The sequence below is a fragment of the Schistocerca nitens genome, chromosome 5 (genome assembly GCF_023898315.1).
Source record: "Schistocerca nitens isolate TAMUIC-IGC-003100 chromosome 5, iqSchNite1.1, whole genome shotgun sequence".
In the NCBI taxonomy this organism is placed as follows: domain Eukaryota; kingdom Metazoa; phylum Arthropoda; class Insecta; order Orthoptera; family Acrididae; genus Schistocerca; species Schistocerca nitens.
Genome location: NC_064618.1, coordinates 414,177,361 through 414,321,539, shown reverse-complemented (window position 1 = coordinate 414,321,539; position 144,179 = coordinate 414,177,361). Strand labels below are relative to the sequence as shown.

General features: G+C 42.3%; 1 protein-coding gene across 2 annotated transcripts; it reads left to right on the top strand.

Moving 5' to 3' along the window:
• The first annotated feature begins 35,514 nt into the window (after positions 1–35,514).
• On the top strand, positions 35,515–135,951 carry LOC126259856 (proton-coupled amino acid transporter-like protein CG1139). Of its 2 annotated transcripts, XM_049956912.1 has the most exons (9): positions 35,515–35,603; positions 59,754–59,881; positions 63,700–63,774; positions 69,215–69,487; positions 82,675–82,759; positions 89,692–89,964; positions 108,867–109,045; positions 133,791–133,966; positions 134,208–135,951. In XM_049956912.1, the coding sequence occupies exons 1-9, from the start codon at positions 35,541–35,543 to the stop codon at positions 134,453–134,455; spliced, it is 1,500 nt and encodes a 499-aa protein (XP_049812869.1). In that variant the 5' UTR covers positions 35,515–35,540; the 3' UTR covers positions 134,456–135,951. The 2 variants fall into 2 exon arrangements, with proteins under 2 accessions (XP_049812869.1, XP_049812870.1); XM_049956913.1 differs by lacking the exon at positions 69,215–69,487.
• The last annotated feature ends 8,228 nt before the right edge of the window (positions 135,952–144,179 follow it).

Sequence of the window (144,179 nt, the reverse complement as noted above, 5' to 3'; positions counted from 1 at the left end):
ATTGCCTTCTGCATCCTCATGCCGTTGATCATTGCTGATTCTTCCTCCTTTAGGGGCAGTTTGCCACCCATAGGACAAGAGAGTGCCCTGATCCTCTGTCTGCTCTTCCGCCCTCTTTGACAAGGCCGTTGTCAGAATGAGGGTGACGTCTTATGCCGGAAGTCTTCGGCCTCCAATGCTAATTATAAATCAAAACTTAAGCATTGGCAAGATTCGAACCCGAGACCAAGGACGTTTTGATTACTAATCAAGGACGCTACCGCTAAACCACGAGCCACGGCCAGGCAAGAGGATTTGTTTCTAATAAACATTCATATGATTTTAATACTGATGTACTGAACTTGAAAAGCAATGCACATGGTGTACAAACTGGTTACAGTAATATTAATACAACCCACACTTCTTACTAGAAAACCAAAACACTTGGGTCGAGCAAATAATCCAAAATAATCAGTATAAAAATAACTTTACAGTCTTTGGACAGTTAACACTTCAGATCTCAACCTTACAGAGAAGAAGATGAACTTAAAAATTTCAGTAACCAGCCTCCAAAAACTTCACTGTCGCAAGCTCTCCGAATCTGTTCCACTGTGTGTAAGCACTTATAAGGACACCAGCATGCGAAGCAATGCTAATGAACAGACCTGGCTAACGTCACGTGATAAATTGTACTTGAGCACGGAATATAAATTAGATTGGTTTTCACCACACATCTTGTAGACTGTTCAGTACAAGGCTCTCCATCGCAAATAGTAACATCACAACAGGACGCAAGACGCGTCTTATCACCCCAGAGTACCGTACAGCCAAGCAAAAGCAAGTACAGGAATGGCGGCTTTCCCTCGAAAAATGCACCCGCATCACCTACTACCTGCCAACGAATCCTGTCAGCTAATTGCCAACCTACTCTTCAAAGACGTACTACCGATGTAGTGGTTTAGGAAACTGTTTGAAAAAAGCATCTGAATCAACAAATTGAAAGCGTTATTGCAGGGTCTCTAACACAGTATATTAAAAATCATGAAAAAAACTTAAAATATATTGAATGAGAATGCAAACCAACTAAAGCCACCTATCACTTGTTTATGTTGCAATGCATAATATCTGTGTCTAAATTAGTCATAATTAATAAGTCTAGTCTTTGGCCTTCAGAGGCTATATGTTAATATGGATAGCACAGGTGCTGAGATCAAATTAACGCACTCCTCAGTTAACTTCCTTTGAGCCCTCGTATGCTGTTGTACTATGACTGTGTACATATGCTGTGTACATGTCAAGTCAAAAGTATGAACATCACGGATGGTCTTTTCACGCTCTACGAATCCTTTTTCGACCAGTTGGCGTTTAAACTTTCATGTTAGCTCTCTCTCTCTTTGGAACTGTCAAACTCGGTCTACGAGGCCATGAATTTTCCTTCGACGAAATGGAGCAGCACCACATACGCGCAGCACTCTTACGTGTATTGTCACAAGTGCATGGGCAATTTACTATGGAAAATGTCGTGCACACGTTCTGACGTAAAAGAATGGACATAGAACATTTATGTATTTAATAAACATAATCAGTAGTACACACACTCAAAGCTGAATCCATATGAATCCACCCACCCACACACACACACACACACATACACACACACACACACACACACACACACACACACACATATTCCATTGAGCAAAACGTTTTTGCATTTTTCTCTGTTTGAGGCTGCACAGGAACTGAACCTATTTCATCCGCTAAAAAATACGTGCAATAAGTTGGCCATCCACTGTCGTTGAATTTTACGATTCTCATGAATCGTATCGTGGACTAGAGATACAATTCAGTGTTGCAAAGCAGTCCCTTACGTATACTTCCCCAAAAATTATTTCTTAGTTTTCTTTTTCTTTATTGGCTGTAGACACGTCCGACTGCAAACACACTGCAGGATCATTCAACATCTGGTATTCGACGAAATCAAAGATGGGTTACCGTGTCACTGGTAAAATGTGTCACAGGATGTATTACATCTGAAATGAAAATAAAATTACATGTGTTGCAACCTAAACAGTTGTCTAAAACTAGATAAGCTAAGTTCGTGCTGTAGAACTCCCTTGGAATTCCCCCGCTACCATTAGTATCATTGCTATTATTCTTTGAATGTTGGCAAGTCTGAGTTGGGGACTATGTGGCAAGTCGTACAAAACTCATGTACAACACAGTTAGGAGTCGTATGCATCCGTTCATTCCGCGTCCAGTTACAGCTGCACGGCACTCTAAATGTGGTCCGAATACGTAATAATCACGCTCTTAACCATCAATATCTTCACCACCTTACGAGATCAAACATGAGAAGATAGGAGAGTGTAATAAATTGGATACGCAATTTGTTCTTCAGCCAGCTGAAGGAATTGAATCAAACGCCTTTCAGCCAATATGAGACCAGTTTCACGTCTTCAGCGAGGGATCCGACAAATTTTTCCACTAGGTCAACACAACAGATATACTCGACATGCGACCCAGTGGCACATTCCCGTTGATATCACAAGTGTGGTGGAAGGAGTGGGGGGTAATGGTCGGGAAGGGAGGTGGGGGCATCAGATGGAGCAGCGGGCTCGCTAATCTCAGTCTCGACCAGCTTTCCAATAGCTGATGTTCTCACGCTCCACGGAGTGAACTACAGCTGGGCACAAATTGAGGATTCGTAGCCGGTGAGTGATCGACTGGTGGAATTGGTGTAAAGGTCCATGCACATGTTTCCAGTGTTCTTAAAATTAATTTTTAATCGCCTCAGATTTTTGCTATTTGTTGCATTTTACAGTTCCCATGTTTTCCGCTATCTTCCAGGATTCCTTTTCCTCCTTTATTTTATATTTCTTTGTTTATTACATTAAGCTTTCAAGATTCATTCTAACTCCTGTGGTTTTCCTCAAATGCCTCCTTTATGCTATATTTCTTTAGTTCACTTCTGGTAACAGACTTCCTGAATTATATTCGATTTAGACCTCTTTTCTACCTCTTAAAACCCGATTTCTATACTACGGGCCTCCATTTTTCGCTCCTTATTTACCACACATGATTCACGTTCGTGTAAAGATAGTAGTATTTAATCTACTACGTTTCTTAATTTTATTTTTTGGGCATCTGCAAGTTGTTACGCAAATAATAATGTATTCCATTCATTTTGTGTATCTATCTCACAATTGTACATTAATTCAAGATATTTGACGTGTCCTATTAAATTAACCATATTGACTATGTTAGCCCGTATGCGTGGATACCCATAAATACGATGCTCTTAATTTGCTGCATCAAAATTTACAGATTGCATTCTTAAAGTACTTTATTCAGTCCTATAACTGGAATCTAGAATATATTGTATCATTATAATGATAGTTCAGCGTAACCTACAGATTCATTGTCATTCCAAACGAGATAAGTTTTAGAAGTTCAACAATCAGGTACATTTTGTTCATTATGTTTTAGACAAGTATTATTTTAAAGATTGATTCAGTTATTCATATTTCTAAAAAATATTGTGACTAGAGAAAACATACAACCGTCCATTATTCTTGCTGTAAACAAAACTTTACTGTAAGATATGATTCACCTTCTTTGCTGATTTGTATTTCCTCGCCTAAAAATTTCGTATATGTTGCAAACATGCGGAAAATAGAATATGCAGGAAATTGAACGTCTTTCCCCAAGGTTTTCTCTTCCTCTCTCTCATATTTTAAGATTCAACGCTTTACTTCATTCTGTTCAAGTTCATCTCGTAGACAATAATTCACGTGGAACGGCACATAATTTAGGACGTTCGTCTTAGATGCGAAGGTTTCACAATAGGAGGCCATATAATGTTTGTGGACTAACACCGCACACTGCAAGAATGTGAATTACAGTGTCGGTGGGCGGAAGAGTACGTTATTCACGTACGATGTACTGTATTAATTGTGTAGAATCCCAGAAATATTTCCTGCCACCTTTAGTTCACAAACGAAATTTATTCAAGCACAGAGTTTGCATTGTACACTGCATTTACTACATTGCATCACCCTCATAATAGTGTTGACGGGAAAAAATGCACTGATTCATCAGTTCATGACATCTCATACGTGCCCCAGCAGTGATTTAACCCAGTCAATTTAGTTTCGTAGTTGTGACATTGTGTTTAATTATTATGTTTGATATCAATCAGGCGCTTACTTGAGCCTATGTGTCTCTGCTGCCGACTTGTTTTCATTACTCACCAACAGCAGAAGGAAAATAAAAAAAAATTACCTTCGTCTCTTCTTGTTCTGGTAGCTGCCATAGCGAGTGGACGGAAGCAGGGCTCGTATTTTGTGTAGAATATTGCCCAGTATATTGGAGAGTTGAAACAAAAATCGTTTTCCACATATTATTTTAAGCATCACATAAAATTTGACGCTGTTACGCTACCTGACAAGAAAAGATAAGCATCCTGTAAGGAAAGAGGGAACTAAGTGAAATTTCACGAGTTGTTTGGGTGGGGGGGGGGGGGGGGGGAGGGAAAATCTGATGTTACTTCAGAAAATCGGACCAAATTTACAAAGAATTTGACAGTATCATCCCAGTTACCAGTATGATTTTGCACGACGTCTGGCCTGGATGTATACACTGATTCGGCTGGGAGGATTGTCATAAGGCCAGTGTATCTTCTGAGACAAGCTGGATACTGCCACACGTGGTCTATTGAGGACAGATCTGGAGATCTTGCTTACCACAGGAGTACCTCAACGTCATGAGACATTTCATAGAGACACGTGCCATGTGTGGAAGAGCATTATCCTGTTGACAAATGAGACCAAGACATTGTCACATGGGAAACAAGACTTGAGACGCAGGACGTCCCTGACATAATGTTTTGCCTTCAGAGTTCCCCCAACCGCTACTAACCGTGACCTGCAGTCATATCACACAATGACACCAGTTGTAGCACTGTAGTACCTCTCCAATTCGTTGGAAGAATGGAACCTCTTCACAGGTCGCCACCACATTTACTGATGATGCTAATTCAGTATACTTTAGAACCGCGATTCGTATCTGAACACACCACGTTGTCATTGACCAACATTCATGTTTCCCGGTCATGGCACCATTCCAGACACGGCCGTTTGTGTCGTGGTACTGCTTTTGGATTAAAATCATCAGCAATGGTAGAAAAAGTCTTCCAACATAAGGAGTCACCCTTGTTCTACCAACGACCCTGTCAAAGAGGGCGGAGGAGCGTTCAGAGGTTCAGAGCAGAATCTTGCCCTCAGAGTGGGAAATTGCCCCTAAAAGTTAGAAGCATCAGCAATGGCCATCGGCATGGGGATGCAGAAAGCAATATAAACCACGGCATTAATCGCACATAACGTGAAGCCACATGACATGTGGCCTGTAGCTGAAAAAAAAGTCATGATAGTCTCTCCATTGGCAAAAGTTTCCGGACTAGTAACCTATTCCGATTTCCGGGAGGGAACTGCAAAAGGGGAGTGACCAAAAGAAAAAAAACTGTATAACAAACGAAAGGGTAACGTTCTACTAATCGGGACTGGAATGTTAGAAGTTTTAACGCGATAGGGAAGCCAGAAAATCTGAAAAGAGAAGTGCTTAGGCTCAGTGTAGACTTAGCGGGAGTCAGTGAAGTAAATGAAAAGGTGACAACGATTTCTTGTCAGAAAGTATAGGGTAGTATTAACAGCAGCAGAAAATGGTATTACATGAGAAGGATTCGTTATGAATTGGGAGGTAAAGCACAAAATGAGTTCCTGGGAACAATTCAGTCACAGGTCTGACTCATCAGAATGGACAGCAACGCAACACCGGCAATGACAGATCATATATACACGCCAACGTCGCAAGCAGAAAATGAAAAAGTAGAGAAAACAAATGAAGAAATTGAATGAGTAATTTAGTATGTAAAGGGAGACGACAATCTAATAGTCATGGGGTATTGGAATGCGGTTATAGAGCAAGGAGTAAAAGAACGGGTTACGGAAGAATATGGGCCTGGTAGCAGGAATGAAAGAGGAGAAATACTAATTTAGTTGTGCAATAAATTTCAGATGAAAATACCGAATGCTCTGTTCAAGAACCACAAGAGGAGGAGGTATACTTGGGAAAGGCCGGGAGCTACGGCAAGATTACAGTTAGATTACATCGCGGTCAATCAGAGATGTAGAGATCAGATATTCGATTGTAAGACGTACCAGGAGCAGATATACACTCAGATCACAATTTTGTAATGATGAAGAGCAGGTTGAAATTTAAGAGGCCCGTCAGGAACCAGTGCGCAAAAACATGGGTTACGGAAGTAATAAGCACTGAGGAGATATGCTTCTCTAAGGCTATGGATACTGCGATAGTGAAGAGCTCGGTAGGTAATTCAGCTTAAGAGGAAGGAACATCTCCAAAAAGGGCAGTCACAGAAGGTGCAAAGAAAGTCATAGGTACAAGGAAGGTAACTGCGAAGAAATACTTTAGTTGATCGACGAGAAGGAAATACAGAAATGTTTAGGGAAGTTCAGGAATACAGAAATACAGAACACATGAAAATGATATAAATAGAAAGTATAGGTAAGCGAAAATGAAATGGCTACATGAAAAATTTGAAGAAATCGAAAAGGAAATGGTTGCTATAGCAACTTTTGGTGAAACTGAAAACATGGCGGTTATCATTAAGAACGCAATGCAAATTCCATTGTTAAATGCAGAGGAGAGAGAGAGAGAGAGAAGAAGTGGAGAAAGTACCTTGAAGGCCTGTGTGTGGGAGAGGACTTCTCTAATAACCTGACATGGAAGAAATAGGAGATCCAGCTTTAGAATAAAAAATTTAAAAAAGCTTTGGAAGACTTTAAATCAAATAAGGCAGAAGAGAGAGATAACATTTCATTGGAATTGCTAATATCGTTGGGAGAAATGGCAGGAAAACGATAATTCAAGCTGGCGTGTAGGCTATATGATGCTGGTGATACACCACCACACTTTCGGAAAAACGTCACTCATAAAATTACAAAGACAGCAAGTGTCGACAAGTGCGACCATTATCTCACAGTCAGCTTAATAGCTGATGCATTCAAGTTGTTGACAAGAATAATATCCAGAAGAAGGGAAAAGAAAAATGGGAGCAAGGTATAAAGACGGAAAATATACAATGTGTGTAAGAACCAAGAGAGAACAATAAGAATAAACGCCAAGAACGAATTGCTCGGATAAAAAAAGGGCGTAATACAGGAATGTAGTCTTTCGCTCCTACTGTTCAATCTATAAATCGAAAAAGCAATGACGGAAATAAAACAAAGGTTTCAGAGTGGATTAAAATTAAGATGGAAGGATATCAATGAAAAGATCTGCTGATTATATTGCTGTCCTCAGTGAAAGTGACGAACGCTTACTGGTTCTGTTGGAATGAATGGTCCAGCGAAAAAATGATATGGCCCAAAAGTAAATCAGAGAAAGACGAAAGTAACAAGAAGCAGCAGGAACGAGAACAGGGAGAAACTTAACAACGGAATTAGGGATGACGAAGCAGATAAATTTACGGAATTCTTCTACGAGGTGCATTCAAGTTCTAAGGCCTCCGATTTCTTTTCTAATTAACTACTCACCCGAAATCGATGAAACTGGCGTTACTTCTCGACGTAATCGCCCTGCAGACGTACACAGTTTTCACAACGCTGACGCCATGATTCCATGGCAGCGGCGAAGGCTTCTTTAGGAGTCTGTTTTGATCATTGGAAAATCGCTGAGGCAATAGCAGCACGGATGGTGAATGTGCGGCCACGGAGAGTGTCTTTCATTGTTGGAAAAAGCCAAAAGTTACTAGGAGCCAGGTCAGGTGAGTAGGGAGCATGAGGAATCACTTCAAAGTTGTTATCACAAAGAAACTGTTGCGTAACGTTAGCTCGATGTGCGGGTGCGTTGTCTTGGTGAAACAGCACACGCGCAGCCCTTTCCGGACGTTTTTGTTGCAGTGCAGGAAGGAATTTGTTCTTCAAAACATTTTCGTAGGATGCACCTGTTACCGTAGTGCCCTTTGGAACGCAATGGGTAAGGATTAGCCCTCGCTGTCCCAGAACATGGACACCATCATTTTTTCTGCACTGGCGGTTACCCGAAATTTTTTTGGTGGCGGTGAATCTGTGTGCTTCCATTGAGCTGACTGCCGCTTTGTTTCTGGATTGAAAAATGGCATCCATGTCTCATCCATTGTCACAACCGACGAAACGAAAGTCCCATTCATGCTGTCGTTGCACGTCAACATTGCTTGGCAACATGCCACACGGGCAGCCATGTGGTCGTCCGTCAGCATTCGTGGCACCCACCTGGATGACACTTTTCGCATTTTCAGGTCGTCATGCAGGATTGTGTGCACAGAACCCACAGAAATGCCAACTTTGGAGGCGATCTGTTCAACAGTCATTCGGCGATCCCCGAAAACAATACTCTCCACTTTCTCGATCATGTCGTCAGACCGGCTTGTGCAAGCCCGAGGTTGTTTCGGTTTGTTGTCACACGATGTTCTGCCTTCATTAAACTGTCGCACCCACGAACGCACTTTCGATACATCCATAACTCCATCACCACATGTCTCCTTCAACTGTCGATGAATTTCAATTGGTTTCACACCACGCATGTTCAGAAAACGAATGATTGCACGTTGTTCAAGCAGGGAAAACGTCGCCATTTTAAGTATTTAAAACAGTTCTCATTCTCGCCGCTGGCGGTAAAATTCCATCTGCCGTACGGTGCTGCCATCTCTGGGACGTATTGACAATGAACGCGGCCTCATTTTAAAACAATGCGCATGTTTCTATCTCTTTCCAGTCCGGAGAAAAAAAATCGGAGGCCTTATAACTTGAATGCACCTCGTACATTGTAACAAAATGACGCAGGGATGGGGCAAGGACTACATGAAAGCCAGACTAGCACTGGCAAAACGGGCAGTCCTGTTCGAGAGGACTCTACTAGTATCAAACATATGCCTTAATTTGAGGAAGAAATTTATGAGAATGCACGTTTGGAGCATAGCATCGTATAGTGGTTAAACAGTGATTCTGGGAACACCAGAACAGTAGAGAACTGAAGACTCTGAGATGTGGTGCTACAGACGAATCTTGTAGATGGACTGATAAGGTGAGGAATAAGGAGATTCTCCACAGAATCGGCGAGGAAAGGAGTATGTCTCTGACCATTTGTGTTGGTTGACACGTTGTTCTTCGTGCACAATGCGGCCGTCTTCGTTTATGGTCGTCAGACGTGATCGACCAGAGCCTTGACGACGACTGTGTCAGTTCTCAGATTCCCATTCAGTCCAACAATGGACCGCTGTCAAATCCGAATGCCTTACAATTTTGGGTACCCATAGGATCATGGAGTACCACAATACGGCTGCCCAAATCATCACCGAACCCCGCACCATGTTTCACTCTTGGGACTTAAACTGGACAAGAAATTGGAAACTACGTGCAACACCATCAGACCACATTATTTCTTCGATAATCCAGGTTTTTCTGTGACGGGTATTTGCATCACTGATGAATGGTTTTGAAATTCCGACTCGCCCTGTTATTCCTAGCTTATCCAGCTCTCTTTGCGTGGAGACAAAGGTTTGCAAGTGTGGCATTGAGACTTGCAGTGACTTTTACAGCTGTCGTCCTCGTATTTTTTTGTCACAATCCTCTTCTTTGACCGACTGTCAAGATCTCTCACGACACACTTTCGTCCTCGTTGTAATGGATGATGTTCCTCCGCCTTCTATGAATGGTATAAATCATCAAAATACGGTGCCTCTTTAAACAGTAAGAGAGGTCACGATAACGGGGATTGAAATGTAGCTGGCAATATATTTCAAACAATATGCATCAGAGCGATAAAACATGACTCTAAAGCTCATCCACCCACAGAAGAAATTATAGTAACTTTTCCTTTTCATTCGTTATTCCTTTTCACTGATAACTCCTCTGTAGCGAGAGTTGCTCGGGAAATCAAATATGCTGCATACTGTTGTTGTTTTCAGTCTGGCATTTAATTGCTTATTTTTTTAATGGCATATATCTTGTTGTTGTCGTTGTTGTGGTCTTCAGTCCTGAGACTCGTTTGATGCAGCTCTCCATGCTACTCTATCCTGTGCAAGCTTCTTCATCTCCCAGTACCTACTGCAGCCTACATCCTTCTCAATCTGCTTAGTGTATTCATCTCTTGGTCTCCCTCTACGATTTTTACACTCCACCCTGCCCTCCAGTACTAAATTGGTGATCCCTTGATGCCCCAGAACATGTCCTACCAACCGATCCCTTCTTCTAGTCAAGTTGTGCCATAAACTTCTCTTCTCCCCAATTCAATTCAGTACCTCCTCATTAGTTATATGATCTACCCATCTAATCTTCAGCATTCTTCTGTAGCACCACATTTCGAATGCTTCTATTCTCTTCTTGTCTAAACTATTTATCGTCCGTGTTTCACTTCCATACAAGGCTACACTCCATACAAATACTTTCAGAAACGACATCAATACTCGATGTTAACAAATTTCTCTTCTTCAGAAACGCTATCCTTGCCATTGCCAGTCTACATTTTATATCCTCTCTACTTCGACCGTCATCAGTTATTTTGCTCCCCAAATAGCAAAACTCCTTTACTACTTTAATTGTCTCATTTCCTAATCTAATACTCTCATAATAACCCAATTTAATTCGACTACATTCCATTATCCTTGTTTTGGTTTTGTTGATGTTCATCTTACATCCTCCTTTCAAGACACTATCAATTCCGTTCAACTGCTCTTCCAAGTTCTTTGCCGTCTCTGACAGAATTACAATGTCATCGGCGAACCTCAAAGTTTTTATTTCTTCTCCATTTGCTTTTAATACCCACTCCTAATTTTTCTTTTGTTTCCTTGACTGCTTGCTCAATATTCAGATTGAATAACATCGGGGATAGGCTACAGCCCTGTCTCACTCCCTACCCAACCACTGCTTCCCTTTCATGCCCCTCGATTCATATAACTGCCACCTGGTTTCTGTACAAATTGTAAATAGCCTTTCGCTCCCTGTATTTTACCCCTGCCACCTTCAGAATTTGAAAGAGAGTATTCCAGTAAACATTGTCAAAAGCTTTCTCTAAGTCTACAAATGCTAGAAACGTAGGTTTGCCCTTCCTTAATCTAGCTTCTAAGATGAGTCGTAGGGTCAGTATTGCCTCATGTGTTCCAACATTTCTACGAAATCCAAATTGATCTTCCCCGAGGTCGGCTTCTACTAGTTTTTCCATTCTTCTGTAAAGAATTAGCGTTAGTATTTTGCAGCTGTGACTTATTAAATTGATAGTTCGGTAATTTTCACATCTGTCAACACCTGCTTTCTTTGGGATTGGAATTATTATATTCTTCTTGAAGTCTGAGGGTATTAGGCCTGTTTCATACATCTTGCTCACCAGATGGTAGAGTTTTGTCAGGACTGGCTCTCCCAAGGCTATCTGTAGTTCTAATGGAATGTTGTCTACTCCCGTGGCCTTGTTTCGACTTAGGTCTGTCGAACTCTTCACGCAGTATCGTATCTCCCATTTCATCTTCATCTACATCCTCTTCCATTTCCATAATATTGTCCTCAAGAACATCGCCCCCGTATAGACCCTCCATGTACTCCTTCCACCTTTCTGTTTTCCCTTCTGTGCTTAGAACTGGGTTTCCATCTGAGCTCTTGATATTCATGCATGTGGCTCTCTTTTCTCCAAAGGTCTCTTTAATTTTCCTGTAGGCAGTATCTATCTTACCCCTAGTGAGATAAGCCTCTACATCCTTATATTTGTCCTCTAGCCATCCCTGCTTAGCCATTTTGCACTTCCTGTCGATCTCATTTTTGAGACGTTTGTATTCCTTTTTGCCCGCTTCATTTACTGCATTTTTGTATTTTCTCCTTTCATCAATTAAATTCAGTATCTGTTCTGTTACCAAAGGATTTCTACTAGCCCTCGTCTTTTTACCTACGTGATCTCCTGCTGCCTTCACTATTTCATTCCTCAAAGCTACCCATTCTTCTTCTACCTTATTTCTTTCCCCCATTCCTGTCAATTGTTCCCATATGCTCTCCCTGAAACTCTGTACAACCCCTGGTTCTTTCAGTTTATCCACGTCTCATCTCCTTAAATCCCACCTTTTTGCAGTTTATTCATTTTTAATCTGCAGTTCATAACCAATAGATTGTGGTCAGAGTCCACATCTGCCCCTGGAAATGTCTTAAATTTAAAACCTGGTTCCTAAATCTCTGTCTTACCATTATATAATCTATCTGAAAACTTCTAGTATCTCCAGGGTTCTTCCATGTATACAACCTACTTTCATGATTCTTGAACCAAGTGTTAGCTATGATTAAGTTATGCTCTGTGCAAAATTCTACCAGGCGGCTCCTTCTTTCATTTCTTAGGCCCAATCCATATTCACTACTACATTTCCTTCTCTTCCTTTTCCTACTGTCGAATTCCAGTCACCGATGACTATTAAATTTTCGTCTCCCTTCACTACCTAAATAGTTTCTGTTATCTCATCATACATTTCATCAATTTCTTCGTCATCTGCAGAGCTAGTTGGCACATAAACTTGTACTATTGTAGTAGGCGTGGGCTTCGTGTCTATATTGGCCACAATAATGCGTTCACTATGCTGTTTGTAGTAGCTTACCCGCACTCATATTTTCCTATTCATTATTAAACCTACTCCTGCATTACTCCTATTTGATTTTGTATTTATAAGCCAGTATTCACCTGACCAGAAGTCTTGTTCCTTCTGCCACCGATTTTCCTCAATTTCCACTATATCTAACTTTAACCTATCCAATTTCCTTTTTAAATTTTTCTAACCTCCCTGCCCAATTAAGGGATCTGACATTCCACCCTCCGATCCGTAGAACGCCAGTTTTCTTTCTCCTGATAACGCCGTCTTCTTGAATAGTCCCCTCCCGGAGATACGAATGGGGGACTATTTTACCTCCGGAATATTTTACCCAAGAGGGCGCCATCATCATTTAATCATACAGTAAAGCTGCATGCCCTCGGGAAAAATGACGGCTGTAGTTTCCCCTTGCTTTCAGCCGTTCGCAGTACCAGAACAGCAAGGCCGTTTTGGTTAGTGTTACAAGGCCAGATCAGTCAATCATCCAGACTGTTGCCCCTGCAACTACTGAAAAGGCTGCTGCCCCTCTTCACGAACCACACGTTTGTCTGGCCTCTCAACAGATACCCCTCCGTTGTGTTTGCACCTACGGTACGGCTAATTGTATCGTTGAGGCACGCAAGCCTCCCCACCAACGGCAAAGTCCATGGTTCATGGGGAGGGCATACATCTTATGTTGACGAAAAGTGATGTGTTGTTATTTCATAGACCAGGGATTGTTCGCTACTAAATTGTGATACCAGAACACATCTGTTAGAGCCCGTTAGAGCTTCAGCGTACCATAGACTTATGTCGGTTCCCTCTAATCTACGTCGCGTTTCTCCGACGGCGGTTTAATAGAACTCTGCCCGCACGAGACACAGACATTTAACTTATTGCATGCAATAAACACAAAACAAGCTCTGCTAAGAAATGGTTACAATGGCTCTGAGCACTACGGGATTTAACATCTGTGGTCATCAGTCCCCTAGAACTTAAAACTACTTAAACCTAACTAACCTAAGGACATCACACACATCCATGCCCGAGGCAGGATTTGAACCTGCGACCGTAGCGGTCGCGCGATTTCAGACTGAAGCGCCTAGAACCGCTCGGCCACTCCGGCCGGCGCTCCGCTAAAGACTACATAAAGTCATTCTCAGTAACGTGTACACAGTTTGAAACAAAGTAACACTTCCCGATTCATTTATTCTTCCGCAGCTGCTAAACACGCTGCCTGTTCTATGGAGCCTGTGACAGCAGATATCAGTGATGTGTGGGTAGCACTATCAGCGCTGTTAGGAAACAGCTGTAATCACTAACAATGAATAAAGCTCCAGGCCTCGATGGAATCCCTTTTTAGTCATAGGATTTACATAGAATCTGTGACTAAGCTAAGCCTCGTTTTAACCATGTATATGATACATACTTCGAATAAAAACCTGTGCTCAGTGGCTGGAAGGAAGCATAGGTCATACCAGTCTCCAAGAGGAGAAGTAAACCACCATACTACCAACCAACTGATTTGTAATTCATCTGTTGTAGAATCATAGGGCATATTCTGACCTCAAACGTAATGAGGTATCTCCAACAGAATGACTTCCTCCACATCACTCTGCCTGGACTTTAAAAACATTGTTCATGAGAAACTCCACTAGCGATTTCCTCAAATCAAGTCCTCTAAAAGCCGTAGATCAAGGCACTAAGGTAGATGCAGTTTACTAAAGAAATTGTCAAACGTAGTAAGAAATTAAATTTCTGGATGGACTGGGGATTTAGTAGTCAGAATGTACCGTGATATTTGAACGGAGAGTCATTGGCAGGTACAGAAGCTATTTCATGGTTGCACTACAGAATTGTATTGAAACACTCGCTGTTCAGTTTGTATAATAATGACATGGTAGACAATATTAACTATTACCACTGTGTTTTTGCAGATGAAGCAGTTCGATATGACGAAGCATTATCTGAAAAAACTACCAGATATATAGATAAGACCTCGATAAGAAATCAAACTGATGCAGTGATTTGCATCGATAAGAGATCAAATTGATACAGTGACTGGCATGTGATTGGATTTTGAACTGATGAGCATGCTGTGTAGGGACAATTGATTTTGGATCAGAATAACAAAGGAAGCTATTCAATGTAGGACTGACGATATCTCGTGAACAGAGGTGATAGCAACAATACTAACTAAACTCTGGTTAAACAGTCTACAAGCGTTTACAGCCGAGAGACATCCAGACCGCACGCCAGGTGAAGGGTTACTGGCCTCACCGGGACTCGAAAATAGCCACTTTTTCCAGTCCCACCAGTCCTGTGGCGATGAGAAGATGATAGTAATTATACTCATCGAAACATTGCTCTATTTCGACGAACTTACTCGGCTGAAAACCCGAGTGTCATATATTCAACTCTCCGGAAAAGACAACAGATCATCCTACGTTTTTTCTATAAAAATAAACTTGTGCATTATGCAGAAGATAGAATAGTAGCATGATACGATTACGAGTATCAATAATCAACAAACTCAGACAAATACGTCGGTACACAACTTGTGTGACATGAAATGATCATACACTCTAGCCTAAGCAAAACAAGCTGAACAGATTGGTTCATTGGCAGGTTTCTGGGAAAATTCAGTAAGTCTCCACGTATCACTTTTGCGTCCCGTTCGAGAATACTGCTGGTATGTGTAGGACTCATAGCAACTAGGACTAATAGAAAATACTGAACGTGTATAAAGAACAGCACGAATGGTCAGAGGTTCGTTTCACCTAAGGGAGGGTGTCACTGAGGTAATGAACAATCTGAACAGCACATACTTGAAGATAGACACCATTTCCCCCGCGAAAGCCTACTCAGAAAACTTCCAACAGACACAATTAAGTAAGGAATCTAGGAATGAATTACAACTCCCTACATATCAATCCGGACGCGACGATGAGGAAAAAGATTAGGCTACTTACAGATCGCACAGAGTCATTTCAGCAGTCATTCTTCCCACACTCCATACGAGAACTGAACGGAGGAAAGCCCTCATCCGCGCTACGATGGCAAGCATCGTCTCTCAACTGTTTCACTGTCGCCTGTAGAGTATAAACTCCTGGAAATGGAAAAAAGAACACATTGACACCGGTGTGTCAGACCCACCATACTTGCTCCGGACACTGCGAGAGGGCTGTACAAGCAATGATCACACGCACGGCACAGCGGACACACCAGGACCCGCGGTGTTGGCCGTCGAATGGCGCTAACTGCGCAGCATTTGTGCACCGCCGCCGTCAGTGGCAGCCAGTTTGCCGTGGCATATGGAGCTCCATCGCAGTCTTTAACACTGGTAGCATGCCGCGACAGCGTGGACGTGAACCGTATGTGCAGTTGACGGACTTTGAGCGAGGGCGTATAGTGGGCATGCGGGAGGCCGGGTGGACGTACCGCCGAATTGCTCAACACGTGGGGCGTGAGGTCTCCACAGTACATCGATGTTGTCGCCAGTGGTCGGCGGAAGGTGCACGTGCCCGTCGACCTGGGACCGGACCGCAGCGACGCACGGATGCACGCCAAGACCGTAGGATCCTACGCAGTGCCGTAGGGGACCGCACCGCCACTTCCCAGCAAATTAGGGACACTGTTGCTCCTGGAGTATCGGCGAGGACCATTCGCAACCGTCTCCATGAAGCTGGGCTACGGTCCCGCACACCGTTAGGCCGTCTTCCGCTCACGCCCTAACATCGTGCAGCCCGCCTCTAGTGGTGTCGCGACAGGCGTGAATGGAGGGACGAATGGAGACGTGTCGTCTTCAGCGATGAGAGTCGCTTCTGCCTTGGTGCCAATGATGGTCGTATGCGTGTTTGGCGCCGTGCAGGTGAGCGCCACAATCAGGACAGCATACGACCGAGGCACACAGGGCCAAAACCCGGCATCATGGTGTGGGGAGCGATCTCCTACACTGGCCGTACACCACTGGTGATCGTCGAGGGAACACTGAATAGTGCACGGTACATCCAAACCGTCATCGAACCCATCGTTCTACCATTCCTAGACCGGTAAGGGAACGTGCTGTTCCAACAGGACAATGCACGTCCGCATGTATCCCGTGCCACCCAACGTGCTCTAGAAGGTGTAAGTCAACTACCCTGGCCAGCAAGATCTCCGGATCTGTCCCCCATTGAGCATGTTTGGGACTGGATGAAGCGTCGTCTCACGCGGTCTGCACGTCCAGCACGAACGCTGGTCCAACTGAGGCGCCAGGTGGAAATGGCATGGCAAGCCGTTCCACAGGACTACATCCAGCATCTCTACGATCGTCTCCATGGGAGAATAGCAGCCTGCATTGCTGCGAAAGGTGGATATACACTGTACTAGTGCCGACATTGTGCATGCTCTGTTGCCTGTGTCTATGTGCCTGTGGTTCTGTCAGTGTGATCATGTGATGTATCTGACCCCAGGAATGTGTCAATAAAGTTTCCCCTTCCTGGGACAATGAATTCACGGTGTTCTTATTTCAATTTCCAGGAGTGTAGATGTAGATGTAGATACAGGGTTCGGGAAGAAGCCTGCGCCGAACAGAGTCTCTGAATAGGTTACCGAGGCGTGGTCGTGTAGCGCACTGTACGGAAAAAAGTGCCTCAATTCGAGCCCAGATGTCGCGGAAAGTGAAGCGTCCTTCTTCTTGCTATGAGCTATCTGCAAGAATAAATTCCAAAATCGTTAACTCATGTTTGATATCCAAGATCGTCAGTCGGTAATCAACGAACGTTTCCGCAACGAACCGACGCAGATGTTTTGCGGCATGCCATCTTTTCGCCTCAGTATTCAGTAAAGCGCACAAGAGCGCCGATGCACTTTGTACGGCTGGGTACATAATGAGTGCAAGTAGCTGCGTTAATAAAATCTCAGGTGCTGAATTGTGTGGCGTAACACAGATTTTCTATTTCATTTTTTTCCATGCAAAATGTATACATAATTAATCCCACTGAGAGACATTTTATTCCATAAATTCCAGAATACTTTCCGACTTGCACCTCAGTGTTGCAACTCGCGGTGTTCAACATAAAGGTTGCAGAAATAGGGTGTCCTACCACAGGAAATAGTTACCGAGTCGCAGTGATTTGTTGAGTATGGTGCGGTGCAACTAAACAGTTTCACCACACGAGGCAGGTTGATGTAGAGGAATCATGTTGGCAACACGAATGTGACAGTTGATAAAAATAATTTATTAAAAATACTTAACAAACACTTAACTTTAGTATCATAATGTGGACGATGCGTAGCATGTTGGTTGAACAGTTCCAACAAAGATAATACTTTGAACACTAATCTAGTTTTTGATTCCTCTGAACGATGATACCCAGGCTGGCTCTGTTAATACACAAACATTGCGACACTGGCAGACTTTCTGGGGCAACTCACTGACAAGGGAACAATCTCAAGTGTTAACAACCCATCTTAATGAAACTTCGGCCAAAATAATGCAGTATGTATTTTTATTATTTGTGCCCAGTTTCACTTTCAAATAGTAAAAAACTATCCCCAAAGGTAATTTGGAATATAAAGTTTGGAGCAAATATATTCTAAACAATGATATATAAAAATGTTTCTCATTTAAAAGTTGAAAACTCAGTGATTGAATTTTGTAATAATCTTCAATTTTCCAAAATACTTCAACAACATTAATTACTTTTGAAAACTGAAAATTAAAGAAGATTTCAAGCTACACATATGTATGTGTAATAAAGCTGATATAAAAAATGCAGTTTTGAAAAATAGGCTGTACACAATGAACTATCAGTGTTTTTTCAAAAAAAGAATGGTTCAAATGGCTCTGAGCACTATGGGACTTAACATCTGAGGTCATCAATCCTCTAGAACTTAGAACTACTTAAGCCTAACTAACCTAAGGACATCACACACATCCATGCCCGAGGACGGATTCGAACCTGCGACCGTAGCAGCAGCGCGGTTCCAGACTGAAGCGCCTAGAACCGCTCGGCCACACCGGCCGGCTAGTGTTTTTTCGACATATCTAGTTAAAATATCTAAACATTCATTACTATGCAAGTTACTTATTTTACTTATACTTATTTTATGTTTTAAATTGTTATTTTACTTTTTAAATTCTTTTTTTATTGGTTTACCGTTTCACATACACGTATTTTGTTAAATGAAGATAATGAGTAACTCATTATTGTGATAAAAATCGTCACAATATTGATAATATGTAAAGAAATGCTTAAAACATAACGTTCCCTTAGACCTTGCACATAAAATGAATGAAATTTATTTACATAAAACGCATGAAGAACGCAATATAAAACAAAATTCAGTAGGACTTCAAATTGTTGAAGATTATCCTGTAAATAACTTGATTTGTACGTGGCACATTTCGGTATATTGGTAAGCCGTGGCAAGAAGAACTGATTATGTACTAGTAACTGCTGCTTCATTATATTGTTTCTCAACTGGAGAGTGACATTAAAATAATTCAGCAGAATTAGATCTGAAAATCTTCTCACAAGCTCCTTTCGACATCGAAAGCCTTATAAGTACCACTTTGGACCTGTGCCGTCGAGTCCTTTGTGATCAAGAGATGAACAAGTTTCTTGTCCTTGGGTAAGGAGGTCAAAACGGTTTTTTCCCACTGAACACCCATATTTTCATAGTTTTAAAAGAAATTATTGGCGAGTTTGGACGCAGAATTCGAGAATATATATTTGAAGCCACAATTCTCCTTCTGACAGCATCGAAATCTGGTAAACAAACGTCTGAGCAGGTCAAAAGATATTTGAAACATGCTTTCTTTCCCCATAAGCGAGAAAAATCTATGTTATTGTGAGGTTCTTAGGGCATTCAGCGTTAAAGAAGCGTACAGAACATCATACCTGAGGACATGGAACCTGTTCATCTGGTGATCTCAAAGGGTTCAACGGCACAGATATATTAGTGAGATGTACACAGCTTTCTATGTTGGAAGAACTTTTTGAGAACATTTTCAGCTGTAGTTTCGTTGAATGATTAGAGTAAATCTCCATATGACAAACAATATAATTGCGCTGCAATTACTGGTATATATTCAACGCTTTTCGCTAAGGTTTACCAGTTTACTGAAATATACCTGGTACAAATCAGGTTATTTAGAGGGTAACCAGTAACAATTTGAAATCCTACTGAATTTTGTTTTGTATTGTGCTCTCCGTCAAGCATGTTATGTGAAGAAATTTCTTTCATTTTATGTGCATGGTATAAGAAAACTTAATGTTTTCACAGTTTATTTAAGTATTATCATTACTGCAATGGATTTTATCATAGTAATGAGTTGCTTATTATTTTCAAACAGCAAAATACAACTATGTGAAACAGAAAACCAATAAAGAAAACAACAAAAGTCAGTATAATATGTAAAATAATAATTTAAAGCATAAAACAATTATAAGTAAACTAAATAACTAGACTAATAGCGAATGTTTAGACGTTGTAATTAGGTATGTAAAATACTCTGGCAGCACATTGTGTGCAGCTTATTTTCCAAAAATTGTATTTCGCAAATACATTGATGTATGTAGCTTGATAGCTTCTTTATGCTGTAACAAAAATTTCCGTTTTACGAAATTAGTTAATGATGGTGGGGTATTTTGCAAAATTCCAAATTATTACAAAATTTGACTACACAGTTTTCAAGAACGTTAATTATATTCAACTTTTATACTATAAAGATAAAAAATTCCCTTGAAACCTAATATGCCAAATTCTGTTTTGGCGTATGTTTTACTCCTTGAAAGTGAAATGGGCACAAAAAATAGCTATTGTATTATTTTGCTCCATCTACACATCCACCAAGTTCCATCAAGATCGTTTATCGTCACTTCAGAATGTTCCCTTGTGCGAAGAGTTGCACGTCCGCTTATATACACGTGCTCTTTTTGGCGTCGGGCCATAATTGTGGCGAATGAATAGATTTGAATGACGTTTGGTGGAAGCATAATATAATCTGTTATGTGCACCCTCTCTGGCATCTTTGGTGCCCTCTGTATGTACGGCTGTATGCCGTATCTGCCGAAGTACGCAGCAAGATACCGGAAAATAGTGTCTTTGACTGGCTGAAAAATGAGGCAGTCACATGTTGCTAAGGGGGATTACACAAACTGGTGAGGATAAACGAAAAATACAACATCGTGCCGGAACGGTGTAAGTAGGCTGTTTAGGTTTTTATGTTGGTAACACCACGTAGCGCTCTGTAAGAAAATCACTGACTGTGTTGTGTGCAGTCTGTGGCTGGTTGGCATTGTTGAAATATTCGCTATTGTAGTGTTGGGCAGTTGGATGTGAACAGCGCATAGCGTTGCGCAGTTAGAGGTGAGTCGCCAGCAGTGGTGGATGTGGGGAGAGAGATGGCAGAATTTTAAGAGCGGACGATCTGGACGTGTGTCCGCCAGAAAGAGTAAATTTGTAATACGAGATATCACGAACTGATATATATATATATATATATATATATATATATATATATATATATATATATATATATATTATGACTTTTGAACACTATTAAGGGCCGGCCGCGGTGGTCTAGCGGTTCTAGGCGCTCAGTCCGGAACCGCGCGACCTCTACGGTCGCAGGTTCGAATCCTGCTTCGGGCATGGATGTGTGTGATGTCCTTAGGTTAGTTAGGTTTAAGAAGTTCTAAGTTCTAGGGGACTGATGACCACAAATGTTAAGTCCCATAGTGCTCAGAGCCATTTGAACCATTTGAACACTATTAAGGTAAATACATTGTTTGTTCTCTATCAAAATCTTTCATTTGCTAACTATGCCTATCAGTAGTTAGTGCCTTCAGTAGTTAGAATGTTTTATTTAGCTGGCAGTAGTGGCGCTCGCTGTATGGCAGTAGTTCGAGTAACGAAGATTTTTGTGAAGTAAGTGAGTCATGAAAGGTATAGGTTATTGTTAGTCAGGGCCCATTCTTTTGTAGGAATTTTTGAAAGTCAGATTGCGTTGCGCTAAAATTATTGTGTGTCAGTTTAGTGTTGATAAGTAAAGAGAGTAATGTCTGAGTACGTTCAGTCTTGCTCAGCTGTTTGAAAATCAAATAACGTAGAGGTTTATCAACACAGTAATTTATTAATTTTTCTAAGGGGACGTTTCAACGGAAACGAAATTATATGACAAGTTGGGTGTGTTTACGTTTCTCTAGTAAGGTAAAGCAGTCTTCACCCTCACTGTTGTTTGGAAAACCACAGTACTTTACTACCTATGATACTGTCAGAGGTCGTATGCCTGTGCACTCCTTTGACCTTTGAGGTGACTAACCAAACCAGTTGTTAAGGGGACCACGAACCACATCGAGTTTTTCGTATGGACAAATTATAGCCACAGGTGAAGGAAGTGATAAGTGACACGAAAAACCATAGGATTGATTGGGGATCAAAGTTTTGGACTTGTAGTCTGACGATTAAGCTGCCTGCCGAGCAACCGAGCCACACGTTGTTATTATATTGACAACAAGTACTTTTCATCTTATTAAACTGTTTTGAGAGCTGACAGAAAGACTTTACACCGGACAGCCTTAAGGCCCAAGCGGCCAAGCTGACGTTTGGAGTGCCAAGCTGACAAGAGTGCATCATTAGTGTTAAATTTGTACTCGGGGAGAGTTATAATTAGTATCTCATTAGATTTAGATTTATTTTTGAAGGTCTTATCAGAGGCCCAAGGTGGGGCAACTAAAGAATAAGGAGGAGGAAACGCCAAATAATATGTCGCTTGTATTGAAAAATAGAGGGGGTAACTGCCAAATGATATATCGCTTGTGTGGAAAAATGTTCTTGAAGTGGCCCTGACATTACAGCTACGGCTTCTCAATGCCTCAGAAGTTAATTAACCTTTCTTGTTAAAATCCTTGCAGATACTGCCTCGAATAGAGTTTGTGATCCAGACTGTCAAAAAGAGAAAAGGTGATGTAGTAGCTGTTACATTATGATTCCTTAATGCTAGTAGTTAATATTGTAAACGCTTTGCATCAAGGGATTTCAAAATTCTGTCAACGCTATTGAACGCAAATGAATGAAACTATACTGTGTACAAGAGGTTCGAAAATAGAATCCAGAGAAATACGTAAAAACGAGTTCCCAGGAAAAGCATTGAGATGGCTACACCAAATTTAGATGCAAAACAATGAATGTTTGTCTTCAAAAATGAAAGTTCATAGGCTTTCGCAGCCGGGGTCAGTTTCCATAAAATTTAACTGCGAAGATTTTATAGTAGGCTTTACCGCGAGTGTTATTGGAATCGTTTAGCGAGTTTACTGTTACCAGCTTCAATTTATTTTATTTCCACTAGGCATTTTAAAAGTTTAAACCTCCATCATTGGGTAGATTTATATGAATTAACACATGTTGTAAACGTCGTACTGATTCACTTAAATTCACCGGGTGGTTGAAGTTTATACCTCTGAAACGCGTAGCAGAAATAAAATTGAGGCTGGTACCAGAAAACTTATTGTTAGCATCGATACTGTGAGGTTCTTCGGGGTTGTTGTCCGTGTCACATTATAGAATATGCCACTGGAAATGTCCTTCGCTGGGATATGTATTAAGCATCTGACGTTTCCATAAAATTCTCTTGTTACAGAACCGGTCCGTTGTAAAGTTTGTATTTGTGTCTATAACGCATGGAAATTTATAAAGCCAATTTATTGTGTTACAAGTTATTTTTAGACTTAATTAAAAAAGGTTACATGAAAAATTATTTGAATTTAAAACAAGTAAATCAGCCTCGTATGATAGCTAGCGATAGTTTTCCATTTCAAATCTCGGTAGTTTATATCTTTTGCTGCAGTGTAGGCTATTGAGCAAATTAATTTATTGGAATTAGAGGCAAGTCACCAGCCAAGCGACTTGCAATACCAGCCCAAAAGATGGCGTCTGTAACGAAGTTGTGTTCCAAGCAGAGTGTTTGGTAGTGGACAAAAGAACAGTGAGTCTGTCTTCATCGCAACAAGATCACGTAAACCTGTCCGACCTCCCGCGCGCCGGCTGGCCCCTCAAAGCTGAGACTCCTGCAGTGTTAGAACGTGTGGACAGACTCGTTCGAGGAGATCCACAGATCACAACCAAATACCTCGCTGCTCAGCTGAACGTCTCTGCTGATAGTGCTGACACATTTGTCCATTAGTTGGGGTAGCGAAAGGTGTGTGCTCTCTGGATTCCTCTCCGCCCTACAAAAGACCATAAAAAGCCATGAAGGACTATCTGTGCGGAATTCCTTGTGCGTTACGAGGCTGATCGTGACAGTTTTTGTCATCGTCACAGACAATGAGACGTAGATTCATCACTTAGAAGCGGACACAAAACGACAATCCATGGTGTGGAACCACACCGCCTCACCTCCAAAGAAAAACTTCAAAGCTATACCCACAGCCAATAAAGCTATGGCGACAAACTTCTGGGTTACTGTGTTTGATGTCGTTCCTCATTGTGCAACGATCAGCTCTGAAGTATATTGTGCTGTCCACATGAAACTGAACTTCTCCTTCTCTATGACAATGCAAAGCAACACACAAGACTATGCACCCTTTGTTCTTCATCCACCCTACAGCCTGGATCTCGCACCTTCTGACATCCATCTGCTAACCCTGAATCAACGGTTCACTCCATGCGAAGCAGTGTGTGGATGATAGGTAAGTTATTGATGCAGCAAGTTCCAACGTCGGTTACTGGAACTGTGACATGCAAGTACACAGGCCCTAGTAGTGAGATAACAGGGGTACCAGCATAGTTAGTTACCGCAGGTTTGCCTACATTCAGGGGCAAGCATACATTCAGGGGCAAATCTACTGTTCTCTTTTGATTGACTGGTCTTTAACCAATTGTTCTGCTAAGAGGATTGTGACCCCTTGGGATAATACGTTCTTCTGATGACAGGTCCTTAATCTATTGTTTAATTAACTGGTTTAGAATGTCACCCCCACCCCTTCCGCTCCCCCTCCTCCTCCTTAACACTTCCCCCTCCCCATCCCTCAGGGAACCCCTCTCACAGATGCAAGTACACTTTTGATATACATTTGACTAATTAGTTAAATCGATCAATTAATTAACCTGTCCCCTTCTGGGAAACCTCCCAATCCTCCCCCTCCACTCACCCACATGGAAATTGGTGGGAAACTGAAAGTTGATTGGCCATTTGGCGGGAAATCGATTGCAATGCATGGAATCTTATTTAAACAGTTCTGACAGTGTATAGAATTTTGTATATTTAAACAATTTATAGGGTACAAGGTGGTGTGTAGAATATAGTTTATTTATTTAGTTAAAGGATTTGTTGGGAAATTGACTGCAGTGTATCGAATACTGTTTATAAGGATTTTACAGGATACAAGGTGGTGTATGGGATATAGTTTATTTAAAGAATTTGTCAGGAAATCGATTGCAGTATGGAATATGTAAACACTTGTGGCCATTTTTTTTTATTTTCAGCATCCATGGAAATGTTGAGTGGGTTTACTTTATATTTGCTGCAGTCAAGGATGTTAAGGCTCTTATTTTTTATTTTGCTTAATTTTCGAACCACACTGGTGTCTAAGCACAGAAGGGAAAATCAGAACAATTACGTATCTAAAAGTTCATGACATACTTCGAAACCAGCCCCCACTTTCTGCAGATGAGAAAATTAATGGAATGTCAGTGGCAAACTATTTTGTACAGATCGAGAAACATGCAGCAGTCATATTGCCCTGGAAGTTAAACCCTGAAAAAGCGGTCTACAGATAATGAACTGAATGCGGTGCAGTATAGAGGCCACCGTTTGGGGTCTCCCACAAATGTCTTTATCAGAGCACTGACAAGAAGGTTCTCATTACAGTCTGTTCAGTGTTTTGTTGAGCCTGTGTAGCACGTTTCTCAGACTTGTATCTGTGTATAACATTGCTAAAAACCACTGACCACAAACTGCATCTCAGACTCCTTTGAACTTGTGGCCTCCAAACAAAGCACCAAGTGGCAGCATTCTGTTGATCAGGAAATTCCAATCTCGCTTCGCTTCCTGTCTCTTTCTCAAGAGCCGAACCCCTGTTTATGTGAACCAACGTCCTGAATCATGCAGACAGAGGTTTTCATCTCTCCTCAGAATAGAGTGTTCCCATGGATTAATGCTGGAGACAAACGGCGAGCTGGCGCAATTTCAATATCAAAAATAGAGAAATAAGCCATTGGTCACCATCATATCAAATTAATTGTTTAACAATTTACAGAAGTCAAATAGATCGCTTGTAACACTCGCCTCCACATTAAAGTGGTCGTTCTCTGCAATAGAACATATTTTCAGCGTTTGAGTATCACACATGCATCACGAAAAACAAGCAATCTCATTTCCACTACAAGTAGATAGTAGAACTAAATATATCCGAGTTGCATGCACCAACGTTTAAGAGCACAAATATCTGCCTCCAGCACTATTTTCATCTAAACAAATCTGGTGAAAAAAATATCCTATCGATCACACAAACTAGCGATCGCGAGACACACCAGTTTGCTGACTACAGGGTAGCCCCATCTACACCAGCCATACCCATGCAAGCCATGTCTGCCTGTACCAAAAGAATGTATGCCCGCAATTCAACTGTCAGAAACAATAAATTGATCAATCGGGAATTTTACATTGAGATTTGGTTTCTAAAAGTACTATAGAATTCCTAAATTGCTTCCCTTCACTACATCCAGAAGGAGTAAGCATTTACTGTGTGATAGAGACAACAGCAAATACTACTGCAAGACAGAGTCCACTGCAATGTACTGAGAAGCTCTAAACACAATACACTTAAGCCACAATCCAGCCCTTGACAGTAGATGCCATGGCTAGATGTTAGAGATCGTTGAAACATACATAAATTTTGTGCACTCATGTCCCGAGGAGCACACACAATATGCCAACCCTCTAATACATGACCAATGCCAATGTTTGGAGATCAGTGCAAATTACCGTTGCAAATTCAGCTGCAGTCATGGATGCATGTGGATGCCAGAGTGCACCACATCCAGCCACTGATGGCGTCCACAGATGAGTGGAGTGGTAAGAATTTAGATGTTATCAATACACCCAGCCCCCATTATTTTGAATTTTCTCTCACACAACACACATCCAGTTTGCACTCTCCCAGCACACTGGTCACCTCACCAGGTCTCACTGCCATCGGCAAGATCGGTCAGGTCGGCGCATTCTTTGTACCCATCACAGACTTAGCTAATGCATTACTTCTTGTTACCGACTCCTCCTCACAGCCGCTGCAACCAGCCAAAGTACACTGCAAAACAAGCAGCTGAAGCTTGGATGTATACAGTGTATCTAATCAATTCCACCCCAACATATTCCCACCAGTTTAAAAACGCTCTTTCCCCAATAACCACACACCTCGAATTTCTCATGTGAAGAAAAGATTTTTCCCTTTTATACAAGCTATTTTCGAAGACAGAAGACATCGAGACATACATGTTTTTCCACATCATTGAAGTATCATTGCTTGTGGGGAAAATCCTGTAATGGTATTGCATAGGCTACATTTTCTATAAGTGTATTCTTATCAGGTAGGAAGAAATCTTTTCTTATCTGTTACATCATGTACCACAGGATTAGAATATTCAACTCACCTTAGACTCATGAAGCAGTTTTAAGATTTCCCACTGTCACAGAATGCCTTCTCATTTTCGAGATCTCTCTTGTAACTAAATGCCTCGCCACATACAGAGTATCTTAAGATAACAGCACAGAGAAGTTGCAAATAACAGGTTTATACTTCACATCATTTTATAAATTGAGTAATACATCTGATTTTGCCGGCCGAAGTGGCCGTGCGGTTAAAGGCGCTGCAGTCTGGAACTGCAAGACCGCTACGGTCGCAGGTTCGAATCCTGCCTCGGGCATGGATGTTTGTGATGTCCTTAGGTTAGTTAGGTTTAACTAGTTCTAAGTTCTAGGGGACTAATGACCTCAGCAGTTGAGTCCCATAGTGCTCAGAGCCATTTGAACCATTTGAACATCTGATTTTATTACGATGGTTTACTCTCCCTGAATAGATGGAAGATTGACATTTGGGTAAAAGGTATCACCTCAACCACAAAATGGTCAAAAAGATGGTCCAGTCATATTAACTCAGCTCACCCTGTTTCTCCACAGGTCTTAGCATGTCTTACATTTAAACAATTGCCTAGACAGAACTGAAAAGACTGAGGAGAAGTTATAAGATGCATAGGAGCTGTTTGAAAGCATGTTGGAGTTTTATTGTAGCAGATAGGTTCCAGAAAGGTGACTCATTTTGAGATATGAGTGTGACATGAATGTGAGTCACTAATGGCTGTAATCGTTAAAAGACATCTCTGTAAGACCCGATGTGGTTGAATACAGAGATTTGATTCAAAATTACAGAGAGTATTTCTACAGGTAACATAACACTATCAGCGACTCTTGCATGTGCCTGTAGAACAAAGACTGACTTTTTATGCAGCTGACAGTAACATAGTCATTGTGATAGTGTTTTTAATAGCGCTGTCCTTACGTAAAATATATGTTGCTGGTGGTGAAAACCATATGCGGTCAGCTTCAAATGTCAGTTCTCAATAGTGTTCCTCGAAAAGAAGATCGTCGTCCCTGCAGCGATTCCCATTTGAACTACACAGTGAGTGTAATCCTACTGCTAGAGGAAAATTACTCGCCATGCAAAGTGACTCTCATGATCGATCTAATTAACTAGTCTATAAGTTTGATATCAACGTCGTGTAGTCTGGTGGGTGGAAGCGATGGCTAGGGTACGACAGGTATCATTCTTGACGTGGACCAATAACTGGCGTTTTTTTCGTTGCGGCGATATCTTTTTTGAAGCATCTTAATAAAATCAGCTGGATTACCGAATTTATAAATTGATACACAGTATAAACCTGATAGTTACAACTTCTCTGTGGTATTACTTTAAGAAACTTTGGATGTGGCGATTCATTTGGTTACGTTAAGAGAGGGTTCAAAAGTGAGGAGGCATCCTGTGACGTGAGACAAAAGTGAGTTGAATACACTTGTCCTGTGATGCATGACGTAACAGATAAGAAAAGGTTTTTTACAACCTGATGAGAAAATGGTTAGAAGAAATGTTGACTGTTCTATAACGTTGAAGGATTTTCACAACAAGCAATGATACTCCAGAGATGTGAAAACTGTGTATGTCTCGATTTCTTCTGCCTTCGAGAGTAGCTTGTATAAATTGGAGAAATGTACATTTCACATGAGAAATTCGAGTTGTATGTCAACAACAGAGCTGTCTCGGACTGGGTAAAGTGGGTTGTTTAAATGGTAGGTCTATGTTTAGATGGAATTTGTTAGACAACATCTAAGCTGCAGCTGCTTGTTTTGATGTGCACTGTGGCTGGTTGCAGCGATTGTTGCGAGGAGTTGGCAACCAGAAGTAACATATGTCATGGGCACAAAGAATGCGGCCTGTCTGATCTTTCCCACAGCAGAGAGGCTTGCAAGCTTACCGGTGTTCTGGATGGATGTGACAGAAGCGGACATGTGAGTTGCGTGAGAGACAATTTAAAATGATGGGTGTTTGCACTGGACGTATTGGTAACATTCAGTTCCTACCACTGCAGTCACCCCCAAACACCCACTGCGGCCAGGGATACTCTGGCACCCACACATGTATACAACTGCAGCTGTGATCATGGTGGAAGTTTTCACTGACCTCTGAGCACTGGCGCAAGTGGTGTATGATGGGGTTGGCATGCTCCATGTGGATCTCGTGACATGAGCACTTGGGATGTGTGTGTGTTTTGGCGATCTCTGACATCTAGGCATGGCAACTACTGCTACAGGCCAGATCGTAGTTTAAGTGTGTCATGATTAGTGCTTCTTAATACATCGCAGTGAACTCTGTCCTGCAGTAACATTTGCTCTTGTCTCTAGCATATCGTACAGTACTCTTACTCTTTCCAAATGTAGAGCAGAGAACCAATTTAGAAATTCTATAGTACTTTTAAGAAACCTATTGCAACATCAGATCAGTTTATTTTTACTGATACATGTACTGGGAGTATGCATGCGTTTGGTATGGGCAAGCATGGCTGGTGTGAGTGTGGGTCTCTCTCCGTGAACTTCCAACAAGATCGGTCGTATTTTACGGAAATACGATGTGAAATGTGTTTTCCGACCTCCATCTAAAATTAGAGCGCTTTTGAATTCTGTTAAGGATGATCTCGATCTGTGTAAGGAGGGTGCATATCGCATTCCTTGTAGCTACGGCATGGCATATATTGGTCAAAATATCAGGACCGTGGAGGACCGATGTACTGAGCATAAACGGCACACACGATTACAGCAGCCAAGTAGATCTGCTATTGTCGAACATACACTCCTGGAAATTGAAATAAGAACACCGTGAATTCATTGTCCCAGGAAGGGGAAACTTTATTGACACATTCCTGGGGTCAGATACATCACATGATCACACTGACAGAACCACAGGCACATAGACACAGGCAACAGAGCATGCACAATGTCGGCACTAGTACAGTGTATATCCACCTTTCGCAGCAATGCAGGCTGCTATTCTCCCATGGAGACGATCGTAGAGATGCTGGATGTAGTCCTGTGGAACGGCTTGCCATGCCATTTCCACCTGGCGCCTCAGTTGGACCAGCGTTCGTGCTGGACGTGCAGACCGCGTGAGACGACGCTTCATCCAGTCCCAAACATGCTCAATGGGGGACAGATCCGGAGATCTTGCTGGCCAGGGTAGTTGACTTACACCTTCTAGAGCACGTTGGGTGGCACGGGATACATGCGGACGTGCATTGTCCTGTTGGAACAGCAAGTTCCCTTGCCGGTCTAGGAATGGTAGAACGATGGGTTCGATGACGGTTTGGATGTACCGTGCACTATTCAGTGTCCCCTCGACGATCACCAGTGGTGTACGGCCAGTGTAGGAGATCGCTCCCCACACCATGATGCCGGGTGTTGGCCCTGTGTGCCTCGGTCGTATGCAGTCCTGATTGTGGCGCTCACCTGCACGGCGCCAAACACGCATACGACCATCATTGGCACCAAGGCAGAAGCGACTCTCATCGCTGAAGACGACACGTCTCCATTCGTCCCTCCATTCACGCCTGTCGCGACACCACTGGAGGCGGGCTGCACGATGTTGGGGCGTGAGCGGAAGACGGCCTAACGGTGTGCGGGACCGTAGCCCAGCCTCGCCGATATCCCAGGAGCAACAGTGTCCCTAATTTGCTGGGAAGTGGCGGTGCGGTCCCCTACGGCACTGCGTAGGATCCTACGGTCTTGGCGTGCATCCGTGCGTCGCTGCGGTCCGGTCCCAGGTCGACGGGCACGTGCACCTTCCGCCGACCAATGGCGACAACTTCGATGTACTGTGGAGACCTCACGCCCCACGTGTTGAGCAATTCGGCGGTACGTCCACCCGGCCTCCCGCATGCCCACTATACGCCCTCGCTCAAAGTCCGTCAACTGCACATACGGTTCACGTCCACGCTGTCGCGGCATGCTACCAGTGTTAAAGACTGCGATGGAGCTCCGTATGCCACGGCAAACTGGCTGCCACTGACGGCGGCGGTGCACAAATGCTGCGCAGCTAGCGCCATTCGACGGCCAACACCGCGGGTCCTGGTGTGTCCGCTGTGCCGTGCGTGTGATCATTGCTTGTACAGCCCTCTCGCAGTGTCCGGAGCAAGTATGGCGGGTCTGACACACCGGTGTCAATGTGTTCTTTTTTCCATTTCCAGGAGTGTATATAATAACTCCGAGATATTGGCATGCTCGTCCAGCTATTCGGACAGTGTTATTAAGGAGGCAGTTGAGATTAAATTAACAAGCAACCTCGTTAACAGGGATGGAGGTTTTTGTTTAAACTCTGTTTGGAATCCGGCTCTCTCCCTTGTCAAAAAACAGAGGGACAGAGTCAATGCTACCTCACCTGCGAGTTCGTAATCTCTATCGATAGCTCTGACTTTGGTCATCTTTGGTGGCACTAGTGTTCAGTGTGTGTGTTATCTTTCCTGCATCAGTGCGAGAACCGAGGTTTTAAATTTGCATGTATGTCGCCTGTCCGTTGCAGTTTGCCTTGAAAATGGCGGGGTGATTTCCTGCCGAAAATATCGGCGGTCGCTGAAAGTGTTACCTGGCTGAATTCCCGGAAGTTATTTGAATTTTGATAATTAAAACAGTTTACAGACATGACTCTCGTTTTCCTAAGTCACTGTTCAATCATTTTCTACTTACTTTATCTGGCGATAAGACTCGTCCAGGCACGCCACATACGTGCCTGTGAACTGACGTAAACAAAGTGGACTGGTGACTAACAACAGACCGGAGTACTATTACAGTGGAAAACATTTATTGATGAACAAAGCTCGAAAGGTAATGACTGAGCGCGTTATCTTCAAATTACACGCCTTGTATAAGGAGATACGAGACCGAAGATAAGGCGTACCACCATCTGGAGAAGGATGTAGAAGATAAGAAATGGTTATCTACTGTTATCTAAACAGTGGGTGCTTCTGAAAGAATGTGATCGATGCCACATTCAAGCACCTCTAAACCATCGTAAAACTTCTGTTCATGAAGGTTTATACAAACTTGTGAATTATATCCGTGAATATTTTGCACCATTCGCTGAGGCAGTGCGACACTTTCTTGCATTTTCGATAGTGCAAGATAAAATCAGCGACGCATTGTCCGCTGTAACGTTGCTGACATATGCTCGTTGTCGGTTCATGAAATACTTTGTAATTCATTTACTTGTTCATTAAACAAGTCTGAAGGATCTCACATAGTGTGTTTTCTTACGGAGTGACATTTGTAACACAGCGAACACATTGGAATGTACACATAGTCCGAGATCACAGTTCACCGTTGGAGATTCACGGTGAAAGCTGAATGGATTCCAATACTTAAAAGCAATCACAGCTTTCAAAAAATCACAAGAAACCATATGTTACTAAACCACGTTAAGTTCTGATCGATATGTAATAGCGAGAAACACTACACACATGTAAAAGGATGTGGAAGAATGCAGAGCACTCGTCAAAGTAAATACTGGCAAATTACGAAATATAAAAATTTTTCGAAATCATAAGGACCTGCTGGACTAAAAATAACATAGAGTGACTGAAAAGAACCGAACACCAAAAAATAATTAATATGGAGCAATAAAATTTCGGGAATACATGTGTCTAGGCAACATATTTAAATCACTAACACCGCAACATCACAGGTTAATGTAAGCTCGAGATAAGCCATTGTAAATGTTATATTCTGGTACAGTAATGACCGGTGTAGCCGTCAGAATGTTGAAAGCAAGCACACAAAAGTGCTTTCATTGTTTTCTTTGTGTGGTGGAGTTCCATGCCTGGTGCACTTTGTCGGTCAATACACGGACGGTTAATGCTGGGTGTGGATAACACTGGAATTGTCGTCCGATGATGTCCCATATGTGCTCGAGAGCAGACAGATCTGGTGATCGCGCAGGCCGTGGCAACATGTAGACACTCTGCAGAGAACATTGGTATGTGGACGAGCGTTATCATGTTGGAAAACACCCCCTGAAATGCTGTTCATGAATGGCAGCACAGCAGGTCGAATCACCAGATTGAGTTGAAATTTGCAGTCAGGGCGCGTGGAATTACCACGCGAGTGCTACTGCTGTCATACGAAACCGCGCTCCAGACCTTAACTCCAGGTACAGCTCCAGTTTGTCCAGTATGCAGACAAATTGGTTCCAGGCTCTTAACTAGGCTCATTCTTACCAACACAATGTCATCATTGGCACCAAAGCAGACCCAGCTTTTCCAATAAAACACGATAGACCTCCAACCCGGCCACTCTCGCTAGACACCACTGAAGTGGCAAATGGCGATAGGCAAGGGTCAATAGAATATATGCTACATGCCTTCTGGCTCGGAGCTGTCCTCGAAGTGATCGGCTTTGTACCGGTTCGCTGCGTCGCTGTAGTGCCAACTGTTGCCCAAATTGCTGTTTCAGATGCAGTACGATGCACCAGAGCCGTATGCCTTCCTGTAATGTCACGTGGCCGTCCAGAACCAGGTCTATTTGCGACCGTACATTCCCGGGACCACCGCTCCCAGCAACCAAACACAGCGGCTACATTTCCGCCAAGTATTCCTACAGTACAACAGAAGAACATCCAATTTCTTATAGCCCTATTACCCGACCCCGTTCTCTACTAGCGCCAGGCTTATGCGACAGGCGTGATACTTGAATAACATAATCTTGTCCAAATACACCAACGAACTTTTGTTTATGTAGCCAACTCCGACCTGATGTCATGATTTTTTTTCCCGTCAGTGTATATCGTCATTCAATAATAGAAAGGGAGTATGAAATAGGGTATCATTAAAGATGCTCGAAACATAAAGCTAAAAAATGTTGAATGAGTAACGGAAGGAGACTCTTGAATGTAACGAATACGAGATGCCTACTCTACAGATCACTTAAGAAGAATTAATGTTCAGACTATTGCATAAAAGCTCAGGAGATAATAAACGCTCAGGATTTACTTGACATATGTATCGAAAACGTAGTCAAGAAAAGTTGATTATCACAGTCTCACCTGTGCGTCATAAATTACTTAACGACAGTCATTTCTACCATGAAACTGTGACTGGGTTTAATTAACTTTCCTTAAAATAAACAGCTGTGAAATCTTCCGCCACAAAATGTAGTCCACTTGCAGTCAAGAGAAACAAGGCCATACTAAGATGCACAGAAAAATCCGATGTGAATAACACGGTTCACGTTAACTAAACACTTACTGCAGAAGGTGCCAAATACTGAAAAACTCTAAAACATTCAGACGGAATCGCGCAGACAGAAGCGAATAAGTTTTATTGTTCGTCCTGCAGGGTGTTGACCTTCACGTCTGTATCGCAAATATCAGTCAGGTTTTAAATACGTACTTTATGATTATCTACGTTCCAAGCTAATCTATATTAACTGACACAACCACAAGTTTGGTCATGATCTGCAGTCCGTTGACGAAATAAACTTTATAAGTACGGCCAACCGCCGATGTGTATGCATTAGTATGAAAGGTAGCTCATAGGAAAATGATAATTTCAAAATAATGAATCACTGCCGGATGAGGTGTTCATTCACATCTTTCTACAGGAATAAGAAACCGAAGGAATCAGGATTGTGTCGGTCTTAGGCGACTTAGGTAAAGCACGGAGAAACCTAAATCTGTTTAAGCAGACGGTCATGTGAACCCAGCTCGTTCCGAAAGCACGTCCCCTATCAGCAGTTTATCCATTAGTACAACCAGAGCCAGGTCCCTGCAACTGTGGGTAAAATGTGAATTTTGTGACAGCTATTTTGCAACATTATCTGTTGTACACCCGGAAAACGTTTATGTTGTCAATATTAACAATTTCACCATTTTATTCGGGACATAATATTGGTGTATGGCGAAGAAAGCTTTCCTAAATAAAAATATGTAGTGACGTAGAACATTCTCCTACTCATGGTAAAGATTTTGGTTGAACTAAAGAGCGCTAAATCCTAATAGGAAATGGAAAATATTGAACACATATGAACTATGAAACTGAGAAACCTTTTAAAGTTTGAATAGTAAGTTAAAAACAATAAGATATTGAGCAGACTAGCCGAAGAAGAAAGTGTATGTAGAGATATTACAAGATTCTCTTCTGAGAGTCAGAGTTCTCACTCATTTCCTCAAGCTTGTCATTGATCTGAAACATCGAGTTTCAGTAGTCCTGTAACTTGATTTTTACCCTGCTTAGTCTGACCATATTCGATAACAGTCTAAACGCCTGTTTGGATTAAACGTCGAATATCTGTTGCAGAGAAGACGAGAGAAGTGTTAACTCTGTGGAAATGAGCCAGGTTAAGCCACCCCCTTCAGACCAGCCATCGCACGAGAATGACAGCGAGATGCCGGTAAGTACAAGGGATGATGACATAACTGCGACTAATTAAAAGTGAGCAAATTTCAACGACAAACTTGATTACTGAACCTTTATGTTGCTTACGTTGACGATGTGTTTGGTTCTCCAAAATCAATAAAAAGTAGAGAGGATGCAGACAGTTTATTCATTCATTTATTTATTGCTTATTTAGCCAAAAGAGATTAAGGCCTTCAGGCCCTTTCTTACCTCTGATCAGAAAAAACACATTCCAAAAATATTGCTTAATAACCACAACTATAATAATTTGCGTTATTAATAACAATTTTAATAGGCAGTGAACTAAAGTCTTTATTAATTATGCAAAACACAATGTGCAGACTGTTTATAAATTAGTTACACAATAGTAACCTTTAATCGATAAAAGGTAAACAACTTACAGATATGTTTGATTTAGCACTGAATGAAGTACATCTTCCAGTTTTACAAAGGTTCACTTTGGCTACATTTTGTAACAGTGCAGACCTTATTCACTTGCTATGTCAGAGACTGCTTGCCGACCCAGCCTTGGTTTCCCATGTGATACACAGCCAGTTTCGATGAAACAACTGTATTAGTTAATAATAATTTGTCTTTGAGGTATTGGCTAGCGATATTTAGTCCTGAACTGTCTCCGAAAGTATTAGAGGATTTGGATTCACCAAACCATAAACAACACTGGGCACACTTTCACGGTTATAAGATTCCATTATGACTTTTGTAATAACTCATTCGCGCATGTCACCTAGTGGGAACGTCGGGAACTAACAATGTTAGGCAGTAATAAGACTTTAAGAGATACTGCATTCAGTGCTGTATCAAACATTTCGGTAAGTTATTTACCCTTTTCACAATTAAAGGTTACTTTTGTATAACCAATTAATACACACCATTTATCTCTTTTTCTACGTACGAAGACGTGTTTCGACACCTGTGTATCATCTTCTGTGGGTCTCAATTTGTTTCTGTAAAATATCACACAAAGTTCATGGTTGTTTTTCTATTTTAGACCTACAACAATAACCCAAGCATTTTGTTTAATTTGTTTCGATTGCTCACCTAAAACTACATTGCTTGTGAAAATGATTTACTTTATTCTTTTTATCATTTTGATAGTATGTCATCTGCAAAGTAATCGTAGTGAAATTGGCTTTTTTTATGAAAATTCGTCTTCGCGAATACTGACAGTGTACGTCAGTGTACTTGCTGATTTTCGTCAGCTGTGCATCTCTCGCGGGTTTTCTTTTGGAATTTTGTGCACTTTTTTTCCATACCTTCTTTATGTTTCACTCGCAGCTGTTTTCACTCGTATTTTACAAAACATGGTATCTGAGTAAATACTTATGTCGCCATATTCATAGAGATGCACTATGTTATTGTCACCACTCACTTGTTCTTCTTTCTGTTTTTGTTTGGTATGGCGCTAATTTTTAAAGTTTGATGAAAACAATACTGTGTGTGTCGCTTGAGAGATAACTTAAATGATGTGTGTGTGTGTGTTTAATGAGAGAGAGAGAGGAGGGCGGGGGGAGAGAAAGGGAGGAGCGTTTAGAGAAGAATATGGTTTTGATTATTCGAGGATGATTGACGTATGTTTTATATGGCGATGTGACTGCGTATACTTGACTGAGAGTCGAAAACGGTGTTTTGTTGCATAGTGTTGTATTTTCGATCAATACTTTCTTTTCTGGTATCATTGTTTTTTGTCTGTGGTAGTTCTTCTCAATTGTAAGGTTTCAATAGAGACTGTTCCTTTTTCTGTGTATCTTTTGTTGTGTGGGTGGTGGTTTTCTTGTATGAAACGAACTGAAAAGTTGGAGTGAGGCTCAGAATATATTGTTTTAAATTTTTACATGCTTGACTTACCAAAACTGGCATGGACTACAGCTTAACTGATATATTACAGCTTATATTTTGTCTCTGGATGTTTCCTTAGTGTTTAGATTTTTCTGTACTGTATTCTTTGTGTGTAACTATATTTGTGGTCCAAGTTTCTTCGGAATATTTCTTACGTTGTGTATGTTTTTGTTGCTGTATTTTAGTATGTGCCATGCTGAGATTTTTGTAAGATGTTCCTAGTTCCCTGTGTTCTCTGTGTTTGTCATATGTTGATTTACCTGGATCTTGATTATGGCTCGTAATTTATCCGTGGTTTGATGTTTTTGAAATTCGTCCTCTTTGTTGTTCAGTTTATTATTTGGGCGTTGTTCCATTTATCTCTGGCTATTGTGTATTGCGTGTTTTGTGATTAGTTCCTGTGTATAATTGAGTCTGTTCAGTGTTTTGTTGAGCCTGTGTAGCACGTCTCTCAGACTTGTATCTGTTTATAACTGCGTGATCGGATTGGTTGTGAACGGTTGAACTTGTGACGCTGGGTTTCCTGAACATTCCAAAATGATGTTTGCAGTTCATGTACGGTCATGTCAAGGAAATAAAATTGTCTACTTTTTTCTCAAAGGTGAATTTCATTGTAGGGTTTACTGTTGTTGCGGTTTTCAGTCCAGAGACTGGTTTGATGCAGCTCTCCACGCTACCCTATCCAGTGCAAGCTTCTACAGGTACCTACTGCAACCTATATCCTTCTGAATCTGCTTAGTATATTCATCTATTGGTCTCCCTCTACGATTTTTACCCTCCACGCTGCCCTCCAATTCTAAATTGGTGATCCCTTGATGCCTCGGAACATGTCCTACCAACCGATCCCTTCTTCTAATCAAGTTGTGCCACAAATTCCTCTTCTCCCTAATTCTCTTCAGTACCTCCTCATTAGTTACATGATCTATGCATTTAATCTTCAGCAATCTTCTGTAGCACCACATTTCGAAAGCCTCTATTCTGTTCGTGTCTACAATATTTATCGTCCATGTTTCACTTCCATATACGATTACGCTCCTTAGAAATACTTTGAGAAAAGACTTCCTGACACTTAAATCTATACTCGATGTTAACAAATTTCTCTTCTTCAGAAACGCTTACCTTGCCATTGTCAATTTACATTTAATGTCCTCTCTACTTCGACCATCATCAATTATTTTGTTCCCCAAATAGCAAAACTCGTTTACTACTTTAAGTGTCCCATTTCCTAATCTAATTCCCTCAGCATCACCCGACTTAATTCGACTACATTCCATTATCCTCATTTTGCTTTTGTTGATCCATTCCGTTCAACTGCTCTTCCAGGTCCTTTGCTGTCTCTGACAGAATTACAATGTCATCTGCAAACCTCAAAGTTTTTATTTCTTCTCCATGGATTTTAATTCCTCCTCCAAATTTTTCTTTTGTGTCCTTTACTGCTATTTCAATATACAGATTGAATAACATGGGGGATAGGCTACAACCCTGTCTCACTCCCTTCCCAACCACTACTACCCTTTCATGCACCTCGGTGCAGTGTCATCTGGTTTCCGTACAAATTGAAAATAGCCTTTCGTGCCCCGTATTTGACCCCTACCACCTTCAGAATCTGAAAGAGAATTTTCCAGTCAACATTGTCTAAAGCTTTTCTAAGTCTACAAATGCTAGACTCGTACTTTGTCTTTCCTTAATCTATCTTCTAATATAGTCGTAGTGACAGTATTGCCTTACGTATTTCACCGTTTCTACGGAATCCATACTGATCTTCCTCAAGGTGTGCTTCTATCAGTGTTTCCGTTCGTCTGTAAAGATTTCGTGTAAGTCTTTTGGAACCGTGACTTATTAAACTGATAGTTCGGCAATTTTCACACCTGTCAACATCTGATTTCTTTGGGCTTGGAATTATTATATTCTTCTTGAAATCTGAGGGAATTTTGCCTGTCTCATACATCTTGCCCACCATATCGTAGAGTTTTGTCAGGGCTGGCTCTTCCAAGACTATCAGTAATTTTAATGGGACGTTGTCTACTTCCAGAGCCTTGTCTCTACTTAGGTGTTTCAGTGCTCTGTCAGATTCTCCACGCAGTATCATATCTCCCATTTTATCTTCATCTACGTCCTCCCCATTTCTATAATATTGCCCTCGAGTACATCACCCTTGTATAGACCCTCTACATACTCCTTCCACCTTTCTGCTTTCCCTTCTTTGCTTAGGACTGGTTTTCCATCTCAGTTCTTGATATTTATACGAGTGGTTCTCTTTCCTCCAAGCGTCTCTCTTATTTTCCTGTAGGCAGTATCTATCTTACCCCTAGTGAGATAAGCCTCTACATACTTACATTTGTCCTCTAACTACCACTGCCTAGCCATTTTGCACTTCCTGTCGATCTTATTTTAAAGACGTTTCTATTCCTTCTTGCCTGCTGCATTTACTGCATTTTTATATTTTCTCCTTTCATCAAATAAATTCAATCTCTCTCCTGTTACCCAAGGATTTCTACTAGCCTCGTCTTTTTACCTACTTGAACCTGTGCTGCCTTCACTATTTCATCTCTCAAAGCTGCCCATTCTTCTTCTACTGTATTTCTTTCCCCCATTCTTGTCAATCGTTCCCTACTGCTCCCTCTGAAACTCTACAACCTCTGGTTCTTTCAGTTTATCCAGGTCCCATGTCCTTAAATTCCTACGATTTTGGAGTTTCTTCAGTTTTAATCTACAATTCATAACCAATAAATTGTGTTCAGAGTCAACATCTACCACTGGAAATGTCTTACAATTTAAAACCTGGTTACTAAACCTCTGTCTTAGCATTATATAATCTATCTGAAACTTTCCAGTGCCTCCAGACCTCTTCAGGTATGCAACCTTCTTTCATGATTCTTAAACCAAGTGTTCACTATGATTAAGTTATGCTCTGTGCAAAATTCTACCAGGCGGCTTCTTCTTTCATTCCTTACCCCCATTCCATATTCACTTCCTACTTTTCTTTCTTTTCCTTTTCCTACTAACGAATTCCAGTCCCCATGACTATTAAATTTTCGTCTCTCCTCATTATCTGAATGATTTCTTTTATCTCATCATACATTTCTTCAATCCCTTCGTCATCTGCGCAGCTAGTTGTCATATAAACTTGTGCTACTGTGGTAGGCGTGGGCTTCTATTTTGTCTATAGTAATGCGTTCACTATGCTGTTCGTAGTAGCTTACCCGCGCTCCAACTTTTTATTCATTATTAAACGTACGCCTACATTATCCCTATTTGATTTTGTATTTATAACCCTGTATTCACCTGACCGGAAATGTTGTTCCATCTGCCGCTGAACCTCACAAATTTCCACTATATTTAACTTTAACCTATCCATTTCCATTTTTAAATATTCTAACCTACCTGCCCGATTAAGGATCTGACATTCCAAGATCCGATCCGCAGAATGCCAGATTTGTTTCTGGTTTACTATGTTTATGTAACTGTGTAGTTGTTTTATGTGGGTGTTTTGTTCATCTAACCTAGCAAGTGGTATCACCCACATAACGGTAATAATATTTAACCTGGTATTGTTTTGGTTGTAATATTTCTTTCAATATTTAGTTCTCAGTTTTAGAAATATGTTTGGAAGTGGACAGTTGATGAGTGATCTATTGGTAGGCCTTTTTTTTGTAAACAGAACTCGTTGAAAGTGTAATATTTCTGTACTGTTCCAATTTCCTCACCCGAGAAAGTTGAGAAACACCATTCCTTATTTTCCACTGTGGAATGAAGGAGTAGTCTTTCTCTGTTTCTTTATTTTTGTATTCCTTCACTCTCTCTTTATTTTATTGCTCCTAGTGCTCGTCATCTTCAGATCTATTTCAGAATAACACAGACTTGGAAATTTATTTTAGTTTCTTTTTGTAATATCGTAAATGTTGTTGCTGCTATAGTGTGCGGAGGGTACGTGTGTGCGTGTTCGACGGTTCTGCCATCGTTTCACCTTTACGCCTTATATGAGTTCGAGGAAAAAATACATTTTCTGACTCATATTCGCATGTGAGTCTCAGATTTTTTAAAGTAAGTTTCTGGGTGATGCAAGGTGTCTTTCTTGCAAAATTTCCCCCTGCAATTCTTTAGCATTTTGGTGGCTGTCGCTGTGACAAAACAAATCGGTGATTGTAGGGAGAACAAAAGATAGGAGACACATATTGAAATTATTAGTTACCCCTCCCTTCCTACATGAAAACTGAATGCAGCATCTGGATGTAGAATGACTTAAATTCAAGGATTGTTAAAGTGAAACAGATATTCGCATGTGAGTCTCAGATTTTTTAAAGTAAGTTTCTGGGTGATGCAAGGTGTCTTTCTTGCAAAATTTCCCCCTGCAATTCTTTAGCATTTTGGTGGCTGTCGCTGTGACAAAACAAATCGGTGATTGTAGGGAGAACAAAAGATACGAGACACATATTGAAATTATTAGTTACCCCACCCTTCCTACATGAAAACTGAATGCAGCATCTGGATGTAGAATGACTTAAATTCAAGGATTGTTAAAGTGAAACAGAGTCTTTGCTGATAAATAAACACTACAGAAATTAAGAAGCATAGTCATGAGGCTTTCAGAGAGCCTGCGAATAATTATCTCATTGTTCAGGCATGTCTCCCAATGTCGCACTAGTTTTTCTACATCCTCCTTGAAGGTGGATAATCATTGATGATCGAGCTATTCTTCTACGACGTCACGCAGCACAAGATATCAGTTGAAGTGTTAACATTTCTGGGCCTTGTTTAAGGCAACAAACACAAGACAATAAGTTGTGCTTCCGAAAGAACAAAGAATTGTGTTGCAGAGTTGGTATCTGACCTTGCATTATCACGAAGGAAAATCACAACTCGGAAGAATTTGCCTTTGGTAGTTCTGTAAAGTGGTACAATAGCATGGACAGCTGATTGTGGTCCAAACTAGCAACTAGTCGAATATTAATATGGCCTGCATACAGAAATACACTCCTGGAATTGGAAAACAGAACACATTGACACCGGTGTGTCAGACCCACCATACTTGCTCCGGACACTGCGAGAGGGCTGTACAAGCAATGATCACACGCACGGCACAGCGGACACACCAGGACCCGCGGTGTTGGCCGTCGAATGGCGCTAGCTGCGCAGCATTTGTGCACCGCCGCCGTCAGTGTCAGCCAGTTTGCCGTGGCATACGGAGCTCCATCGCAGTCTTTAACACTGGTAGCATGCCGCGACAGCGTGGACGTGAACCGTATGTGCAGGTGACGGACTTTGAGCGAGGGCGTATAGTGGGCATGCGGGAGGCCGGGTGGACGTACCGCCGAATTGCTCAACACGTGGGGCGTGAGGTCTCCACAGTACATCGATGTTGTCGCCAGTGGTCGGCGGAAGGTGCACGTGCCCGTCGACCTGGGACCGGACCGCAGCGACGCACGGATGCACGCCAAGACCGTAGGATCCTACGCAGTGCCGTAGGGGACCGCACCGCCACTTCCCAGCAAATTAGGGACACTGTTACTCCTGGGGTATCGGCGAGGACCATTCGCAACCGTCTCCATGAAGCTGGGCTACGGTCCCGCACACCGTTAGGCCGTCTGCCGCTCACGCCCCAACATCGTGCAGCCCGCCTCCAGTGGTGTCGCGACAGGCGTGAATGGAGGGACGAATGGAGACGTGTCGTCTTCAGCGATGAGAGTCGCTTCTGCCTTGGTGCCAATGATGGTCGTATGCGTGTTTGGCGCCGTGCAGGTGAGCGCCACAATCAGGACTGCATACGACCGAGGCACACAGGGCCAACACCCGGCATCATGGTGTGGGGAGCGATCTCCTACACTGGCCGTACACCACTGGTGATCGTCGAGGGGACACTGAATAGTGCACGGTACATCCAAACCGTCATCGAACCCATCGTTCTACCATTCCTAGACCGGCAAGGGAACTTGCTGTTCCAACAGGACAATGCACGTCCGCATGTATCCCGTGCCACCCAGAGTGCTCTAGAAGGTGTAAGTCAACTACCCTGGCCAGCAAGATCTCCGGATCTGTCCCCCATTGAGCATGTTTGGGACTGGATGAAGCGTCGTCTCACGCGGTCTGCACGTCCAGCACGAACGCTGGTCCAACTGAGGCGCCAGGTGGAAATGGCATGGCAAGCCGTTCCACAGGACTACATCCAGCATCTCTACGATCGTCTCCATGGGAGAATAGCAGCCTGCATTGCTGCGAAAGGTGGATATACACTGTACTAGTGCCGACATTGTGCATGCTCTGTTGCCTGTGTCTATGTGCCTGTGGTTCTGTCAGTGTGATCATGTGATGTATCTGACCCCAGGAATGTGTCAATAAAGTTTCCCCTTCCTGGGACAATGAATTCACGGTGTTCTTATTTCAATTTCCAGGAGTGTATACGAACGTGACGTTTCAATAGCAGCTCTGCACCAACGCTGTATTGGTCATTAAAAAAGAAGCCACCAGCTGATAAACCAATGTCTTTATTTGTTTCATTTTGGATAGAAGCCATTATCAGATTGTCTGTGAACGAGAAATACGTAGCAAATAACATAAAATATAACTATACAAAAAATATACACTACTGGCCATTAAAATTGCTACGCCAAGAAGAAATGCAGATGATAAACGGGTATTCAACGGACAAATATACTAGAACTGACAAGTGATTACATTTTCACGAAATTTGGGTGCATAGATCCTGAGAAATCAGTACCCAGAACAACCACCTCTGGCCGTTATAACGGCCTTGATACGCCTGAGCATTGAGTCAAACAGAGCTTGGATGACGTGTACAGGTACAGCTGTCCATGCAGCTTCAACACGATACCACAGTTCATCAAGAGTAGTGACTGGCGCATTGTGACGAGCCAGTTGTTCGGCCACCATTGACCAGACTTTTTCAGTTGATGAGAGATCTGGAGAATGTGCTGGCCAGGGCTGCAGTCGAACATTTTCTGTATCCAGAAAGGCCCGTACAGGACCTGCAACATGCCGTTGTACATTATCCTACTGCAATGTAGGGTTTCGCAGGGATCGAATGAAGGGTAGAGCCACGGGTCGTAAGACATCTGAAATGTAACGTCCACTGTTCAAAGTGCCGTCAATGCGAAGAAGAGGTGACCGAGACGTGTAACCAACGGCACCCCATACCATCACGCCGGGTGATACGCCAGTATGGCAATGACGAATACACGCTTCCAATGTGCGTTCACCGCGATGTCGCCAAACATGGATTCGACCATCATGATGCTGTAAACAGAACCTGGATTCATCCGAAAAAATGACGTTTTGCCATTCGTGCACCCAGGTTCGTCGTTGAGTACACCTAGCAGACGCTCCTGTCTGTGATGCAGCCTCAAGGGTAACAGCAGCAATGGTCTCCGAGCTGATAGTCATGCTGCTGCAAACGTCGTCGAACTGTTCGTGCAGATGGTTGTTGTCTTGCAAACGTTCCCATCTGTTGACTCAGGGATCGAGACGTGGCTGCACAATCCGTTACAGCCAAATGGATAAGATGCCTGTCATCTCGACTGCTGGTGATACGAGGCCGTTGGGATCCAGCACGGCGTTCCGTATTACCCCCCTGAACCCACCGATTCCATATTCTGTTAAAAGTCATTGGATCTCGACCAACGCGAGCAGCAATGTCGCGATACGATAAACCGCAATCGCGATAGGCTATAATCCGACCTTTATCAAAGTAGGAAACGTGATGGTACGCATTTCTCCTCCTTGCACGAGGCATCACAACAACGTTTCACTAGGCAACGCCGGTCAACTGCTGTTTGTGTATGAGAAATTGGTTGGAAATTTTCCTCATGTCAGCACGTTTTAGGTGTCGCCACCGGCGCCAACCTTGTGTGAATGCTCTGAAAAGCTAATCATTTGCATATCACAGCATCTTCTTCCTGTCGGTTAAGTTTCGCGTCTGTAGCACGACATCTTCGTGGTGTAGCAATTTTAATGGCCAGTAGTGTACAAGCGTATGGATCTACAAGTATCCTGAAAATTAAACAGCTGAAATACACGCCATGAACATCATAGTGATCAGATACATAACGACAGTATATAATAAAGCTGCCATGTCAAAAAAATGGTTCAAATGGCTCTGAGCACTATGGGACTCAACTGCTGTGGTCATAAGTCCCCTAGAACTTAGAACTACTTAAACCTAACTAACCTAAGGACAGCACACAACACCCAGCCATCACGAGGCAGAGAAAATCCCTGACCCCGCCGGGAATCGAACCCGGGAACACGGGCGTGGGAAGCGAGAACGCTACCGCACGACCACGAGATGCGGGCGCTGCCATGTCAGACTAACTGATTGGCTACAACGCGACAACCAGGAGGATAATTGAAGCCACCAGAGGGCGGCGGGTAGCATTACGTAGCGACAAAAGCAGGAAACATTATTCTTTCCCATAAGAAATGTAGTACATAAAATTAAACATTAACAGAAGTTCAATATGTGTGAATAATAAAATGAATGAGTAATAGAGATTTACCATTACATAAAAAATACCTTTGACTGAAAAATATATACATGTAAACTGACAGATAAAGAGAATTAAAAATTTCAGAACACTTACATAAATTCAAACCTTCACATAAACATAAACAAAGCAATTTAGAAGAACGATTTAAAAAGACACAATAAAATAGAAATCATACAAGAAATCGAAGACAGGGCAATAGCTCAAACCCTTGCAAAATTAGGTGAGGGAGATTGTACAATTAAAACTCCTTAATAGATAAAATACATAACGTAGTACTAAAAGCCCTTAGGAATGGAAAGCAGAGGACGTAATATAATTTCCAAAAGAATTAGGCTAAGCGGTAACAACAACCTATTCCTTACACGAGCAGTAATTATTATAGTACTAGATTATCAAGGATTTCGCGAACTCGAACCCCCGAACAAATTTGTTTGTTATTTAATTTCTTTATATATCTGGCCAGGAAGATGTTCATGTTGTGTATTTCAGCTGTTTGCTTTTGACGATACTTGTTGCTTTAAAATCTTGTGCGTTCTTGGTATACTTATATTTTCTGTTATTTACTGCGTATTGCTGTTTTTCAGACAAGCTGATGACGGCTTGTACCTGAAACGCGTCAGATAAAGTCATTGGCTTATGAGCTGATGGCTTCTTATTTAGTGACCACTGCAGTAGTTGTGCAACATTCCCATCAGTTTGAAATAAGAACGCATTCTTAGTGCGTGACATTATGCCACAATTACAAAACACTGACCCTTCCTGCCGCAGCAGCTGACTGACCTTTTCTTGCCCAAGCTGGTGACGAACGTCCTCATTCTTGACACATCTTTTGTATTGCGGGTTGCAAATACCAACGTAATATTCATCCACATGCACAGTAAGCCATTAGAATGCTTTTCCATCTGGTGTCGGATCAGATGTTCTAGGCATGTACCCTTTCAGGAGTCATTCTGCTATTTTTTAAGGTTCAAATGGTTCAAATGGCTCTGAGCACTATGGGACTCAACTGCTGTGGTTATCAGTCCCCTAGAACTTAGAACTACTTAAACCTAACTAACCCAAGGACAAGACATCACACACATCCATGCCCGAGGCAGGATTCGAACCTGCGACCGTAGCGGTCGCTCGGCTCCAGACTGTAGCGCCTAGAACCGCACGGCCACTCCGGCCGGCTGCAGTCGCGCGGTTCCGGACTGACGCACCTAGAACCGTTCGGCCACAGCGGCCGGCTATGGCTATGCAGAACATGAACAACACTACTCTGACTCATGCCAGATTCTCTATAGATCTGACGCGAACTAACACAAGGATCTCGAACCACAGTGGCAAGAGCACCAATTTCCGTTTCATCGTTAGGAACTTTGCCGGATATGTTTCCGATGTGTTAAAGATACAGTTGTTCTCAATTTATCATACACATATTTAAATGTACGATGTATAGGGTGAGTACATTGATGATATTTTTCAGTGTATAAATCTCTAGCTCTCGCTGAATTTCGTTGGCATTATCCGTACATGAGAAGCATATCAACTTGTTCTTCGAAGGAATACATCATTCACATTTGCTTGATTCGATGACACTAGGCTTACGGTTCCTTTTAGTGTTGTATTACGAAACAGTCGAATGGTGTTTACATGTCAATGGCACGTTAGATGGATACGCCGTATTCGGCGAATATTTACTGCTTGCATGATATACGAGAGAGGATTGTCAGAGCATGAGCTTCAATAAGTGCCGAAGTGATAAGGAATAGCATTCAGACCATGAAAAGAAGATTGCAGCACTGCATTGATCACATTGGTCATCAATCACCTTCTGTCAATGGACATTCATGCCATCTTTTTTACCTTCGCTGACCTTCAAAGACCTTACTGTTACACAACATTGGATTCGTCTCGGTAGCCGCTATCAGAAAATAAGTACCAAACTATAGCATGCCATTTACAACAACAAAGTTGACCTTCGTATCTCTGACGCGACACCATCTCGCAACAAAAAACCAACGTCATATTATGCCCCCCGTTGTTCCCTGCAACTTTTCTCCCACTAACTTTTCAGCTCCTATCATACTTACGGAGTTATTGTAGGTGACAGTAGTTAGTGACTCACCCTGTACACTTCCTGTGTTTACCAATAGTGCAGGAGTCCGCAGCCGAGCGAGTTAAATAAGCACTTAGTCTCTGGCTCGAATATCGCTAAAGCAAAGTTTTTTTCTTCGCCACGAAATTCCAACAACAGATTTATTATAACTGTTCAAATTATCATTATGTAATGATCTTCACACTGAAAGAAAGAGAGAAAATTTTTCGTGGGGAAATTGGAGATAAAAGAAGGATACACGAGAATTCTGAGTCACATCAGTATATTCATTTTATTTATGTAATTTTTATCGAAAAGTATATGCGTACCCTATGGAATATTCCGCGAATAAGGACTATACTGCGTGAGACCTGAGTTTCTCCTGGCGTATACAACTTTCAAATAACTTCCGGGAATTCAACCAGGGAACACTTTCAGCGACCGCCGATATTTCTGCGGGAGAACACCCCGCCGTTTTCAAGGCAAACTGCAACGGACAGGCGGCGTACATGCAAATTTAAAACCTCGGCTCTCGGACTGAAGCAGGAAAGATAACACACACACTGAACACTAATGCCACCAAAGATGACCGAAGCCAGAGCTATCGATAGTGAGACTATGTCTTTGCAGGTGAGGTAACATTGACTCTGTCCCTCTGTTTTTTGACAGGGGAGAGAGCCGGATTCCAAACAAAGTTTAAACAGAAACCTCCATCCCTGTTAACGAGGTTGCGCAGCGTGAAGGGGTACTTCGTACCTTGGTACACAGGGCACATGTCGTTTCTGACGCTGAGACTTTGCCAGCTGAGCTGTCCCATCTTGAAGTTACATTTCGTCAAAATGGTTATAGTGATAGACAGATTGAACGTGCGTTGCGCTATCGACCAACTGTACATCGGGTGATTGATGATAATTCTGAGTCAACACCTAAGCCTACTGCCTTTCTGCCTTACGTAGGAAACACGCCCAACAAGATCGGTCGTATTTTACGGAAATACGATGTGAAATGCGTTTTCCGACCTCCATCTAAAATTAGAGCACTTTTGAGTTCCCTTAAGGATGATCTTGGACTGCGTAAGGCGGATGTATATCGTATTCCTTGTAGCTGCGGCATGGCATATATTGGTGAAACTATCAGGGCCGTGGAGGACCGACGTACTGAGCATAAACGGCACACACGATTACAGCAGCCAAGTAGATCTGTTATTGCCGAACATTGCTTGGATACTGGTCACCCCATGTTATATAACACCGAGATATTGGCATGCACGTCCAGCTATTGGGACAGTGTTATTAGGGAGGCAGTTGAGATTAAATTAGCGAGCAACCTCGTTAACAGAGATGGAGGTTTCTGTTTAAACTCTGTCTGAAATCCGGCTGTCTCCCTTGTCAAAAAACAGAGGGACAGAGTCAATGCTACCTCACCTGCGAATTCATAGTCTCACTATCGATAGCTCTGGCTTTGGTCATCTTTGGTGGCACTAGTGTTCAGTGTGTGTGTTATCTTTCCTGCTTCAGTCCGAGAACCGAGGTATGAAATTTGCATGTACGCCGCCTGTCCGTTACAGTTTGCCTTGAAAATGGCGGGGTGTTCTCCCGCCGAAATATCGGCGGCCGCTGAAAGGGTTACCTGTTTGAATTCGCGAAAGTTATTTGAAAGGACTATACTGATCGTACAAAAATTGCAAACAATAATTATTGCGACATACAACACACGTAATGAACACCAAATACGGTACAATGGGAACCAACCTCCAAAACTTTAGAGAAAAAGCTGATTATTCAGGGTATAGATACTGAAAATAAAAATATTTATTAGAAATTGGTGCTTTGCACACTCATAATAAATCTGCTTTTAGACTTACCTGGGAATAAAAAAAAGTACCCACAGCGCGATTCGACCCAGAGACATCGCGCATATGAAACTAATGGCTTGCCCGCTCTTCGTTTTCTTATTAATCTCCTTTTGTTTGGCATCGTTCGATGACTTCGTTCGGGGCGGACGCTCCATTACACCCGTTGCAGTTCAGTGTTGGTCCATTCATTCAGTTTTTTTATTACAAAAGGCAACGACCCCTCTCATCGAACACGTTGAGCTACCGTTCTTGAATGCTAATGAGCATACGAAGTATATATATATACTCCAAAAATTTTCAAAAACGATTTTCTCGAAAACGCTTGTGAGTTGCGTCTTCCTGTTTGTATATAATGAAGTCGCAGTCGTGCCCTACACACCTTGTCCATATGAACCAAATCGGTGAGGGTAAGTTCGTGCAGTCTCCTTGTTAGCCAATTGTCACACTGTGTTTTTTCTGCACTATAACTCAACGTTCACACTGTGTCCTGTCCAAAAGGAGGTATGCCTCAGCAGCCTTAAAGTCCTGGAGATTATCTTGTACCTGCGACGTGTTTGTTCCGTTAAAGAAGACCGAGGTAACACAGTGCTGTGCCTGGGTGGTGCTGTAGGAGAGCGTTTCTCTCATCTGTCTCATTCCTCTATTTGGCGGTTTATATCTCCATGCACTGTGCTGGCATGCTCGTATATGTTAATCTATTCTCACAGGATACATTTTTCAGAATTTTACTGCACTTTAATCCTCCGACAATCTTCTGCAAACGCTACTGCGGAAAGCAACTTTTTCACACGTTTCCGTTTTCGAAACAACGGATGTTGACTTAACTTTGATGTAATTTTTCCAAAAAATTTAAAATTCCCTTTCTGGCAAACTTTCTTACCATCTTCTCTAGACTCTGGCACCATCACTACATACGCATTAACTCATTAACAACAATAATCCAACCCAAAATTCTGATGTGTTACCAACTTAAGCTTCTGAATGTTTATAGTTTCACTGCTGTCGTTGAATTACAGCATATACCTTGTCTGAAAAAGAATTAGCGAGAAAAGGATGAAGCTTACGACACCGTCCGAAAATATGAAGAGCACATTCCAATGAAGCAAAATTGTTATGCTTCAGGTAATGATGAAAACTATAAAGAAATTATAAAGAAAAAAGTTTTTAAAATCAGAAAGTTTAGAAACATTTTTTCTTTTACTGGTGGGGGTAAAACATTATAAAATTCAATTCTGATGAGTAGACTTTGAGAAAAGATACCTTAGATAATCTAAAATGAAAGTTACGAGAGGAAAAGCATTTAAAGCAAAATAGACAAAATTCACATTCTACTTAAACATTCATTTTAAAAAATGCCATATCCTTATGTCTTTGCTGCATATGCTTTTTTTTATCCGGACGACCTACATACATCTATATTCAGAAGTTCTTATCCGCATAACTTTGAGATGTGCACCAAACTCCTTTTTCACACCCACTCACTAAATGTATAATTTTGAAGATATACAACGTGGACAGAAACAGTCTAGAAAGCTTGTAAGTGTGTAGCTGGGTAGGCTGTCCTTGGAAGTAATTGCAGGAAAAAAAATCGATTCGTTACTCTACTTCCGAGTTAATTAGTATTGAGGTTAGCCAGTCACACTATTGCGCGCCCATATTCAAGCGGCCCATCAGATACGGGGAGATAACAAGGGTCTGACCCGAGGCAAAGGCTGAGCTGTCTTTTGCACTATTATCTACGCTATGAGAAAAACTAACTCTAATTGTATCTGTCGGGCGGCTTGAATTTGCCCGCGCAACTGCCTGGTCGGCTACCTTCAGTCCCAATTAACTCGAAAACGGTTCAAAGTGTCGAATTTTAAGGCACAGCCTACCCTGAAACACCCTTACAAGCTCTTCACTCTGTTTTTTAATCACAACGTCTAACCGTCACTGTAAACAAGAACTGCATCAAGCACACCTAAACGAACAGAATCTTTCGAAAAGAATTTTGTTCTATGCAAGTTTCGAGAAATTAATTATTGTTCTAAAATGGATTTCATTCACATTGTGAACTGAGACAATTACGTGTAAAATCAAAGCTATGATTTTCAATATCGAAATTGCACATTATTCGCTCTGTGAATCCAGAAATGGATATAGAGAATTTTTTTGAGCCTCCTCTACTCAAACTTCTAAACTTATCGCGAAATAATATAAAAATTATAAGAGATACTTGCTTGAAACAGCTTATCCTGGCAGCTAACATTTCTGCATTACCGAAAACTAAGAAAACGTGAAATAGTTTTGTTACCTTAAAACTAGGCTAACTCCCCTTACGTTCCGTGGGCTTTGTACTCCAGATTAAATTTACGGCCACCTGTGGAAGGCACTTCACGCGCAAGGTCACCAAGACGCTCATATTCGAGTGACTAACCAGATGGTTTTCGAACGTTAACTAACTACGCCGGAAATCAAGTTTGCGAGTCTCAAGCTAATGATGGACCACTACTAGTTGACTAACATTAAAAAAATTACTGATGACCTTTAACTGCAGACCCATGTATATTACCATAGATGCTCTACTGCCCACGCCTAGATAACTGATGCTATATATTACCGATTCCATGACACTTACAAGTCATTCTAGTCAGCCATCGCTATAGCAGAATGAATTTTTCACTCTGCGACGGGGTGCGTGTTGATATGAAAGTTCCTGCCAAAACAGAACTGTGCCGGGTGCGAATCGAATCCAGGATCATCACCTTCCACGATAAGTGCTCTACGAACTGCACTATCCAATCACAAGTGACAGTCTGTTCTCACACCTTTACTGCCGCCAGTACCGGATTTACCTTCCGCTATATCCTTTCTTCCAGGAGTCCTAATACGGCAGGTTATGCAGAACTTCGGCGAAGTTTTAGTAAGGCTGTGAGGACACCTCGTCAGTCGTCTTTGGATAGCTCAGTTGGTAGAGCGCTTGCCTGAGAAAGGCAAAAGTCCTGGAATGGAGGCCTGGTCCTGAACACTCTTAGTCTGCAAGGAAGTTTCACGTCAGCGCACTCTCCGCTGCAGATTGAAATATTCATTCTGGAAACAATCCGCCATGTTTCTGTAACACCTGTCTTCAAGGAATATTAGTCCAACAGATTATCCAGCAGAACCTCTGTGAAGTTTGCAAGGTTAGGACGATACTGGTTACTAAGCGACAATTATACGCAATCGCTTTAAGCTGTGTTCTCATAAACTTTCGGAATGGAAGAGCAGGGCCAGTGCATTCTGGCGCTTTAGCTCGTATTTCTCTCAGTTTTCGGTGTGTGGTGGGACGTACCATGTGCAAATTGTAGGCGCTGGATAGACAATGACGGAAATCCAGCAGGTTTCCCACCAGGAACTCTAGCGGGGAGTGGGTATCGCTGAACCCAATACGCTTCATACGCGCCTTTCAAAGCGGTGCGAGCTGCATGAGCTCCCGAGAGATTTCAACAAAGGCCCACAGGTCGTCCTAAATACAGAAGTAGCAAACAGTGCCACCGCTATGTTTCCATAAGCAGTGTGGAAAGTGAGCTGCCTTTACACACCTAGACATCGTTCCACCAATCATAACACGATGACCAGTACACTGTCAACTTTTACTTTGTGGACAGAGAATACAACGAGTGCTGGAGGAGAAAATTCTGCAAGTTTTCCCTGCCTACAGGAAGAGAGAGAGCGAGATTTTCAGTTGTGGCAAACCTTGTGTCTTCCTCCTTTCTCAGGAATAATTTTGAGAAGTGTGAAAGTAGGCACTGAGTTCTCCATTTTGGGGGCTGGCACACGACAGCATTTCATGTCTAATGACTGAAGAGATGCTGTCCGCTGCTGTGCTTCAGCGATCCATTAAATGTTCCTTTTGTGAGTTGCCCAGACTTTGGAAAGTTATCTTCATCTCAATTTACAGTCTTTCAGAGAGCATTCCGGAGACTTCTGCACAGATACAGTGTTTAGAAATATCGATATAATTTTGTTGGTGATTCAGTTAAATTTGAATGTTGTACCCATATTGCTATTTACACGTTTTGATGCAAGTAATTGTAAATTAGTTCAACTCCAGCTTGAACATTACTGACGGAGAGCAAATAAATTAGAATTTTCAAGACAATTTTTCCCCCTCCGTAATTTCCTCCCACAACGTTCTGATGAGGTGACCTTTACTATGAAAAATAAATATCAGGGAATTTTAGCTCATGGAATTGCAGTCTCGCTGTGGCGGTGCTTCCAATGAAATATAGTTGCCATTACAAGAAACATATTCATTTCTTGGAATCTGGAAAGGTAACTGGTTCATTTTTCATTGTATGAATTTAATCAAAATTTATTTTGCGGATAATGAAACTTCAGCTGAAGTAGCACTTAGCAGTGTGAATAATTATCAATTCAACATTTGTGCAATTGTGTTGGATTCTGTCTGACCATAGGATCGTTTGTTTGGCCATTTGTATGTTGATTTCACCAGTACGGCATGCAGCTTGCATTAACGATTCTTGAATCCCTGTCGACTCACATACATTACAGGTACGACAATATACGCAAACATTTCAAGTCAGGAAGTGAGGGCAGTTCGTCGGTCGTGCTTGAGTAGCTCAGTTGGCAGCCAGCACGGTAGTTCAGCGTATTCCGTCAGAAGGTTAGCTGCCCTCTGTACCAAAAAAAAAACTGAGTGAATGGATCAAAGACGAACTTGAATGGGTGTCATAGCATGTCCGCCCAAAACAAATTCTACAAACGATAGCGAACAAAACGAGGTAAAAAGAAAAAGAATTTGACCGATCAGTTGCTACCGAAACGCAAATGTCCGACCTACGAATCCCGATCTGAACACATTTTTAATCTGACGGGAAGTTCCATTGCTGTAGGAGCTAATCAGGACAGCACTGATATTAGCGGAAATCAACCGACTCTCTTGTGCTGTTGAACCCAGTGCCAGTGAGAAATCTATGATGTAGTTCGGTCGTCAGTTGTGTATAATTTCCGCCGTCCTGCACTAACGTTCAGTTTCGCAAGATGCACTAACTTGGAGATGGTCTAAACTTCAAAACTGTGGAACAACTGCTTGAAGAATCCCTTCAGCGGAAATATTATGAAGTACCCATAGCCGTAGCCAGAAATGTTTGGGACTCTACTAGCTACAGGATATTGGGTATAGATCTGTGATTGTTGCCTCCACACTGTAGTTCAGTGCTTTTTTACTTTGTAAGTAGCTGTTGTTCTGCCATACGAATAAATAAAACAACTCAATCCAACCCATTCATTCCACATTTCTCCTGCTCTCCATTTACCAAAGGCCACTAGGCGCTCAGTCCGGAACCGCGCGCCTGCTACGGTCGCAGGTTCGAATCCTGCCTCGGGCATGGATGTGTGTGATGTCCATAGGTTGGTTAGGTTTAAGTAGTTCTAAGTTCAAGGGGATGATGACCACAGATATTAAGTCCGATAGTGCTCAGAGCCATTTGAACCATTTGAACCAAAGGCCAAATACTACATTGTAAATATCCTCTAGATAATCAGTTACATGTTCCATGATAACCTGAACAATTTTATATGAGATGAAATGTAACGAATCGGTTTACACAATATGTATATGTTATAAGTTTTAATGTTAATGAAAGTAGTAATTTTCAACGCTCTTCATGCAACAATATTTAAAAATTAGTTGTTTTCTTTGTTTACGTGTTATCACTTTTTAAATAAAGGTTTGTCACTGGAACAGAAAGGGTTGTTAAGATGTGATTTTAGACTAGATTTAAACTTGTTTGCTGCGTGTCAGACATTTTATGTTACTCGGCAAATGACCAAAAATTTTTGTTGATGCGCATTGAAATCCTTTCTGGACCACTTACGGCTTTAACAATCGGCAATATAGGGTATATTTTAGAGTTCCGCACATCAATCGGTAGAAACGGAACCCTTATAGGAACATTTCGTTGCCCGTCTGTCTGTCCGACTGTCAAGCCCCCTTTTTCTCAGGAACATGTAGGGGTACGAAGTTGAAATCTCTGATAAATACTAAAGTCTACGGTCCCTAGGCGATGTGAAAAATTTGAGGCTGTAAATCGATGAAACCAAGAGATACGGCCATTTATATTATACAGGATGGAGAAAAATTGTGTCACGAAATTTTTACCCTGGGTAGCTGATGCCAGTAGGAACCAAAATTACTAACGTTGTGTAGGTCGACAACGCACAATTTTTAGGCTATGGAATCTTGGCGCCACGCGATCCGATTGGCCGCGGGACTGCCCTGTTCAGGGATCCTCCAGACAACGCATGCCCGCCACTGTGGCCGTGCGGTTCTAGGTGTTTCCGTACGGAGCCACGTTGCTGCTTCGGTCGCAGGTTCGAATCCTGCCTCGGGCATGGATGTGTGTGATGTCCGTAGGTTAGTTAGGTTTACGTAGCTCTTAGAGGACTGATGACCTCAGACGTAAAGTCCCATAGTGCTTAGAGCCATTTGAACAACACATGACCGCGAATGCTTTGCCTACTGGAGTTCGCGTAGCATCCAAGGCTGCCCACACTCTCGGTGGTAGCGCGCGAGTCTGCCACTCTGGGGGCCTGAGGTCGGATACACCAGGGTGCCGACACATCCAATGTAGTTTCATGATAAGACGTACTGGGAACAAACCCGTCAACAGCTGTTAGTTCTCGTACAGAAACACTTTTACAAATTGTGTCGGGCCTAAAAAGTGCCTTTTCTTGTAACTAGGACATTGTTTACTTAATATTCTGACTGGTGACCCTCTGATGCGACACAAGCTTGGTAACGTCGAACGGTGTTTTGCCGAAGTCTTTCAAATATTTTGGCGTTTCCCTGATGTGATTGACGGTATGTTGAACTTGGTCCATTAATTCCACTTCGTTTCTAGGTGGTTCGCGTCCGGCTGGGTGAACTAGAAACTTGAAGAATGCCACAGGAAAAAATCCGGTGGCGTGAGGTCTGGTGATCGCGGGCGCCATGTCCTACGAGCACCTCTGCCAATTACCCGGCCGTCGAAGAAATGGCTCTGAGCACTATGGGACTCAACTGCTGAGGTCATTAGTCCCCTAGAACTTAGAACTAGTTAAACCTAACTAACCTAAGGACATCACAAACATCCATGCCCGAGGCAGGATTCGAACCTGCGACCGTAGCGGTCTTGCGGTTCCAGACTGCAGCGCCTTTAACCGCACGGCCACTTCGGCCGGCTGGCCGTCGAAGAGTTCATTTAAATATCCACGCACATCACGACCGTTACGTGCGGGCGCTCCATTGTGCTGCAACCACATGCATAGCCGTATTTCCAGGAGAACATCTTCCAGTCGGCCGGAGAGAGTTTCTTGTAAAAAGTGAAGGTAATTTTCCCCAGTAAGTCTAGGAGGTAGACGGACCGGCCCAGTCAGATGGTCACTAACAATGCCTGCCCAAATGTTGAGTGAAAATCGTTCCTGGTGTCCGTGGACGTAGGTGACGTGCGGATTTCCCCTCGTCCAGTAATGAACGTTTCGAGAGTTGTAAAGGCCATCCCGATGGAAGGTGCACTCGTCGGTAAACAACACAATGGCAAAACCCTACCCAGTGTTCATAGTCCGCCACAAGATTTAGGTCTTGGGCAGGGTGGAAACTAAATGGATGCTGGCCCTCATCGCTCAAGACCACACAGACTAACCGATGAGTAACACCCATGTCGTGTCGAGCCGCTCGAGTACTAGTCGTAGGTGCTTCCTCGAAGGGCTAGAGAACAGTCTCTTCAGATGCAGCATCCCGTCGTGCTCGAGGTCTTCCAACATCACCATGATATCCCGCTGAAGAGCCTATTTCGCCAAGTCGCCGGTGAATTGCTGTCTGGGTCCGGCTCACGGTTTTAATCTGCCAGAAAGTTTCAGTTGCTGTAAATGATTGCGGGTGTGGGTGGTGTCTTGCTGAGTACCGTTCCTCATACAACCGTCGAGATGCATGCGCATTACCGTCGGCTAGTCCATAAAAAAAAAAAAAACCATATGTCGTGGTTCCTCAAACAAATAGTGTGCCGCCATGCTTACTGTATGACTAAATCACAGGTGACGTGCGTGCGCTCCGAAGCTAAGCTTACGTGTGAACGCCTCTGACGTGAGGTGGAGACGAACAGCAAGACCTATTCGACAAGTGTGCGTATCACGTTGAGGCAGTGACGCGGCGAGGGACGTTTGTATGTGTGAACCGACAACCATAGCGCTGTTCGTCAACCGACGAACGGCAACAGGGCAAACCCACGGCCAAATGGAGTGCGTGGTGCCAAGTTCCCATAGTTTAAAAATCGTGCGTTGTCGACCTGCACAACATTAGTAATTTTTGTTCCTACTGGCATCAGCTATCCAAGGTTAAAATTTCGTGACACGATTTTCCTCCATCCTGTAAATTCCAGTACTCGTAAACTCATTCATCAAGACCTATGGGGCACTTTCAGTTGACCTGGAATCACAGAATTTGACAAGAAGTAAGATTTCACAGTACAAGTGAAGGAAAGAATTCGAAAACTGTTAACTTATAATTATATCAAGATTCTGAACGTGCCTGTGCTTGAGCAAATGTGTATGCAAAAGCTTCAATGGATTGGATATAACAGCCAACTAGCTGCGAAATACCTTGACCATGATTTCAATAGTTTTAAAAGTGTCTTCTTCAGAAGGTATTGTACAAACATTGTGTGCAAAATAGAAACAAAATTACAGGAAATGTTTACAAACAATTTTAGTTAAGCATTCTCACGTAGAACCACGTATTATCTTCATCCAATGTGAAGTCGTTGACTGTGTCTGGTACATGTGCGTGTCATCCACTTGTTGTTGTTGTTGTTGTTGTGGTCTTCAGTCCTGAGACCACATGATTTAAAAGTAGTATCTCTCTTCTGTAAAGCTTTCCCTTAAAACTTTTTAAAATAGCACACATTTGACAATGGATCGTGCAAGAGTAATATGCCACCTGAAACACATATAAAACGAACCATCGGAACGTACAGAGCGAAAGTATGCCAAGTACAGATCTAATGACATGCGCCGACTGTGCCATTAAAGTCATATGGCTTACATCTGTAAGGAAAGAAATATAGTAATGCACACAGTTGCATCTTTGCAGAACATCTACTTATTCCTGGTCACACTCCGAAGGACTTAGAGGAAGCCGCAATCTTACACAAAGAAGTAAAAGACCGAACAATAGAGTTATGGGTAGAGCACGAAATTTTCAAACACTTAGGGAAAAACGATAGCTACATTTCAAGTTATCGACTTCAAGTTGCAAGCAGACATTTCCTGGAAGGCTTTAAGCCTCTACTTCGGGCCGAGAAGACCAGTTTACTGCTCGAAGCTGGCCTTCGCGCGGTGTTTGTTTTCTCCAAAATTCTGTGTTCATTAAGAACATGTCTTTTATTTGTCATTTTACAATGTATACTTCGTCATCCACAATTAAGTGGCTGTTCAACGTTTTAGTAATGCCTTAGATCCTTCCATCCCCCTCATTTTATTTTTAGTGTATTTTATTCTGCATATAACATCGTGATTTCGAATCATATACACTCTGATTAGTGTGCCTTCATTTATTCATTATTTTACTATGTGTTTTATAACACCAACCCCCACACCCGCTAGTATATTTATTCGTACAACAGTTTTATCGAAAAACACTTAAGACTTGCGCCAGATTATTAGTCTTGCAGTTGAGCACCCTACCAAAGAGCAGACGGGTAAGGAAGTTCTGTTATCCCCGACAAGTGGGACACTGTGTGTGTGTGTGTGTGTGTGTGTGTTTGTGTGTGTGTGTGTATGTGTGTGTGCAGTAGGTTAAGGTTGCTACTGAATTCTGCCGGTCTCCGTCCTCAGGGGTTCGCAACGGCCAATGACAGAGGGAAGCGCTCCGTCGTTAGTTTCACCGGTGGCGACCGGGACGCCCTCGATGACATCGGTGCAGAAGCGACGCCGGAGTCCGATAAACCTCCCCCGTATAGCAGGTAAGCTGGAGGGTGCGAAAAACCTTAACAGTTTAGCAATAATAATTATAATTTGGTATCATAATTTACCATCGAACAGGCACTACAAAAGGCATTTAAATCCAATCAGTGTCTCTAAAAACCGTTTTGCTCTAAAAGATATCAACGAAGTTTTCTTTCTCATTCAACAAGCTTTCTCTGAAATTTTGCCTCATGTTTTTTATTATTTTACACGCAACGCCATAAATTACCCCGGTGTTATGACTGGAACTCCAATTAAACCTTCGTTGGCATATGATTTTTATGTACATTAATATACATTCAAGTGCAATTCTTGTCAAAAGGGGTCACATTGCCCTTTGACTTAACTGTGCCCTCTTGTTACGAAAAATATTCTGGCCCCAATAACAGCAACATACGCAAAATCTGCATGTGCACTTTTCACTTTTGATGCTGGTGTCCCTGAGTCGTTGGCGCGGTCTGTGATTGTTAACTGCATTAACAGCACTTGCATCGTGTTGCTGCATCTAGAGAAGATTTTGGGAACCTAAACCTTTGGCGGAACAGTTTTTCACTTGGTAAGTAAATTAAGAGTTACAAATAATCATGCACATATTCACGATTCCAATTTTATTTATTGATATTACATTAGACAGTAAGAAATTGTCTTCATAGGTCCAAGAGTAAGAAAAATAAGTGCTGACAGCCAGTTCCAAAACTCGCTGGGTTGTGCTCAGAGATACAAATTCGTGGTAAGGAAATCAGTCGTATCCAATGTTCTTGCAAATTCTAAATCTGCTGACTATGTGAACGTTGTATAAAAACGTATTATTGTGAGCAAACAGTTGAATTGCAACGTCACTGCCCAGTTTATTTTCTCGCCCCTGATCTTGACTTCTTCCCCGAGAACCTTGGTTCAGTCAACGACGGTAAACGTCAACGTGTTCATGAAGATATTTCGGTGACGCAGTCAGGAAGAACAGTGAATCCTAGCGATGTTGGCTGACGTGCTGGACGCTTGGCTGCGACATGCCAATCTTCGACACAAACGCCAGGCCCCAGCCAGTAAATTCAAATCTAGCACACGTTAAATTAAAGAAGTATGCTCTGTACGAGTAAGCATGTATTTTGTATTTGTATTATCCCTTACGCCATTTTCATTAGTACTCCGTACAGTAGTAAATACTCCAGTAAAACTGTTGCTTGTATCTCATATATGCAGTGTTCTACAAATGGCTGATATATGAATGCATGGTTTCACGGTAGTATAGCCTTATAAAATTCTCTCGATCTTCCAGTCACGTCGATAGTTTTAAATATCGACGAAATATCGATTACTAAACAGGTAAATTATTTCTGGGACACCGTCACGACAGAAACGATCGAGGTAAAAATTTCTGAAAATATCCTCATTGAAGACAGTGGTGTGCCGTTAAGCACAATTTGGGAACCGACCATCAGAATGTTGAAAGCGGTCGTGGCGGCCTTGCAGTCAAAACATTATATTATGTGGCCCTGGAGTGGTGCTAGCGCCGCTATATAAGAACAGCAGCAGTCACCACATAGCAACGGTCGACGAGTTCCCGATCGAATGCTCGTGGGTTTTAAACAATTTGCTGCGGCTAGAATTCAGAGAGGGTTTGACTAATATACATGGTTGATGTTACACAGTAGGTAGGTAACAGAGAAAATTGATCTGCATATTATAAATTAGCATGTTTCAGGCTGTCTCAGAAAAACTGCTGGTTATCATCGTAGCAAGGCCTTTTTATCGGTGTAATTGTTTTCCTGAAATTGTAATTTATTTTCTACTTCCGTTTCATTATTCTTAACTAAAAGACGTACTCCAGACATTGACTTCCATAAAAAGATAACGGTTAGCTACGGAGAGCTTCACAATGATCTAAAAGTACAAAGTTCACTCTAAATGGTTGTTCATGAAATTATTACACAATCGCTGATTCCGTGGGTTCTGATCGATGCCTCCAGGTTTAATTCGAATTTGGGAACGTGGGACTAGATTTTGGCTGTGAGATGTATCTTGATTCGAGAATCTTCAAGAAATGCCTTTGTTTTGGTCGCCTGTTTTTAGGTATATTGTCATGACTGATCGCTCGCCTGGAGCCACTTGTAAACCTCAAATACAGCAATTTTTTGTTACTGGCCTTTTTGCTTCGAATGTGATTGTGTCGAGCTGTCCACTTCTTGCGAAGAAAATGTACATTATTATTATGTATGTTAATTTCGGTTAGAAGAGAACAAGCTGGTGTGACTACTATGTTTTCTTCTTAAGATCTAGAGCTACTTTCATCTCCAAAATAATGTTTTTCACAGCTAATTCTTTGAATCTCAGAATACTACAATCGTGGAAGGAAAAGAACTTTCAAATGACGGAACCAACTGTACTTAAACCGGCTTTGAAATAGCAAATAATCATTATACTGGTATGGTCCCATTCCAGCATCGTGGCTGACTGGAACTGGCTAAATAGCGCAATAGTGCACTATACTAGGAGCCCTTTCATCAGTGATAATAGTGATATATTGTTCTAATTTACAAAAATAGATCCTGTTGGATGCTCTTATCATTGACTTTCTTGGAAGTACGCCGATAGAAGAAATCTTGTCATTCTTACAGGAGAGAAGTCCAGTAACCACTTAGTACGTTATGTACTCGCAAAACTGGACTGCTTAACAGATCGTGTGTAATATAGCTGAATAAGCAGCCATTAACGGCAAGCTGTTAACAGTAGGAAAAAGACAACACAAGCAACTCTCTAATCCGTTTTGAAAAGTTTCTTGGAACCATACTAATATAGTACATTTCAAAGATATTGACACATTTTCATACTTTGATCACGATGATACAACCACGTGAAATCATGCATTTTGGCAGAAAAATCTAAAGAAATATATTTACCAAAATTGCTTGCGATCTGCAACATTAAAATTCCATAGGAACGTCAGTGCCGTAAAAACTAGAAATGTGTTTGCTGTTCGAGAGATAAGAAAATAGATTAATAAACATATTACCAGTGAAAGTGGGTCCATCGGAATCGAAGCGCTGACTGCTAAACTTCATCGTCCACATTTTTACAGTTTGAACTTAGCACACATTCGTCAACAGCGGGTATTAAACCACCGCATACCTCATACCTCCTTTTGTCGTCCTCCCTGATTGCCTCTTTTTTCCTCTTCCTGATTGTTATATTCAGCCCATGCTAACTTAACATGCAGCTACACTACTTCCTACACGAATATCCCATATTTCTCTCTCACACTTATTCTCTCACACTTTTCTCCTGCAGCTTTCTCTACTTGTGGCCTACCAGTTCTCATTTCTTCGTCTTTAATTTCTTATTCATCCAATTGCTGACACGCTGATATATTTTTCACATGAAATCATTTCATATTCTCATTCACTAATAACTTCTCTCCTTGTATCTTTGACCTCCCCCTCCTACTATGAATCTGTTCACGTATTTCCAAACTGCTTAATGCTCTTTATCGTTTTTACGCACTGCATAATTCCATCTTCACTCACCTATCCTTCCTACCTCCCTCCGTCCCTCCCTCCCTCCCTCCTTCCCTCTCTCTCTCTCTCTCTCTCTCTCTCTCTCTCTCTATCTCTCTCTTCCTCTTTCTATTATAACTCGTGGAGGTCGAGCTTGAGCTTAAGCTCTTTAATAACCCAATAATCGATGGTAATGTACTATTTAAATTTCCAATGTTTTCTCCGTATCTTGCCAACGGTCTTTAATTCTTACGTCTGGTGTCTGAGAGCTACATATATTGACAATATTATTTGACATACCTGTAATTCAGTTATTTCTCTTGCAGCATCAGGCACAAGGTCAGTGCCTATTCCATCGATTATGACCCACACTTAAGACGTGACATCGACCAGCCTATCTCGTAAGTACTTCTGATGCCTACATGATATTTCATGATTATTTTAAATTTTTAAGTTGTCTAGCATTTCTTTTACTTCATTTTAACATGATTTAATTTAGAACCGCAAATATTTGCCTCTGATGTTTTTAAAAAAGTAGAAAATTTTAATTTCATTGGTATTCTTTTTATTACACAGTACACTAAAGGTCTCAAACTGTCTTTCACATTACGCTGCTTCGAATAACTGGTGTTGTTTGTTGGAATATTCTTCTAAGCTTCTTAAATATAGCACCAATTTCGCCTCATCTTGCCTGCAGTTTGTAGAGAAGAATTCTCGTCTGGTATTACCATAATGCCATGTAGGTTTCTAAATTTTGTTAGTATATGTATCCTCTCACAGCTATCTTCATACCTCATATAGTTGAAGTATACTTCGTTTTAACTTCACGGCTGGACGTTCTTCCTCCTGCCAATGTCAACAGTTACCTAACGGAGGGAAATCGTGTGCACCATCTCTCTGGGAGTGGTGTAACCTTTATTCCATATGCTATCGCTTTTTCTGAGGTAGAGACTTAGTATAAGCCCAGTAAATACCATATTTTCTGACGAGAATGAAAATCCACCTATGAACCGCACTTAGACTGGCCAGTGTACAATACCGACAGTTAATAATCCGCAACGCGAATTCGACCTGGGTCTATGTGACCCCTCTGTTTCGCAAACTAGTAACCTGTGAGTCAAACTGCACGTCCTTCAAAATGATAATAATCTTCTTCTTCTTAACTTCGAGCAGTAGTTTCTCGGCCCGTTGGGATCTTACGAGGAGAAAGTGGCAAGTACCATAACCCGATTACCCAGAAACTTGGCTCAGTGGAAGAGAGGTTAAAATAAGCGAACACTTGTCTCGGATTATACGTAGATACTCGATCGTTTATGAGAAGATGACGGTCAAAGTCTTCTAGGTGTTTCATGTGCCTTTTATGGAATAAATGGCACAACAGAAGCGATGGCACAGTTTTACGCCCCGTCTTAGAAACCCTATTATTATCTTTATTTTCGTTTTTCATTTATCTATCCGCTTCCGTACAAGATTAGTACACGCATTTTTCAGTGCTTATTGACATAAATTTGTACTTCATCGTCTACTAATTCTATCCCTGGTGAATGAAATAAACACAACAATACGTGAATGCGAAAGTTATTTGAAATTGTTTCGGTGAAATTTCTGTAATGTATCTTGATTCATAGTTCAGTGCAAGCATGGTTTGCTGCTGAATTATTGTCAGTGGGTGAAATCTTCAGCAGACTTAACGACGTTTCTTTCCGGAGTTAGATTCATACTGCGGTGGCAAACCTACATTTGCACGATGCTCGTGAGGCTAGTAATTTATACTTTTCGAATGTTTCTGCGATCGGAATCATCCAAGGGAATGCACCAAATCTTCGTGATGAATAAACAAAAGAATAAAACATAAAAATTAATATTAGTATTGATATAAGAATGAACTATATCGATATGACAATTTTAAAAGGTTGTAACACCTGAAAATTCCAAGCAAACATACACTCCTGGAAATTGAAATAAGAACACCGTGAATTCATTGTCCCAGGAAGGGGAAACTTTATTGACACATTCCTGGGGTCAGATACATCACATGATCACACTGACAGAACCACAGGCACATAGACACAGGCAACAGAGCATGCACAATGTCGGCACTAGTACAGTGTATATCCACCTTTCGCAGCAATGCAGGCTGCTATTCTCCCATGGAGACGATCGTAGAGATGCTGGATGTAGTCCTGTGGAACGGCTTGCCATGCCATTTCCACCTGGCGCCTCAATTGGACCAGCGTTCGTGCCGGACGTGCAGACCGCGTGAGACGACGCTTCATCCAGTCCCAAACATGCTGAATGGGGGACAGATCCGGAGACCTTGCTGGCCAGGGTAGTTGACTTACACCTTCTAGAGCACGTTGGGTGGCACGGGATACATGCGGACGTGCATTGTCCTGTTGGAACAGCAAGTTCCCTTGCCGGCCTAGGAATGGTAGAACGATGGGTTCGATGACGGTTTGGATGTACCGTGCACTATTCAGTGTCCCCTCGACGATCACCAGTGGTGTACGGCCAGTGTAGGAGATCGCTCCCCACACCATGATGCCGGGTGTTGGCCCTGTGTGCCTCGGTCGTATGCAGTCCTGATTGTGGCGCTCACCTGCACGGCGCCAAACACGCATACGACCATCATTGGCACCAAGGCAGAAACGACTCTCATCGCTGAAGACGACACGTCTCCATTCGTCCCTCCATTCACGCCTGTCGCGACACCACTGGAGGCGGGCTGCACGATGTTGGGGCGTGAGCGGAAGACGGCCTAACGGTGTGCGGGACCGTAGCCCAGCTTCATGGAGACGGTTGCGAATGGTCCTCGCCGATACCCCAGGAGCAACAGTGTCCCTAATTTGCTGGGAAGTGGCGGTGCGGTCCCCTACGGCACTGCGTAGGATCCTACGGTCTTGGCGTGCATCCGTGCGTCGCTGCGGTCCGGTCCCAGGTCGACGGGCACGTGCACCTTCCGCCGACCACTGGCGACAACATCGATGTACTGTGGAGACCTCACGCCCCACGTGTTGAGCAATTCGGCGGTACGTCCACCCGGCCTCCCGCATGCCCGCTATACGCCCTCGCTCAAAGTCCGTCAACTACACATACGGTTCACGTCCACGCTGTCGCGGCATGCTACCAGTGTTAAAGACTGCGATGGAGCTCCGTATGCCACGGCAAACTGGCTGACACTGACGGCGGCGGTGCACAAATGCTGCGCAGCTAGCGCCATTCGACGGCCAACACCGCGGTTCCTGGTGTGTCCGCTGTGCCGTGCGTGTGATCATTGCTTGTACAGCCCTCTCGCAGTGTCCGGAGCAAGTATGGTGGGTCTGACACACCGGTGTCAATGTGTTCTTTTTTCCATTTCCAGGAGTGTATATTGTGGCCTATATAACAATATTTAACATTGTAGTTGCACTTGTATTAGTAAATTAACGCCCATATATCCGCCAACACGATAAAAAACATTCGTGTAGTAAGCTGTTACGGACCTGGATAGATACATGAAAAGACAAAAAGTAAAATAAATAAAAACAATAATCTGGTGTCGAACACAGGGATCACAAGCAAAAAGCTGCGACTATCCGGTATGCCACCATTTCGTATGACACAATTCCGCTCCGCAAGGTATTTAAATTACGTCGAAAATTTTGACCGTCGTTTCTCAGCAACGGTCGAGAATCTAAGGCTAACCGAGACTAATGTTCGCATATTTCGACTCGTCTTCGTGGGAAATCGGATTATGGCACTTGCCATATTAACCTTCTGTGGCCTTCAGGGATCTCGATCCTCTTGTGCTTCATAGTTCAAAACTTGCTTTGTTAGTCTTCCTTCTGACATTTTATCGATATGTCCTGGCCATTATACTCTGGATTATTTTAATAATGCATTAACTGAATAAAGTCCCAGCGCAGCTATGATGTCTTCATTTCTTATCTGGTCCCTCAGACTGCAACCTTTCATTCCCCATATAAATTTCATTTATATACACATTTTGCCTTGGTGTCTTACTGTACACGACCCTCAGCCGAATGTCAAAACAGGTGTAGGGATTACAGCATAAGTGTTCTTTTTATAGTCCGACGCATCATCTCATACACTACTGGCCATTAAAATTGTTACACCACGAAGATGACGTGCTACAGACGCGAAATTTAACCGACAGGAAGAAGATGCTGTGATATGCAAATGATTAGCTTTTCAGAGCATTCACACAAGGTTGGCGCCGGTGGCGACACCTACAACGTGCTGACATGAGGAATGTTTCGAAACAATTTCTGATACACAAACAGCAGTTGACCGGCGTTGCCTTGTGAAACGTTGTTGTGATGCCTCGTGTAAGGAGGAGAAATGCGTACCATCACGTTTCCGACTTCGATAAAGGTCGGATTGTAGCCTATCGCGATTGCGGTTTATCGTATCGCGACGTTGCTGCTCGCGTTGGTCGAGATCCAATGACTTTTAGCAGAATATGGAATTGGTGGGTTCAGGAGGGTAATGCGGAACGCCGTGCTAGATCCCAACGGCCTCGTATCACTAGCAGTCGAGATGACAGGCATCTTATCCGCATGGCTGTAACGGATCGTGCAGCCACGTCTCGATCCCTGAGTCAACAGATGGGGACGTTTGCAAGACAACAACCATCTGCACGAACAGTTGAACAACGTTTGCAGCAGCATGGACTATCGGCTCGGAGACCATGGCTGCGGTTACCTTTGACGCTGCATCACAGACAGGAGCGCCTGCAATGATGTACTCAACGACGGACCTGGGTGCACGAATGACAAAACGTCATTTTTTCGGATGAATCCTGGTTCTGTTTACAGCATCATGATGGTTGCATCCGTGTTTGGCTACATCGCGGTGAACGCATATTGGTGGCGTGTATTCCTCATCGCCATACTGGCGTATCACTCGGCGTGGGATGCCATTGGTTAAACGTCTCGGTCACCTCTTGTTCGCATTGACGGCACTTTGAACAGTGGACTTTACATTTCAGATGTGTTACGACCCGTGGCTCTACCCTTCATTCGATACCTGCGGAACCCTACATTTGAGCAGGATAATGCACGACCGCATGTTGCAGGTCCTGTACGGGGCTTTCTGGATACAGAAAATATTCGACTGCTGCCCTGGCCAGCACATTCTCCAGATCTCTCACCAACTGAAAACGTCTGGTCAATAGTGGCCGAGCAACTGGCTCGTCACAATACGCTAGTCACTACTCTTGCTGAACTGTGGTATCGTGTTGAAGCTGCATGGGCAGCTGTACCTGTACACGCCATCCAAGCTCTTTTTGACTCAATGCCCAGGCGTATCAAGGCCGTTATTACGGCCAGAGGTGGTTGTTCTGGGTACTGATTTCTCAGGATCTATGCACCCAAGTTGCGTGCAACTGTACTCACATGTCATTTCTATTATAATATATTTGTCCAATGAATACCCGTTTATCATCTGCATTTCTTCTTGGTGTAGCAATTTTAATGGCCAGTAGTGTATTTACTTAATCTACTGTGTGCGTCTTCTTCTCGTTGGTAGCTAACATCAGAAACTACGTCCGCCCCCGGTAGTTGAGTGGTCAGCGCAACAGACTGTCAATCCAAAGGGCCCGGGTTCGATTCCCGGCTGGGTCGGAGATTTTCTCCGCTCAGGGACTGGGTGTTGTGTTGTCCTAATCATCATCATTTCATCCCCATCGAAGTCGCCCAAGTGGCGTCAAATCGAAAGACTTGCACCAGGCGAACAGTCTACCCGACGGGAGGCCCTCGTCACACGACATCTCTCTCTCATCAGAAACTATGAAGCTAAACTGGGACTCTTGTTCTAAAATATGACCATAAATGATTACAGATACTTGGCGGCACTGGTGCACGTATTTAAAGGCAGCTTGGGCACGGGCATCATGGCGGTGCCGAATGCTTTCATGCACTCTGGCTACGTCACCGGTGTGATCGGGACGCTGTTTGTGGGCGTGCTGTGCACCTACTGCATGCACATGCTGGTGAAGGCGCAGTACGAGCTGAGCAGGCGGCGCCGCGAGCCCAACCTCACCTACCAAGAGACGGCCGTGGCGGCCTTGGAGGATGGGCCGCGCTGCCTGCGCCCTGTGGCGCCTTACGCCGGGTGAGCCGTCCCATGTCACTCTGTGGACGTATGTCGAGTGCTAGATATTTCTCACGTCACGTTGCTGTAACATGAATGGCGATCAAAAATAACCATTGTATTGTTTGTATGTATGTTGACCGGGCACCTAGAAAAGACAGAGATGCTCCGTCCACGCCGCAGTCGCAGTGGTCCACAACCCCACGACGACTACCGCAGTCCACTTCACCCTCCGCCGCCCTACACCGAACCCATCGTGCGGTTCGGCCCCCGGTGGACCCCCCAGGGAACGTCTCACACCAAACGAGTGTAACCCTTATTTTTCCGTGGTAGAGTGGTGTACGCGTACGTGGAGAACTTATTTGCGCAGCCATACTCGTTTTACCTTTCAAAATTTATTAATTGTGTGCACAATGACGTCTTTTATACCAGGGTCATTCAATAATTAAACAGTCAAATTGGTCTGGGGAAAAAACTATTTGTAGAGAAAGTTTGGTACTTTTATGGCTTTAATTTGGCATTACTGGGATGAGCCCTGATCAGCTTATGTATCAACATTGTTTTGTTTATAACCTCAGAAATACATTTCAAGATGGCGAGTAAGCTTGAAACGCCCACATTGGTTGTAAAACATTCTGTTAGTTATTTTTTACTTTCTGAGGGTGAGAAACCAGTGAATATACACTGTAGAATGTCTGAAGTTAACGGTGAAGGTTGTACGAATCGTGCAAATTTTTACAAGTGGGTACAGCAGTTCAAAAATGGTCGCGACTCAGTGACTGACGAACACCGTTCAGGCGGACCGGTTGCAGTTTCAACTCCCTCACTTGAAAGTCGAATTGATGACATTATTCGTACCGACAGCCGTGTGACTGTGGAAATGATAGTTGATAAGGTTCACGTTAGAATTGGTATAGTTCATAACATTATCTGTAACAAGCTAAGGTACCGTAAAGCATGTGCAAGATGGGTCCAAATGAGTTGATGCGGCTACACAACTAAGGAACTTTGAGAGAGTACACATAGCTAAAGGAACATTATGAAAGAGAAGGTGAGCACTTTCTCAACAAAATTTTAACTTGTAGTGAAACTTGGGTTCACTATTATGAACCAGAATCAAAAAGACAAAGTATGGAGTGGAAACACATCAACCCACCTGTCAAGAAAAAATTCAATACCCAAGGATCAACAGGAAAAGTCTTTCTGGCGGTGTTTTGGGATGCTGAAGGTCCAGTTTTTTGTGTTTATCTCGAAGATCCGTGTACAATGAACAGCCAATACTACTCTGATTTGCTTCTAGACAGCCATGAGAGAGAGATGCTGTGGATCTCAAGAAGAGGTTTGATTCTCCAGCAAGACAACGCACGTACTGATATTGGTCAACTAACCCTTGATACCATCGACAAAATGGGCTAGGAAGTACTGCCTCATCCCCCTTACTGTCCTGATTTAGCACGTAGTGACTTCCATTTGTTTGGTGCACTGAAGGCGGCAATACGTGCGAAGAGGTTCCAGGACAACGAGGCCGTGAAAAAGTTTGTGGGAAATTGGTTCAAATATCAAGATAAAGAGTTCTTTGCAGCCGGAATAAAAAAGCTTGTAGCCCGTTGGAACAAGTCCATAAATGTTCAAGTGGAAAGTATTGTTTTGTAAAAATAAACTCTTTTTTTCTCCAGACCAATTTGTCTCTTTAATTATTGAATGACCCTCATAACATTTGTAGGATACGTTTTTGAAATTCTGAAAGCATGTGGGGTATCTGCAGTGCGCGAAGTGTTACATACAACTTGTAAAGAAACCAGAATGTAGTTGTACGAGTCTGAGCGCGTGAACGGGAAGCAGTGCTTGAGAAGGGAGTTTGCAGAGAAAAAATTAAATTTTTGAGATTTGCCAGCGACATGGTACAATGGGCTTTCAAGAAATAATGCAGCACTTTTTTTGTCTCGGCTAATTTCCAATGATAAAAATGTTGCATTTGTTGTGGGACATCATGGACTAATTCCTCTTGAGCCCCTACCGCTATATGTAGCTCTCAAAATGGAGCCTGCGCTCCACGCAGAGAGACGTCATTGCGTTTCTTTTCGCGGAAACTCAGAGCATCGCAGATGATCATAGGCACTTACAGAGTATCTACGGAGACTTGCCAATGAACAAAGGCGCGGTCAGTTGTTGGGCGAGGCGTCTGTCATCATCCCAAGGACGTCGTGCAAACCTGTAAACCTGTCCGGTCTCCCTCGTGCCGGCCGTCCGCACGAAGCTGTGATTCCTGCAATGTTGGATGATGATGATGATGATGATGTTTGGTTTGTTGGGCACTCAACTGCGCGGTGATCATCGCCCGTACAAAGCCCCAGTTCTTACACAGTCCAATTTTTCTGCACAATCCAATGTAGCCAGTCACGAATGATGATGAGGAAATAACGAGAACAACACAAACATTCATACCCGGGCAGAGAAAATCCCCCATCTCGCCAGGAGTCGAACCCGGGACCCCGTGATCCAGATGCAGCAGCACTAGCCACTGGACCACGACTGAAGACTGCAGACTGCAACTTTGGAACGGGAGGACACACTCATTGGTCGGCAGATGATGGTTGTTCGCTATGCAAAAATCTACTGGCCTCTGTTTTGATCTCAACCGAGGGTGAATCTTCCCACACGTCGGTCAGGGGCCTGAAGGTGGCATAGTAAAACGCTGAAACTGGTTGCCAAAGAGAAGCTTACTAAACTTCATAGGACTGTTATTCCTCATCCACCCTACAGCCTGGATCTCGCACCTTCCGACTTCGATGTGTTTGGCCCAATGAAGGATGCACTTCGCGGGAAGCAAAACGTGGATGATGGGGAGGTTACTGATGCAGCAAGACGTTGGCGCCGACCTCGACCAATAGAGTCATTCCACTCGGGCATAAAGGTCCTCCCAGTTAGGCGGTGTAAAGTCGTCGTATTGAATGGACGTTACATTGAAAAATAGTGTTTTGGAGAATAAAGAATGGGAAATAACATGGCGTATTGGGATCCTGAATGTAACCAACCTGCTTTCGGGAAAGAATGTGTTGCACTAGCTATTGAACGCCCCTCTTATTTCTGTCAGAGATGGCGAAGGACTTCGAAGAGCAACTCAATGGAACGTACATGACCGAAACTAAATGGAGACTGTAAAGTCTGGAACCGCGTGACCGCTACAGTCGCAGGTTCGAATCCTGCCTCGGGCATGGATGTGTGTGATGTCCTTAGGTTAGTTAGGTTTAAGTAGTTCTACGTTCTAGGGGACTGATGACCTCAGATGTAAAGCCTCATAGTGCTCAGAGCCATTTTGAAGACTGTAAAATTACGTCAGACGACTCAGAGGGAATCAGAGTAGGAAATGAGCCAATAAAAATAGTAGATGCTTCTTGTTATTTTGGCAGGAAGCTAACTGACATTGGCCACAGTAGACCCCATATAAAATTCAGATTGTCAATAGTAAGAAAAACAAATCTGGGAAAGAGAAGTTTGTTGTTAGCACCGAACATAAATTTAAATGCTATGAAGTTTTTTTCTGAAAGTATTTGCCTGCAGTGTAATCTTACACAAAAGTGAAACATGGCCGATAGACAGTGCATACAAGAAAAGAATATTAGCTTTTGAAATGTGATGCTGTAGGAGAATGCCGAAGACTAGATGGGTAATTATGACAGGTAGTCGGATTGGGATTAAAAGGAATTATAACATGACTTGAGCAAAAGAATGGATCGGTTGACAGGACACATTCCGAGAGATCTAGAAATCGTTAGTTTGGTAACGGATGGTAGTGGAGGTAGTAAAAAATGCAGAAGAAGACAAAGAATTGACTAGAGTAAGCAGGTTCAAATCGATCTAGTCTGAAGTAGTTATTCAGAAATGAAAAGCTTGAGCAGAAGAGGCTAGGATGGATAACTGCATCAGACCAGTCTTCGGACTGAAGACCACAACAGCAATGCACAGGATTCGTATTCTGGAGAAGATGGGTTCATTATCTTGATTCATTTTCTCTGTGGTTTTACTAAATCACCAACGCCAGATACCAAGATAGTTCTTTTGAAAAAAGTCACGGTCCTCGTTGAAATACTTTTTCTTCTTTTGCCTGCAAATACAGTTCGAAATATTTCAATAACCTGTATCATTCTTGGTAGCCTTTATCGGTGACATAATTGAGTAGATTCCAAAGCCAGAGTCAGTTAGCATGAAAGTTTGCTGGTTATAATACCGCGTCATGTTGTAAACAACTATCACCAACGAAACCAACGTTTCGGCCACGGCTACGGCCTTCAACTGTATCTACTACGGTTTCATTAGTGATAGTTATTTACAATGTGACGTGCTACCGTACTCAGAAAACTTTCACGTTTATTCGTGATATTTGATATTATTTTATTTTTTCATCCTAAATTCTTAGAGTTTTCTCAAGTTTCATTTGAAGAGGGTCAGAGATGGTCACCTTGTTTGACACTTTTTATTTATATCGAAAGTTCTCTGTACATCTTTATGCAATCTTATTTCTTTTTACCACTCCTCCAACTCATTCCATTTCCTGCAACGCTATCTCCTCTCCTTATACCATCTTTTGCCCGTGCTATCAGTCCACCTCTGTCCACTCTCCTCTTTAAAATTGAGGACTGTTTTAAAACAGACACTATTTCCAAAATTTTACAGCAGAGGCATTTTTAGTTGTACTGTTTTAGTTATACTCAGTACCGATAACTCAAAAAATTTAAAGAATATAATACTGGTCGTCTATGCAGGAATAACTGAAATTCGTCACTAACAAGCTTTATTGAAAAAAGTTAAAAATTACAAATTTTTACAAAACTAAAAATATCCACTTTTTATGCAAGTTTCTTGTGTAGCTACTTTATTAAGCTAGGTATTATAAATATACATTCTAAGCATTTAAATTCTAAGTGCTTTTATGTATATTACATTTTCTAAATACTATCAAATAAGAACTTAACAACGTATTAGTAAATTTATATTTTTTCTTGTAAGCTAAATTATGAAGAGAAATTTTTCACAATAATAAAATCTGTTTCTCGGATCTTAAACCTGTTATGAAAATCTTAGTGATGCGTTTAAATGACAACTAAAGCAATAATACATATTTTATTATAATAACTGTATGAAATCCAAACCACTAGTGAAACAAAGTTCTGTTTAATGTAAAGATTCTTCATAATACAAAATTTTGTTTGTAGTGTCATTATCATTCCTTATGCTACTTTAAATAGAACTTTTTACTTTCCTCTAAATCCTTTTCAAAATAGGACGTCAACTTCTTCACGTCATTACCCTTATTTTTGCTGACGTGATTCACTGACGGAAATTGAGATGCTTCAAACATTATTGAAGCACTTCTCTTTCCACGTTTTAGAACCTCAACGTCTGTTGGTGAACCAAAGTAAGTATTTTGAAAAAGGCATTGTCTTAGGTTTTACACACTGCAGCACTCTTGCCTCATATGTCGTAAAAGGATGTTTGGCTTTCGTTATACGTTTCGAGATTGATTTCATATTGTAACTATAACAGTCTTTACCAGAAACTTTAACCCACCCAAACTTTCCCAAAATGACCACAAATGGCCGAAATGGCGTCCAATTGAGAGATTTGCTCCAGGTCCTGCCCTGGTGCCACACAACATATTTTCTCTCTAAATATGTTTCGTGCTTTCTTAGTTGTTTTTCTGTACGGCCAAAAACTCTGTCAGGAGTAAATAGATATGCCCACGTATCAGGACACAATGCTAAATTCCTTTAAAAACATTTGAGCTTTCAGTGTAGCTCATACCAAGTGCCATCACTGTGGAGTTTTAATCTGAGATTTTCTGCACCTTCTTTCATTAGATCATGCGCTAAGGGATTTAAATAGTCTCTCACAGCAGATGTAATTTCATTTGTCCCACCATGCTGAGACAATCTGAAGTCATGCGTAGTTAACTACTTTGTGTGCTTTCTTTTGTGAATATTTTAAGATCGTACAGGTATATAACCAGGCCAGTCTGGAGAAAAATACTTATCCAGTAAACAGTTTGGGTAAACGTTGATTCTGCTGGTTCAAAACAAACTGTCACAGTATCCTTCTTATTTTCATTTGAAATACTGAAATATCTGACGCTGGCAAGGCAACCAGTATTGCTCCATTATAATACGCAAAACGAAATCCGTTTATTGCACGTAACCTGTGGTCATCTAGCGAGTAGCAACGCGAGCTGAAATTAATGTTCGACTACATGAAATTAAAAATAAAAAGAAGCACGAGGTGATTACAAATACCACACAAACTATGTTAGGTATTTGCCCAGGTGCTAACGCAATATTTTAGCAGTAGATATGAAAACTTCCTCAAAGAATAATTTTCTCGTTATTCCTGTTATTTGATGGTCTCCTGTAAATTAATGAACAGAAAGCCAGACGCCACAGAACGGGAATTGAAGGTCTTTGTAATTGACAATCGAAGAACGAATGGAAAGGTTTTAATTAACATATGAAAAGATAAATGAAAATAAAAAAGTTATTATAATGTTGGTTGACGAATCAGGGACAAAATTGAGAAAACTACGTTTTATGAGATACCCGAGGCTGCAGTAAACATTTCAGGTTGCGCTATGGCAGGGATGAGGAGGCGAGTGGTTGTAGGAGAGGAGCGGCTGTGGGGGAGGGTGAGAGGAGGGAGAGGTTCAAATGGTTCAAATGGCTCTGAGCACTATGGGACTTAACATCTGTGGTCATCAGTCCCCTAGACTTAGAACTACTTAAACCTAACTAACCTCAGGACATCACACAAATACATACCCGAGGTAGGATTCGAACCTGCGACCGTAGCAGCAGCGCGGTTCCGGAGGGAGAGGTATAGTCTTTCAAGAAGATGTAGCCATGTGCATGAAATTAATGCACAGAGATATAATTTATCCCTTGCACAAACAGTTCAGACCTCCTTGGCTACTTTCTAGAGATGTTCATGTTCTTAATTTTGCTGATAGTGGATGTCCTATTGATCGTGACCTGGAAGAGATAAGGTATCTCCTTCCCGCTGCCGTTACTCAACACAACAAAAAACTCTATTTATGAGAGAAAGACAAGTAAAAAGATATTATTCGTGCCTTTATCAATGAGAACGTAGTTGAAACTGACCTACTGGAACTATGTTATTCATATTAAAGTTGGAGTGGATGGTGCATTAATAGGATGTAACACCAGTGCGAGGCAGTTGTGAGGGTTGATTTAAGATATCGGAAAGTCTTAAAACAAGAAAATGATTTAGACATGGATGTTCTATGTCAGCACCCTTATTTATGTTGTATTTAGAAGTTGGTCTTGATTACTGGAATAGACAGTGCAGAAGTTCTGGAGTGACAGTACAGCATAAAAGGTTACATTTATTACTGTTTGACGACGATCAAGTACTTATGGCTCTGGATGAAGACGATGCCATGTATCAAACGAGAAAATTGAGTAATACTCATAAGCACTGGGGACTGGGAGTGAATGTGGTTAAAACAGAATATTTTGTTGTTGGAAACGGGCAAGGCGAGGATTTGGATTTTGAGTTTGGCCGGTTAAGAAACGTGAAAATTTGTAAATATCTCGGTTCACTAATCTACAAGACTGGACAGTGCGATGTGGACATTTCCCACATGAAACGTCGAACGATGGTGGCTATTAGGTCATTAAATGGTATCTGTACATGTCCAGACGAATAAAGACAGTAGTGCTACATGCTGTGATTTAAAGCATTCTGACGTATGACTCTGAGTGCTGGACACAGAAGCGGGGAAATAGAGGCTGTCGAAATGGACGGGCTACGGCGGAACATGAGAGCAACCCGTTTGGATAGACTGAGCAGTGAGTATGTAAGAATGGAGATTGATGCTGTGGAACCAGTGACAGATACGACTGATGCTCGAACACTGAGGTGGTATGGACACGTCCGATGGATAGAAGAACAACAATGGACGCAGTGTTTGCTCATCTGGTTTCCGCCAGGGACAAGGAGTCGAGGGAGGCCGTGGGCAACGTGGAGGAGGACCACAGCCAAAGCCATGGAAAGCAAAGGTCTATCGGAACAAGACTGGCAGGACATAAGTATGAGGCATCTGAAAACACGCAACAGCTGACAAGTCGAAACGCCTGCTAAAGTAGAAAAATGAAGTATATTTACATAAGTACCTAGCTGTGGGAAAAGAATGCCTTGAAATTAAATGAACTATATACTGATGCACGCGCGCACACAATATACAGGGTGTCCCAGCTATCTTGTCCACCCAAAATATCTCTGGAACAATAACAACTATTGGAAAACGACTTTTACCGGTATCAATGTACGGCTGGGGCCCATGAATGAACATATTTGGAAACATTCTAAAACGAAAGCATATGTGTTTTTTAACACAAACTTATGTTTTTTTTAAATGGACCTCCTATATTTTTTCTTCAGCAATCCATAGCGAAGTTGACGCTTGAAACACCCGACATGCGCTGCTAGCGCACGTCCTGAGGCTCAGGCGTGAACCCCATGCTGCCCGTAATCGCGATGTGACTGACATGTGTAATCACACCTCCATACTTATCAAGAGGTCCGAAACGAATAATACGGTCTGCTGCCATCAATGGTTTCCCTCTTGCACGTTTTACGTATCTACGTACACAATATGAACCAGTACCGATCGGTGTACACCCGTCAGGTTGTCTTATTTATCCTGCAAACCCAAAATAAGGTTTATCTAATGCGTTATATGACCCATTCTGCCTGTCGCGCAGGGCCTGGCTCTACCTAGTCAAGTGTCCAACGTAGTTCCCACTACTGCCACAGTTACCACTTCGCCTTGTTTTATGATTTGCGACCCATGCAAACTCCTGTACTTCACCACCCTACGAGCATCCCATTTGTTGTTGCTTTGGCGTGCAGTACACCGCTGGCCAGTGTAGTCGTTCATCAGAGTAATCTAGTGACGGCACGGAGGTAGTACACATTGTGAATAAACGTTGTGTTGTGGAACTTATACTGTACAGTATAATGTACACACATGAAGATATGGTAGAAATGATGCTGATCTATGGAGAATGTACGGTGACGGGAAATACGTTATGAGATTGCTTGTTTGTTGATAGTGCTGTTAGCGAACATTATGATTATTAAGTTAATATGTCTGTTTTCTACCCTACTCTACATACCTGTACTGTACCCTGTTGTAGGTGGACGAAATGCTGTTCAGGCAGAACGACTGTACAGAAGACGATTCCCTGACAAGCCATCGCCTTCGCGCCGGATGTTTGGTCGTCTCACATCTAGTCTACGTGAAACGGGAAGCTTAAATCCAAGACCTCGACATCGTCCTAGAACACGCACAGATGAAAAAAAAAATAGTTCAAATGGCTCTGAGCACTATGGGACTCAACATCTTAGGTCATAAGTCCCCTAGAACTTAGAACTACTTAAACCTAACTAACCTAAGGACATCACACACACCCATGCCCGAGGCGGGATTCGAACCCGCGACCGTAGCAGTCCCGCGGCTCCGGACTGCAGCGCCAGAACCGCTAGACCACCGCGGCCGGCGCACAGATGAACGTGCTGAAGTTGCTGTTCTCGCTACCATGGCTGTGAATCCTGAAATCAGTACACGTCAAATTGAACGTGAAGTTGGTGTGTCGAAATCAAGTGCACAGCGTATTCTTAAACGTCATAAATTTCATCCTTACCATGTTCATTTACACCAGGATCTTCATGGAAATGACTTCCGCAATAGGGTAACATTTTGTCGGTGGGCTCAGCAAAAACTTCTGACTAATCCACATTTTTTTGCAGATGTTCTCTTTACCGACGAGGCATCATTCTCCAACAAAGGAATTGTCAATATGAGGAATATGCATTATTGGTCCGCAGACAATCCAAAATGGCTCCGTCAGGTAGAGCATCATCGTCAGTGGAAAGTTAATGTTTGGTGTGGGATTATTGGAGATACCATTATCGGACCTTTCTTTATAAGTGGCATCCAAAATGGCAGACAATACTCCAGATTTATACGACACAATCTTCCTGTTCTCTTGGACACCGCACCTCTGAACCGGAGAATGGTCATGTGGTATCAGCATGACGGATGCCCTGCACATAACGCCTTACGAGCACGACGACTTCTGAACCGTAAGTTCCCTGGTAGGTGAATTGGACGAGGTGGCCCAGTTAGGTGGCCTGCCCGATCTCCGGACCTTACACCGCTGGATTATTTTCTTTGGGGAGCAGTGAAGGATGCTGTTTACCAACATGAACCAACAACACCAGAGGACATGAAGCAACGCGTTATTGATGCTTGTACAGCCATCAAAGAGGAAACAGTAGCACGAAGTAGGGCATCCTTCATCCGCAGAGTGACCCTATGTATGCAAGCCAATTGGCATCACTTTGAGCATGAGATGTGAACACTATGTTTAGTATGTAGTGCTGGTATCACAGTGGAAGTTTCTACAAAGGGCCATTTTACCCAGTAATGTTAAGAAACATTTGTTTGCAACACTTTGTCATTTAACACATTAGATAAACATAACATTGATAATTATGTGATAATAAAACTAATTAGTTAAACATGTTGACATTCATCTTCTATGTCCTACCTGAACTTCCCAAATTAAAACATTTTTACCTAAACAACGGTAAAACTTTTAGTTCACTTGCTCGTTTCACTAAAACCATCAACATGAATTTTACTATTGCGAGTGAATGATTAACTGTCACTTGCGCTAGATCTACGGTAAAGTAAAGTTTTAACGTTGAGCGGCATTACCTTTTTAGTAACGGATTGACGATAAGCGAAGTTAACTTTGTGACTAACGTTGCGGTACACAGATATGTTACAGAACCGCATCACCCCTAGTCTATGGGATAAATATCTGCTGGAATGTACGACGTTAATGCAGGATGGCAGCAGACCGTATTATTCGTTTCGGACCTCTTGATAAGTATGGAAGTGTGATTACGCATGTCAATCACATCGCGATTACGGGCAGCATGGGGTTCACACCTGAGCCTCAGGACGTGCGCTAGCAGCGCATGTCGGGTGTTTTCGAGCGTCAACTTCGCATCTTAATATCTCGGGATGTAATGGGAATATTGCGATGCAATCAACGCCATTGTGTATGTGCTTTGTCATGCTATGGATTGCTGAAGACAAAATATAGGAGGTCCATTTAAAAAAACATAAGTTTGTGTTAAAAAACACATATGCTTTCGTTTTAGAATGTTTCCAAATATGTACATTCATGGGCCCCAGCCCCACATTGATACCGGTGAAAGTCGTTTTCCAATAGCTGTTATTTTTCCAGAGATATTTTGGGTGGACAAGATAGCTGGGACACCATATGCACACACACACACACACACATATATATATATATATATATATATATATATATATATATATATATATGGTGTTACAAAAAGGTACGGCCAAACTTTTAGGAAACATTCCTCACACACAAAGAAAGAAAATATGTTATGTGGACATGTGTCCGGAAACGCTTACTTTCCATGTTAGAGCTCATTTTATTACTTCTCTTCAAATCACATTAATCATGGAATGGAAACACACAGCAACAGAACGTACCAGCGTGACTTCAAACACTTTGTTACAGGAAATGTTCAAAATGTCCTCCGTTAGCGAGGATACATGCATCCACCCTCCGTCGCATGGAATCGCTCATGCGATGATGCAGCCCTTGCGAATGGCGTGTTGTGTCACAGCCGTCCACAATACGAACACGAAGAGTCTCTACATTTGGTACCGGTCTAGCGTAGACAAGAGCTTTCAAATGCCCCCATAAATGAAAGTCAAGAGGGTTGAGGTCAGGAGAGCGTGGAGGCCATGGAATTGGTCCGCCTCTACCAATCCATCGGTCACCGAATCTGTTGTTGAGAAGCGTACGAACACTTCGACTGAAATGTGCAGGAGCTCCATCGTGCATGAACCACATGTTGTGTCGTACTTGTAAACGCACATGTTCTAGCAGCACAGGTAGAGTATCCCGTATGAAATCATGATAACGTGCTCCATTGAGCGTAGGTGGACGACGAAACTAAAATGAGCTCTAACATGGAAATTAAGTGTTTCCGGACACATGTCCACATAACATATTTTCTTTATTTGTGTGTGAGGAATGGTGCCTGAAAGTTTGGCCGTACCTTTTTGTAACACTCTGTATATTACAAAACCTAGAACCAACAGCTTTGCTACTGTTAGTCACCCCAAGCAGTAGTGTAAAGAATGGAGTATACAGCAAGGCAAAGTTATGATGAGAAGGTCGCACCTCACGGAAAAAGTGCTCGTATGTAGGCGCGGCGGTATCGATGCAGACTGACTGAGAGCGACTGAGTAACTGTAAACAATGAGACAGTGGCGACTTTATAGTTTCTTCTTTCAAATTTGTTGAGCGGCTTGTCCACCACCTACCTCAGGCTGCAAACTGAAGCAAGGGTAAGCTGAAAGTACCACCCCCACTGTTACCTTAGCCAAGCGAAAGCAAAGTATGTCACGAAGTTGCCAAGACGTGGTCACGTTTTGCCGAAAGCAGCGGGCGCACATTATGTGATGCATCCTTGGCATTTGGCTTTCAGGAATCCTGGTATCCCTCTGCATAACGGCACCAATTGGTGCCCCTTTTATTGCACCAAGACTTTTGAAGCAGCTTTCCTGCCCTTGTTGGCAACAGTACTACTAATTTGAATAAATGCTATAGACTTCACACTTAATGGGACAGAAGTGGAAGTGGGGGACAGCTAATTATTTCACTACAACGAATTCGTTATACACCACCCACTCATTCGTCCAAATGACAGTAACTTACTAATTCGTACATTTGCGTTATGTCTGTCTAAACAGAGGGGACGGCAGTTGCTGCCTCTTGGGCCCTGGTCTCGTCCAGCAGTTACTGACGTTGTGAACTAACTTATTCGACATCAGCACAGAAAAATGAATTCCTGCCACAAACTGTAACGGGAACATTTGAGACTTACAGAATTCACAACATACGCAAGAGAATAACGAAATTACAGAAAGAAATTTACGTTGGCATGACAATTTCAAGACACTGTTGAAAATATAGGTCAAACACTGGTTGGATAGTCATAAAAGTACAGGAGAAAAAACAAATCTTTTTATTCCTAAAAGTGCTGATATTGTTTCTAATGCTCCAAACATATTTCAGGCATGTTGTGAACGGCTTCATGTTAGTGCTACAACTGGGAAGCTGCTGTGTCTACGTGGTGTTCATCAGCACCAACATAAAGGACGTAAGTACATGTCAATGCCTTGTTTAATATTGGATGCTGTAAAATAAGAAAATAGTAATAGATGATGCCTTAATCGCGTCCGCTGGCCGTTCTGCCCATATTTAGAGCACGAACAAGAGCTCTTTCATCACTGATGATCGAAGTGTAATAGTTAAGCCAAAGAGAGAAGCACCGCTAGGTATACACTGTGGAATACATTTTCGCAAAATTCAGCAATAAGCTGTCTTTGGAGGAGCATGTCCTTTACTCCAAATACATAGGTTTTCTGCCGGCCGCGGTGGCCGTGCGGTTCTAGGCGCTTCAGTCCGGAACCGCGTGACTACTACGGTCGCAGGTTCGAATCCTGCCTCGGGCATGGATGTGTGTGATGTGCTTAGGTTAGTTAGGTTTAAGTAGTTCTAAGTTCTAGGGGACTTATGACCTCAGATGTTAAGTCCCATAGTGCTCAGAGCCATTTGAACATACGTTTTCTCTTACTCTGTCCCATAAAAAAGGTGCAGCACGTTTTAATATTGTACACCAAATCTCTAAAAAAGTGGAAATGTCGAATATTTTGAAGCATCATTTTTTTAAAATTAATTGCTGCATTCAAAAGTAAATTCCAGTGTGCTAGAAATGTTAACTGTCTAAATAGCGTGCACAGTCAGTTCTAACCAGAGGAACTGAGATAAGGACTATAAATGCTCAACTCATCCAAAAGTAAGAAAATACCGACGAACAACGGAGAGAAGCTTGTTCGGAATAAAGTATCTGTAATGAATAGCTAAAGTAATTGTTTGGTATGAGGAATCTGAAACTGTGATACCTGGTCAGTATAGTCGGAAGAACAGACGGATTAATGACTTTTCTGCTTGATCACTTCTGATAATAATCTGGACTACTATAATGTCATTAAAACCTGATAGTGATACAGAAGGGGAGCCTTTGGATGTGCGTGATCACTGCATGTACATCACTGCCAACGAGATGGCCCAAGACGTCTCACATGGACCACACAACACAGCTAGCTATCTGCTCTTCGTAAATGGTGCAGCACACATCAACCACAGTCCGATATTGGTATCGCCTGTTTTATATTCACTGCTCAGCCAGTTAGAGCTCTAGATGACAGATATTTTTCATTGTCGCTATTCATAGACGCTCACCATAATTATCGGGACACCCAATGGACTGGTACGTGGTACCTCGACAGTGCCTTTCCACAATCCTCGGAGTGAATCGATCACTTCGTGAGTTCCTTTACTATGCTGAGAAACTATTTCTGTATGTCCAATAAATGCCTACTGATGATCAGATCAGGTATTTAGCAAGACGTGACTGGTTGCCTAAACTTCAAGATTGGACTGTGTGATATCAATATACGAGCGTGTTCCAGGTTTGGACTTGTTTAGCCCGGCTGTGGCTGTGATACTGGACATGCACGTCTGCCACTTCCGTTTGCGGTCAGTGGTGTAACTGCTGAATGGACTACCTACTATGACCAACTTTCCATGAATTACCTGTTGTTCAATTCCATCCACATCTGCCAGGCACTTTATTGTGAACAGCAGAGTAATCACGTAGATGTAGACGTCTCGCCGCAAACATGTTATTAAGGATATGTATAATCTCTATATAAAATATTATCTCTAACACTAAGATTCTCCCTGTTCTGATAATTTCTTTATAACTAGATAGGCAGGATTTCAGTTGTAATCCATACAAATTTTACGAAAGGAGAACCACATTTTAAAATTTATTCCATTCCACTTTGTCTGCCTGGTACAACAACCGTTCTGAATTATGGAAAATTGAAAACCAATCTGGATTACGAAGTTACTCAATTCAAATAACGAGTTTGGCTCTTCTGGGGCAACATCAAATTGTCGACGAAACAATAAAACAATCCACTAAAAACAAATACAGCGAGAGGCATGGTCCTATCCTGCGCGGCTACGTGACGAAATAAACAACAACGTATATTAAACTTACGCAAAAGTAACTGGATACGAGGGTGAGTCAAATGAAAACCTTAAATTTGTAACAACAAATCGAAATTTCGCGCCGTTATCCTGTAAGTTAGTTAGCGTGCTACAAACAGCGTCCAGAATGGCCTGTAGGTGGCAGCATAGTGGAGATGCACACATACCGTCGCAGTATCAGTATAAAGATGGCCACCCCACTTGCGACTTGCACCAGGGAAGAACAGCGTTCTGTTATTCGGTTTTTGCGTAGTGAAGGCGTGAAACCTATTGAAATTCATCGACGAATGAAGGTTCACTACGGTGATGCATATTTGTCACAGAAGCAAGTCTGCGAATGGAGTAGGAAGTTCGCAAATGGTGTGATTTCAGTGGAAGATGCTCCTCGTCCAGGTCAGGCACAACGAGTTGTGACTCTACAGAACACTGCAGCAGTTGAAGCCATTGTGAAGGAAAACCGCCGAGTGACACTGAATGTCATTGTAGCATGTTTACAGATTAGTCATGGTGCAGCACACCACATTGTGCATGATATCCTCCAGTTTCACAAAGTGTCTGCTGGTTCAAATGGCTCTGAGCACTATGGGACTCAACATCTGAGGTCATCAGTCCCCTAGAACTTAGAACTACTTAAACCTAACTAACCTAAGGACGTCACACACAGCCATGCCCGAGACAGGATTCGAACCTGCGACCGTAGCGGTCACGCGGTTCCAAACTGAAGCGCCTGGGACCGCACGGCCACACCGGCGCGCAAAGTGTCTGCAAGACGGGTGCCACGGCAACTGACTCCTGAAATGAGAGAACGACGTGTTGATGCTTGTGAAGAACTTCTTCGGCGCTTTGAACGACAAGATGATGGCTTCCTTGCAAGAATCGTTACTGCTGTCGAAAACTGGGGTCACTTTCACCAATCGGAAACGAAGAGAGCGAGCAAGGAATGGCGCCATTCCTCATCACCAAAACCAAAGAAGTTTCGAACAAATCCATCAGCAGGGAAGGTTATGCTGACTCTCTTTTGGGACGAAAAAGTGTCATTTTGGAGCATTACACGCCTAGAGGTACCACTGTCATCAGTGCATCATACACAGATCCTGCAGTCAAATCAAAACGACGTGGATTGCTGTCAGGAGGTGTCCTTTTGCAGCATGACAATGCAAGGCCCCACACTGCCCATACAACAGTTGCAACAATCACAGACCTGCATTTTGAGTGTCTTCCTCATCCATTGTACTCACCAGACCTTGCTCCAAGTGATTTCCATAAGTATGGACCACTCAAAGACGCAATGGGACGAAAGATGAAGAGGTACGCCACGCGGCGCATAAGTGGTTGCGCGGATTACCAAAAGAATTTTTTTCTAAAGGAATTTATGCACTTTGTAAGCGCTGAAGGACTTGCATTGAGCGTGGGGCAGATTATATTGAAAAGCGATACAGCTTTGTACCACTTCTACACAATAAATAATATTTAAAAAAATATTTAAGATTTTCATTTGACTCACCCTCGTATAAAACCCATCCGTCATAAAGTCATAAGGAATGACAGGTGGATGAGAGGTGGGCCTAACTGAAAGAAAAAAATTACAATAAACCATCTCGTGCATGAAGGAGACGGGAAATTTTAAAAAAGTTTCTAAAAACCCTATCATACCTTAAGCACACCAGCTGACACCGCCATAGCAACACAGCGTAGCACGACGCTTACAAAAGTTCAAACACAGTGTCAGTTGTTCAGCGTAACTAATCTCTGGGTGCGAGATGCACTGGATAGTGCACCTCCGAGCTACTGCACCTCCTGGACTCTGCACGTCTGACCACGGCAAGGGCGCGCCACTATCGCGGTAAACCGTCGCCGCCGGCGTCAAGTAACGTGGGAAAGTACGTTCTATAAACAGGAGTCTCTGATAGAACACCGCATGTTGTAATAGCTTGTGGAAGAGCCACAGTGCAGCAAATCGTCGGACTCTCGAAGTGTAGAAAAGTAACGTGGGAAAGTACGTTCTATAAACAGGAGTCTCTGATAGAACATCGCATGTTGTAATAGCTTGTGGAAGAGCCACAGTGCAGCAAATCGTCGGACTCTCCAAGTGCAGAAAAAGTTTGAAACTACAAAGTTTGTTGGAAGTAACTAAGTGTTCTCGTTATCCAATACCGGATGACTACAGTTTGGGTAATTTGAGCTCCATTTTAAACAACATCTAGTTTTTCACGCATCTCGCTGTTTATGTCCGAACTATGAATTATCCGGTGACATAATTTTGCAGTTACGTTCAGTGCTACATGCGAGTAGTCTCTGCAAAATATGAAGCGAATACTGTTAGTAGTAGTAAGAATAAATTTTAAAATCATGCCTGATGCTGAAGTTTTACTTCATGAACATCTAAAATATATTAAGAGATGAACTTCCTTCCATTTATCATTTCGTCGGGAGTTTAAGCGAGAAAACTCTGGGAAAAGTTTGTCGGAAGTCTCCGGGTGCTCCCATTCTCAAAATCTGGGTGATTTGCGCGCAGTGAGAGAATGCTTTCTCAAGACATGGACACAAGTTCTAACTCTAATACTTCATTTATTTTGTTAATCCTTTAGCGTAAATTCGGTCATTAGTCATATGAAATATAGGACATCGGGTTTGTCTCGCCCCTGAAAGCCAATAGACGGGCAACCTGCAACTGGAGGCCCGCTCAGTGCATCGGATTATCCGTTCGGTGACGCATAAAGGCGCACGAAAATCGCTATTGGATGCTCGAAGCGACGGAATAGGCTGCCTGGACTCAAGAGCTATTGTGCAGGTTGACAGAAGCTCGTCGTGCAGGTCCTTAAGGATTCAAAACACTTTAGAGGACGTACGTAGTTTGTCAATAGGTCACAGTTCCAGAAAGAGGTGTGGGCATTGTCGCATGGGTTGCCATGGGATGAAATTGTGCCTCTGATACGTTTTCCACTCCCTATCACTGGCTACAGTCTGCTCATATGCAGCCGTTTTTTGGTCTACTGTACGCTATGGGTGACATTTACCTCCAGAAAGACCGTGAACTGTGTATCAACAGTTTAAGGAACACTTCAGAGATACGAAAGTCCTTAAGTGGCCCACATATCTCTCGTACTCAATCCTAAGCATATCTGTAACACTGTAGTGAGAGACTACTGCACGTTACGGCGTAGATATCTGTGATAAGGTTCCGTTTTCCAGACAAAATTCGTAGAAGCTGAGGTATCAGATTCCTCTCTCGACTCAAAGCTTCAAAGGTGTTAGAGTGTGTAGCCTATCTCCCTAAAGTTTTCCTCGTGCACCTTACTGGATTGGCTATCCTGGTGAATTGAATATGGTGGAGAACGGTTTAGCCACGGCCTAGGGATTGATTGCAGAATATTTTTATCCACACGTGTTAGTCCAACGAGACGTGCAGAAGAACTTCCGAAGGCTCTAAAACGCTTGATCAGGTAATGACAGATTGAAGGTGTTGATCAGTGCATAAGATGTAGTGCAACGATTCTGGAATGGGTCGTTACCTCTGAAAGGCAGAGTGTCTTGGTTGCAGTTGCAACTTGTCTGGAACGCCCACATTGAATCAGTCAACACACAACAGCAAAAAAGTTCTGAAATGCAACAGGTATGTAATTAGAAACAGATAAAAAAGATTTCCTAGTAACTCTTCCCTGATTGGTCAGACGTTTCTGATTGCCATGCGTAAGAACCAGGAACTGCCTTGGATTTTTCCTACTGGAAGAACTGGAACGGGACCACTCAGCATAGCGATGCCACGAAAAGATGATGGTTCAAATCCTCGTCCGACCATCCAGATTTAGCAATATAATAGAGACATGAAATCTCGTAGGAGCCAGCCGATCATCGTTATATTACAATGCACTACTATACTGAAGCTCATTGGTCATTAAAAAAATGTCACACAGGCGGTAAAAGTGGACTTTATTACTCACATTACTCACTTGACGCGTTTCGGATTTATTTCCATCATCAGATATCCAAGTGCACAGAGGATCACAGGATACGGGCGTCACTATACCTACATTTTACAACTGTCTGCTTGGCTACAAGTACATATAGTAACGCTCGTATCCTGTGAACCTCTGTGAACATGGATATCTGATAATGGCCGGCCTTTGTGCCCCAGCGGTTCTAGGCGCTTCAATCAGGAACCGCGCTGATGCTACGGTCGCAGGTTCGAATCATGCCTCGGGCATGGATATGTGTGATGTTCTTAGGTTAGTTAAGTTTAAGCAGTACTAAGTCTAGGGAACTGATGACCTCAGATGTTAAGTTCCATGGTGCTTGGAGCGATTTTAACCATATCTGATAATGGAAATAAATCCGAACTGCGTCATATGACCAACATGAATAATAAAGTCGTTCTTCACCGGCTGTATGACTTTTTTGAAGCGACGTATTGAGCTCCAGTACAGTACTACTTTATGATATCCAGATTTATGTTTCATGTGATTTCCGAAAATCGCTCCGGGAAAACGCGGGGATGGTTTCTCTGAAACGGGCACGGCCGATTGCCTTCTCCATCCTTTCGTAATGTGAGCTTGTGCTCCGTCTCAAACGACCGCGCTGTCATCTCTAGCCAGCTCTCCCTATGGTCAAGATACGCTGTACAGACCACGCTAGCCTTTATCACAGGCGTTCGACTCGTTTTCTTTGGACAGCCAGTGACTCTCCATCGTAGCTTGCGGCCTGCCTGTTTGTTGTCTTTGGGAATTAATTCACTTTATCTGTGTTTTGACCGCCGGTGAGTGTGAGTGTGTGTGTGTGTGTGTGTGTGTGTGTGTGTGTGTGTGTGTGTCATTCATTGTAAGATAATACGTCAGTGAAAGTAATGAATACTTCGACAGTAATTAAGTGATAACTTCTTATTTTGTCACAGTTCATACATTTATAGCTACATAAGAAACAATTGCTCGTGCAGTGACAATACGTTAAGTTACAATTAATCCTATAATCTCACAGGTTGTGGACGTGTACTATAGTGGGCTGGACCTGAGGATCTACATGTTAATTTTGTTGCTGCCACTCATACTGATAAACATGGTGCGCAACCTGAAGCTCCTGGCTCCATTCACAACGCTGGCCAGCCTCCTGACCGTAGCAGGGTTCGGGATCACCTTCTATTACCTGGTGATCGGCTCGCCTACTCTCGACGACAAACAGCCATTTGGAACGTTCGAAGAATTTCCTCTCTTCATCGGAACGGTTCTCTTCTCACTAGAGGCGATTGGAGTTGTAAGTATGTCATGAAGAAAATATATTGGCCAACAAAATACGTGATGAAATTTTCACTTTGCAGCAGAGTTTGCGCTGATTTGAAACTTCCTGGCAGATGAAAAATGTATGGCTAACCGGAACTTGAACTCGGAACCTCAGTCAGTAGTGCACTTGCCCACGAAAAGCAAAGGTCCCAAGTTAGAGACAAGTCCGGCACGCAGTTTCAATCTGCCACGAAGCTTCAAGGATTAACGCATATGGCGATATTAAATAATGTGACTTTACGCAATAATTAGTTGTGGAAGACGATTAGAGTTTACGGGTTTAAAGTAGATACCTTCCATACTTTCTTGAAATCAAAAATGGCTACTACTCTTTGATTTAATTTGACCCAGTTTGACCACTGACAGTTACAGGGTGGTTATAATTAAATTTTCGATATTTCAATCACTGTAGACGGAAAATTATTTCTCCAACTTTATAGGAATGATGTTCCGACCGTGCCCTGCCGGGTTTGCATTGTTGCTAATGTTAGTGTCATGACTTGCAATAAAGCGCCGGTAAAGGAAGAGCGACGTAGGGTCCAAACGCAAGCATCAGTGTGCGAGGTGCCGGGGCTAGCAGTGTATTTGACACTAAATTCTTCTTGAATCTACATATGTAAATCATGCTCTAAGCCCCCCCTATTCTAACTCCGACTTTTGCTGTTGCACAAGGATAAAAAAAACACGCGAACTGACTCTAATCAACCCTGCCAGTGGAGTAGAAGAGAGTTTGGCACCTGCAATAATTTAATTTGATAAATAAGTTAAATAAACGAAGGTTTCATTAACATAGTGGGAAATGATGGGTTGCTCTACCGATTAACAGAATGAAAGTTCTGTCCAAAATAACAATATGATTTATTAAGACTAAACACAAAATAATAAAAAAAAACACATGAAATATTTATAATACATCAAATTGGCTCAAATTGGAGACTCATACACACACTGTAAAGGTGAAGTTGTCCCTAAACTAGATCGTGAGGTTTAAGACGAAGTGGTATGTGGAGCCAATTCCTTGCCACGCAAATCTCAAGAGAGACACACAGCTAACCCAACAGTAATTGCTGCTACTCAAGACAGAACAAAGTTAGAAAAAGACGAACAGGCGCGCTCTGCTGAGCTCTGATTGACTAGGAAAATCCCTATCTGCCGGTGCTGCGGACATACATTACCAAACTGTCTTCTTGACTGCCAGAACACGATCTGGCGTATCGGCGGCGATGGCTGGTTGCTTCGACGTCTTCGACCGAAAAGCGAGAGCCGACTACCTAGAGCACCCGTACAGGCCGAACACACAACATTCCCGCCCCCACGACAGTGGCCGTGGTTAAACGTTCCAATCAGCAACTCGAAAACCGGCGGAAAATTCCACTCCATTGCCGGAGCACTACCATTCCACCAATGGAGATTCTTGGCGCCAATTTCTGTGCTGATTTTGCTACGTCATGGAGCTATGCCCTGAGCAAGCCAATCACAGTTACTATTTTGCAGAAAGCGCGGGAATTTTCCCGCCACAACTGCCTGGGTACACAAGTCATTCCCACGCCTCGCTGGTAGCCCGCCAGAAAGTGTTTTCGCTAAGATTCTGCGAAGTAACGGAACCTCTAGCCCAGCTGCTACTTCAAACCCCTCTGGGCGTGTCTTTTGACAATGTCGGCGTCTGCAAAGCATTCACTCGACTTCCTCACACCCGTCGGCTTAACCCTCTCCAGTTCAACAGAGCCCGCCTGTCACCGGACCACCCGGGTGACGAGAGATGCTGCGTGGGAAGTCCGCGTGTGAAGGAATGGCAACTTTCCACCGCATGCAATTAGAGAGGAGAATCGTAAGATAGAAATATGAGAGGGGGCTCATGACACCTCTCAAGTGTGTGTTGAAGTTGAAGACTGTCAACATGTGTGTGGACAAGGAGAGCAGGGCTTTATTCTTAAACCTGTTTGACCGAAACAACAGCAAACGTGGTGCTGTTCTTCTCTAGTATCGACGCATTAACGGAATATGGAGAGGTCATGATGATTCGGAAGTTCGAAGTAACTGACGATTTTGGAATTGCTCCTGGCAGATGCCGACGGCCAGTTGGGGCACAACACCTACGTACATCTACATGATTACTCTGCAATTCACGATTTAGGGCCTGCCAGAGTGTTTATCGAACTACCTTCATGCTATTTCTCTACCATTTCGCTCTCGAATGGCGAGCGGGAAAAACGAGCACTTAACTCTTTCTGTGCGATCTCTGATTTCTTTTATATTGTCATGATAATCGTTTCTTCCTATGTAGATAGATGCCAATAGAATATTTTTTTCAAATTGGTGATTGAAATTGCACAAGAAGATCCTGCCGGAACGAAAAACGGCTTTGTTGTAGTGACTACCACTCGAAATCACGTATCATATATCTCTAGCACTCTCTCTCTATTTCGCGACAATACGAGACGAGCTGCCCTTCTTTGAACTTTTTCGATGTCCTCCGTCAGTCCCATTTGATGTGGATCCCACACGGCACAGCAACTCGAGAAGGGGACGGACAAGCGTGGTGTAAGCACTCTCTTTAGAAGACCTGAAAAAGCGGTGGCTCGTTTTTATTTTACAGGTTACTATTCCTTGCTGTAGGGGCTGTGATTTTTGACATTTTTTTGTCTAAACCAGCAAGGCAAAACAGAGGCCACTACTTCCACCACATCAAGTGGATTTAGTAGTCACACTGAGCCGTGAACACTTCCCAGTTTATCAATGGGGAATAGCTGAACATGATTACTACTGTAATCGGTGCCATGCATGCAATGGTCGTGCCAGGCGCGCGATATTGAATCTTTATACTATCGTTAGTGGCGCGAGACCTGCACGACCTTATAGCAACCGTTACAGTTCTCCATTATTCTGTTATACTAGGGGTGAGTTCACGTAAGGAAAGAGAGAGAATGTAAGATTTACGGACTCATTTATTAAACAGTTGAGAATCGAACAATAATACAACCAAATGGGGGTGGGGGTGGGGGGGGGAAGATTCGAGTTCAGCAGCCTACCCTCACGTACGTTCATAACACCCCACGATAGCAGGAGGAAAGGAATTTTAGTAACGATCGCCGCATTATCAGATAGAATCTCAGTTAGTAAAGGAAGGGGTTGCAGGCGTGCAACGACCACCACCAGGAATTAGCCAAAGACTAAGAAGATGCTACTGTGCGTGAATCGCTCGGTAGCCTCCTGTACTAAAGCAATAAAACCCGCAAGACGCGAAACTATTCACAATGAACTATCAGATTCCCTCTGGGCCGCAGGGCGCGAATCTACAGTGCACGCCGGCGCTCATGCTTACCGAACTTCATCTCCTGGAAGTGGCACCTCCGGTCTCCGGCACGGTCACTCTAGAACTGCTTTACTGCGCCCTTTTCCACCACCCATCAGCGGAGGGCGGTTGGCGCCCGCCCGCGAGAAACGGGCGCGCACCTGAACTGGCCAATCATAGGGCCGGAATTTCACAGGGAGGCGACCTCGCGACGTTAAAATTGAGCAGAAATAGCGTTTACAAGGTTGGTAAGGCGGGTTAGGGGGCTGAGAACAGGAGCAACTTTGGCCACTACTGAATGTTCAAACGACAATACGTGCTACCCAGGCGATCGGAAAAGGGATGGGAAACGGGAAGCCATCATGGCTGCTAGAAAGACTGCTGCCCTCGCCCATAAATAAAGAAAATTTCTAGCGCCAAGCTCCTCTCACAGATCAGTGTGCGACAAGCTGTAAAAATCGTCAAATAAATCAGGCAACCCATAGAAATTATTAGTATTACCTCAATTATTTTTTTTTACCGCGTACCAGAATGCTGGGATTAGAAATATGAAATACGATCACTGAATGGTGAATGAAGTGCACGTCTTTCACCTGTTGCACTTTTTAAGTGTCCTGGTAATAAATCACGGCCTTTGGTTTGCTTTTCCTAGAACGTTATCCATGTGATCTTCCTAAATTAAGTTATTCTTAATTGTAATCCCTAAGAATTTAGTTGAATTTCCAACCTTTATACTTGTATGATTTCTCGTATAACCGAAATTTAGCAGATTTCTTTTAATATTCATAAGGATGACTTCACACATTTCATTATTTAGAGTCAATTGCCACTCTCCGCACCATGTATCTCGTGTAAATCATTCTGAATTTGGTTTTTATCATTTGATGACTTTACTAAACGTTATATGACACCATTATCTGCAAACAGTCTAAGAAGACTACTCAGATTGTCTCCTAAATCGTTTATGTGGATCAGGAACAGCCTGGGGCTTATAACACTTCCTTGGGAATCGTCAGATATCTCGTATTTCTGCTTTACTCGATGAATTTTCGTCAAGTACTACGAACTATGATCTTTTTGACAGGAAATCTCCAGTCCAATCGCACTAATGAGACACTACTCCATAGACACGCAATTTTATAAGAAGTCGCTAGTGGGGAACGATTTCAAAAGCCTATTGGAAATCTAAAAATATGGAATCAATTTGACATCGTCTGCTGATAGCACTCATTGCTTCGTGGGACCTTGTTTCACAAGAATGATATTTTCTCAATCCACGCTGATTATTTGTCAATAAATCATTTTCTTCGAGGTGATTCATAATACTCAAACACAGTATTGCTTTACCGGGAGTTGGTGCAATTTGTGCAACGTTCGAGTCTTTAGGTAAGGAACTTTCGACGAGTGAGCGGTTCTATATGATTGCTAAGTATAGAGTTATTGTATCAGCATACTCTGAAAGGAATCTGACTGGTATACAATCTGGACTGGAGGCCATTCCTTTATTAAGTGATTTAAGATGCTTTACTACAGCGAGGGTGTCTTCTAAGTTACTGAACTTGGTAATTGTTCTAGACTCGAATACTAGAATACTTACTTCGTCTTCTTTGGTGAAGGGGTTTCGGAAAACCGTGTTTAGTAGCTCTGCTGTAGCGGCACTATCATCGGTGACATCACCCCTGTTATCGCACGCTGAAGGTTTTGACCGCCAATTGCCGCTGTGTCCTTTACATGTGACCAAGTTCTCTTAAGGTTTTCTGCCAGATTTCAAGAAAAGGTTTCGTTGTGGAAACTATTAAAAGAATCTCGCAAAGACGTTAGAGCTAAATTTCGAACTTCTGTAAAACAAATTATTGAAGAAGTTACTGTTGCCACAACTGAACCATTTTCTCTTTGAGGAACTCTTACTCCAAGGACTAACGAGATGCAGCGATGGAGCTCCACTTCACATTGCTCGTGAAATCTTTCGGTTAGTCGGTAATACATTTGAAGAGTACCGAATTGTCCGATTCTTCCAAACGGCCACGTCACCGAGATAACCAGATTTGAACCCGTTTGATTTCTGGCTGTGGGGTTACCTGAAGGAAGAGGTTTATCAGCGGGACACTAACAGACGTTGGAGGATGAAGATGAGCGTGACGTTGGAGGCAGAAGACGTTCCACCTCAGATGTTTCGGCCAGTGGGAGACCAGTCTCTAATACGTTTAATGGCTTCGTGGATGCGGATGGTCGTCACACTGAGCAACAATTGTAATCTGGAACGAAAACGTGGTACACAGTTAACAAATGTTACTCTCTCATGTCGAAACAAAAATGTGAAACTTCGTGGAACATTAAAACTGCGTGCCAGACAGAGACTCGAACTGGGAAACTGTGCCTTTCATGAGCAAGTGCTCTACCGTCTGAGCTACCCACGCACGACTAACGACCTGTCCTTACAGCTTTAATTCCCTGGTACCTTGTCTCCCACCTTCCAAACTACGCACAAGCTCTCCTGCATACCTTGTAGAAGTAGCATTCCTGGAAGAAAGGATATTGCGGGTCGTGAGTCTTGCTTGGATAGCTCAGTCGGTAGAGAAATTTCCCGCGAAAGGCAAAGGTTCCAAGTCCGAGCATCCGTCCGGCACACGATTTTAATCTGCCAGGAAGTTTCATATCAGCGTCCATTCCGCTGCAGAGTGAATATTTCATTCTGGAAATAAAAATGTGTTTCTCTCAATGTTTCACTCGTTATGTTTCGACAAAGTTTCCTTGTCCTACTATCACTTGTTTATCATGGAAGCCTTGTCAGGTAACGAAAATTTAATTGTAACCACCCTGTAATTCGGCAATGGAGAAGTATCGGGAGCAGGATGAGTCTGGTATAAATTATAGAGGGAGACAAGGCTAGCCTAAAGTAGATGGGTTAAAATGAATGTAGATCTGAGTAGTTATGCAGAGACGACGACAGTGCAGCAGGAGAGACTTGTGTGTAGCTGCATCAGATCAGTGTTGTTGATTAAACGAAGTACAGGTACGCTGTTTATGATATTGGATAAATTACCAAAAATCTGCTTTATTCATGCAGCACAAATGAGTCAAGATGCAGATGATAAGCAACAAATAATGCTTTATCAAAACACCTCTTGTCATGTGTGGGTACTGTGCTAGGTGCCATTTTACCGACATCATACAACTACCTTATAGCATGTTCTGCCAGAAGACACCAACCTAGATAACACTAATTTATGGGCTGCACAGGTCCCTCTGACATGGTGACCAGGACACATCAGAACCGCTTCAGCTTCAGTGTGTACGCGGCTATTGTTGTCAGGGGACCCTTGCTCCTTCACGAAACCTTGCAGGCACAGTAGTTCTGCTATTCTTGCAGGACACACTGCCTGAGATGTTGGATGAAGTAACTTCCACATGATAGGTTCTCCGTCCAGCTCACAGGAATCCAGTTCTTTGCGTTTCTACTTATTTGTGTACATGATTCAATTTTCATTTCCACATAGTACAATATATATTGAGCACATCATCAATTTTGTTCTCTGGCGCATAGATAACACTTACACTAGTGCTTTCTATCTTTGTTTGGGAAAAGTACTCTCAGAAATTAAATAAAAATAGCTCCAGTCGTCTGGCTCCTATGGAGGTTCCGGGTGACTCCCCTTGGATGCAAGGCAAACAACGGAATCGATGTACCCCTAGAAAATGTTAACGAGGTGATCAACTTAAAAACAAAGTTTCGTGCATGGAATGTACAGGCTGGGTGTTCATGGTATGAATGAAATGGCCTTTACCACTTGACACCGTACATTTCTGGGCACGTGTTCATCTGACATCATTTGTTTCTTGTCCTTCCAGGGATCGTCTTCTCGCACGTCCTCTGACGTCAGAGTCTTTCCGTAACGTCGGCCCTTTAGGTGAATAATAGCAATGTTAAAGATAAAAATAATCAAATAAGAGGTGTCGTCTATAAGCTAAAGGTATCAGTTCACTGTTGACAGGAAGGAGGCATTAGCGGAATATAAAAACCTTTACTTTTCTCTTGAACGGAGCGTGCGGTTCAAAAATGGTTCAAATGGCTCTGAGCACTATGGGACTTAACTTCTGAGGTTATCAGTCCCCTAGAACTTAGAAACTACTTAAACCTAACTAATCTAAGGACATCACACATATCCATGCCCGAGGCAGGATTCGAACCTGCGACCGTAGCGGTGGCGCGGTTCCAGACTGTAGCGCCTAGAACCGGTCGGCCACTCCGGCTGGCTGCGTGCGGTTCGATCACATGTACATTACTGAGCTGATTGTTGCATAGCCATAAGACTGAAGTTAGGAAGGCGAAAGATTTAGAGATATGCTTAGGTAATATCAATGCGCTGGAATTATGATAGACGTTTGAGAGGTACTGAGCCAGCTGCAAAAGAAATCGATTTAAAAAAATACGTGAAAGGCACATCGTTTACCTGATCGCATTCATCCTAATAAGCAGTAGGAACCAACATACTCAAACATCCAAATGTTACGTGGATATGTTATTTTGAATTTGTTTGGCCTCTGGCTTACAAACATCTTCACCATCACAATTTAAGAGCTCCTACTAATACAATAAATTAACATTTGTTCACTTTGACACATGCAGTATAGGACGCTCTAACACATTTAAATAATGCACACATACCTTGAAACATGGCTGCCCATCTCTCGGTTATTTAACGAATATGGTTTATCAATCTTAGGCTAAATGAAAATAGAGCCTCCGTTGGACAGACCTTCCCGGATAATTTGTCGCAGCGTTTTATGTACATCAGTTTACATCAAGAGCAAGTACCAGCCCAGCACCCCGCTCTGCAACGTAATATTGAATAACTTACATTTGACGGTAAGGGGCAATCTAAAAGGGATGTGGGACTTAATTTCGTCACAGGCCTGCATTCAGATACTACGTCCCTGAATCACAGTCGCACACATCGACCTGTTAAACCTACCTGTTGTTACCTATGAAACAGTTTTAGCTGCTCTGTGCTTCCAACTTGCACGTAATTGAACTTTGCATCACTATAATAACACTCGGTGGAGAGGTCAGTACACTGCAAAAGAAGAACAAACTAATCTGGTGAATCAATTCTATTATCGAGGCCCTTTGTCCTCCAATTAAGTTGGTGTACAGAATTGACAGCATCTATGCAGAGTAGCCAACAGCACTCGTCAGAATTCAAATAGCGGTCACCGCGACGTGACGTTCTCGGGCGCACTGTCTTCGCGCTGCGGACCTAACAGTTCTAATTTCAGTGCGTAGTTAAAATTGAAATATCTCGTGATCTACCTCTTGGATCATGATACTGTTTTCACCGAACTTACTCTAATGAAACTCCTCATATTTTATTTTTATTTTATTTTTTGTGTCATCGGTCTTCTGACTGGTTTGGTGCGGCCCGCCACGAATTCCTCTCTTGTGCCAAACTCTTCATCTCAAAGTATTACCTGCAACCTACGTCCTCAATTATTTGCTGGATGTATTCCAATCTCTGCGTTCCCCTACAGTTTTTGCCCTCTCCCTCTAGTACCGTGGAAATCATTCCCTGTGTAATTTATTAACTAGGGGTGCAATGAGCATGCAGAGTGGAATAACCTATCACTGCCACTTCTCTGTCTTAAGCAAGTATTGCGAGGTGCCGGGGCTAGCAGTGTATTTAACACTAAATTCTTGAATCTACATCTGTAAATGATGCTCTAAGCCCCCCTATTCTAACTCCGACTTTTGCTGTTGCACAAGGATGAAAAAAAATATACGCGCACTGACTGTAATCAGCCCTGCAAGTGGAGTAGAAAAGAGTTTGGCACCTGCAATAATTTAATTTGATAAATAAGTTAAATAAAGGAAAGTTTCATTAACCTAGTGAGGAATGATAGGTTTACTCTACCGATTAACAGAATGAAAGTTCTGTGCAAAATAACAATATGATTTATTACGACTAAACACAAAATACTAAACCAATACACATGACACATTTACAATACATTAAATTGGCTCGAATTGGAAACACAAACAAACGCTATAAAGGTGAAGTTGTCCCTAACTTAGATCGTGAGGTTTAAGACGAAGTGGTATGTGGAGCCAATTCTTTTCCACTCAAATCTCGAGAGAGACACACAGCTAACCCAACAGTAATTGCTGCTACTCAAGACAGAACAAAGTTAGAAAAGGATGAACAGGCGCGCTCTGCTGAGCTCTGATTATCACCTAGGAAAATCCCTATCTGCCGGTGCTGCGGACGTACATTACCAAACTGTCTTCTTATCTCCCAGAACACGATCTGGCGTACCGCAGGCGAGGGCTGGTTGCTTCGACGTCCTCGACCGAAAGGCGACTGCCGACTACCCAGAGCACCCGTACAGGCCGAACACCGAACATTCCCGCCCCCACGACAGTGGCCGTGGTTACGTTCCAATCAGCAACTCGAAAACCGGCGGAAATTCCACTCCATTGCCGGAGCACTACCATTCCACCAATGGAGATTCTTGGCGCCAATTTCTGTGCTGATTTTGCAGAAAGTGCGGGAATGTTCCCGCCACAACTGCGTGGGTACATAAGTCATTCCCACGCCTCGCTGGTAGCCCGCCAGAAAGTGTTTTCGCAAAGTTTCTCCGAAGTAACGGAACCTCTAGCCCAGCCGCTACTTCACACCCCAGCGGGCGTGTCTCTTGACAATGTCGGCGTCTGCAAAGCATTCACTCGACTGCCTCACACACGTCGGCTTAACTCTCTCCAGTTCCACAGAGCCCGCCTGTCACCGGACCACCCGGGTGACGAGAGACGCTGCGTGGGAAGTCCGCGTGTTAAGGAAAAGCAAACCTTCCACCGCATGCAACTAGAGAGGAGAATCGTAAGATAGAAATATGAGAGGGGGCTCATGCCACCTCTCATTGCCCCTACGCCATTTTAGATTGTAATTGGTGAGCGGTTGGCTCACTTAGGAGCAAGGTAGTGAGTCAATCGCCCAAGGACAATCTTACAAAGTGACTCCACATACCGCACTCTATAAAAAAGATCATTGCAACTGAAAAATGCAACTCATAGAGGGAGGATTATTTATGATGTAGCCAACTTCACCTTCTTAATATGGAACACTAACACTCACATCACACATCCATACCCAGGGAGCCCCTTCCCAAACACCGATTCACGCAGACATTCACTCTCTAAATATGGCCCGGGCATCTGAGCCAAATATGGAGCAGTTTATTCTTTACAATCAGAGTTGGAGTGCCCCGCAATTAAATGCCCAAGATGTTACAACAATTTTAATCATTAAACTAACCTGAACTCACTCACACATGATACTATATAAGTTAACAATCTCTTTGTGAGCTTTCAGAATCTAATTACAACCTCCGATTCATTCTGTCTCCCTGCAGCAAGAATAACCTTTACAAAATGTTCCCTGAACTGATGGTCCATTCACACTGACAGTGGTGGTATCTGCTTCAGTTTATGGGGACTTCAGGCACACTGTTTGCATACACACAACAATAAACACAAAATACAAAAAAAACATGGTGTGGAGAACAATACAGTAATCTGTAATAAGAATTACAGTGTAAAACACAAACGCATACAAGGTATAACATACATTACAAAAACAACATAAGAGAAAGAAATTTAAGAAAAAAACAAGGTTCATGGGGCATCAAATTGTGCGTGCACATTGCACAAAGTTCACGACTGTGCTGAGAATGAGGCACTAAATCACATTGTTTGAAATATCCGTAGCACTTCACAAATTCTACAGTACTGACATCACATAAGGCTAAACGTCGGGTGTTGTTGCTACGTTGTTGCCACGGCAATAGGGTGTTCTGGAGTGTCTGCAGTACGCTGTTGAGATTGTAGTCAGACCCACGCATATGATCACGGCAGTACGGTAGGAAGACACAGTGATAGGCTCTCCTCACGTCGATTAATTGTCTCTGAGATCTCCTTGTTGGGATACATCACTAGTCTAGGTCTCTTCTCTCGCTGGACAGAACTTTACGTTTCTCAATATTGCAGTTCGACGAGGGATGATGGCACGTGGAGTGACTCCACAAGTGTGTGAGGTCATCCATACAGGATCGAACTAGGAGCGACTATTGTTAAAACTGCTCTCTAATAGAGAGGAGAAGTAAGAAATGAGACCATACATTTGTTAGTGTGGCACGATACTGCTTTGTGTATGCAGATCGGCCAATGCTAGTGAGTTGTAAAAACCCAAAGAGGTGAGTATAGAGCGTCCCTTTCTGTCCTGAGGCACATGAGGCGCAGTTCTGACACGATATGTGATCTTCTTCGTGTACTCACGACAACGTGGTCTGCCGCAGGGAGTCCCTCCAAACGGCTGCCGCGTCCGGAGAGCTAGCAGGCTGTCGCGTGTGGGTCGCGTGTCAGGGTCAACGGCCAGCCTCACTTTCGCTTGTGGCCCGGCGAGGGTCCCGCGTAATCCCGCAGGTACACGGCCCCATGACTGACAGCCTGTAGGACCGGATGCTCTCGCACCCTTCACGTCAGGTAGCGCGCTGACGCTCTTTTCTTGCAGGTAGCCGCAGACCTCTTGTTCCCGCTCCGGCCGGCCTCCGCATTGCCACAATCCCCGTCATCTGCACAATTCTTACAAAAATCTTATGCCTAACTTTTTCCCATGACCTTCCGTGTTATAATAAATTTACATAATGAAACATTGATGGTCTGTCATTTCAGACACTCTTATTTTACTTTTATAGTTATTAATCTATGGCAATCATTATAACATCTAATCTAGACATGGAAATAATTTATTTTGATATATGTGTAGAGACCGATCTCAGTATGTACATGGTGTGTGATAACTGATGCTTTGTAATGGATGAACAACTAAATGTGCGGGCCCGCACCAATATTACTATTACTTATATAGATCGACAGTAGACATGCTCAAGAATTAACTACCATATGCCAACGATCTACATTCTATGTCTTCGGAATAAATCATGTTATTATGCAGGCTGAAGTTTTACTGTGCTATAAGGAACATTCAACTATGCTACTTTCGCTCGCCCGTCGTCCCTCCATCTCGGGTCTGTGGTTTGGTGACCTGAAAAATAGCATCTCAACAGGCGCGCGCCACGCTTGTGGTAGAAAACCCCCACAATAATAATCTAGTTATTGTTAAATCCTACAGTTTAACTTATCCTAGTATATCGTACTTTCCCTTTTATTTATTTATTTTATTTATTTATTTATTTATTTATTTATTTATTTATTTATTTATTTTTTTTACCTTATACAATACTCTTACATAATTCCTGTTACGTTGAGATGTCTCGCTGCTCGCCGCTATTGACGACAGTGATGTGCGCGCCGTACGACATGACCTCCGAGTTTTCATTACGCCTCACTGAAACTCCGGAGACTGGGTTAGCCATGGCTATACAAGACAATAAATTTATATTTGAACTTAATTTTGTATGTGATGCCGTTTTAGCAATGAAAGCGCACCTTTCCAGAGGCAATGTAATTTGACCAAGCCCGGACTGGTTCCTGTTGAGGATTCAGTCGCCCAACACACGCCAGCTACACAGTATGTCACGAATATCCAAGTATAAGTCCCTGGTTATTCATCTGTGACAGTCACGAGCAGCACGTTAAATCCCCAACCAGCACATTGGCATGGTAGGCTTTTATGCCCGCATTTCTCTCGTCTAGGGCACCATTAGAGTCAAATGCTCACAGGTTTACCCCGACTTGCAAGACAACGATGCTGGCGCAGCTCTGCAAAAACTATACTGCCCATATTCATCCTCGAAATCACGCAATATACCACAATCTTGCAGTGCACTGACGCGTGCCTGCAAGCATTGGTATGAACGTCTCACGAACTGGTTGTGGCCGCTATGGAGCGTATCACGACTTCTCAGAACGCTTCTAAGAGCACGTTCTTGTATGCGCCCGTTTGTGCAACATCTCGTCACTCATCATTATCCCTCAACATGGACACCAGATAGGAAAGGACAAAAACATTGCTCATGGAAAGGTAGTCCCTCTTATCGCAACGACAGATGAGATCCCGAACATAGACAAAAAGTTAACAGCAGTAAATTCTTAAGCGAGAAAACGCAGCGTGTTAATACTTTAACAATCTTAATCTATTAATGCAACGATTATTGTTCCCCGAAGAAAGGTTCATATATTTGCCTATTCAACTATGTACACCACTTAAACTACTATTATTCCATGAACTTCTTTGTGTGAGAGAAGTGGTGGAGTCCTATGGACTAGCGTCAATCCCTTCTTAGACTCACCCTCCTCTGACGTGCATTAGGATTCGGAGGTCTAATTTCAATCTCCTGGTTCTCCTGTTGTCCTTGATTTCGCTCTCTCCAATTACGGTCGCTTTGCCGTTCGTCATTCCTCCTGTCCCAGATTCCTTGTCTAGATTGACCTTGTTCCCTAACGTTCTCGTTTCCGTGTCTCTGGTTTCCATAATCTTGACTTGCGTAACCTTGATTTCCGTAACCCTGGTTTCCTAACCGACGAGCTCGATTATGCGATCTGTTGTCGTCTGCCCTTGCTGGCCCGTGGTATTTGTTATTTTGCGCCTTCTTCCTGTCCTTTGCGTCTTGTTTATCGAAGACTACTTCGAGTTCGCGCAATAGACTCTTGAATGCTTCTATGTCAGATCCACACTTCCCGACAAGTGTCTGTTGATACCTAATAGGCAATTTGGAAAAACAAAATTTAATGATTTCTCCGTTGCTATATGGACTATCTAAAAACTGATTCTTCTTGAGTAAATCATCAAAAAATTTGGTTGCGTTCCTATGCCCGGACACTTCCAGTTCAGGACAAAATATTATTTCCTCTTTAATCCTGTCTTGCGTTTCCTTTGACCAGTAGGTACGCAGGAATGCACCAACAAATTCCTGATAGGTCCGACACGTCGCTGCCACACCCCGCATCTTTTCCGCGGCTTGGCCTTCGATGTGTCCACACATGAATTCTAATTTTGCGTGGGTTGGCCATGATGACGGTAATGAATTAGTAAACTGCGTCACCCAGCTCTTCGGATGCATCGACCCTCCATTATCTCTGAACTTTTGGAATTTTAGTATCGACAGGAAGTGATTGTGATCAAAATCCTGTCCGATCCTCGCACTGGTGTTGTCACTCGTTTCCGATACTTGCACGTCTGTTGAGTGTCCTGATCTATCTTGCTGATAACTGTGATTTGCTACCTCTGTATCACAGTGGAAGTGGCACTCCGAATTCCCTCTCCTAAGTGGACTACCATTATTTGAACTATTACTAGGTGTTTCTGCGTGTGCATTGTTAGTTCCGCACTCTGTCACTGGGCTGGAGCACGGCGGGCTTTTCCTCGGAGACACAATTCTGTGTACTCCATCATTGGTATCCGAACGCGCAGTGCTCGTGTGCCCGTTTCGCTCTAGTTTTGCTATCCGACTCTCTACTTCTTTCATTTGTTTCGTGATGTTCGTAATCGCAATATTACCTTGGGTTTTTAAGAACGCTAGGGATTTTGAGTGGGCTTGTGTCGCACGTCGCAAGCGACCTACAAGTTGAGAAGTTACTCTTGCGATTTTCATTGCCCCTGTTGCTGCCGTTTGGGCTAGGCCTGCTACTTTTTGTGCTACCAATGACAATTGTTTTGCTTCTCCACATTCTTTCTTTATTGTTAGTAATTCCCCACGAATTTCCCCTATATGCGAAATTATAGTCTGAGTGTCCTTACGCTGTTTCTCATCTTCTTCTTTCATTGATCGTAGGAAGCTCAGTATTGGGTTTACGTCATCTTTTTGATCCTCTTCAAACGTGGGAGATGTAACTCTGGACACCTGGGCGCTAGAGCTCTGACGTGGCCGAGCTAGCCCCTGTCTGCTCTCGTTCGTTTGATTATAAACTTCTGCTACCGTCTCGGCCTGTGTGCCTGTCTCTGTTTCATCCTCTACTTCACTATCATAATCACGGCCGCAACGCTGCTCTGAGATCGCGTCCAAATCACCTTCCTCATCAATGACCCTGTCGTCCTGTCTTGCTAAAAATGTGCCCATCTCAACTCCGAACCTATCCCCGTCAGTGACGTGCCCCTTATCCATTATAGTATCCACTTTTGTTTTAGCTTCGCTCACTAATAGTCGTGCCTTACTTCTCGTGATCATTCATGAGAAACAAAATTTATCTAAAATACACAGTAAAAATAATCTACTCCCTGTACTTTTACACATAGACATAAAATTTCAACAACGCTGTTCCAACGCTGTCATCACAAACGCAATTTGGTGGTACAGAAACCGCACACAAATCGGACAAAGTGCGATGTGGTACGGACACCACATCAACGAAACACAAAAACAATGAACACACAAAAATACATACACTGAAAACAAAAACTGTAATCATGCGCCGCTACTTAAAACTAAACGCGAAACTATCAGAAAAACAAGTTGGGTATTAATCATTAAAAAAAAGTAGGGAAAAAAAATTGAATGTTCCTACTCAGAATCCCGTTTGATTATCAGAGACTCACAGGAAAGATCCGAGGCTAAGGGTCGCCATTTTATGCGTGGTGCCGGGGCTAGCAGTGTATTTAACACTAAATTCTTGAATCTACATCTGTAAATGATGCTCTAAGCCCCCCTATTCTAACTCCGACTTTTGCTGTTGCACAAGGATGAAAAAAAATATACGCGCACTGACTGTAATCAGCCCTGCAAGTGGAGGAAAAGAGTTTGGCACCTGCAATAATTTAATTTGATAAATAAGTTAAATAAAGGAAAGTTTCATTAACCTAGTGAGGAATGATAGGTTTACTCTACCGATTAACAGAATGAAAGTTCTGTGCAAAATAACAATATGATTTATTACGACTAAACACAAAATACTAAACCAATACACATGACACATTTACAATACATTAAATTGGCTCGAATTGGAAACACAAACAAACGCTATAAAGGTGAAGTTGTCCCTAACTTAGATCGTGAGGTTTAAGACGAAGTGGTATGTGGAGCCAATTCTTTTCCACTCAAATCTCGAGAGAGACACACAGCTAACCCAACAGTAATTGCTGCTACTCAAGACAGAACAAAGTTAGAAAAGGATGAACAGGCGCGCTCTGCTGAGCTCTGATTATCACCTAGGAAAATCCCTATCTGCCGGTGCTGCGGACGTACATTACCAAACTGTCTTCTTATCTCCCAGAACACGATCTGGCGTACCGCAGGCGAGGGCTGGTTGCTTAGACGTCCTCGACCGAAAGGCGACTGCCGACTACCCAGAGCACCCGTACAGGCCGAACACCGAACATTCCCGCCCCCACGACAGTGGCCGTGGTTACGTTCCAATCAGCAACTCGAAAACCGGCGGAAATTCCACTCCATTGCCGGAGCACTACCATTCCACCAATGGAGATTCTTGGCGCCAATTTCTGTGCTGATTTTGCAGAAAGTGCGGGAATTTTCCCGCCACAACTGCGTGGGTACACAAGTCATTCCCACGCCTCGCTGGTAGCCCGCCAGAAAGTGTTTTCGCAAAGTTTCTCCGAAGTAACGGAACCTCTAGCCCAGCCGCTACTTCACACCCCAGCGGGCGTGTCTCTTGACAATGTCGGCGTCTGCAAAGCATTCACTCGACTGCCTCACACACGTCGGCTTAACTCTCTCCAGTTCCACAGAGCCCGCCTGTCACCGGACCACCCGGGTGACGAGAGACGCTGCGTGGGAAGTCCGCGTGTTAAGGAAAAGCAAACCTTCCACCGCATGCAACTAGAGAGGAGAATCGTAAGATAGAAATATGAGAGGGGGCTCATGCCACCTCTCAGTATTATGTCTCTTCCAAGTGGTTTGAACTTTTTTCAGTTGATGACACCTTGAATTACAATTCAGTTTATATGATTCACAGAAAAAAAACATAACATTATTCCAAATTAGAGAAATGTTTCAATTTTTTACCAGCAGGTAGTGCTCTGCTTGAGTTAATGTACTCTACAGTGGCGTAATATACCTCACTCATACTTCTACTTCTGGTATAGGAAAAGTAGTTCCCATCCATCCTCACGATATTTAACGATCAATCTTACACATTTCTCAGCTGTTCTTTAAAAGAAAATGGGCAGTACCCTTGATGCCACTATAGTCCCATGCATTGTTTGAAAATGAAACTCTTCCTGCATTTGAAAATATTCAGACAATTTTTATTTTGAGTTTCTCAATTTTTTGTACAGTTCTACAAACAGCACAATTGATTAATTACGTTATGTTCGAATTACTCGGTATTTTGATTGAATATACACACAGAAATGAGGCCATTGCAAGACATAGAAGCATTTATAATTGTCCATTCCCAGAAGAAAACATTCTGATTATGTGCCTCTTTCAGGTATTACAGTTGGTGACTATCAAAATATCTTGAATTAGAAATTTATCATCACATCAGGTTGCCAGCTGTTTTGAACCAAAAACTGTATTTTGCAAAGTATTGTCTAATCTTTCCTGAAAATGTACAGACAGTCGTTCAAGTGAAATCGGTTTACTCAGGGCATTGACAGACAATGATCTCATAAACAAAGAACTGAAAGCTCTGTGTTTTACTGAGGAAAAAATAACACAATAATACACACTGAAAACTATGATAATAGAAATGAAAAGATAAATAGGCTGCTACGGCGTGCAGAGGCTTTACAACTGCAAGAGATGACCCGTTACTTTGTGTAGCGAATTAATGTTTTATAAGAGGTTACAACGTTAGATATTTTTTTAATCACAACCTCTTTCAAATATCTCTGATGCCTACACATTTTCTGCAACGATCAGCTGTTTTATCCAATAAGCAAAAGGACTTTTAATGAAGGAATCGATTGATACGAAAATAAATTATTCACTAAGGTAGGTTTCTACTGTGCACACTGTCAGAGTCAAGATCTTTGGGATGAATGTATAGCTCACCTGGATTAGGACGAAGCAAATATTGTCTTTTTTTATTTTGTAAGGAATCACTCGAACACCAGCCTAAAGCAGTAGTTTCAAACTTTTCCTCTGACGGACTACTTTGACAGTTCTGGTACTCTGATGGAGCACCGTGTTTATTTCGAATATAAATATATGTTTTTAAAAATGAGAAAAACTTACATTATTCAGTAATCTCTTCAAATTTATATCACCGTTAATAACAGAAAAATCATAATAAAATTTTAAAAAGCAATCAGTACTGTCGAAATGTCGAAGAAAGAAAAGGCATGTTTTTAACAGATTTTCGTGGGGTACTTATTCACTTCCTGCGGAGCAGCAGTGTTCTGTATAACAGTTTAGAAAACCATGATCTAAAGCCGTTCATGAACAAACTGAAAATAGTAAATCACAGTTTGATGTACAGAAAGTGATTTCCTCCCGAAATGCACAAAAATATAAAGGAGGTTATCTTGCCGAGGACATCTAACACCCCCTGAAAAAAACAATGAAACAGTAGACTTGCTCATTATTTTGAAGCTACTGGAGCCAAAACGGATTCATTACCTGTAATTTAGGAACATTTGTGCCCTGTGTAATCGTTTCATATCTTAAACTTACAGATTCTGCCACTAGAGAACAGCATGAAATCACCAAAGAAATTCCGTGGAACATTTGGAGTGCTTAACGTTGCCATGGTTCTCGTCGTCACTCTGTTCATTGTAACCGGTTTCCTTGGTTACATGCAGTATGGGGAATGTGCAGAAGGAAGCATAACGCTTAGCCTGCCCAAGGAGGAAAAGTGAGTAATGTGGAAAAATGTCTGTCCACAAAAATCCATTCACCATTCCAGTAAATTCGTATTGTAATTCCTTTAAGTCAGATTACATGCAAGTACATATACTGAAATATGTCCTGAATTTAAAATGCCCTCTCATATATGAAGTAACGATATAATAACGCTATGTGAGTATAAATATTATAGACAATCATCAGTGAAGAATGGAGGTATCGTGCTTTTCACAAAGCAATTGGAATGATAAGACAGTTAACTGACTTCCATGATGCTGTTAAGTCCTGATAAGCACACTTACGACTTGTAAGCAACACAGCTTGCATGCAAGTTACGTAAAGTGGGTCTGTGTTTCCAATCTGTTTGCCTGGCCTTTCTGTTTAGAAATCTGAATATTCAAACACACAAAGCATTAATGTTATATATTGAGTGATAAAGTGGCAGCACCTTCTACAAATGTCAACCGTTCTGAAAGATTATGTATACAAAATAGGCGAAGTGTATTGCTCACTGTAGTGATTGAAATAGTATATGTGTATCACAATGAGACATAATAATTTGAAAATAATGGCAACGGGTCACTAATAACTTTTATGACCTTTGGGAAAATCAAGCACTGGAAAATCGGGGCTGGAATGACGACAGTATTATGAAAAGGATAGACTGCTGCTCACTATACAGAAGAGATGGTTAATGTGTTTTTCTCTACTTTAGAATAAGGCCTTTTGGCAGAAATCTAGATTCAGCACCTGCTCAAATCACTAATACGTAAGTCCTCTATGGCTGACAGTTGGTATATCAATTTAATAGCAGAAATTTCAGCACATAGCAATAGCTGGTGCAAACTAAAACATGTTAAGCGCTTACAACAACCAAAAACCCTGAATGAGCATATATCAGTCAAAAAATTTAAATCTCCAGGAATGTTTATTAATCAACAATAAAAGGATCCAACAACTAAGAATATTGATCATTTAATCACCATAAGCTCCTTGCACATTATTTGCTTTAATCAACAGCTGTACCGAACAGCTAGAGCATTAACAAATAATACACTCCTGGAAATTGAAATAAGAACACCGTGAATCATTGTCCCAGGAAGGGGAAACTTTATTGACACATTCCTGGGGTCAGATACATCACATGATCACACTGACAGAACCACAGGCACATAGACACAGGCAACAGAGCATGCACAATGTCGGCACTAGTACAGTGTATATCCACCTTTCGCAGCAATGCAGGCTGCTATTCTCCCATGGAGACGATCGTCGAGATGCTGGATGTAGTCCTGTGGAACGGCTTGCCATGCCATTTCCACCTGGCGCCTCAGTTGGACCAGCGTTCGTGCTGGACGTGCAGATCGCGTGAGACGACGCTTCATCCAGTCCCAAACATGCTCAATGGGGGACAGATCCGGAGATCTTGCTGGCCAGGGTAGTTGACTTACACCTTCTAGAGCACGTTGGGTGGCACGGGATACATGCGGACGTGCATTGTCCTGTTGGAACAGCAAGTTCCCTTGCCGGTCTAGGAATGGTAGAACGATGGGTTCGATGACGGTTTGGATGTACCGTGCACTATTCAGTGTCCCCTCGACGATCACCAGTGGTGTACGGCCAGTGTAGGAGATCGCTCCCCACACCATGATGCCGGGTGTTGGCCCTGTGTGCCTCGGTCGTATGCAGTCCTGATTGTGGCGCTCACCTGCACGGCGCCAAACACGCATACGACCATCATTGGCACCAAGGCAGAGGCGACTCTCATCGCTGAAGACGACACGTCTCCATTCGTCCCTCCATTCACGCCTGTCGCGACACCACTGGAGGCGGGCTGCACGATGTTGGGGCGTGAGCGGAAGACGGCCTAACGGTGTGCGGGACCGTAGCCCAGCTTCATGGAGACGGTTGCGAATGGTCCTCGCCGATACCCCAGGAGCAACAGTGTCCCTAATTTGCTGGGAAGTGGCGGTGCGGTCCCCTACGGCACTGCGTAGGATCCTACGGTCTTGGCGTGCATCCGTGCGTCGCTGCGGTCCGGTCCCAGGTCGACGGGCACGTGCACCTTCCGCCGACCACTGGCGACAACATCGATGTACTGTGGAGACCTCACGCCCCACGTGTTGAGCAATTCGGCGGTACGTCCACCCGGCCTCCCGCATGCCCACTATACGCCCTCGCTCAAAGTCCGTCAACTGCACATACGGTTCACGTCCACGCTGTCGCGGCATGCTACCAGTGTTAAAGACTGCGATGGAGCTCCGTATGCCACGGCAAACTGGCTGACACTGACGGCGGCGGTGCACAAATGCTGCGCAGCTAGCGCCATTCGACGGCCGACACCGCGGTTCCTGGTGTGTCCGCTGTGCCGTGCGTGTGATCATTACTTGTACAGCCCTCTCGCAGTGTCCGGAGCAAGTATGGTGGGTCTGACACACCGGTGTCAATGTGTTCTTTTTTCCATTTCCAGGAGTGTATGTTAGCAATAACCAACGGTGGACACCATTGTTTACTTAACACAGTAAATCGGATTAATTCAGAATATGGTTCAAATGGCTCTGAGCACTATGGGACTTAACATCTGCGGTCATCAGTCACCTAGAACTTAGAACTACTTAAACCTAACTAACCTAAGGACATCACACACATCTACGCCCGGGGCACGATTCGAACCTGCGACCGTAGCGGTCGCGCGGTTCCAGACTGAAGCACCTAGAACCGCTCGGCCACACCGGCCGGCCGGATTAATTCGCAACACAATGGTAACAACTTGCAAATTTAAGTATTGTGAAAAAGCACCTTATTCATTTGGTGTACTGCTTTCCATCAACTATGTGAGCACCAGAAAAATCACTCAAGCAAAAAAAGAAAAACCGAAACCACCTCACCGGAATTGTGGTCTGTGGTCATCACGTCGGTTTACTTCGACATCCAGGCTATATCTAGAACAGTTTGAGTGCTTACAAATAGTCAAAATTTCATTGGGTACTACTCCATTAGTGTAGTAATTTTATTCCGATGGATATCAGCATATTTACAGGTCCATCGAAAGGTGACCACATTCCACCTACTATCGACAATGATTTGTTCCGCAAGTTGCATCTGGAGCTGCTCCACGTTTACTCTCAGCAGGGAAGAGCGTTCACTCTCCAGATACATCACTCGCTCTCCGAGCCTCTGCGCTCAGTGTACCCACCCAAGGCGCCGGTCTCACTGCCTCCCCTAGCGCCAACGTGCTCGGGCTTTTAACTATCCATGCCAGAGTTCCTCCAGAAGTCAGAATCCCGAAACAATCGCGAGATGTCGAATAAAGATAGCTACATGCACTGAAGCAAAGTAAATTGTGTCACAGCTTATTATCAACTCAACGTAGAAACTATTCGCTAACGTTCTGAAATTACTGGAGCGGTCACCCTTCAGGATCAAGTTTTGGAAACGAGTAGGTGATGTAGTTGAGTTCAACGTGTACGATGTTGAGCTTACAATTAGGGAGTCCGCGAGGGTGACTGCCTTATTCCCGAATGCATTAGCTAAGCAGCGTTCTCAGGAAACACATTTATTGTTCGTGATCTTGCAACACGGATTGCTTTATCTGGCTCAGCAGAAGGTGCACTGAGGCGTACACCCATGCATGATGAGGAATGTGAACACAGCACTCTATGGGTTGCAGGCACTGCCCCAACAGCGATGTCGAGCAGATTGCCGGATCAGGAGTCTGCAGGCGCAAGGCTACAGCAGCTCACCAACAATGGGTGCGGCATGTCCAGAGCACTCGGATACGGACACGTGCTTAGGCATCTACTATAGTGCGCGTCATTTACGAGGGCGGCCGAGTTTAGGTTCGTTCTGCGCATCTGACGTCACAAAACAAAGTCAGCCAGTGAACAGAGAACGACGTTGCCAGAGCTCGACAGCAGTGCAGAGCACGGACGTCTTCAGTTTTAGAAACGTTCAGTCATAAATAAAGAAATTGAACAAAAGCAATGTCTTGATGGCAGACTTTCTTTTACAGAAAGTTTGGAAAAAGCATTCTTTATACCAATTGCTTCATATTCTATTAATTAATTAAACCAAACAAGCATTAAGCCTCCTAATTCAGGCGATAGCAAGGAAAGGTATTTGTATCATTCTCACGAACCACTTTTTTTGCAATAAAGAACAGCGGTAATTGTTTATTTCCTATTGTACTTCGACGAAACGTTAGTAATTCATAGTCATACCAGCACTGCTTGCTGGTATTTTGCGTGATATTTTAGAGTTCTCCAAGACTTCTGTTAAATGACGAGCTGCATTAGCGTAATGGATAAGATGTTTGTCTCAACGAACAAAATGCAAAAAAAGAAAAAAAAAGTTCAAACCTTCTTCAGTGCTTAACATTTTCTTTATTTAAAAACAATATCGAAGTGTCTTACTTCATGAATTTTATTCGTTTGAACGTAATTGTTTGAAGTTTCTAGTGCTTTGTCTCTTCATTATAATCTTAATAAGTTTTCGGTTTTTCTAATTTTGGGGCCAAATAGTTTTTGTGAAATCGAATGATAAGTGTGTCAAAGCAGTCGGAACACCACGTGTCTGCACAGGCGAGCAGTGCAGTGATGACAAAATCGCGCACAGCGCGGAATGCGGGGAGCACGTCTCTGTAGCAGCGAAAGGGTTAATGCCGCCATGGTGCCTTTACTTCATAAACTGCGCGCTCCCCCATAAACGTAAGTTTGCGAACTATACTATACTATGTCGTTGCTTCTCTTGGCGCGTGCGTCGTTTGCAACTGGCAACGCAGCAAACCCCCGCGTCTGGACGGGCACGCGCAGGCCGCCAAGATAAAAGAATTGAACTATAATACTAATAGTAGACCACGGACGGTAGGTGTCATGAAGGCAGAATCTCAGGCCCCACACAGCTTAAAGCCAGGGAAGCAGTTCTCAAGTGCCTCGCCCAATGGATTGAAGGCGGTGGCTTGCAGTAACTTGGTATGGCCCGTCACCAAAGGCCCAGCTTGTCCGCATCCTCTATCAGTCATGCAGGCGACCGAACAGCAGTGGCAGGTACTACCAGCAAAGTCCGCCACAGCCGATTGGCTGCAGCCACGGAGGGGGCAAAGTCTTCAGTTAGGCAGCCGGCACCACATCACGATTTATCAAGCAAGATACGTCAGCAGCCCCATTGATGTGTCTCAATTATTTATCGATTTTCCCTGCCTTCGCACTTTCCATGAGGGCCGTGATGTCGAGGAGTGACTGAGCTCAGATGTTACATGTTATTACTCCGCACTGTGTGGGTCGCAGAATGACGTAATGGGTGCTGTCATACTGAAACTTTTGCACTCCTCATTAACGTCTCGGTTTGGTGTGGCCATGCACAGCGAGCGGCGCCCGCGCTTCTGCAACAGTGGCACTCTATACATGCTTCAAATTCCGATTGTAACACATGGTATGAGCCAGACGTATCTCACTACCATTTGCGCCAGCCCGCCCGGTTAGCCGAGCGGTCTAACGCACGGCTTTCCAGAGAGGGAAGGAGCGCCTGGTCTCCGGCACGAATCCACCCGGCGGACTTGTGTCGAGGTCCGGTGACCCGGCCAGTCTGTGGATGGTTTTCCATCTGCCTCGGTGAATGCGGGCTGGTTCCCCTCATTCCGCCTCAGATACACTATGTCGGCGATTGCTGCGCAAACAAGTTCTCCACGTACGCGTACACCACCATTACTCTACCACGCAAACATAGGGGTTACACTCGTCTGGTGTGAGACGTTCCCTGGGGGGGGGGGGGGGGGTCCACTGGGGTCCGAACCGCACAATAACCCTGGGTTCGTTGTGGGGCGGCGGAGGGGTGAAGTGGACTGCGGTAGTCGTCGTGAGGTTGTGGACCATTGCGGCTGCGAAGGGGACTCAACCTCTCCGTCGTTTCTAGGTCCCCGGTTAACATACAACATACAACCATTTGTACCAAGCAATAACTTATAAAATTTATATGTGCACCGAGACGTTGGATCTGCTGAGCAACAACATTTCTCCCCTCTTCAATAAAATTGTCCCGAATTTTACTTTAATGTCACACTAGGACAATGCATTTCACATACATTAAATTTATGGTGGTTTATACTGAACAACCTCTGTTAATGTCTCAAGAGGGTCCGTTCCTTTTCCATGCCTTAAATCTAGGTTTAGCACTAATATGGTTGAGGTCTTCTCGTTCTACTTGCTAAATGTATCGCTACAATTGATTTTAGTTCTTCCCTTTCAGTTATGATGTCAAGCCATTCTACGGGCATTTGATGCAAAGGTAGTTCCTTGGGATTGGTAGCTTTTTACCTCAAGTGTAGTGTACAATTTGCTATAAGAAATATGGCTATGTTAATACAGAGGGGTCCAAAAAATGTATCCACTGTTTAAAAGTCGATCACTGGCAAACTAATTGACGGAGTTGTCTCATCTTTGGTAGTGTAATAGTTTGTAGTTCCGGAAATCGCCACACAAGCGTGTATTGCGTTGTTTTGTTTTGTCAGATGACAGTCTCCAGATAGTTAGTGTTTTGTTTTTAGTTGCACTAGTTACTTGAGTAAAGATGGCTGGCGCAAGGCTTACATTCGATGAAAAGAAGCCACCGACATGTTTAATGATTCGTCGCATTCCAGACAAATTTGAAGCCGAAGGCTGTGTTAAAGATGTACACAAACAACCATCTGGACGACCTGTAACAGTTACAAGTCCAGCTAACTCCCGTCGTGTGTTACAACAATTCACTCGCTCACAACAGAAGTCTGTGAGACAGTGCGCCCGTGAAACTGGAGTGAGTCGCTCAAGTGTTCGGCGAATTTTGAAGACAGCGAAGTGTAAGTGCTACATCCCACGATTGCTACACGCAATGAACGAGGACGACCCAGATCGTAGAATAGGGTACTGCGAGTGGTTTACTAACATTCTGCGCAACGATGAAGAGTTTGCAGAGATGATTGTGTGGTCTGATGACGCACAGTTCAAACTCAATGGTACATTAATGCGCCACAATTGCATCTACTGGGCCGCCGAAAATCCGAACGTCCATGTAGACAAAGCCGTGAATTTGTCAAGAGTAAATGTGTAGTGTGGGTTGTCTTACCGGGGCTTGATTGGGCCATTCTTCTTTGACGGCACAGTTACCGGCGAGGTGTACAATCAGAAGCTTCAAACATCCATTTTACCTGCCATCCGAGACTTGTATGGAGACGGAAGAGTTTACTTTCAACAAGATGGTGCCCCAGCCTACTACCAAAATCGTGTTAGGGCGTATCTCGACGAAAATCTACCAGGAAGATTGATAGGCCGTAGGGGTGCTGTGGAGTATCCACCACGTTCCCCAGACCTAACTCCTCTGGACTTTTACCTGTGGGGAACACTAAAGGACGTCGTTTATTGACAAAAGCCACGCACATTGAATGAACTTCGAGAAACCATCGTACATTCATGTGCAAATATCCAATTGAGCACGTTGCAGTCAGTACACTTTCACCAAAAATGGGACAACTCCGTCAATTAGTTTGCAAGCTATGGACTTTTAAACAGTGGTTACATTTTTTTGGATCCCTCTGTATATAAGGAACTATCAGCCTCGATTGCGGTAATGAATCCAACCTTCACCTAGGTTTCAGCCCAAATAATTAAGCCTTCTCCAGAAGATATACCTGATTCTATAACACGTCTAGACGGCATGGTCTAGAAATAAAACTAAAACAGCCTCAATAGGAGTGGTCAAATTTTAAAAATGCGGTACATAGGTACTAAGTCACCAGCAAGAGATGACGTCAGTCATTTAAAGCTCTTTTTGGGGACAAACAACCCCCCTTCCATAGTGTTTTTTTAAGCTTTCCTTCTGTTTTTAGTTTCCCCACTTCTTTGAATTTCGCTCCCATTGCTGCTGGTTTCCAGTTTAGTTTTTTTCTACCTTTTCCTAAGTCATAGACCGGGCGCTAATGACCGTAGCACTTTTGCGCCCTAAAACCATAACAAAAAAACCTACGTCTATTCAGGATCTTCTAGTTTTATTTATAGACCTTGTCCTCGTAGACATATTATAGAATCAGGTGTATCTTCTGAAGAAGGCTCAATTACTTGGGCTGAAACCTGGATAAATGTTGGTTTCACTACCACAATCGAGGCTGATAGTTTCTTATATACCAGATTATCACGATTGCTGACTGGGCTGCAATGTTGAAAGAAAGTACTGAAATGGCTATGTTAGTATGAAGGGCGTTCAACAATTAATCCACCAGTTTTTTTTTTTTTTTTGCTGGAAAGAGGTTTGTTTTATTCAGGATTCCAGTACATCATATTATTTCCCACTCTTTTGGATAAAAAACCCTATTTTTCAGAATAATTTCCGTTCAATCTAACAGTCTTACACCACCTTACTGGGAGGGCCTGTATGGCCGTATGATACTGGTCGACGTTCGAGCAAACGTCTTGCTGCCTCAATAACCTCCCCATCATTCACGAACTACTTCCCTCCGAGTGCATCCTTCATTCGGCCAGACAGATGGAAATCGGAAGGTGTGACATCCGGGCCGTAGGGCGCATGAGGAAAAACAGTCCAGTGAAGTTTGTGAGTTGCTCGCAGGTGCACAGACTTCTGTCAGCCCTTGCGTTGTCTTTGAGAAGTTCGTTTGAATTTTTGTGACAACCAACGCCTTGAAGTCGCTCCTTCAGTTTCCCTACAGTATCACTGTACACTTAGAATTTTTTCTTCGAAAGAAAAATGGCTCTGAGCACTATGGGACTTAACATCTGTGGTCATCAGTCCCGTAGAACTTAGGACTACTTAAACCTAACTAACCTAAGGACATCACACTCATCCATGCCCAAGGCAGGATTCGAACCTGCGACCGTAGCAGTCGCGCGGTTCCGGACTGAGCGCCTAGAACCGCTAGACCACCGCGGCCGGCTCTTCGAAAGAGAGATGGTGTGGATCCACTACGTGGATTGCCTTTTTGTTTCAGTGATGAACCCACGCTTCATCGTCTGCGACGATGTTCGGCAAAAATTGTGACGATCAGCCTTGTAACGTGTAAGCAATTCCACACAGACGGTCTTTCGTTGTTCTTCACGGTGTTCTGTTAGCCAGCGAGGAACCCAGCGGCCACACACCTTTCAATACCACCAACTGATGGATGAGAGTATCAGCAATACCAATAGAGACGTCCAATTGTACAGCGAAGCTTTTGCTTGTGATCCGTCGACCAGCTAGAATGAGAGTGTCCGCACGTTCTAAAACTGCAGGAGTCAGAGCCGTGTGCGGCCGACCGGCACTCTGGAGATCAGAGAGTCTTGCGCGACATTATTGCAACGATGACGGACTCCTCAACCAACAGTTTACCGTGCTTTTGTTCACTGCTATGTCTTCGTATACATTCTGTAAGCTCCTATGAATATCTACGATGCTCTGTTTTCTCGCCAAAACTCGTTGAGAGCTCTCCGCTTCGAACGCACCTCCGTCACAGAAGCCATTCTGAAGGCTACATGTAGTGCCGCCACCTGTCGGAACTTCATGAAACAATGTGAGTTGATGATGGAATATCCCATGGGATGACAACAAAATCCGCATTTTCTTCAACCGAACTTGACCGCGAAAAGGAAGTGTCGCATTACTTATTGAACGCCCTTCGTATTACCATTAAAGGCAGTAACACAGATCGTTGTAGCCACTTGATGCGTGCATTCTAGGCTGAGGCTGAAAGAGGTACAGACTGCGGTAAACCGAGTGCCTAAACATTGGGTGTGACGTAGCCGCTAAGTGCGAGCCTCGGATAGCTGTATATGGTGACTTGTCTACGGAAGACCGAAGAGACCAATTAGTGTTATCGTCTGTGGATTTTCGGTATTTACGAGCTTTTAAGCGTCTCCTAGAACAAAATTATGCGTGACGAGTAGAGCACGAAACTTTCCATATTGTGGCAACCAAACCACCACTGACTAAACAGTTGGATGATCAGTAACAAGAGTAAATGCAATGAATAAACTTTAGCAGATATTTACAGTCTGAATAGCTCCAGTTGCTGACAGTAAAGTAACAGCTACATAAAGTTTTATTTTTTGAGTGTTTTGATCAAAATAAGTATTCTATAACCTTTTTATCCGAACTGGAGTCTAACTAATTTTATTGGAGTATTTCCTTAGTGCAACATACTGTGAGGAGAGATTAGTGCTTAACGTGCCGTCGACAATGAGGTCATTACAGTCAGAGCAGAAACTCGCATTAGGTAAGGATGGTGAAGGAATCGGTCCTGTCCTTTCAAAGGAACCATTCCAGCATCTGCCTTACGCGATTTAGGGAAATCACGGTAACGTAAATCAGGATGGCCGGACGCAGATTGGAACCGTCGTTCTCCCGAATGCGAATCCTGTGTTCTAACCAATACGCTACCCCACTCGTTCACCATACTTTCATTAAGGAAGGATTTTTCAGCTGGGGAAACCTGAGAAGTCAGCAGTCTGAATAAAGACTTCAGGTTACTCTTTCAGGCTATTTTGAGTCTACTGCGGTAAGTAGTTTGTAGGCCATTGTTTCGTGGGTAGAATAAAAACTGGTGTTGGTTCTTCGGGTATATTTTCGTTTTGTTAAATGAAACGAGAACTATGAATCTCTTCGCAAACCCCCTACCCATGCAGTCAGCTGCCCTGTCGATAGAGTTCAAAAATGCAAGGCTTTTACGCACGTTTTGGCATATAAGACTTGAGCACCAGCCGAAATAGTGTGTTTACGGAGGTGTTTCGAACCCTGTTTCAGTATAACGATTACCCGTTCAACCTGATGGTATCAAGAGTCGGCCACCTTCGTCCGCAAAAAAACGCTAACAATCTCAGTGCCACTGTTTCATCTCATTTGTCATCTCATTATCAATATACAATGATTATGACTAAACTGTCAAGTAGGCAGAGCTCCTGCTTAATGAATAAATTAATCCCTCTAAAGCTCCTGCTTAATGAATAAATTAATCCCTGTGAAAGCGTGTGTAACTTCACATTATCAGAGTCTTAAAATGGGGGGATCTATGGCAAAATTTCAAGAGCATCGGGAAATACGCTGACGTTTGTGCTCCCTTAGCTTTCTCTGAAGTTGTGAAGCTTTCAGTGGCAATTGAACTGATTTAAATTAAATAACGTTTATGTAACAGATGCAGAAAACAACCACCACGAGATAATCATATTTTCTTTGATGGTGGTTCGTGATTCTCTTATCGCACCCGGTTCGTGCTTCCAAAATAAAATACATTTGTTTATTAAAGAGTGCTTTATGAAAATACTTGACCTTTTTCTCTATCACCATCGATTAAAATAGTATAGTGATGCCTGCGTCTGACGTATTGAAGATCGGCATCGTTATTGTTTGGAAACAAGTGGCCCACTAATTCTCAGCATAGCTTGCGCAAAAAGTACTGCAAGATGCTTTAAACGATCAGTAAGACAAATGAGTGAGTGAACACGGCATCAGTTTGGTCACTACATTTCCCAACAATTCGTTGTCGACTTCGCTGTTCCAGCCGTTGGATGCTATGAAAAATAGCTTGTGAATACACATGCATTTCAAAATTCGAGGAAAAGGGAAGCATTCTGTAAATTATAACAATAGAATATGCCACCCACGCAAGTTTAATACATACATACACCGGCAGACACTTACAGAATAATTCAATCCCGCTGCGCCGAAGACGTGAGACATAGAAGTAGCGTGCGCTGCACACACTACTTAATCTAACTTAAAATAACTTAGGCTAAGGACAACATACACACCCATGCCCGAGAGAGGACTCTAACCTCCGACAGGGGTAGGCGCGAACCGTGGCAAGGTGCAAAAAGGAAACCGGTTCGAATCCTGGTGGTGAAAGAGATTTTTAGTGTCAGTATTTGGCCGGTAGTGGGAGGAGAGGTGGTGACGTAAAGCTTATGATTATCAGACTTTGCGCCAATACCCTGGTTTACATACGAAACCTCTCCGCAGTGAGGACAAGTGACACTGTTGATGGTGATCCGTCCGGCGGATGGGTACGTTAAGCTCGTCGGCCCCTTGGTGCTCTCCGAGAGGAGTAGGCTATGTGCTGGCACCGGGTTTGACCCTCTCGCTTCTCTCACCAACACAACAGTACGTACACGCGTTGACCCACTACAGTCACCTACACTTAGCAGATAAACGTACCCACACAGACCTCATACTTCGCGAAGGAAAGGTGCGTGCGGGCGTGAAGGATAGGGATAACTTTTCCAATTAGGCGGCTGAACCTGCCCTTCGGGGTCTCCCAGCTATTCATGCCATACGACTTCACGTTCTTGCTTTTTACAGTATCGTTTTAAACGAAATTTGTGTATACGTAATTAAAGAAGGAATTTGCACATACGTACAAGGGCTAGGCTCTACTCACAATATGAATAAAAATACGTAAATTTTAAAAAGAAACATCTCAGTGTCTTAGAGGTGTACTTGTCAAGTACGTTTGTGATGAGTGGGAGAGGTTTATCCTAGTTTCAGTGGATGTTTTATCATTATGATCCTAGTAAGAACTTCAACTTTGTGGCAAACAAATGCTGAGCCTAGTCCAGGCGTTATTAGAGCACTCCAAAAGTATTCACAGAATTCAAAGGTAATATTTTGTCTGTGAAAGTGACAACGAATGTAAGAAATTATTGCAGTTTAAAGTTAATCAGAACGAAGTTATCTTTCAAATGGCTCTGAGCACTATGGGACTTAACATCTGAGGTCATCAGTCCCCTAGAACTTAGAACTACTTAAACCTAATTAATCTAAGGACATCACACACATCCATGCCCGAGGCAGGATTCGAACCTGTGACCGTAGCAGTCTCGTGGTTCCGGACTGAAATACCTAGAACCGCTCGGCCACAACGGCCGGTATTTAACTTACACCGACAAGAAGTATGACAGACAACTGTTTGAATGAGAAAGGTAGAAGACAGTACTTTGGTGTCTCCTTCCGACTGTCGTATGGCCCCTGAACTAACAACTACATCGACAGTACACACTAAAGTCGTGACCGACTTAAAAGTAGTAATAAACAAATACCTGTGGGTACCTTATAGATATAGATTATGTTCAAGAACTTCCTCTCCTCCTGGTAGAAGTTCTTCGTAAGCCTTTGGGGCAACGTGAACAAGCGATTGGAATGCAGCGTAGCTCATTCTCGTTTCGAAGAATGCTGTTCAGTCAGTTGGGGATATTGTATGCATTTGATATAGAATAACGGAACATGTTTTACGTGTCTATAAAACCGAAATCTCCTCTGTAGTGTGAAGTTTCAATTTCTCCCGGAGTAGATAATGTTTAAACGACCTTCAGGAATGCAACTGGGTGGCCGGCCGCGGTGGCCGTGCGGTTCTAGGCACTTCAGTCTGGAACCGCGTGACTGCTACGGTCACAGGTTCGAATCCTGCCTCGGGCATGGATGTGTGTGATGTCCTTAGGTTAGTTAGGTTTACGTAGTTCTAAGTTCTAGGGGACTGATGACCTAAGCTGTTGAGTCCCATAGTGCTCAGAGCCATTTGAACCATTTTTTGCAACTGGGTGACGACTTCGACAACTGGCGATATTTCGACATGTGCACACCCAGTTACTTTCAAACCACAGATACCATGAGGGAGAGTTATGCAATCAAATTTAAAACCTCTCCATGCGGGTTGTATGCAAAAAGACGACGCACACACTACAAACATTAGCGCCACCACACAACCAAAGATGATCAATTTCAGAATTTATCGATACTGAATATTAATTAACACGGGTGACCAGATGTCCCTGTGTTGTTCGACCAGTGAGAGAGCACAGGCTTGGCAGATGCGCAGAATTTAAGCAAAACCCTCCTCTTATAATGTCACTTGCTAATTTAATCTCAAATGTTTTCTTAATAATATTATCCCAGTAGTTAGAAGTGGACGAAAGTATCTCTGTGTTGTGATATTCCATCGAACGACCTGTGCCGATGGCAATGTTATGCAATAGCAGCTTTTCTCAGTTGTTGGTAGAAGTGTGTGACGCTTAAGCTCGATACACCGATCCGATGTTCCAAATCCTTATGGCCTCACCAATGTATAACATGTCGCAACTGCAAGGATACTGCAGACAACGTCTTTCCCAAATGGAGATCATCTTTTGCGAAACCTGAAAGGCCCCTAATCTTACACAGCAATTGAGAAACACACTTCATACATTCTTCCACAGAATCCCCCAATTCTGTTGACAATGTTACATGCGTAAGGCAAAAAGGCTTATACTAAGATGCCACCGCATTATTTTCATCACTCATTCGACTCACGAACGAATAGCGCAACGCGCATCAGATCTGTCTTTCGCTTTAAGACTTTAATTTCTTTTTTCCCATGGGACCGAACTATTGAGGTCATCGGCCCCTAGGCTTACACACTACTTAATCTAACTTACGCTAAGGACAACATCCCTGAGGGAGGACTCGAACCTCCGACGGGGCGAGCCGGTCGAACCGTGACAAGGCGCCCCAGACCGCGTGGCTACCCCACGCGGCTGTCTTTCACTATAGACATTTTGGTGAAAGCTGACTTCCAGGTCGGCTAACTGAGCTGATAAACTTTCTGGGGCCGAAATGATGTGAGCCCTATGAACCAAAATAGAAAGCACCTCTTCAAGCTGAGCCGGGTGGCGACAACTTCCGCCTGAAGATACGAATCAATGTGAGCTGGGCACGGTTCCATCCTACCATCAGCCTTCCACCTGGCCACCGCTCATAGGAAGGGAAGGCGGTCATCTTTCTCCAGCTCCATTGTGAAGCGAATATTCGGGTGGATTGTATTCAGATGTTCCGAAAGGCTGTTTTAATCCTCATTTCTATGACGCAAAACATCAAAAGTATCGCCTACATATCTGAAAAAGAAAACATAGTGTTTTCAGTGTCTCCTATTCCAGTGCCATTCCTCGAAATACTCCATAAACAATCGAAGTCAAATGCTAACAGTGACTCGTAGGTCAGATGCACGTTGCCCTGTCGGCCAGAAGTGAATGGCGGTAAATGAATTCGCAATTGCGAATGAGAACAATCATCAGCTGTAGAATGGAATGGCGACAAGGAAATTTGTGCTGGACTTGGAATCAAACCCGGATTTCCCGCTTATCGCAAGCAGTCGCCTTACTATTTGGCTGTCCGTGCACCACCCACGACCGGACCCAACCTTCCATATGTCGTCAACCATGCATCTAGAACTTGTACTCGAACATCCATTATGTATATTCCCGTACAGGTCAGACGTTGTACTTGAAAGTCGCTTGTCCGGTACCGGCAGATAAATACGATATTGCAGTGCCGATGTTATTCTGATTACAATGCAAAGTTCCTTTGGACATGCATGCAAGATCGTATAGAAGTGAACGGGATGAGGGACGAAAATAACGAGGTGGCACTGAAGTCTACGGCACTCTTGCCTTATACAGGTAGCATAGAGTGTGTCTTTTGATTACAGTCTCAGATTAGAATCATTTTAAGGTCTGCAAAGGACGATCTTTGATTGTATAAGGAGGTGTCTTGGCGTATCCCTTGCAGCTGTGGTACATCGTACATTGCCGACACCATCAAGACTGTGGAAGACCAGAGTATTGAGCGTAACTATCACTTACGCTTTGACACCTGAGGATATCTGCTCTTGCAAAACATTCCGTATGACGACTGGTGAGTCATCGTATGGAATGTAATAACGCAGATACTCTCTGTCGTGCACTTCTAGTTATTGGGATCATTTTATTAAGAAATCATCCGAGGTTAAATTAGCAAATCATCTTATAAGTGTAACGGAGGGTTTGGTTTAAATTCTTCTTAGAATTCTACTCTCCCCCTGGTCAATCAACTGCTGGTTCCTCACCTAATGCTTAATAATGGCGTTGGTCATCTTTGGTAGTGTATTGGTGCAAGTGTTTGTGATGTTTGTATTTTCTTTCAGCTTACGTCCCGCAAACCGAGTTTTTAAATTTTCTTGCATACCTCCTGTAGGTGCATTTGTTCCTTAAAAATGACGGGCTGCGTACCCGTCGAAATATCGGCGGTTGTCGAAGACGTTACTCGATTATATTTCTTTAAGTTGTTTGACCATTCCTTTGCAGTAATTGGACTCCGAAAGCAGCGAAAATGTGAATATCAGCTCGCTCTTTCCTTTCACGAGATCCAAAACGACAGCATATTGTAATGACCAGTTTGAAGCCGTGATCCTTGGTTTCTGGGAGGCATACTGCACAGTTTTGCGCTGCTTACTAGAGAATAAAATAAGAGCATACGGAAGATGTGACTAACTACGTGGCTGAACTGAAGACTTCCCAAGAAATATGGCTTAGAAAGCTGTCCTCAAAAGAAAACACCTGAAAATAGGGAAGTGGAAGCGCTTTTCGATACATTCAAGGGTGTGTTACACATATAGGGGTGTGTTATACATACAATGATTTGGTGGATACTGTCGGGAGTTTTGTGGACGCAACTAGATTGTAACGTGCCATATATTCACTACCATTCGCCAAGTGTGACCAAACTATCTAGTTTGTAGAAGGGTTGGGGGCAACACATGAGTCAGGAGTTTTCTAACATTTTGTAGCTATAAATAAGTTCCGTTTCTGACCCTGTTGAAAACTTTTTCCTCTTGTTAACATAGTAGTCCATTGCCCTCGTACTCTATACGAAAGAATAACACATTATTTTAGCAACTTTATTGAAGCCACTGTACATTTAGCAACAGAAATGCAGGAACGAAGTCCTTACACTTCAATACACACTTCATAAGATGAGATATGGTTACAAAAAGCAAACTGAAAGGTAAATTGTTATTCATAGATTAGGTTATGTATCTGACACTAATATTTAGCTGAATAAGCAAACTGTTCAAATGGTTCAAATTGCTCTGAGCACTATGCGACTTAACTTCTGAGGTCATCAGTCGCCTAGAACTTAGGACTAATTAAACCTAACTAACCTAAGGACATCACACACATCCATGCCCGAGGCAGGATTCGAACCTGCGACCGTAGCGGGCGCTCGGTTCAAATGGTTCAAATGGCTCTGAGCACTATGCGACTTAACTTCTGAGGTCATCAGTTGCCTAGAACTTAGAACTAATTAAACCTAACTAACCTAAGGACATCACACACATCCATGCCCGAGGCAGGATTCGAACCTGCGACCGTAGCGGGCGCTCGGTTCTAGACTGGAGTGCCCAGAACCGCACGACCACCTCGGCCGGCAAGCAAATTGTAAATTAATTTTCTTCTTGCTAACAATTCAATCACTTTGACCTCGAAAACAGGATTTTTCGCTCTTTTCCCGCGGACACTAAAACGGCATAAGCTTTCAGACGATCCCTGCCAATAGAATTCTCAGCCATGTCTTCACTCTAAACATTATGCTGCAGGAACGCTCTACGTTGCATGTTGTGGGGAGGATATGAAGTGTTAGAATATGAGCAGCCTCCTTACTGCTGGTGAAACATAGTTTCTACAAGTTTATCAAGGAGCTTTGTTTTCTTCCAAACAGTTCTTATTTGATCAGACGTCGTACCATAACCTGACTCCTGTTTCCAAGTTGTCGATTTGCTAAAACTTTTGAAAATTTTTATGTCTCTCACGAAATTTTCTTTCTTCACCTTTTACATTACATGTGGGTGAAGAATTCCATCTTATAAAGATATTTCTTTACCTTTTTCAAATTTTGTGATGTACCTGTAGAATGCATGTATGAGTTGTAAATTGCCACTTCGAAACAGTATTCGGGTAATGAGCACTGGAAGTTCAAACTGCATCAACTTCTATATCTACATGATCCCCTGCAGTTCACAATTAAGTGACTGGCAGAGGATTCATCGAACCACCTTCATGCTACTTATCCACTACTTCACTCTCGAACAGCATGTGGGAATAATGAACACTTAAATCTTTCCATTCGAGCTCTGACTTCTCTTATTTTATTATCATGATCATTTCTCCCTACGTAAGTGTCCGCCAACAATATATTTTAGCACTCGGAGGAGAAAGTTGCTGATTGGAATCTCATGAAGAGACCCTAACGAAAGGAAAAACATCTTTATATCAATGACCGCCGCCCCAATTCGTATATCATATCCACGGCACTCTCTGCCCTGTTTCGCCATGATGGTACAAAACAAGCTGCCCTTCTCTGAACTTTTTCGATGTCCTCTTCCAGTCCTACCTGATGCAGATCCCACTTTGCGCAGTAATACTCCAGAAGACGACGGACAAGCGTAGTGTAGCCAGTCTCTTTGTGCAGATTTTGGACTTATATAACTATGTGAAGTTCCTTGCAATCTAATTTTCCTGCCTCGAAAATGTTTGTGAGTTCGTCATTCATTGCTCTCTGTTTTTGAAAAACTGGATAGCAGGTGTGTGTTGACGTACCTGTTGAGTGGAGAGCCATATCAGTATACTGGAGATCGTTCACTATTGATTCTAGATATGAGAGATACCTTGATGTAACGTGTTGACAAATAATAGCTGATGACATTGCGTTATCTAGTTGGCTGTCATGCGATCTAGCGTCTTGGTTGTTTCCACTGTTATTCCCAAACTGAGTGAGGTTGTCCTTTTTTGTTAAGAAGCTATCTTTGAGTACCCTGATTGATGATAATATTTGTGTGGTCACCTAGTTTCACAGAACACTGGAATGTTAGTTATCCTTCTCATACGCAGTACTCTTTCTCTAAAGAAACTAATAACTTCTTTTATTGTTCCGACATTATTACGAATTCCCTGGACATTGTTAAAATCATTGAAAACTAAGTTTAGTCTGTGCTAGGTCCAGGCGAAATACAGGTCAAGGATACTTTCCTCTGATTCTAGCCTGAACTACAGTTTCATCGCTTGCCATCATCGAACAGCCATCAAAGCTCAAGCTAATCACCTTATTCATAGCAAGGCCCAAATTTTCAACCATTTTTAAAACAGTCGAATAAATTCCCTCAGCTTCTAACGTAGTTAGTTCTGAAAACCCTAAAAATTTTTCTTTTACTGTAAAATTCAATTTCTTGCCTGCATATCTTTCTCACCGAAAGCTGTTCTTTCCTATTAATTTCACCGGGCAGTAATGTAAACGCTGGTGGTCTGTTTACCTCATTAACAATCTCGTTTTGAAACACAGAACCACATGTGCTTATTAAATTGTTTTGAGCACTGTATGAAGTATATTTTATTTCTCCACAATGGTTTTGTAAATGATCCTCAGACACTTTGTCGCCACCACTTACTCTAAACAAAAATAGATTTTGAAAACTTACTTCACTCGAATCCTTCCCCTAATAGATATGTCATTGTTGTCACAAAATAATAAAGTAGCAAGAAATGAATTCAGTTGTTTTATTGGTATTTACAAGCTCTTTGATCTTATTGACTGTTCGGGTGCGTTCTTTTTTTCTCGTTTTTAAGGACTCAAAATAACGTTTGGACTTACTTGTACACTCGATATGCCAACTGCTCGTTTCATGGGCTCGAACATGTTCCTGAAAGGGTTTATAACATTGGTGATCTTTTATCACAAAAGCATTAAATATTACTCTTTTTAAAACTGGTTTGAAAAGAGTACGAAATTTGCACAGCCCTCCCTTCAACTGGGGCGAGTGCATTAGTCATGAATACTTTTCTACCTTGGGTTTTTTCTCATCAGTGTCCTTCTTGAAATCATGAGACGGATTTAGAGCACGCAGGCTTCTTAGTAACTGATACTTGACATCGTCTCACACTGAATGATTTATGCATTCCCGTATATCAAAGCTTTGATTAACTGGTAATGGATGTAATTTCTCAGACTTGTTGACAGTAGAAAAAGGAGTTGATGGGTTCATATTGTGGCAGTGACACTTCTGATAGCTAGAAAAGGTGGAGATTCTGCTAAACAGAGAATAAACTAGAAGATGTTTGGTATGCGAGTTCGAAGTTAAAACTGGAAATTTTACTGAGTTGTCGAGGTTCTTTTTCAGTGTAGCAGAAACTTCGTTTTGTCGAAAGAAATCCTTGATTCCATCTCTGTAATAAATACAAGGAAACTTAACTTCAAAATATTAAATAGTAACCACTTAAGAGGATCTCAAACCCGACGTAGTACACCGAGTTACGAATTTTGTGTCTTTTTTAAATCAGATACAATTAAATGCATTATTTATGAAGAAGTGTAGTCACCTGAAAAAGTGTAAATATTCTGAGGCGATGCGACGAAAGACGAAGGCTAAAGAACACTACGTAACAACAATTATGATTTTATTATCTACACTTTCCAGCTATTTATTTCCATTTATATAAAAGTTGTTTACATTTACACCGTACTAAGACCAGATCAGAGTAGGAAGCTACAGACTTATACTGAAAAAACTTTGATTTTGACACGTTATCAGTGAACATAGACATAGCTGTTTTTTGTTGTCGTGTGCGCTCGGTTTGGGTTGGGGAGGGAGGGGGGGGGGTGGGAATGATTCGTCAGCGATGTTACGCTTGTACACTCTTTCTCGCTGTACAGCACCCCTGGGATCGCTTGAACTCATACAAAAAAATGAATTACCTGTGTAAGAAAAGCTATGTAAAAATACTTTAAGGTTGAACCACTTCTCCATAATGCCGACTGTTACATCATTTGCTTGAAAGAAAACCACAAGGTTGCACTACATCGTTTCCTGTCCCTGAGAACTAGGGGATTCGTGGCTTCCCCGTGCCCCAAGGGAAGGGCGGCCTTCTCACACACCATATGGTACTTTGTGAGGTTTGGACTTCTGCGATGCTCTACATTTCGAAACAAATAAAAACTCAAAGCACATTTCGCAATGCCAAAACTGAATTTGCGTAAAGATGAAATTCTCACTCACCAAATTCAGTGCCACAGGATGACGGTAATGTAGCAGTTTATGGAATTAGTGCCGTGTTACATATACTAAGTAGACTGCACAAGAGTTTGCAACGCTTTTGTGATAACACAAGCTACAGAATAACAGGCAAATTCTAATCAGCAGATATAATCAGCTGTTGTGTGCGACTTTCCCAGGGCCTCGACGACTTCAGATTCTCAATCACAAGTTGTGGTACTTTGATCTCATTATCAGCTACTTCTGCACAATGGAGAAAGAGAGGGAGATAGAAGGGGGGGGGGGAGGAAGGGAGAAGTGTGTGTTAGTCGGCAAGGACACACTGTGACGTAATGTAACTCAGAGAAAACCACAGGAAGAGAATTAAGTGCCAGAATCAATTATTTTTGTAGAGAGATTAAATGCTGCAAATAGCTTGCAAACGTTTGGCAGACATCTGTTATACGACCACTTTTGTTGCCATTCTGTGTAAAAACAGTGTTTCAGGAAAAGAAAGCTATAATATACAGATTTATCCTACTAACAATAACATTCCTTTTATGCAACTACATTAATGCAAAATGTGAATGAGGTAAGACGACACACGAGAAGGCAATACCGTTTTGTGGAGCTGATATTTCAGAAAAATCATCACTTAGTGAACCCATAATACATCAGCTGCATCTGCAATGACTCTGGCCTTTTTTAGGTAAGAGTAATTGTTTTAGATGAACAGAAGAACATGTTCCATATCCTGAAATAATTAGTAGTATACATTGATCCGATATGATACTGGAAATGATACAGAACATGTTCCATATCCTGACATAATTTGTAGTATACATTGATCCGATATGATACTGGAAATGATGCAGGCCGTATGTTACAGAATTTACCGAAGGAAACAACATCTTTGTCCATAATGCGTTACTCCAGAGGAAAAGTAGCAGAAATTATACCTGGAGAAGACTAAATGGAAGTAAAAATGAAAACAGATATATTTTATCAAACTCTAAAGAAATCAAACAGAAGGTGACAGGTCTAAACATTGCTCAAACTGCAAATGGTCATATGTTTTTAAAATTAAGAATAAAATAGGTAAATGACAAGAAAGTCTCATCAGCCAGAAAGCCTGAAACGAAGATTATGAGAGTTTACTTAAAAATAGAGAGGTTGTGATGTGTGTGTAGGAGGGGCTCCAAAGATATATGAGGTAGCATTTCCAACAGGATTGGTCGTATTCTGAGGAAACACGGTGTGAAATGTGTTTTTGGCCAACATCTAAGATTAAAGCTCTTTTACGCTCTCTACAGGGTTGTCTTGGCTTGTATAAGTATCTCTTCCAGTTTTCAGAACCATGGACTGGAGAAAACAGAGTACTTATGTAAACAGCAAAATATGTTGTCCATATTAAAAAAATGAAGGACTTGAACTTCTCTAATGGAACATTGCAAATATTAAAGAGTTGAGAGTTTAGATCATACTTCAAAAGAAAAAAAGAACGTATTGTGTTAAACAAAATTATTCGGAAAACTCATGGTGCGGATATGTGATGGTGTAATGAAAATTCACTCAGAAAGACAATTAACATCTTTAAAAGTATTCACGGAAAACAATATAAGATATGTTGCGTAGATACCATTTCCATCGGTTAAGATGACATAACAAATAACAATGGAGAGAGAACGTTGCGTGCTTTCGAAGTTTTTGTGGCCATGTTTGAATACCTCAAGATATGAATCAGAATCAAATACAGGTAATAACGAAAAAATGCCATTTTAGACGCAATTTCAGATTAGGTGTAAGAAGCCGTTCGTGGTATGAATAAAGGAAAAGTATCTCGAGGTGACATTGTTTAAATTCAAAAGCTTAAAGCAGGAGCAAAAGTTTGAATAAAGTTGCAAAATTATTTACAGAATGTCTGCAGAGGAAGACAGTTCCCCATGACTGCAAGAACTCGGTCCTTATTCTGATTCACAAGAAACAAGACAGATAAGAGACAAAAATATTATTGACATATCAGCTTCCTTCCCATAACATGCACTAAAAGCACAGCAGAACCTAAGATCTTAATCCTGCAAAAGAAGGCCTTGGCTTCAAAGGTGGATAGAGTATAAAGGAGCATTTGTAATGCGTCAACTAAATTATAGAATGGATCAATGAGTATGAATTACCACTTTTCCTGGGATTCATAGCTTTTTCGAAGGATTTTGACTGAGTTATAATGAAGTCCATAGTTGCAGCCTCTGAGAAACAAGGCATTAATTGAAACCATGCGGTAATGCTGAAGGATATGTTCGTCAATACTAAAACTTCTATTAATGTTCCTTATGTCACTGGGAATGTTATAATGAATGAGCAGTCAAGTAATAAGATAGCGCTAGGAGTATCATTAGTTCTGGAGAAAAGTTTTAGAGCCCTAAACTGAGAAAACACACACGGAAATTCTGTTAATGGGACATATCTCAAAAGCCTTCGTTTTGCTGATAGCATTTTTTTCTAACTGTCAGATGTCTCTAGTAGTCAAGTTGAATACGTGCAACTTTTTTCGGATTCAAGACAAATTTACTAATGTATGTTGAAATGATACCTTGCTATATTTTTGATTTGTGATTGATGAAATATCATGCTAGACGCCAACAATAAATAAATAAGGAAAACCTTGTTCCCTTTGACTCTAGTATGATTAATCTTCCGTAACGATTGGAAGAACTGAATAGAGCAGGAATGAAATTGTGATTGAGATCCATCCAAACTATTTTCAGTGAACATATCAGAACTAAAATACCACACATTAACAGTGTAGTTATAGTACTATGGGTAGTTTATCAGTTGGAGCAACTGGATGGATGGCAAAAGAAATAAATAGAAAGAGTAAAAATGGCCACACTGTTTTTTTGTAAACTAAACAATGTTTTCAAATGTACATCATTTGGATTTCCAGCTCCTTGTGTTTACCGTGTTCGCAGTTAAAATTGTTGGATGTAAGATCCGCCAGTTATGCAAAACATCGTTTTTTACAAGTTTTCAAACATGTTTCAGCACTTCTGTGCCTTAGTCAGTGGCTTTCTGTTTTATTTAATCTGTAATGTGAACATTTTTACCAAATGATAACAAAATTGCGGGAATATTTCTTTCAAACTACAGTTTACATCCAAAACTAAACTTACAATGTGTCTGAACAGAAAGGTTTGCAATTAACTTTTATTGCCAGTTTTGACTTAACAGTAATGAGAGAAGGACTTTTAATGCAAAAACGATTCGAAAACGGAATTTCTCGGCGAGCTCCCAGAAATTCACCTTGGGGACAACGATAATAGAAAGGAATACAAGTAACTGGAGTAGGGAAACGACTGGAGAGAAGAACGAATTTATGACTTTAATAAACAACAAATGAGAGTGGGTGGCACATACTGCCCGGCAAATTAATAGTGGACGAACCACGAAAGACGTTTGTTGCAATCTAAGAACTAAAGAATAGACCGAGACAATGCCTAACCGAAGGTAAATAGGTTATTATACAAACAGGAAAAACTTAGAGGCATGTAGCTGAACTTTGTACAGCATGCAGAAGTCTAGAGGCAGAAGTCAGATGGCTGATGACGATGACGACGATGATGATCTAAGTATGACAGATTCGGTCAGAGACTCCAATTATGCTAATTCTGCTACTCTTTATTCTGCTCTTATAATGTGACAACGTTTTTTGCAATGGTATATTGTAGAACCTGATCGCAGTCTTTGTCTGTATTTGTTATTCTAAGACAAAAATGTAGAATTTCGTACAAAAATGTTACCTTTATTCAGCACCATAAGAAATAGTTACTTTTTATTGCAGATTCATATAACTATAGGCTTAAAATATAGTATAAACCTAGAATATATTCGATTATACTCTAACAGAAAGTGTAATGATTTTTTTTACTTTTTGTTTCAGACTTGCACAGTCTGTTAAAATAATGTTGGCTATTGCAATTTTCATAACACATAGTCTCCAGAACTATGTGAATATTGAGATCGTGTGGAATGGTTACCTTGTTGAAAAGTTTGAGAAACATCCATATAAAATGGTTTTTGAATATCTCACTCGCATTTTTCTTGTCACTGTTTCATGTGAGTATTACAAATTTCATACACAATAAAGTTGTCATAGTAAATTAAGTCATAACGTTTCATACATATGGAGGAGGGTACAATACTAACTATGAACTTGCTAACTGAAATTAAAGTTATGATGTTGTTCCAGTTCATAGAGATGAAGATATTTTGTAATTACCTAGATAATCATAGCCATTCTTTTCCATATAATGAAGAAATCGTGGGATTCACAGTATTTTCTTTGTTATGTTCACAGTTGCTTTGGCAGTAGCAGTTCCAAATTTGGAGCTATTTATATCTCTGTTTGGTGCACTCTGCCTGTCAGCTATTGGTATTGCTTTCCCAGCCATAATATATTGCTTTAGCATCTGGAACCAAGAAACAACTCGATTCAAGTTTGTCTTGTTGATAATGAAAACTGGTTTCATTGTCTTGTTTGCTGTGCTGGGACTTGCTTTAGGAACTTACACATCACTTTTAAACATTGTCATTGAATTCAGCTGATATCACTGAAGAATTCACTGAAGAAGGTACAATGGCAGAGGTGTTGTCATGGCTGTGATTGAAAGTGAATAGGTTTAAGCAGGAGTAATCAATGATTGTTTCTCCTTATGCAATATGGTGTTCAAGAAACTGTCAGTTACATATACATGTCATAAGTTTGTCTGCTAAGTGAGCAGTGAAAGTATGAGTTCATGGGGCACATACAGATCCAAAGATGGTTCTAAACTGAGACAATATAACAAAAGATGCACATAGAAAGTAGTTACCATATTCATAGAACATCTGAGGTGCTTCTATAAATGGGTTTCAGGTGTTATAAAAGTAAGTTCTAAAACCTGTGCTCTATGAAAGAATAATGAATTCATTCTAAAAACCATAGCACAATTACATGTTATGGAGAACTGGATTATAAAAGATTCACTTTTAAAATGTACATTATGATAAATCAAGTCAACACTAGATGAAAATTTCAATGTAGAGTGTAGTCATCACCAGCACACAAAAATAGTTATTGTGTTCTTGTGAGCACATTTCCCTGAAGATCTGCCATAAAGAAATGCTTTCAGTGACCCTAATCTTATACTGAAGTCTCTGCCTAAATGAAAATTTCCTCTGTAAATAAAATGTATATAGGATTGTCATAGAATATTCTCTAAAGTCTCAGATGAACAAAAATATATGTTTTTGTTCCATTTTACTCAAAGACAGCAATATGATACATCATCAGTATGCAAGTGTAAATGCTCATGACCTCAGCATCTAAAAAATACTTCCATTATGGAGTAATCATAACATATCAAAAGTTAATGACTAATTTGACAGTATAAATTATCAAATGTATGAAGAAGTAACTGTACCAAGTGTACACCAATATAAATTTCAAATTCACTATTTAAGTTCATTGCAAGTCACATTAAATGGAAAGGAAATATACACTGCAGCTCCATCAAATATTTGTGATTTAGAATGATAATAATAAAAATTCTGAACTGGAGAACTTGGAAACCTATCAGAAAATTTACCAGTTACTATCATTTTTAATACAAAACTGAAGGCCGTTAACATATAAATAGTCTGTAATTAGGTGAATACTTTGTCAGAGCCCTAACAATAATACACATGATAATGACAGAACTATTAATAAGAAAGTATTAAATACCTAATCATTGTATTAATAAGCTTTCAATGTAACTGTGAAATTTCTGTTACATATTAAATAGTATTTTACAAATACTACTCTTTGTTTGTGACTGTAACAACGAATGTTTCTATCAGTATATAGGAATGTTTGTTAATTTTAAACTCCCTTAATTGAAAAGGATGTAATCTTAGTCTTCCTGTGGGAGAATTTATTTATGCAACTGCCCAGTATTATGACTGACTGGCATAAATCGTCAGTATTACACATTTTAGAGTGAAACTTGATGTACTGCCTTTAATTAATGGTGATGATTGTCAACATAGAAAGCTATATAACTTTCATTATCAGTAGAATGTTTTCTAATAGATTTGATTATCTTATTGCTAGTCTGATACATTTTTGTCTGTCTACAGAAAGAAATCTACTCTTCTATGGTATTATTATTCTGTATGTATCAATATGCTGTAACTGTGAATGTTTATGTATTGTCATATTCCTGTATGATTATTGTGACTGATAAATTATTAATGTATGATTTGAATAATATGAATCTGTTCATACGCATTTTTCTTAGTACTCAGATGGACCACTGCTATTAATGGTGAAAATATGTAGAAAACAACAATAGATATCCCTTTTCAGAAGTTTGAAAATACCTAACAGAAAAAAACTGAGGCAACAACACTGAAATTGTGTAAGAAGATGGTACACTGACAGATGATATAATTCTGTGTTTTATTATACAGCTTCACATAAAGCTGCCAATGGTCATTGAGAGTTTGTCGAGTTATGATGATTTTGTATACATGTTAAATCATAGCTTGCTATAAATCATTTTATTTCATTTACATTCTTCCAGTATTACTGTTCTGTGAAGTTACATCGATACCTTTCTGCACTCCACACAAATATCTCTCACAACAGCTACTCAAGATGCTGCTACAAATACAATAATACAAAGCAACACAATATTACTTCCAGAATCAAATGTGACGAAGGATTCTGTTTGAATCTAAAATATGCTGCAAACAATAATCATACATCGCTTCTTGCTCGAATTGAAGAAAGTATGTCATGTATTAAATACACACTATACATTATTATTCTGTTATTTAACTTTTCAGATATTAAAGTAAATGCTCAACCCTACATGCAGTACCTACCGGATGACCCAAGTACGTCAACAGATACTATCAACTACGTAAAAATGGTAAACTGGACCAAATACTAAATTTGGCATACTCAGAAACGAGTTTTCTAACAGTTTAAACGATCATTAATACACCTGGTTTACAAGAATGGTGGAAGTCAAATATAAATAACTCCAGCGGAAAGTCTCTGTACTCCATGCAGGTTTTTTTTTTTTTTTTTTTTTTTTTTTTTTTTTTTTTTTTTTTTGCAGTCTGCATTTCAGCCTAGCTTTCACCTCTCAGTGACGCGAAGATTCGCCAGAAACGATACTTGGTGCGGGTGCCACGTTAAACTTTCGTTCTGATTCCCTGGTTGCATAATTGGGTTACGTTAGGGACATGCAAGCCACTGAAGTGGCGTACATCTGAAAGATTTGCGCCAGGCTACTGAGCATTTCGAAGTTATTGTTATTACCAGGTTTTAGTTTAACATAACTGTCACATAATTCAAAGAAATTTGAGAAAGATAATGTGTTTTACAAATTCAATGAATATGAAAACTGTGCTAGAGACAACATTGTAAACCAGTGTATCTCCTGCACAGAACAAAAGGAGTATGCCAAAAGAAAGTCTTCCACCTTAGATCCGAAAATTGGTGGTTTATCACACAAATTTGGCAGTCTGTTGTAAGTCTAATTCAAATAAAATCTGCAAAAATAGTGAACACTTTTCTGTACGATAATAACTTATAAAAGCAAGTAGGCCACCTAAGTGGAGAAGACTAGGTAACATTTCAAAGCTGATCAGATTCACAACAGCTCCCACATCTCAAAAAATTCTCCAAATTTGTAAATCCAAACAATAAGTAGGTATATTCTAAATTTCAAGAAATTAGATGGTCTGGACATATATCATGAGTGTATCAGACATAGCCCCTAACGACAATGATGGAGATAGTCCTCATAAGTTTCGGATTCTATCCGAATTCGACGCGGCAATTTTACCGAGAACTTTTCCTCGTGACTCTGTCACGAAAGACTTCGTAAGCTAACATCATGAGCAATTTTTCGGCCTTGCAGCAAATCAGTTCCATGGTACTTTTCCATCTCTCCTGCCTTGTGCTTTTCCTTCAGGCCTGCGTAATTATTACGTTTCTTCCTGCCAGTGTTTGTGTTACTTGACGTCTTCTTCATATTCAACCTCTCTTTGCCTCGAAAGGTGGCCGTTTGTAGCGAGCGCCTTTCATACATCGGAGAACTACAGCACACCTTGTGAAAGTCACTTATTGATTCACAGTCAGCCACTTGTCGCCTCAGCTAATGAGGACGACGCTTCTTTGCAAAAGAAGGAATTAGTTGATGACAGCACTGAGTCTGCTGCGTTAATTTAGTTCCATCCTTAGTTTGAAATACAAAGGCACGCTCGTCTCATCGTTGGCCATGACCAGCACGCAATAGCACTTGTCTAATATCTGAAACTGATACAATCGACCAGTAGCCTTTGGTTTAATGGTAACACTGCAGCAAGCATTTCAGTTGCGTTCGTATGATTGGGATCCAGGATAACATTCAAGTAAGGTGTAATCGTATCTTTTTCGGTTGTTTTTTTATAATGCACTGTGGTTCATAACGTCTCGTAAAGTTATTTTACTATCTTCTTTATTTGTGATTCTTTGATATGATGTTCGAAAGCGATTTTAGATGTGTTGACTCGATGTTTACTTATAACCACCACGGCTAATCAGTACATCTAATCTGCTTGTGGCTAATACTGGGTTTCTCATACACTTCGACCTCAAAAACTCATTGCTTTATGTCTTTTTCCTTGGTCTTCCAAATCTTCCCCTGCATTTCAATTTTTAAACTTGGTTTATGGGAAACGTGTTCCGCACACTTACATTTTCATTAAACGTACGTGCCGTTCCTGCTTTTATTTTTCGGAAGAAATGTTCAGCAGCCCAGGAAGATGGCGTTAATGCAGTTCTCCGAGACATACTGCGGCTCAGACGACGCAATTGTAAATAATCGTGTTCACTACGCAAGTTCTATGTTTTCAGGTTACTAGTCAATCTACGTAACAAAAGATAAAAACGTATCTATAAGATGCGGTTTTTATACTTTGAGTCTGTGTAGCATGTGATTTGCAGTCCATACTCATGTTCAGTATTGTTTTAATGTTCAGTTGTATTACTTCTGGAAAACTTTCCCCAAGGCAATTCAGTCCTCAGATCGCGGTATCGGTGGCTCATATTCACTGTCTGAGGGTACATTTGAAGGCATATAACCGGGTTCATAACTTTGTATGAACGCTCGGGTTAGGTTTGAAAGCAGTGACAGTTTACAACCTTTAATTTCAATTTCTTGATATCTTGCTGGAGTGGTCACTGTCCTCTTGAGATGTGGCGTAGCCAGTGGTATCTGAAAGAAGTATGTCGTTCCAAGTTCATCTGAACATGTACTCGTTCCTAACCCTATCTTCCTAAACATCATCTATTTTCCTCTATGACCACATTTTCAATACAGCCAACCTTCATTCCTCGTCTAGAAAATTCCAGGTCTCTAACCCATATGAAGCTATGCTTGACATACAACAGTTGAATAGACATTGTAGTGTAATAAATATGTAATGTACTGAATCGACTGTAAGAAAGCTAAGTGGCAAAGACGTTATCTGAGAGACTCTGTGATAATTATATCGTTGACTCGGAATATTACTCTTTCTGTAGTTTACTCGTAACTAGGGGCAACTAGAGTTTTCTGTTCGCTTCTTTTGATGTTATGTGGAGAACTGTACTAGAGACACAATAAACCGTTATTATTTCATGAGAACAAAGGTGAGCGTCACGACCTTTATTAGTATTTTTGGAAGTATTGAAATAGCAGAATTGTTTCAGATTGAATGCGACGTGTACGGGAAGAGACGTGGACAACAGCACTCGAACCTGCAATGTCGTGTATAAATAGTTGCTAAAAATATCCAGCCGTCTCTCCCAAGACTCTTCATACGCGCAACAAACAGTAATTCTTTTAACAGCATTATCAGAGACAATTTTATCACGTTGTTACAGACTTTTACTACGAGCATAATACATCGACAACAGACAAACAAAAAATAGACACACACATAAAAGAATCTACCACAACATTCACTGTTTAATGCACAAGAAGGATTCAAAATTGCTAAAAGGAATTTCTAACAGCTGAAGCTAACTTTGACCAAAACTGGGTCAATCGTTAACGTTCTTGGGAGCACTTTCCATTTGTAATCAAGACAAGGGGTTACCTATTCACTTTTCAAGTTATATCTAGGAAAGGTAATTAGATAACCACAGAATCGAAGTCAAAGTATACATATTGGTCAGAAGCCTAAAAGAATTAAACTTGAAATCACTAACATCTTCTAAGACGCTGCTATGATCACTAGAAAGCAATCACAAACATCATTTCATAAGATACAACGATCAATGATTAATTACGAAATTTGATGAACTCTAAGTAGAGAAAGTATATGACATTGCTCACATATGGAAACTCAATTGGAAGTAACATAACTAGAGGACAGACTATGCGATCTGAAGCTTAGTAAATTCCATTGAATGTTCCAATCTCATTTTGCACTCCGTCTCTAATGATCTCCCCGTCGAGGCGACGTAAAATTTCTTTTTTTTTTCTTTTAATAGAAATAATGATATATCGGCCATTACTGTCACTGATTTCTTGCACTGCATAAACTTTAATATCTAGGAATTTGTTACCCATTATCTTAGTCGCATAACTAGAGGACACACTATGCGATTTGAAGCTTAGTAAATTCCATTGAATGTTTATAGAATCTTGCCGTAGGTAGCAGCACAGTACGATGCTCAGCATTAGTAAAGTTAGTTTTATATATTTTTCTGCCTTTTATCTTCCTCTCTAATTCTCATTTTTTAAAGATTTTCATAATTTTTGCATTACGGTAAGTATGGAACAAACATTTCGTATAGGGCTATTACACTGACGTGACAAAGAGTCATGGGAAAGCAATATGCACAGATGCAAATGGCGGTAGTGTCGCCTACACAAATTATAAAAGGGCAGTGCAATGGCGGAGCAGTCATTTGTACTCAAGAGATTCATGTGAAAAGGTTTCCCACGTGATTATGGCCTCACGACGGGAATTAACAGACTTTGAACGCGGAATGGTAGTTGGAGCTAGTCGCATAGGACATCCCATTTCTGAAGTCGTTAGGGAATTCAATATTCCGAGATGCAAGGTATCAAGAGTGAGCCGAGGTACCGTATCTCAGGTATTCTCTCTAACTGCGGACAACGTAGTGGCCGACAGCCTTCACTTAACAACCGAGAGCAGCGACACCTGCGTGGAGTTGTTGGTGCTAACAGACATACAACACTGCGTGTAATAACTGTAGAAATCAATGTGGAACGTACGACTAACGTATCCGTTACGACAGTGCGATATGTCTACAGCGTCTCTCCTCGTCTCGCGACCATATCGGTTGGACCCTAGACTACTGGAGATCCGTGACCTGGTCAGATGAGCCCCGATTCCAGTTGGTAAGAGCTGTCAACAAGGCGGGTGGTGGCTCCATAATGGTGTGGGCTGTGTTTAAAAGGAATTGACTAGGTCCTCTGCTTCAGCTGAGCTGATTGTGACTGGAAATGGTTATGTTTGGCTACTCGGAGACTATTTGCAGCCATTCACGAACGTTGTGTTCTCTAGCAACGATGTCATGTCACTGGGCCACAACTGTTCGCGATTTCCTTGAAGAACTTTATGAAAAGTTCGAAAGAATGATTTGACCACCCAGATCGCCCAACATGAACCCCATCGAACATTTACGGGACATAAACGAGAGGCCAATTCGTGTACAAAATCCTGCACCGGCAACACTCTCGCAAGTAGGGACGGCTATAGAGGCAGCATGGCTCAATATTTCTGCAGCGGACTTCCAATGACTTGGTGAGTCCATGTCGAGTTGCTGCACTACTCCGGGAAAATGGAGGTCCGACACGATATTAGGTGTACCCTACGAGTTTTGTCACCTCAGCGTATTTGCAGTGTATGTTTTCTTTGTGTCTTGTATAAGATAGAAAACCACAGTCTTGATTTGCCAGCATAAACAAAGCAAAAACTAAATAATAAAAATTTTGCCGTATCCACACAGGGTAAGTATATTTGGGAATTAGCTTTCTATTTGAGAATATGGATGGTTTCCCAAGGAAAATAGGACAAGTGTTTCCGGGTGCACGAAGGAGGAGGTTCCAGAATCATTGTTTCTTTACTATTTTCTAGAAAAATTAAGTTCCATCGGTGAGAACCAAAGCACAAACCGGAGTCACACTGTCACAGAGTGTAGGTGAGGCAAAGGGTTGTCTGTCGTTCCCGTGCGGTATCCTCAGTCACATCGTCGTCTTGATTGTGCCACTGCGTTATCTGCTTCTTGTTATCAGTCTAATACCCATTCTGTCAGTGAATTTCCCAGTGCTGAATGCTGAGTGGCCGACAAAGGAGCTACAGGAATTGCCTATTCTGGGAGACCTCTGATCTGCATGTAGTGATACAACGACCTGCCTTGGACGTGCTGGATGCTACACTCATGATAGTTTCTGTGACACTGTTCCACCATTAGCGGAGAAACCGTATATCTTAAGTGCCGAAATACATTTACATAATTAGTAACATTTTCTTTCTGACAAATATTTGCCCTGTGTTAGAAAACTGGAAATAAATTAAATAAGAACTTTCACTTGTTACTGCCGAAGTTGTGTAAGTCTGTTGTATTAATAAATGAAGTAATTAATGATGTGGCTGCATGTTAAAAGCGTAGAGTTAGGTTTTCCAGGTTTCTGACAGTATATCTGAGTGACGGGTGCGTGCTTAAAACTAATGTCTCCGAATATTTTACGTAGGAACTCTTAAAGCTTTTTAAATAAAAAGAACTTTATTAACAATCTACATCTTTATACTTCACGGTTACATACTTATTCCTCAACATAACCACCGTGGTAAGGAACAGATTTCTCCCAATGAAAGACCAATTTGTTAATACCGTCGCTGTAGAAGGTTTGACTTTAATGACGGAGCCACAACCTCAACTCTGCTTGCACTGCTTCATCATTACCAAAGTAAAGTCCTCAAACGTGTTCTCTAAGTTATGGAAACAGATCAAAAATGGAGGAGGCAAAGTCGGGACTGGGGGGAGCATGATCGATGACAATGAACCGAAGGCGTCCGATTGTCGTACATGTTGCAGCGCACGTGTGAGGTCTGGTATTGTCATACTGAAGGAGACGGTACACCTGGCGTGGACGAACTCGTCGAATTCGTGCTTTCAGTTTTCCAAAGGTGTCCCACACACCGACACAATTACTACAAACAATCCTGTTGGACGAACATCCGCAACTGAGCATTATAGCAGAGATTGAAAATACCGCTTCAGTTGTAAATTACTTTACTTTCATACGACCGGTTTCGGACTGTTATAAGCCCATCCTCAGGTATCGTAGCTGTGCTGTGATCCCCGAGCGCCGCGTGTACCAGGTGCGCGGTGTGCTGCCTATGAGCGCAGAACAGGGAGTCCCTATTCTCATTTTATGTTGCTTTAGCGTACAGTACGCTGCATACCACTATAGTCCTGCGTCAGAGTAACTCAGTAACTTCATGGCGGTAGTACACACTATGAATAAAATTTCTGTTGTGTAAAGGTTTATGCTGTACACGCATTACGAGAAGGTAGAAACGCTGCTGGTCTACAGAGAATGTACGTTGACAGGAAATAATTTAGTAACTTGCATTTTTATGTCCTGTACTGTTAGATACATTATGATTATTATGTTATTATATCTATCTTGTATTCTACTTTACATTCTTCACCGTAATTTGCTGTGAAATTCTGTTCAGGCACAAGTATTGTACAGTAGACGATTCCCTGACAAGCCATCGCCCTTTCACTGGATGTTTGTCCTTTCACTTCTCGGCTAGTGAACCGGGCAGTTTAAATGCAAGATCTCGAAATCGTCGTATAACACAAACAGACGAAGCTTTTGAGGTCGCTGTGTTCGCTGTCGTAGCTGTGAATCCTCAAGTCAGCACACGACAAATTCAACAAGAAATTAGTGTCTCGAAAACATGTACATCGCATTCTGCAGCGCCATAAATTCCATGCTTATCATGTTCATTTACACAAAGAACTTCATGGAAATGACATCAGCAATAGGGTTCAGTTTTGTCAGTGGGCTCAGCAATGACTTCTGACTAATCCTAATTTCTTCTCAGACGTTTTTTTTTACCGACGAGGCGTCATTCTCCAATAACCAAATAAAAATATGACAAATATGCATTATTGGTCCACCAAAAATATATAATGGCTGCGACAGGTAGAGCGTCAGCGTTCATTGAACGTTAATGTTTGGTTCGGCAAATGGCAATCAAAATGACAGACAATATGCCC

Coding starts and splice junctions, on each gene's coding strand:
- LOC126259856 (XM_049956912.1), top strand. CDS start 35,541: ATGAGCCAGGTTAAGCCACCCCCTTCAGACCAGCCATCGCACGAGAAT. Junction 82,760..89,691: donor TCAGCACCAACATAAAGGAC/GTAAGTACATGT, acceptor ATAATCTCACAG/GTTGTGGACGTGTACTATAG. Junction 109,046..133,790: donor AGCCTGCCCAAGGAGGAAAA/GTGAGTAATGTG, acceptor TTTTTGTTTCAG/ACTTGCACAGTCTGTTAAAA.